The sequence below is a fragment of the Micromys minutus genome (genome assembly GCF_963924665.1).
Source record: "Micromys minutus genome assembly, chromosome: 10".
Taxonomy (NCBI): Eukaryota; Metazoa; Chordata; class Mammalia; order Rodentia; family Muridae; genus Micromys; species Micromys minutus.
In genome coordinates this window covers 61,652,726-61,794,088 of record NC_137979.1, presented here as the reverse complement: position 1 = coordinate 61,794,088, position 141,363 = coordinate 61,652,726, and the positions used below count along the sequence as shown (strand labels likewise).

Sequence of the window (141,363 nt, the reverse complement as noted above, 5' to 3'; positions counted from 1 at the left end):
TCTTAGTCTCTGATGACCTTAGTACTGCAGAGCAGACAAGCCGGTGATTTTGTAGACTGTCCCTTAATTGTTTATGTCCTCATGCTTAGATGCAGATTTGAGTACTTGGCAGGAGTGCCACAGGAAACACGTGGTGTGTCCCCTTTCGGGAGTGGCTGGTTTTGGCGCCTTGGTTAAAATGGTGTCTGGCAGCCTTCTTACTAAGAAAAGGAAAGCTCCTTTCTTCCTCTCTGTCAGTAGTGTGCTGTGAATACCCGCCTCTCTCAGACTTAGTCTCTGTGGATAGTTCGTTCTGCCTGACTCAGTGGCCGTCCTGTGTTGATAGATGGTCTCTTTCTGTTGCTGCTGACTTAAGGTGGCCTTGCTTTGCACGCTGGGCTGGACTTGGGATTCTCCTGCTCCAGCTTCCCTAACCAGCAGCAGAGTTGCTAGAATGCTCGGCCTCCTCTTTCCCCAGAGGGAAAGGCCAAAAGAGAGTGACAGCTCCCCTGGAGTTGGAAGACTTGGGCACTTGTGAGCCATCTTCTGTGGGCGCTGGATCCAAACTTGAGATTGAGCAGCAAGCATTCTTTGCCCTCCTCCATCTCTCCCCGTGCCCCACTGCCCTTTTTAAGATGCTATCTTACTGTTGCCCACCTAGTCTCAGACTTTTGAACTGAAGTACACTTGTCTTGGCCTCCCTCATAGCTACAAGTTCACACCATGTCACACAGGCAAATTAGAGCTGAGTTCTGCTGAGACAGGGCCTCAATGTGTGCCCAGGCTGGCCTGAAATTCTCAGTCCTCCTGCCCCCCTTGAGTGCTAGGACTATCATCTGTCACCATGCCAGCTGCCAAAATTCAACAGATGACCCTGATTCTGATGGGAAACAAAGACATATATTAACATTGAACCAGAGACTGTGTTGGGGGTTGGGCGTGGCGTGTCTGTTATTTGTCCTTAGATACAGGGTCTCATGTAGCCCAGGCTGGCCTCAGACTGGCTGTGCGCTGCCTCATCTTCCTCATCCTCATCAGGATGGCGTTGGTGCTGCCAACCCAGTTTTCTGTGGTGCTGGGGAATCAAATCAAGGAAGAGCCTCAGGCACACTAGGCAGGTGTGCTCCCAGCCGAGCGATATCCCCAGCCCTCTCATAGCCATATTGTTCATTGTGAATGAGTTTATTAAGTATATAGCAAGCCAAAGTAAAAGATAGTGATGGATGGACAGACAGACAGTCAAGGGGAACCCTCTTCTGATGCTGCATTGAAGTTAGAACAGAGAGAGAAAGCAAACACCCAAATAGGTGATTGCATCATTAAATTGGGGGCTCACGCTGTCCAACAGGAACCAGGGAATCTGGTGCATCAGCTTGAGTTCAGATTGAGCCTTCTCTCCATAGTGGCTTCCTGGTCCCTTTCCCACTGCATGTGTCTTTATACCATGGGTAAAAGTGACCTCTGCAGATGGCCACACGTAGCTCTTCTCACTCTGTTCTTGAGCTGTTTTGTTATTGTTGTTGTTGTTGGGTTTTTTCCTTGGGGTGGGGAAGGGGCGTCGTGGTCTCCTTCCATCCCTGTCACACAGTTGAGCGAAGTAGCTCATTCCCAGACCTTGGAGACCCGGTGGATACAAACATTGTGGAATCTGAGGTGGCGTGGAGAGGGCAGGCGACCAAGCTTCCAGAGCTCATTCTCAGGTTACCAGTGTGAACGGAACCCATTACACTCCAGCTGCCGTAGTGTGGATTTCCACTAAGAGAGTGAGAAAACGGCGATCTGGTCGTTACCTCCTCAAGTCCTGAGTTCCAGGGAAATGTGTAGAGCACATATTTAAAACTAAGGCTGCAGTGTCTGAATCAGGTTCTCAGAAAGTGAGTCAGGCACCTCTTGATTGGACCGTAGGGGCAGCTTGTCTACAGTTCTTTATTACCCTGGCCAGGACACACAGCTCCTCCCTGCTCTGTGGCAAGATTTTCCCACCTGTGCTGCCACAGACCATTGTCATTCAAATGTGGCTGGTGTCACCTGAGGGAAGAGGTGATGCTCAGAGTAGCTGCATATGCAATGGCTGCCATGCAAACATAAAACACCACAGTACATTTTATACGGTTACTGGTGCTGTGTAAAGAAAAATAGCAAACTCACCCTTTGTGTGATCTTATTTTTAGTTTTGTGTGCATGAATGTTTACCAGCTGTGTGTGCCTGGTGCCCTGAGAGGTCAGAAGAGTGAACAGAATCCCCTGGAGCTGGAGTTACAGGTGTTTGTAAGCTGCAGTGTGGGTGCTGGGAATGGAACCCAGGTCTCCGCAAGAACAGCTCCTCTCCCTACCTCCTACCTCTTTATTCTTCCTTACTGTTGCTACAAGAACTAAAATGACTTTTCAACCTTGCCTGTGTTTCTGTGAACAACACTGCTCCAGCTACCTCTAACTCTAGGAGGGATCCGTGTGTTAGGTTGTTCCGTCTGCTGTGCCTGGCCACGGGGTTAGGGTTACATTTATCTAGTTACCCAACTAACTCATCTTTGTGATGTGCTTTGCTAGTGATGATGGCCAAAGAGAAGCCACCAATCACAGTGGTCGGAGACGTCGGGGGACGCATTGCAATTATAGTGGTATGACACGGGATGACACTGCTGCACGGTGTGGGTCTCAGCATGGTGGGGAATTTTGGGGACCCACCTGCCTTCCTTACTCAGTCTCCTGTAAGAGAGGAGCGGGTTTATGTAATATGTAAATGGACGAAATTAACGTCTAACTCGAGTGTACCAGCCTAGTGCCTCCCACAGAAAGATTGAACACTGTGGCCTTCATTGTAGGGGTTCTGGGTCCCCTTAGACCAGTTCCCTTCATCATCCATGCATTTCAGGGCCATAAGACAAGCCTTTCCCATTGTCAGAGTGGGGACAGGTGTCTGGTGCAGCCTAGCTTTGCAATGGGATGCTGGTCGCCCTCCCTGGATTAGAAGGTCACAGCAGCAGCAGCTCCCCTTGGAACAGAATAAGTGGCATGCTGGCTCTCTAGACCCAATGATATAGACTGAGTGAGTTTATCATCATGAGGTTTCAGCTACCATGTCACACGTTCTGCCTAGAGAGCCCCTGGCTCCTCCCACAGTGCTTCGCCCGATTGCTCGCAGTCCCGGGATACTCAGCCCTTGGCCAGACATGGTTTCTAACAGGCTGCCCCGTGTGAGAGGAGAGCAGAGATGTGTCTTTCTCAGCAGGGGAGAGGGTAACTGAAGCTGCCTCTGCTTGCAGGATGACATCATTGATGATGTGGAGAGCTTTGTTGCCGCTGCAGAGATCCTGAAAGAGAGAGGTGCTTACAAGATCTATGTCATGGCCACACACGGCATCCTGTCTGCTGAGGCCCCCCGTCTGATCGAGGAGTCCCCCATTGATGAGGTTTGCCTCTTTTAAGGGCTTAGGACAGACAGGGCTGGAGAGATGGCTCAGCGATTAAGAGCACAGACTGTTCTTCCAGAGATCCTAAGTTCAATTCCCAGCAACCACGTGGTGGCTCACAACCATCTGTAATGGGATCTGATGCCCTCTTCTGGTGTGTCTGAAGACAGCGGCATTGTACTCACATACATACAATTTAAAAAAAAATACAATTTTAAATCAAGCTCATTTGAAGAATGTGAACTTTTCTTTTTTAAAAAAAAGGGGGGGGATGGGAGGACTTAGGACATTGAGCTTGAGTCTAGCTTTGCTGCTGTGGTGACTCAGTATTAAGGTGCCTAGTCTCTGGCTACAGTCCGCACCTGTCTAAATACTCTTTCTGCTTGCAGCCTTACTTAGGCTGATGGATGTGCAGGAATTGGGATTTACATGAAGGTTTGTTTCAGATCTTCATATCAATGTTAGAGTCACGTATGGTACTTGAAATCTTCCTGGACGGTAGTTGAGTGTCAGATGGGGCAGTCAGTCCTAGGACTTCAGCCCTGAGCCATGGATGCTCGTTTTGTAAGATCTGTACTTGAGCGAATGAGCTGTTATCCTTGTAATCCCAGCAACTGAGAGATGAGCCCCATTCTAGGTTACATATCAAGACCCTGCCTCAAAAGGAACTCCAGGACGGGGGTAGCTCGGCGCAGTGCGCGCACCTTGCCTGTGTAAAGTGTCCGCTACAGAATCCCCTCTGGAGCAGAAGTTTTGTTTTGGAGCTTGGCTGTGGGCATTAAATTAAATGTTAGATGTGCTTCTCTGCAGGCTACTTCCTGGCACACACGGTGACTGTATTCTCTGTTGCTTTGTAACTAGGTGGTGGTGACGAACACTGTCCCTCACGAGCTTCAGAAACTACAGTGTCCCAAGATAAAGACTGTGGACATCAGCTTGATTCTCTCTGAGGCGATTCGGAGGATCCACAATGGCGAGTCCATGGCTTACCTCTTCCGGAACATCACGGTGGATGACTAGCTCAGAGCTGCCGTGACCTGCAGACGCCACACAGGGCAGTGTCAGCCCGCTGAGTCCTTCCCCAGCCGCAGAATGCAACCGATTTGCTGAAGGAGCGGCTCTGTGTGACAGCAGGTGTCCAGCTGTGGACTGTTCACACCAAGCAGTGAGAGGCAAGAGGACCGCGGCTGGGTACAGGACACGGCCCTCCTGTCCCTGTCACCAGCCTCTTCACTCCTGAGCAGACACTGAAACAAAAGGCAGTCCCAAGCCGGTTTGCACACCAGTGTCTGCCATGGGGAAGGGGGTGAAGCTTGGTCAGGGAGCCGAGCGCCTGGCACTAAAGTGTGCAGTCCTCTCCCTAGACAAGGTCAGCTCAATCTGTTATGGAGAGTCACTTTCTTTCAGAAACTGCCCTGCCTGCTGCCTTGAACAGTGAAGCGTCCCTGCCTGCTGTCACTGAGCTAGTCAGATAAGAGAGTAGCACCCTGACCCTTAGAACTGTGTTTCTTGGAAGCTGCAAATAAAAGTTTGTCTCTCTAGTGTCTTCCGGTCTACCGTTGGGCTCCCTCCTAGACTGACAGGCTCTGTCAGTACTATGCAAGAAACAGTGAGTTCAAATCGGGGGTCAGGGTCCGAGGCTGCAGTGGATCACAGATGTGTCTCCCACGGGCCCATGCCCTTGCTAAGCACTGATGGCACATCTGTGTGTGTGGTCTGTGATGTGGGCGGTTCTGCAGATTGAACCTAGGGTATACTTGGGTAAGTGTTCCACCACCGAGCCTCGTCTCCAGTCCCTAAAGAGGTGAACTGAGTGGTCATCTTCCCTTGTGAGGGGTGATGCTGTGAGTTGCATTGCTGAAGAGATTGCACAACGTCACCATCCCTGTCTACACTGTCCGGAGGCCTTCTGCAAACAAAGCTCCTTGGATCTTTGAGCCTCCCCCAGTGTCTGAGAGAGAGGAGGGCCACCTGGGGGGGGGGGGGGTGGAATTGCTAATGGGCTCTGCCAGACAGGAAGGAGTCTTTCATTTGTATAATTGTATTTCACTACAGGGAAGTTTCCTCCACTCTTTTATCCCTTAATGATGAGGAAGGTTCCCAGCCCACAATCAGGACTTTGTGCACATTGGTCTTTTCAAAGAAGTCGCGTCTGTTAATGGGCCACATTGGGAAACATTGAGCAAAGGACTCCACCATCGGGATAATTAGCTTGGGGTAGAGAAAAGGCTGTAACCTAGTGAGCAGAAGAGAAGCACATCACACAGCAGAGTGTGGTGGGGCCTGTGCTTGTTGGTGTCTGGTGCTTGTCCGCCAAGACTTGAACCGGATGCTTGGGTCCTTTCTAGGCCTGTCTGCAGTTGTGGACTGGAGAGTTAACTCAGTAAAGTACCTTCCACGGAAGCACAAGGACATGAGTTCCGTCGCTGGTGTGGTAGCACACACTGGTAATTCTAGTACTGTGGAGGGCAGAGACAGGCTGGAACCGCTGACAGCCAGCTTTGCCTTTGAGACACAGCAGATCCCATAAGGTGGTGGCTCCAACAGATGACATTGATGTCTGTTCCCACAGGTTCAAAATGAGATAAAATAGAGGTTCTTCTGAATTCTAAAAAAAGACGCACTTTCAGCTAATACTTTTCCCCTGGTTTCAGGATTATAAAGATGTATGAAGTCTAGTAGTACACAGGTTCTGATACCACCGCCTGGTACACTTGGCCAGGATAACAGTTTTGGGCTGGTGCTAGCCCTCAGTATCATCAAAAAGTCAAAGATGCTAAGCCTCGGGGGTGTGAAGAATGGACCTCTGAAGCCTCCTGGCTGACTCCTTGCTGGTGGCATAACTGGCTGCTAACATTCTGCAAAGCTGGAGATGGCTTAGCTGACAGGATTGGGTCCCCAGCATCTGGGTGGTAGCTATCTGTAACTTTAGGGAATCCAGGGCCCTCTGGGTTCTGCATGCACAACTGTGTGTCCACATATACACATGCCTCCAGGAGCCAGGTAGATCTCTTGAGTTTGATGCCACCAGCCTAATCTACAGAGAAACCTCTAAAAATAGTAATAAAGTAATAGTAAAATAAGCAAGCCTGATCTGGTCTGGCTGTGTGTGCCCAATGCTTGAACATAAGGCTTATCTGCAGCCTAGCATTAAGTTCTAAGACAGTAGTTCTCAACCTTCCTAACTGAGCCTTTAATGATGACCCCCAAGCAACCATAAAGTTATTTTGTTGCTATTTCATGACTAATTTTGCTACTGTCATGAATCATAGAGTGAATATCTCATAGTCAGACATCTAATGTGTGACCACAAAGGGGTCAGGATCTACAGTATGAGAGCTGCAGGTCAGGGAACAAATGCCCAGAGGATTAGGAAATTGGCCTTCTGGCCTGCTGTTGCCAGGAGACAGAAATGCCATAGTGGAAGTTCCCTTTAAAAACTGCCCATTGGGCCGGAGAGGTGGCTCAACGGTTAAAAGCACTGACTGACTGCTCTTCCAGAAGTTCTGAGTTCAAATCCCAGCCACCACGTGGTGGCTCACAACCATCTGTTGTGGGTCACAATGGGATCCAACGCCCTCTTCCGGTGTGTCTGAAGACAGCTACAGTCTTATATAAATAAAATAAAGTTTAAAAATCTTTAAAACACACACACACCTGTGCCCGTTCAGACTAAACTACAACTCTAACTGTAGCTGTGGTAGGTTCCTTTCAACAACTTTCAGTGTTTTCTTCAAAAATGTCTCAGCTGCGGAGAGCTCCAGAATCCTGAGGTAAATGAGGTTAGGGAAGCCCTACCCACCTCTTTTTTTTTTTTAAGATTTATTTATTGATTGTGCATGTAAGTACACTGTCGCTGTCTTCAGACACACCAAAAGAGGGCATCAGATCCCATTACAGATGGTTGTGCGCCACCATGTGGTTGCTGGGATTTGAACTCAGGACCTCTGGAAGAGCAGTTAGTGCTCTAACCACTGAGCCATCCCTCCAGCCCCCCTACCCACCTCTTGAGTAAACAAAACTATGTAGCTCTGCCTCTAAGGGGGGTGTGTGCACACCCCCGCACTGGCCGCAGGTACCACATCTCTTAGACTTGCCCGCCTAAATTCAGGTTCCCATGACGACTGTGAATCCTTACGTCTGGTGCCCTACAAGAGCGAGTGGATCTAGCTTTCTGTGTTGAGGGGCTGGAGCGGAGTGGTCCACTGCTGTTTCTCCCAACTGACCCGTTCGCGATGCAAATGCTCTGGTCCTGCCTAATCATCCCTTTGGTTAAAAAGCATTACCAGAAAAACTGGTAGCACCTTGGGGTGTGATCAAAGCCTCTCCTGTAGGTTTTTTTTTTTTTTTTTTTTTTTTTTTAGTCCCAATAAAGGCTAGCCCAAGCGCATGTTCTTAGAATCTCTGGAGTCCCGCGCCTCAGCAACCCTGCCGCAAACCGTGCGCCCTCGTTCCAAACGTCCACCGGCCAGAGCCGGGCTGGCCAGGAGAGCGGAACCCAGGGCTCCAGCTTGGAAGCCACAAACCCACAAGCAGGGCCGCCGGCTGAGACCCCTGCTGGCCCCATAAGCCTGCTGGGAGCGAGGAGGCTCTTGGTCTCCCTTCTTTCCTGGTTCTGCGCCTTCCAGCAGGGCTCAGGATGCCGCCCTCGTTGCTGGCCAACAGGGTCTCCCTCCGGGAGCTGGCCGATCTGGCAATTGGCACTCCAGAGGTGGGCGCAGTGAACTTTACGGCCCTGCACACTCTGTTAGTGGCCGTTCTCAAGACCCTCAACCTCCAAGAAGTACTTATCGACTTCCACTACCCATCGTCGGAGTCTGGCCACGCGGCTGAGCTAACCCGCAGCTCCTACAGCGCCCTGCATGTGTCAACCAGCGAAGAGGGGCGCCAGAGTCTGCCTAGGCTGTCACAAACTCCGCAAGAGCTGGAAAACCAGGTGAAGGACCTGGGCAGCCAGGTTCTGGACCTCACCAAACAGCTTAAAATTATGGACGACAAAATGCAGGACATGGCCACAAAAACACAACACGTCTCCACAGTCCCCGAACTCCAGCAAGAGTCAGAAGAGGAGGTGGCTCTGGTGGCTCAACAGATACCCCTAACAAACTCCAAGACCAGCGAATCTGAGGAGATCCGGGAGAAACCTGAGTCCACAGGAACTATGCCCACCCAAGTGGTACAACCAAAGTCCTCAAAGCCTCTCAGCCTGACCAAGGTGGGTACACTGACCCTACATAGCCTCTGCTCCTCCGGCTTCAGGCCCTAAGCTACCCCCAAAACAAAGGGGTGCCAGGTCTGGCTTCACACAGCTCCTACTCTATCTTGCAGTTGACAGGTTTGCTCCAGGACCTCACAAAAGATGTGAAAATTCTGAAGAAGGCTCCTGAGCTGCAGGTGAGGACACCCCAGAGACCACACCCAACAAGTGGGTTGATCCTTTGCCTCTACTCTCTTGCCTCATTTAAAAAACACACACACACACACACACACACACAAAAACGACGTGTTTAGTTTTGGTTTTGTGTATGTGTTCCCTTGTGTGTATGAGCACCCACATGCATGCAGTGCCTAAAGACTCCAGCAGAGGGCATCAGATCCCCGGAACTGGAGTTGAGGTAGTTGTAAGGTGCTATGCAGATGCAGGAGACCATATCCTCCACAAGAGCAGCCAGTGCACTTACCTGCTGAGCCATCTCTCCAGCCCCACCCCATTTCCTAAAGCCGTTAATAATTTATCAAGATACCCATAAACCTAAATTAACTCAGAGGGTGGCTGACAACACTGCAGAATATCCTTAAAATAGATTCCCTTAAAAATTGTGTAGTGGTTCCTTTAACCCCAACACTTGGGAGGCAGAGTTAGGAGGATCTCTGAGTTTGAGGTCAACCTGGTCTACATAGCCAGTTTGTTTATTTGTTTTTGTAAGATTTATTTATTTATTATATGTAAGTACATTGTAGCTGTCTTCAGACACACCAGAGGAGGGCATCAGATCACAACAGAGATGGTGTGAGGCACCATGTGGTTTCTGGGATTTGAACTCAGGACCTCTGGAAGAGCAGTCAGTGCTCTTAACCATTGAGCCATCTCTCCAGCCCCATAGCCAGTTCTTGACTGACCAGTGCTGCACAGTGAGACCTTGTCTCAAAGCAAACAAAGTAAGCAGTACGAGTTCTATTGCTGTAAAGAGACACCAAGACCAAGACAAAAGAAATTGGAAACTTGCTTACAGTTTCAAAGGTTTAGCGCATTATCTTGGCCAAGAGCAGGCAGAAAAGATGCAGGAGAAACAGCTGAGAGTTCTATGACCAGGTTAGCAGGCAGCAGGAGAGACCCTGGGCCAGGCTTGACCCGCGGTGACACATTACGTTTCAAGACCAAGTCCCCAAAATCATTTCAAATAGTGCCACTCCCTAATCATTTAAATACGTGAAATCTTATTCACACCGCCACACAAAGCAAATTAATATCAAAGCTCGTAAGGGATGGCGGTTAATGCCTGTTATCCCAGCAGCACTTGGAGGATGGAAGTGAGATCACTGCAAGTTCCAGGCCAACCCAAGTCAGCTACAGAAAGCTTTAGGCCAGTCTGGCCACGGGAGAAGTGCTTGGTCTTTGGTCAGCTTCTAGGGGGCAGCAGAGGGCTGAGGAAAGCACCTTTTGAGTTAGCAGAAGAGGGTGGGAGATGGAGTGGTGTGAAGGAGGAAGTTGGGATGGAATGGTCCAGGCTCTCAGATCGAGAAATCTCCATACCTCAGAAGCTCAGAGTGTTTATTACTTTCAGTTGAGCAGGGAGGCAGGGTGACCAGTTATACAGAGCTGAACAGGAGGCAGATTTAGTGCATCTCTGCAGGAGCAGAGCCTCCTCCAGTCTGTAAATATTCAGGGATGAGATGTGGCTGTTTTCTGCATACACTCTCAACATCTATACATGGACCAGGAAAAGGCTTTGCCACTTCCCCAGAGCCTCAGAAGGCTCTGGGATCCCGGACTCAGGTGTGGCCATGCCAACAGTACACATTCACAAAAGACTTCACTCAGAGTTTCCCCTACTCCCTACGGGGAGAATAAAGAAACCGGGTAGCATTCATGTCTACTGATGACCAAGGATCAGTCCTCGTGAGGGCAGTAGGGATGGAAAATCGGGTACCAGTGTCTCCTTGAGGTCACAGATACAAGCTAGGGCAAACTAGGGACACTTTGATCTTGCCTTGGGTTGTCCTAGGGGAGAAGTTAGGTTCTATAGTTCTCCATGCACCGTCCTGTGAGCACAAGGAAACACTAAGCAAGTCTGCTCAAGCTGAACACACATCTTCACACACAGATTAGGCCAAGGGGTTACAGGTGCCCCTACAGGAAGGAGGGGCCATCAGAAAGGATGGAGAAAGACCCAGAGAGAGAGAAGGATACAAGACAGGCCAAAGGAGGCCCAGCCCTGGGGGAATCGTTGGCTTTTAACCCAGTTGGAGCATCACACAGGCCTGGGGAACCTTTGCATCTCTGGTCTTTGGTCTGGGAAGTGGACTTTGTTTTCTCATTTTCTCTCTTCTTGTTGCTACTGTTTCTTTTGTCCTGTTTTCTTTTTTTTTTTTTTATAGATAAATCCTTTTTAAAAAGTTTATGTATTTAATGTATATGAATACACTGTAGCTGTCCTCATACACACCAGAAGAGAGCATCAGATACCATTACAGATGGTTATGAGCCACCATGTGGTTGCTGAGATTTGAACTCAGGACCTCTGGAAGAGCAGTCAGTGCTCTAACCGCTGAGCCATCTCTCCAGCCCTTGTTCCAGCATGATGATTAGCTGGCATACAGCACTGTGCCTGCTCTTTTCCAAACTTCTGTGGTTGATGGGTTTGTTTAGAATCTAGTCTTAGGTCCTGGAGATCAGGATTAGTCGTGAAGAACAGCTGAAGTCCTGATCACTTGCTGGGGCCCCCCGACAGCTCTTGCTTTCCATGACTCGGGCTAGCAGGTGCTGCTGATGAACTTTCTTTTGGAGGGAAAAGGTGGGCCTCGGGCTGCAGCGTTGGAAGCTTTCGGCAATGGGTCGTGTGGAAGGAAGCCAGAGGCAGCATTCTCACCCCCACATGAACACTGACGTCACACTATTCCGGATTTCTGTCATTACTGCTTCCTTCCTTCTTCCTGTTGACCAGGAAAAGAACTGGGAACCTGGCTTTCCATGCCCCAGAAAACTAGGTAGAAATGAGGAACCGGAAACTATCCCTTCACTAAGACCCATAGACTACTCGGTTCCTTTTCTCCTTTATACCAAGGCAATATGTATGTGTATGAGTGTGTGTGTGTGTGTGTGTGTGTGTGTGTGTGTGTGTGTGTGGAGAACTGAGATGATGGTTCATTTCCAAACTCTGTTTCCAGGAACTCCTTCAACGTTTCAATGAACTGGAGAAGTTAGTTAAAAGCCGAGAAGAATATCTGGTAATATGGGCAGTCTCTTGGGAAAGGGTCCTGAGGGGTAGATAGCGGACTTTCCTTCAGCCTGGCTTCTCTTCAGACCTGGTCCCAACTCCCACCCCTGCATATCTGTGTCCTTGGGGGGATATGGGGTATGTACTCTGCCATTTCTGGGTAAAAGGACAAGTTCTTGTCATCTTTGTTCAGGACTCTATCCAGAATCCATGTGAGACAAAGCACCCAATAGCCAATTCTGTACCTCTGGGTGGTCACTGAAAGCCAGTGCATCTTCCCGAGGCTGCGGCTGTTGGTAACACCCAAGCAATCCTGTCGGTCTTAGACTGCAGGGTGTGTATGCACATTCAGGATTACACATGTGTGTCTGTGCATTCACACCTGCACATGTGTATGTGTGTGTCTGCATTCATGCTCACACACATGTCTGTACCATGATCTGTTGTTCACAGGATCAATTAAGTCGGAGGCTGAATCTTGCTCCAGGGGATGAAGAAATAACCATGGTCACCTGGGAAGAGCTAGAACAAGTGATCAGTGATGGTTGGAAGGCCTCCAAAGGGGTAAGCAAACGGGCATGGGACAGCAGCATTGGGGTACTCCAGAGAACATCTCACACGTACCACTGTCTCAGATTTTGGTACTTGGACCTTCACTACTTACTTTGTACATTCTATATTGTGGATATTTAAAATAGTTTTCCAAGATGACATTGGTACGAATGAACTGGATAAATTCCTGGGGACTGACAACGTTATGCTTTGTCTACCCGTTGCTATTGTGTGTTGCCCCAGCTTAGAGTCCAAACAGAAGCACGGAGAGAGGTCATTTATTCTATCAAGTCTCCTCCCACATAGACAATAAGCCAGCGCCTACATTGTTGAGCTTTGCCAATGCTTTGGATGAAAAACGATGCTCTGAGCTGGTTCCCTTTGCTTCTGTAGCTTTTCAGACTATCCCAAAAAGAATTTGTCCCTTAACACCTATGGACCAGGGTAACCAGAATGGGGAATAGCTCTCTAGCAAGAGGCTCCTGCTAGTGTGTCTGTCCATCTCGAGATGGTACGCATGGTCCCTACATCCTTGGCAAACCCTGGTGATTTTCATATGACCCTTGTAGGCAAGATTTACTGGTATAAATCAAGAGTTCCAGGACAGTCATGACTATATAGTGAGATCCTGTCTCAAAACTAAATAATAAAATCTTAATTAAAAAAGAAATTTACTTATTATTCATAGCTGTCCTCAGACACACCAGAAGAGGGCATCGGATCTCATTACAGATGGTCTGTGAGCCACCACGTGGTTGCTGGGATTTGAACTCAGAACCTCTGGAAGAGCAGTCAGGGCTCTAACCACTGAGCCATCTCTCCAACCCCATAAGATCTTAATTTTTAAAATGCCTAAGATACACCAAGCTTTGGTGGCCTGGCAGGCCAGGTAAAGCTAAAGCAAAAGACAAAAGTCTTACTTTGCAGATCCCTACCGTGAGCCAGGAAGAAGGAGAAAAGGAGAAAACTCCAAGGCAGGCACAGAGACAGTTAGTGTAGCATGGTGATCTGAGTTTAGTCCCCAGCATCCGTGTGAAGATAGTCGTAGAGATGTACGCAGTGATCCAGGTTCAGAGGAGGGAACCGGAAGAAGATCTTGAGGGTGTGTTGGCCATCCATCCATGCTGAGTTTGTGAGTTCACAGTTCCATGAGAAACTCTGCCTCACACAGACCAAGGAGGACTGAGAAAGACATGCCATGATGACCTCTTCTGGCCTCTACAAATGTACACACACACACACACACACACACACACACACACACACCACAAGAAATGGCCAGTAATTTTTTTTTGCTTCTCATAATCCAAAGGCATCTAAATTCCAAACCTCCACAAAACCTCGAAGTCAGAACTGGAGGAAGACCTGGTCTCAGCCTGCGCATCTGCAGGAAGTGCCTGCTGTGTGCGAGAGCTAAACCTCAGATCAAGAGCTACGGGTTAGGAAAAATCAATTACCATATCAACTGCTTCGAAATCTTGAGCAAAACTATGTGACATGTATTTTGAGACTGTTAGAGACACTGGATTCTTTAAACTATTGTGGTTAGGGTTGCAATGTATACTCATTACATCTAAACTTACTCTGTATGTGTGTGTGTACATGTATGTATATGTGTGTATGTGTATATATATGTGTGTGTGTGTGTACATGTATATATGTGTATATATTATATATGTGTGTGTACATGTATATGTGTGTACATGTATATACATGTGTATATGTATATGTGTGTGTATACATGTATATGTATGTGTACATGTATGTGTGTGTACATGTATGTGTGTGTACATGTATGTGTGTGTGTGGCTGTGTACATTCTAGGATGCCTATGTGGAGGTCAGAGAACAACCCTACAGACTGGTCCCCTCCTTCCGTCACGTGGGTGTCAGGGGTTGTACTCCGGTGAGGCTTGGTGGTAGATGTTTTTGCAAACTGAGCCAACTCTGCACTCCCTCAATGAATGTCTTCTGAATCACGTTTCATTTTTCCTGGAACCCAGCGGTGTTCACCCAGGAGAAACAACAGCGCCACCTCCTCCAGGACTCTATTTCCCCACAACTCTGTAGCTGCTGTGTCCATTTTTCTAGGATTTTGTACAAGGTGCCTGTACTCAGCATAGTGAGTCAGCAGCACCAAGAACTTGTCCATCATGGTGCTAACTAACCCCACCGCCTATTCTTACCTTTTAATGACAAAGGGAACTTTGTAGGTCTGATGAAGCCAAGGATCTTGAGGGAGACCCCCCTGGATCTTGCAGAAAAGACTTCATCCCAGAGGCCTTTGTAAGAGGCTGGAACAGAGACTGACTATATGGAAGGACATAGGTACAGAAGGAAGGTTGTAAGCTCAAGGCTGACCTTGGGGGCCGTCATAAAATGTGAATCCAGGGGTTGAGGCTGTAGCTTAGCTGGTGGAATCCTTGCCGCACATGCACAGAATACTGAGTTCAGCCCCTCACACAGGTGACATTGGGCATGGGGTGATTGTTGTAACCCACCACACCAGAGGTAGAGGCAGGAGGATCTGAAGTTTGTTATCGTCAACTACTTAGGGAATTCAATTCTCTGTCTTAAAACAGATAACAAAAAACAAGCAAACTAGCAGGCCTGTAATCCCAACCTCTGAAGCAGAGAGATCAAAAGTTGAAGGCTTGCCGAGGCTACAGACTGAATTCAAGGCCAACCTAGACTATTTATGGAGACCCTGAGTTGATATAAAGAGCAAAGCAGTAGAGGGGCTGTCTAACATTTGCAAGACCCAGGTTTACCCCCAACATCTCTCTCTCTCTCCCTCCTTCCTCCCCCTCTCTCACACACACACAGACACAGACACACAAATATAACAAAATCACACACAAACATACGTGCACACACTCACACAGAGTTTCTTTACAGCAAGGGTCTTAAAATCACCCCAGTCAAGCACGCAAGATGGCCTTCCGTGTTCAGCTTCTTAGTGGTTGTAACCAATTTCCTTCTTTCCCTTTACCCAGAGCTCAGATTCATCAACAGCAACATTTGGCAAACGCAAATTTACATCAAGTGACCTCCTTCTGAGTGGAATGTTTCCCAGGGCTGCTGACCAGGCTCTGGGTTCCACCGGTGGTCCAGAACAGATCGGTAGCATAGGACACCACCCTGAACGGGTCTTCAGCAGAGATCAGGGCAAATCTACGGCTGCATTTCGGGATATGGCCCGTGAGCCATCCCAGATCACATCCAAGACAAATCAGCAGACATATGCAAGAAGAGATAAACAACACCCTGGACAGACTCAACAGGACAGAGATCAACGTGGTGAGATGCCCAGGTTGGAAACACTTGGCATGGATCAGTCTGCATTCATATACCCTGTGATGCCCCTCCCTATGAATCAGCTTGGTATAACACCCCCAGAAATGTATGATCAGGAATCAGTACCTCTTAATATAGATCAGAGTGGTGTGCTGCCGCCATCAGGACCTGACAAGAGACTGGAAAAACTAGGTACAGCCCAGCATGCCACAGTACCATTAGGCTCAGGTCAGCAAGGCACGATGCTTCCTGGAACAGACCAACAGGGCATGGAACAGACTGTTAGGTATGACAGTGGTCAGGGACAAACTCAGCAGGGGTTGATACCAGTTGGCATCGACCAGCACGGATTGCCGATACTAGGTACAGGTCAGCAAGGACCGATCCCCCATCGTGTAGATCAGCAGGGATCGGTAATACCTGTCATGGATCCGCGCGCATTCCCTCCATCTCTTCCAGATCAACGTGGCTTGGTGTCGCTTGGTTTGATGCAAGATAGTGCAAATCAACAAGGCTCTAGACAGTCCAGTTTAGCGTCACACTTCGTACAACCCAGTCCAGAACAGCGCAGGGCAGAGCAGCAGGATGTGGCGCGGCCTGGATTAGATCGGCGCAGCTCAGAGCCTGTGGGGACAGAGCGGCGGACTTCGTTGCAGGTTGCTGCAGGCAAGCGTAGTTCGGTGCCCATTGAGGCAGAACGGCAGGCTATGGCACAATCTGGAGCAAGTCATCAAAGTTCAGTACAGCCTGAGGCAGGTGGGCAGGTACAGCCAGGCGTTGACCAGAGGAGTGCCCCACCACTAGGGGCAGATGAGCGTGGCTTGGTACGACCGAGCACAGATTTGGGGGGGTTGGCAGAGCCTGGCACAGACCAGCATTTGGTGCCTCCTGGTGCAGGTCAGCCTAGCTTGATTCAACCTGGTGCATTTCCACCTAGTTTGGCACAACTTGGTCCAGGTCAGCAACCGGACACAGGGCAGCTTGTTTGGGTTCAACCAAGCACAGGTCAGCATGGCTGGGTACAGCCTGGTGTAGATCAACATGGTTTGGTACCACTCGGAATGGACCAGCAGGAACGGGGGCAACCCGGTGCAGTTCAGCACAGGTTGGGACAGCCAGGTGCATATGCACCTGGGTTGATGCAAGTGGGTGCAAGTCAGGATGGTTTGGTTCAACCTGGAATGGATCAGCGCGGCCTGGTACAGACTGGTACAGCCTGGAGTTCGGTGCAGCCTGGTGTAGATCATCTTGATATGGCACAACCACATGCAGCTCAGCCTGGCATGGTCCAACAAGGTGCAGCTCAGCCTGGTGTGTTGCAACCAGGTATAGAACAGCGTGGCCTGGTCCAGCCTGGTGCACTTCCTAGTGGTTGGGGGCAGCCTGAGGCATATCCACCTGGCTTAGTCCAACCTGGTATAGGTCAGTATGGTTTGGATCAGCCTGGTGTAGCGCAGCATGAGTTACTCCCACCTGGTGACAGTCACCATGGTTTGATGCAACCCACAGTTGGTCAACTTGATTGGCTGCAACCTGGGGTGAGTGGTGATTTAGTACAACTTGGTACCGATGAGAGTGACCTAGCCCAACCTGGCACAGTTCAGCAAGGTGTGGCACAACCTGGCATTGTTCAGCAGGGTTTGGCACAACCTGGCATGGTTCAGCAGGGTTTGGCACAACCTGGCATGGTTCAGCAGGGTTTGGCACAACCTGGCATGGTTCAGCAGGGTTTGGCACAACCTGGCATGGTTCAGCAGGGTTTGGCACAACCTGGCATGGTTCAGCAGGGTTTGGCACAACCTGGCATGGTTCAGCAGGGTTTGGCACAACCTGGCATGGTTCAGCAGGGTGTGGCACAACCTGGCATGGTTCAGCAGGGTTTGGCACAACCTGGCATGGTTCAGCAGGGTTTGGCACAACCTGGCATGGTTCAGCAGGGTTTGGCACAACCTGGCACAGTTCAGCAGGGTTTGGCACAACCTGGCATGGTTCAGCAGGGTTTGGCACAACCTGGCACAGTTCAGCAGGGTTTGGCACAACCTGGCATGGTTCAGCAGGGTTTGGCACAACCTGGCATGGTTCAGCAGGGTTTGGCACAACCTGGCATGGTTCAGCAGGGTTTGGCACAACCTGGCACAGTTCAGCAGGGTTTGGCACAACCTGGCATGGTTCAGCAGGGTTTGGCACAACCTGGCACAGTTCAGCAGGGTTTGGCACAACCTGGCATGGTTCAGCAGGGTTTGGCACAACCTGGCATGGTTCAGAAGGATTTGGCACAACCTGGCATGGTTCAGCAGGGTTTGGCACAACCTGGCATGGTTCAGCAGGGTTTGGCACAACCTGGCATGGTTCAGCAGGGTGTGGCACAACCTGGCATGGCACAACTTGGAGCACTTAGTATGGACAAGCTTGGCTTGGCACAGCCTACAGTGGACCAGAGTGGTTTGGTGCAACCTGGCATGGACCAACGTGACTTGGTACAACCTAGGATGTACCAGTATGGTTTTGTGGAGCCTTCTGTACTTCAGCCTAACTTCATGCAGCCCAGAGCAGTTCACCCAAGGCTGGTGCAGCCTGGGCTAGCTCAGTCTAGGACGATACAGCCTGTCCTGGATCATCATGGCTTGTCACAACCTATCATGGATCAGAGTGGCTTAATGCAGTCTGGAACTGTTCAGCCGAGGATGGTGCAACCTGGTACAATTCAGCATGGCCTGGTGCAGCCTATAATGACTCAGTATGGTCTGATGCAGCCAGGTGAAGTTCGGCATCACCTGCTGCAGCCTGGCATGGATCAGCATCGCTCACCAAAGCCTGAGACAGATCAGCCTGGTTTGCTACAGCCTCGGACAGCTGGGTTTGACATGATACAATCTGGGATGGTTGAGTCTGGTGCAGGCCCTCAGGGCTTGGGTCAACCTGGTGCATACCAGCCTAGCTTGGCCCCACCTGGTGGGTCTCTACCTGCTTTTATTCAACCTGGTTTATTTTCTCATATATTTCAACCTGGTTCACTTCCACGGGGTTTCAGACAGCCCACTCCAGCTCAGCCAGACTTTGTGACACCAAGCATAGACTTTCGCTTTCCAAGACCAGCGGATGAACTTCTGCAACCACAATTGCCCCAGTCTTATCTGCCTCCTCAGCTACCGCTATCCCCTCCTACACGAGACCAAGCCAGGCAAGATAGACTTCCCAAAAAGGTCCATCAGATCCCAGTTCAGAAAGTGGAGACCGTGACAGCTGAAGTTCAGTATGATCTGGAACAGGCTGGCCTGGATTACCCTGACCAAGTACAAAGAGTAGAGGTAGCTACCCCGGTCACTTGGGATCTAAGCAGTATACCTGCCTCAGTCACCCAATTTGGATCAGCTAGCCAAACTTCCCAAGAACAAGTTCCCAAGATCATTGACTCCAGGACTCAAGACTCCTGGAGCTATCTCCAGCAAATCTCGTCAGTGAGTGAGACTCGTCGAGAGCAGCAGGAGTCACTGGAGAAACTGGCTCCGAGCTTCCCCATGGCGGTGGAGACATTTCGCCTGGTAGGCGAGCTCATTGCCCTTTATCTAGAACTGAAGGAGCAACTGAAGGACCTGGATGAAAAGGAGGCAGGCCAGACGGACTTGGAGAAAATCCAGTACCTGATCACAACGATCGGTGAGTGTCCTTTGCCGCAGAGGGAAAGCAGCCTCACTCCCTTGAGCCGAGCACTCCTACCTACCCAGACCTGACTCTACACGTATCATCAGCGGCCTGTGGGGAGGGAGGCCAGTTGGATAGTCGGCAGAGTGTGAGACTAAGCCAGCAGAACTGGGGCAGACACGAAGCAAGCTTTTGGGCCTTTGTCAGGGCAGCAGGAGCAAGAGTGTACGAGGCGAGGACATAGCATGGGGCAGGAGATGGGGGATGAGAACTGCAGAAGGAAGTTCACCATTAACCCAGCCACAGCTCAGTAGTAGGAAGAGATGGCAGAGGCAGGAGATAGACACCTAGCAGTCAAAAGCCACGTGGACAGACATTGGTCCTCTCTTCCTCTACCTCCTTGCCCAAAGACTATACAACACAGGTCAAAGAGCCCGATGGGAAAGGCTCAAGGTCAAAGGCTCCCTGACGGTAGCCTCTATATTCCATAGTCAAAAAGGCCATACCCCACGACCTGCCAGAGCAGTTGAAGAACCTAAAGGTGTTGGACAAAGAAGTTCGTCAGGACAAGGCAAAAGTGCGTATGAGCGGGTTGGCTTCCTGGGTTCTAAGTTAGCAGTCGGAGCCCTACTAGGGACTCTGTAGCAGTGGAGGCCACTGCAAGAGGCTGCTGGGTACCTACTGCCTCATCCATAAGACAGAAAAGGGCTGAATCCCCAGACGGCCGCCTTCGGGAAGCCACCATGAAGGGCCTGTCTGACACTTGGTTTTCCTCTGTGCTTGTAGCTGGATAAGATACAGAAACTTCTAGACACCGAATCCTCTTCAGGGAAGGAGTTGAAGCCTAGCCATCTGAGCCTGCAGCTGGGCATCCTCAGGTGACACTCCTTCTCCACAGCATCATGGTTAAGGTCCAGGCAGTAGAGACAGAGCCTTCCACCTCCCCACATCCTGTAGTGTTCACTGTCCCTCGCCTGGATTGTACTGGCTCTTCAGCTTGTCCGAGTCTTTGCAAGAGCTGGTAGAGGAGCCCCTGGCATTCCTAAAGTAGTGGCTGGCGCCAGGACTGGTAGGAACGTCAGTGTCCCTTCTTTGGCTATGATCCACCATAGACCCCTCCCCCCAAATTTGGGATCCCTAAACAGAGACCCCTGATGGCCTTACTGTGCTGTGTCCACAGCCAGGCCTCCGTTCTTCTGAGCAAAGGGGTCTGGGCAGTGGTGGGACCGGCTGTTCTTTGGACTTCACAGAGTCACCGTGTCTGACATCGAGAAGGAGCTGAGTGAGCTGAGAGAGAGTCAGGAACGAGGCAAGGCTGCCATGGAGAACTCTGTCTCCGAGGCCTCTCTTTTCCTGCAGGATCAGGTAAACAGTGTGTGGCTAAGGTCCAGGGCCCCTCCCAGGGTCAGGGCAGAGGGGTGGCAGCCTAGCCCTCACCAACCTGGAGATCAGCCATGGGGTGTGTGCGGGATCGTGCTTTGAGGCAAGAGAGGCCTGGTGACAGGCGAGGTGAGCCCAGCTGCCTGGGCCGGAGGCTGGCAGATTACATGTCCTCCTACACAGAGGAAGCAACAGCCATGGACCACATGCTCAGATGCATGAGCCTTGGAGGGCACTTCCCACCCAAAGCACCCCAGTATAGGGAGTGGTTGGCTGCTGCTTTGCTGGGTCTGAGGTCACAAGTTCAAAGGCAAGGGCACCGGTGCAGGAGCTGAGACATGGGCTCCTCCACGGCCTGTTTCCTGTGGTGTATTTCCCTTCATTCCTGTACCATAAAACACACCTTTAGTTCTAGCACTTGGAAGGCAGAAGCAGGTGGATCTCTGAGTTCAAGGCCAGCCTGGCCTACAGAGTGAGTTCCAGGGCAGCCAGGGCTGTACGGAGAAACTGTGTCCTTAAAAAAAAAAAAAAGAGCAAAACACCTTTTAATCATATTCTTAATAGTTTTTTTTAATGTACATCATTTTCTCCTGTTTTCTTTCCCTCAAGCTTCCTATATACCCTACCCTGTTCTCTTTCAAAATTTTCAAATTCATGGCCTCTTTGTCTTCCACTGTGTGTGTGTGTTATGTGTATCTGTTGTATGTGTGTGCGTGTGCTGTATGTGTCTCTCTGTGTATGTGTGTGTGCTATGTGTGTGTTTGTGTGTGTGCATGTGCTGTATGTGTCTCTGTGTGTATGTGTGTGTGCTATGTGTGTGTTTGTGTGTGTGCATGTGCTGTATGTGTCTCTGTGTGTATGTGTGTGTGCTATGTGTGCGTTCATGTGTGTGCTGTGTATGTGTGGTGTGTATACATGTATGTGTGTTGTGTGTGTGTATATATATGGGTATGTGTGTGTTGTGTGTGTGTTTTGTGTGTTGTGTATGTATATGTGTTGTATGTTTGTATATGGGTGTTGTGTGTGTGTGTATGTGTGTGGATGGGTGTTGTGTATGTGTATGTGTGTGGGGGTTATGTGTGTATGTGTGGGTTATGTTTGTGTGTGTATGTGTATGTATGGAGGGTATGTTTGTGTGTGTGCATGCATGTGTGTATATGTGTGTATGTGGGGGGTATGTTTGTGGGGGGGGGGAGCCCTTCCCGCCCATCAGCAGCTCCTCTGTGGTGTCACCTTGTTCTACAATTACTTTTAGAATTAATTGTAGTGTGAGTGTGTGCCATGTGTGAGGGAGAGGGAGCTGCTCAGGGAGTACTGAGGCACAGGACCCCTGGATCTGGAGTGAGGACTGACCCCCTGATGTGGGTGCCGGGGACTGAGTTGGGGTCCACTGACTGGACAAGCAATACTGCACTTAATCACGGAGCCAAGCTCTTCAGCCCTTTGGTTTTTATTTCATACATTTATTTTGTTGTATGTTTTGGGTCTTTTTTCCTCATGTATGGACACCACATGTGTGGCATCCTCTCAGAGCCCCAGAAAAAAGGGCAGCAGGTCCCCTAGAACTGGATTTACAGATGGTTGTGAGCCATCACCTGGGTGCTGAGCCCAGGTCCCCCTCAAGGAACATTTTTAGCCACTGAGTGTCTTTCCAACCCTGGCATCCACTTTCATTGTGACTCAAAATAATCCGTCCTGTGGCCAGCAGAAGGTTCTGTCTCCATCAGGCAGACAGCGGGGTCGCTCTCCTCTAGCTACACGCTGCTGTGCATGTGTGTCTTTGAGTGTGTCTCCTTCCCCTTGGGCATGGATCCTGGAGGAGAGAGGTTCTGTGTGACTGAACACTCATGGAACTCACTGGCCAGGTGAAACCCCTGCCAGCAGGGGATGACGGTTTTCACATCTTCACCAACACTTACCTTCTCTTTTTAAAGATTTAGTCTTCGTTATCAGAGCGTGTGTGTGTGCATGTGTGTGTGTGGTATGTGCAAAGTGTGTGTTTATGTATATGTGTGTGGTATGTGTGGTGTGTGTGTATGTATATGTGTGTGGTGTGTGTGTATGTATATGTGTGTGGTATATAAGTGTATGTTTGTGTATGCATATGTGTGTGGTTTGTTTTGTATGTATGTGTGTGTGTGTTTGTTGAGGGTATGAGCACATATGAGTACAGGAGTTCAGAAGGAGGTGTCAGATCTTTCACGGCTGGAGTTAAGATCACTGGGAGCCACCATATGGGGGCTAGGAACCAAACCTGAGTCCCTTGTAAGAGCAGCCAGAGATCTTGGCATCTCAGCCATTTCTCCAGCCCCTCTTCTCTCCTTTTTCAAAGCAACAGGGTGGGAAGTGTTACTGTGGTTTAGATTTGCATTTCCTCAGTAATTAGTGATGCTGAGACCTTCTCCTGTGCCTTTTGGCCATCATGTGCTTTCTGTGTGTTGAAACGTGGTGCTGGAGAGATCAAACCTAGCACCTTACCCAACCGATAGTGTTTTCACCGCCACACTACACTCTCAACCCTCCCCCTCCCCCAAGTTCCTTCAAGACTCCAAGCTGATGTAAATGTTGGTTTTACTTCCTCAGATAATGTATGAGATGAGAGCCATACCCAAGCTGTGCAAATACACAGCTCAGACTGAGCCCAGAGCATTTCTCTGTTCAAACTATTCCTAGGTCTCAGCCTAGAAGTTTCTAGCCTCTATACACTCTAGTCTTCCAAGCTGACTGATCCAATCCAGCTCCTCTTAGCTTCTGACTGAAATGCTCTTCCTGGTCTCATACAAACTTTGGAAATCTGTTGTAATCTTCCAGCTCCCTATTCTCTGGCTCATTTTATCTTCATCTGTGTCTCTGTAAAAATGTCCCAGTAAAACTGCCACACACACACACACACACACACACACACACACACACACACACATCACATTACCCCAGAAGTGTGTAGTTTCTGCTACTGTGCTTTAAGGTCTGGGGACAGGCCACACTACCAGCCTTTGCCCAGAGAATATTAGATCCTCGGATAAAAAAACAAACATATACATACACACACAGACACACACAAAGACACAGACATACACACACATATACACATACATACACACACAAACACACATACATACACACAGAGAGACAGACACACATACATATACATATATATACACACAGAGAGAGACACACACATATATACACACATACACACACATACACACCCAAACACACACACACATACACACCCAAATACACACATACACACCCAAATACATACACACACATGCACACATATTCACAGGCACACATACACACACACTGTTCAATTTTAACTTGCCTTATGGCTCAGTTTTTGGGCTCTTCTAAACTTTGCATGGCTAGTATGACCTTCCCAATACTCTTTCTTTTTGTTCAGCAATTGGCCCTTGACATTTTTAACAGATCAAGAACCAATTGGGAAACAAGACCTTAACATCAGACCTACCCCCTACATCTCTCTCTCTCTCTCTCTGCTCTTCAGTAGCCTCCCTTAATTGTGCTGTTTTTATGTGAGTTGGGCACATTCTGACTCATTCTGTCAAATCTTTCTCTGGTTCATCACTTTGTCTGCCCCTCAATTACACATCACTTCCAAACATGGCTGCTACTGTCTACAAACTAACCTTACCATCCTTGTTAGGGATTAAAGGTATAAACTAAGGACATGTCTGTATTCCAGCCAGATCATACTGTAATTCAGGGCATATCTACGTTCTGGCTGAATCATGTCTTTGGATGTGACACCTTGTCAGAGCAGCCATATTGCTGGATTAACATTCGTCTACAAGCAGGAGGAGGTTCGGAGAGTCAAAGATTGTCAGCTCAATTTTCAGCTCAGAGTGCACAGCTGAGCATGGCAGCCTTTGGGGGCCTCCCAGGACCACACTGAACTTTAAAAAAAAAAATCAGGCCCCACTCCCATTTCTTTTGCAATCTTTTGTTTGTTTGCTTGTTTGTTTTTTCTTTCTGCAGTTCTGGGATGGAACCCTGGCTCCCACACTGGGCTCTGAGTATCCCTGCATCCTTTCTGGCAGGTCCCACCTTCTTTTTTTTTTTTTTTTTTAAGATTTTTTTTTTATTATATATAAGTACATTGTAGCTGTCTTCAGACACACCAGAAGGGGGCATCAGATCTCATTACAGATGGTTGTGAGCCACCATGTGGTTGCTGGGAATTGAACCCAGGTCCTCTGGAAGAGCAGTCAGTGCTCTTAACCACTGAGCCATCTCTCCAGCCCAGGTCACAACTTCTACACCACCTGCACATTCTGGCTCCTGGCTCCTTGGCCTTCTTCTACCTTTCTTCCAACATACTCAGGCCTTCTTAGGCTGTTCTTTCTGAAATGTCCTCCTGGCCCTAATTTTCCCAGAGACCTGATTCTACCAAGACACCTAGCTTTTCTGAGGATTGTTTTAGTTCAGAGAATGGTATGCCCTTTTTCAGTTCTAACAGCCATGTGCTGCAGGGGCCTTAGCTCAGGACCCTTCCCTAGCAAGCTGCTGACTGTGTGAGCTCAGAACACAAGGGAAATTGTTGAGTGTGCAGCTCCAGCTGGAGGGGAAACTTCCAGTTTAGGGCTGTCTGAGGCAGGCCACTCCCTCTGTCTGACTATTGGGGCCTAACTTTGTTCATGCGCGCCTTTCCCCCGCACCCCTCCTGGCTGCATACACACTTCTCCTCTATTTCTGTCTCTCAGTCTCAAACACCTTCCCTAAGCTCTAGAAAGACGAGTTGGTGGCATTGACCACTAGGAAGGGGATGGTGTGGCATGATCAGTGGCCCTTTCTGACACTGGCCCAGCATCCTGAGGCCTATAGGTTGGCTGTTCTTGAATCCAGCTGGCTATCCAGGACCAACGATCATTGGTGGCAACCAAGCAAGACTATAGGGAGAAGAGGGAGCCGGGAGGGCCAGGCTGAGCAGCTCTCCCTGGAAGGCACTTGCCCCGCCAGACCCAGAGATATCCCTGTAAGCTTCATCTGCAGTTTAAGCCCCACGGCTGACACCTCCATGCTACAAGAGCATCATCAGAGCCCTGGGAGGGTTCCCCTGTAGCATTTAGCTACAGAAGCTGTGCGCGGTGGTACAGTGGACCAGCTGGAGAAAACCTCTCTCCCTCGCAAAGGGGTTTGGTCATTAATGGTGCCTTTTGGCAGCAAAGGTGCCTGAGAAACTATGTGCTGGGTAGAGATCAACTGTGTACAGTGTGCAGCATCCTCTGTGACACTCTGAGAAGGCAGCGACTGCCTGTCTCACAGCGGGGGGACAGGCAGAATACGCCCCACCATTGGTTAGACATAACCTTGTCCCGCCTCCCTGTCCCACCCTCCATGTCCGTGCTGCATCCAGCTGGACAAGCTCAGGACCATCATTGAGGGCATGCTGAGCTCCTCCTCCACGCTGCTATCCATGAGCATAACCCCACACAAGTCCACCACCAGCCTAGTGCCGGGCCAGATTGACCCCGAGGCCACCTGTCCTGCCTGCAGTCTGGACGTAAGCCACCAAGTCAGCCTGCTCGTGCAGCGTTACGAACAGCTGCAGAACATGGTCAGCGGCCTGGCTGCCTCCAGGCCGTCCAAGAAGGCCAAGCTGCAAAGCCAGGTGAGTCTCTGCCCAGCCCCCCTCAACACTTTATAGATGCCCCCCCCCCCCCAGGGAAGGCTTGCTGCCGGGCTGGGGGTTGTTACCACCAGACCTTGCTCTTGGATGCAAGAATTTAGATCTGGTTCAAATTGTTGCCCACACCTCACCTCTTGGGGACTATGGGACAGTATAGGACATGTCCCCTCTCTGCTAACACCAAAGGCCAGTCCGCCAATCAACATGTGGGGGAACTGATGACTACATCCAGGGGAGGGACACGACTGTCTTGAGTGCCTCTGAAGAAAGTCAGAATAGGTTTTAAGTGAGCGTACGCGTTGGGCGATGGTTTTGATCTTTGACACGTGTTTATTTGTGTGTGTGCAGCGTACTGGCAGAAGCCAGAGGACAGCTTGCCGGAGCCAGTTCCTTCTTTCCACGATGTAGGTCCTGGGGGTTGGAGTCGGGTCACCAGGTTTAGCAACAAGTACCCTTTACCTGTGCGGCCATCTTCCTGGCTTTGCCTTACTTATGACAGTCTGGTGCTGTAGCCCAGATTTTTACTAGCACCTCGGATCTCAGCGTCCTGAGTGGGGTTTACATTCTTAAGTTCTAAAGGCAGCCAGCCGACTGTGGGTTGGCCCAGCAGTCTCCCAACGCTCCCCTGTCGCTGTCGCTGCCCTGCTGCAGGACGAGGAGCTGCTGGGGCACGTGCAGAGCGCCATCCTGCAAGTCCAGGGGGACTGTGAGAAGCTCAACGTCACCACGAGCAACCTCATCGAGGACCATCGGCAGAAGCAGAAAGACATTGAAGTGAGCGGCCGCGGGGCGCCCGGGGTGGGAGAGGAGGCTCATCCGCCCCACCCACCCCCGCCACTCGGCATCGTGGGCTCCTCACTTGCTCTGTTTTGCGCGTGGGCCTCCAGGTGCTGTATCAGGGGATAGAAAGGCTGGAGAAGGAAAAGGCTGACAGGGAGCACCTGGAGATGGAGATCGATGTGGTGAGCCTCTGGCTCCTCCCCAGCCAGCATGTGTGGGGGGGAGGGGGGGAGGGGTGGAGGATTTGGGGTGGGGAGAGCAGGGGATGTGAAGCCAGCCGAAGACACGGGGCAGACTGCCGGAGGGACATTTTCACCCCACGCTGGTCTCTCACCCAGAAAGCCGACAAGAGCGCCCTGGCGTCCAAAGTGAGCCGGATCCAATTTGACGCCACCACAGAGCAGCTGAACCACATGATGCAGGAACTGGTGGCCAAGATGAGCGGACAGGAACAAGACTGGCAGAAACTTCTGGACAAGCTCCTGGCAGAGATGGACAGCAAGGTGCGGGCTGGAGAAGATGCAGGACAGGTCGGGTCCCTGCCATCGGGACGCGGCCGCTCTCTTCGAGAATAGATCCCCCCTCCCCCACCCCGCCTCATCTACCTGCTGGGTCAGCTCATTGGTGCCCGTCTCCCAGCTGGACCGCCTGGAGCTGGATCCGTTGAAGCAGATGCTGGAGGACCGCTGGAAATCTCTGCGGCAGCAGCTCAAGGAGCGCTCTCCACTCTACCAGGCAGACGAGGCAGCAGCCATGAGGAGGTGAGGCCGGGACGGCGGTAGGGAACCGCTGGGCAGCCCCAGATGCGTGGCTTATTCTGCCCAGAATTGTTAATCGGGTGGAGGGACAGCGCTTTAGAATTGAACAGCTTGGCCAGACCCTTCAAATAACGGCGGGGAAAGGCGGGAAAGAGGTGCAAGGCTCCTGGATTAAATGGTGGTACACTGGATTTCTGGGGCAGAGAGACACCCCCCCCCCAAGACGTTTCTTGGGAACCTGGCTAAAGAAATCCCATGCATGTCCACCAGGGGACACCAGAGGCACATACAAGATACAGAGTTGGCTAGCTGGTCCAGAATGTGTGCCTGCCAGGGATGCTTAGGACCAGGTGAATTCCCAGGAAGTAGGGCAGGATCTGCCACCCGTCCTGCATGGTGGGGGGATTGGGGAGTGTGTGGGGGGGGGTAAGCTCTATGGATCTCATTGGCTGTGTCCCATTCCTGACAGGCAGCTCTTGGCTCATTTCCACTGCCTGTCCTGTGACCGTCCCTTGGAGACAACTGTGACTGGACAGTAAGTGACCGTATAACTGAGCACCTGGTGGCAGGGAGAAGTCATGGGGCAGGGGTGTATCTCCCCATACCTACTCATCTTGTCCTGGGTCCATTTCTGTCCCCGGGCCTTCTTCCTATGGGGCCCACACTGAATAGTAAGGGCCGTCCTGTAGGACATGGCAGAGGGTGGCTGCTGTTGCTGAGTGGTGGAATTTCTCTCTCACACACACCCCTCCCCTTTCTCTCTGTCCTTGCCCAGAGTCATCTCTATGACCCCCATAATTCCGAGCATGCCAGGGCACCGTTCCGTCCGGCCTTACACTGTGTTTGAACTAGAGCAGATCCGACAGCAGAGCAGAAAGTATGGGGCAGTGGGGTCCTGGGCAGGGCAGGGGAGGTGTGGGAGGGGGCCTAGATGACTCCAGAGTGGGGTCCTGGGCAGGGCAGGGGAGGGGGGCCTAGATGACTCCAGAGTGTCTCTGCCCAGGATGAAGATGAAGAACACTAAACTGACTTCCTTTTTTTGGTTTGTATTTGTTTTTTTCGTTTGTTTGGGGTTTGTATTTGGTTTGGTTTTGTTACATTTTAAGCATTTATTTTGTTGGCAAAGGCAGCTTTTGTGCTAGGGGAAAACGTTCCCTGGCAAGTCTGGCCCTTCACGGACCCTCAGCCCTCAGGCAAGGGTTATGGGCCTCTTAACAGTTCACGAGTGACAGTTCAGTTCACACTGGCTCCAGTACAACAGGGGCCTGGAGTTAAAGCCGGTGTGAGCAACAGAACCGTGCCGGCGGGGCTCCGTCTGGTCCCGGACCGACCTCTTTCCTTATGCCTGGGTCTCACAGCCTGAAGCTGGGCAGCAGCTTCCCTCGGGGTGATCTGTCGCAGATGGAGAGGAGCGTAGGGCGCCTGCGCAGCATGCACTCCAAGATGCTGATGGACATCGAGAAGGTGCAGATCCACTTCGGCGGCTCTGTGAAGGCCAGCAGTCAGATGATCCGGGAGCTGCTCCACACCCAGTGCCTCAGCCACCCATGCTACAAACGGTAGGAGGAGAGTCCGGGGACACACAGGCCCCGACGATGACCGAGCTCAGCTTCAGCTTCGACGGGGTTCATTGTGGGGGATGGGGAAGGGGTGGGAACGAGGGTGAGAGTGTATTGCATGGTGTGTGCTGTGTGGGCCTCAGGCTTACTTACCTGCCTGTCCCAGATAACACTCCTGGATGGCTCCAAGTGACTCCCTGTATCTGTCTACATCCCAGGGGAGCAGACACAGCAGATTACACCTACTCAACTGTACCCCGGCGCTGTGGGGGCAGCCACACCCTCACCTACCCCTACCGACGAAACCGCCCGCAGCACCTGACTCCCCTGGAGGAGATCCAGATTGCCATGAAGGTCTGACAGGAGCCATGGGGAGGATAGCCCTGCAATGCTCCCTCTGGAAAACCACCTGAAGTCCCCTCAGAGGACCCTCGAGACCTGGAGGTCCCACTTTCTCCCCTCCCTCCCTTGCTGTCCTAGGGGTTGCTAGGCAACTTCTTTACAGCCCAGTTACCTCTCCAAAGCTGCTCAGGCAGGCCTTGAACTCATGATCCTTCAGCCTCAGCCTCCCCAAGTAGCTAGAGTATACAGGTCTGGCTCTCAGCTGGGTGGAGTGCCATCTTTCCACTTGATTCCCAGGCACTACACCACCAATTCCACTGCAGGCCTCAGAACTCCACGGCAGCTCCTTCCCTCCCACTCAGACCAGACTCCATGCGGGGGTGGGGGGTGGGGGGGGCTTTCTTTTTTGAGAGTGAGGCTTGCTGTTTACAGTCCTGACTGGACTGGCACTAGCTATATCTCCCAGATTGGCCTTGAAGTCAGTGGGAAGCCTGCTGCCAGTCTCTCTGAAAAGCCAAGAGTACAGGCATGTGGCCTCAGGCCTCATTTTGGGGGTGAGGCTTGGGGGCAGGTAGGAGGTTGGCTGGGCGGTTCTGACCACTGCTTGCAGCCGCTGTCTGCACTCCAGGCCTCCCTGGATACTCAGGACGTTACAATGTTACACTGACAATGTATATGCACATCCCTCTCTAGCATGATGAGGTGGACATCCTGGGCCTTGATGGACACATCTACAAGGGACGGATGGATACACGGTTGCCAGGCATCCTAGGGAAAGATGGTGAGTGTCCAGACAGCCTTGAGTTCCTTCCGGGTTCTTGCTTGGGTGACAAAATGGTTGTCTATCTCCTGGGCGTGTCCTGGATCACTGGGCCCCAAGCACTGCTTCCTCCTGAAGCCAAGTGGCTGCTTTCTGGTGAAGAGCAGATTCTAACGCCAAGCAATCAGCCAGGCTCCTGACCACCTATTTCCAGACCATACCAGAAGCGGATGGCTGGTCACTTCCCATCATGCCTTGTGCCTTCCTTATTTTCTCCTTCCTGAAACACAAGTCCAGGCCAGAACTCACTCAGACCCTACACAAGGCCCCCAGTGAATCTGAGTGGGTGGGCAGGCAGATGTGGTGTTTCGAAGGGGCATAGCCACAAACTCAGCGTGTGGAGGACCCCACCTCAGCAGGCTCCTCGTCTCCAAGGGTCCTCCCACAATTCTCACTGGCGCTCACCCTCCTTATGCCTCTTCAGCCCCAGGAATGGCCAAACACAACAAGGCTAAGCTCCAGCAGCTGCAGCAGCTCCAACAGCTCCAGCAGATGCAGCAGCTCCAGCAGGCCCAGCATGCCCGGCCCCACATGCACAGGCAGCCAAACATAGGCAATACCAGCACGCCGCCCTCTCGGCCTCAGAGCGCACAGATTATAGCCGACAGCAATGCAGGTAGGTTTCTTCTAGGCAGCCTGGACACTGTCCCCCAAGCCTTGCCTTCCTTCCTGACAGCCCACCCCCCCCAAGCTTTTCTTCAGTCTAGGCTATAGACCACAAGGGCCAGGGAGCTCTTGTGTGGATGGAATGGGAGGGAGAATGGAGAAAACCCAGCTGCTGAATGTTTGGTGTGTGCCAGGTCTGTGAAGAATGCTGTTGCTGTCCTACTCCACACAAGCAGACATGGGGACAGAGATGCACCCAGTTCTTGGGCTCCAGGCCCAAGGTCTTCCCTGCTCCCCTGCTCACAAGTACTTTTAAGTGCCAGCCTATAACCCTCCGACATGAGCAATCCCCTACCCGCCCCCCCTCCACCGTCCCTAGCCTGTAGGTATTCTTCTCTGCCTCTAGGCCTGGAAAGCCCCTAGAGTTCCTGGTCTCCCCTGAGAAAAAGGACCTAGTGGCTAGGGGACTCTGGGTCCACACTACCAGGTGACTAAACCAGGATCAGCTCTCGGCAGAGGCGGGCTGCTTAAGAACAAACCCCACCCGGTACTTTGCAAATGCTCACAGGAGACCCAAGGATCACAACCCATTCATATATTACCCCTCACTGTACGTTAGACCTCCGAGACCTGTAACATATCTCCACCCCAACCCTGCGTTTGTGAGAGCCTGTGGCACAAGGTAGTGTGTGTGGTACTCGTGGCGCTATACAACCAACCAAGGTACAGCAGGGACTTCTTGCCAGTCTGTTTAGGTAGTTTTTGTCTACACACTGGCCTACACTGCACCTACACTGATAGGCAGAGATCAACATTAGCCCCAGGAACAACAAAGGGAACAGACACTGGGAGGCTGAACAGGAAGTATGTACCATAGGGAAGCTGGAGAAAGATGCAGAAAGATTTCTGGGCTTGTGTAAGCCTTGGGGACATCGATGAGGCAGGTTCTCTCTGTGACCCTACAGAGGGGGTCTGTGACTAAGTGCTTGTTCAGAAATGCCCATGAATGCTTGTAACTGTGTGGCCCGGGGTAACAGCCAGGCTAACAGGGCTCACAACTTGCCTGGGCCTTGAGCAAGCTAGATTGGGTATGGGGGACCACACAGAGCAAGCTGAACCCCTCCTGTCTTGTAATTCTTTCAGGGCAAAAGAAAGACAGACCAGTCTCCTCAGAGGGGCGTCTCCTGCAGTCGAACATCCCCACAGACACGCCAAATCTGCAGGGCGACCAATCCGGGCTGAATATACACATGGATGTACCTCCTGGGGAGGGGGTGGAGGAGCCCACCCGGGGACCACGGTCCACCCCTGCTCACTGAACAGACAGAAATAAACCTTTTTTTAAAAAGGAGTTGGGTGCCAAGGGATCAGGAGGGTAGGTACCTGCTGTTGGCAGAGCAGCTCTGGGCTTCTAGGCCTCCCCATCTGAAGAACATACTGGCCAGAGGGTCTGATATGTGGAGAGCTAGAACTCAAGCTTCACCGAGCTGTTAAGAGGCAGGTGCTCAGAGAGAATAGCTGGGGGAGACTTCAGACCTGGCTCAGCCTAGGGACAGGGTGGGCCTGTTCAAATCAGTGGCTGGTAAGTGTCGTCTCCTAGTCCAAAGGGCTGGTCCAGGGCACTCTGGGTAGGCTGGGACCCATGGTGTCTGTATACCAGTTCTATGTGGAGGTGAGGGGCTGCTGCCACTTGCTCCCTGGTCACAGGCTTAGGACAGCTTCTGCTCCGCACAGGGCCCCCAGCCAGAATCACAAACACATTGCCAGAAGGTTCTACAGTCATGTCCTGCAGTCCCTTTGGACCAGCTGCTACACATGGCAGCTTCAAAGCCAGCCCTGGTGGAGGGGCTTGGTGCATGGCTGCCTTAGGTAGGCTAACTAGAGTAGGGTTCTCAGTCCTAGGAAGCTGACTGCATGGTCTGTTCCCAACGGCGACGGAGCCCAGTGTGCTCGCTCTATACCTGTGGTGAGTTGCCATCAAAGTATCTTTGGGTTCAGGGTCTGGGCAGCCGAGACAGAGACCACTGCTACCTAGCTCTGTCTTAAGCTAGGGCCTCCAGACAGATCTCAGGGGTCCGTCCACAAGAGAGCCCGATCCAACCTGGGATCCAAGAAACCCTGAATCACACCACTCAAGGCCAGCCTGGGCGACACAGCAATAACTTGTCTCAAAATAGTTGTTTGTATTCCCACCCTCAGGTTGTGGCATGCAAAAGTGGGAGCTGGGGCAACCCCCACGCCAGTTTCCATTACTCCCTCTCGCAGGGGAAAGCATCTGGGGCAAGATGTTCACCTCGAGGTGTGAGAAAGGGAGCGACAAAAATCACACAGGAAGTGTGGCAGGAAACAGCCAAAAAAGGGGTTTCTCACTGTAGGCGGTGGGCTAGGTCAGGGGTGGCACCCTGAGGTGAAGGGCGCCTTTGAAAAATGTTCCTCTTTCTCCAGTCCGTCTCATGCAGTCACACTTGTGAATCGAAGGGCAGAGGGCCTGCCCCGTCGTCCCTCAGCACTCATGTCCCTCCCGGAAGTGAAGTGACTGGCCAGCTCAGTCTCCCTGGTCTAGAAGCTGGCCCCACATTCCCTAAATTAGATGGGTCAGCCTCCACCAGTCCATACCTGGGCACAGCTGCCCAAGCCCCTTCCTCAGGCTGGCTCTTCTGAATGGGCCCTGGCCCCAGCCTGGCTGTCCACATACGTGCCAGGGATTTCCCCTTCCAGCCTGGGAGAGCACAGGTGGGCAGGGGCGAGGAGTCTGGGAGGCCCAGGGGGTTGTTAACTAACTAGGAAACAAAACCGAAAGGACAAACCCAGCTTCCAAGTCTAGCCGTGTGTCACATGCAGCAGAGGGTAGTGAAGGGCCCACTGCTCCGCTCCACCCGAGGCAGGGGTGGTGTGTGTGCTCCCTAGTGCCTATATGCACGCACTGGCCTACTGGCTTGGACCTGCAAGTTTCAGTTCACTTTGGCTCCCATCCTCCCCATCCAGCTGCTCTCAACCCCTCAGTTGAGGGACAGAAAGCTGAAGCAGGAAGGGCTCCAGGAGCAACTCATTGCTGATGGATCACCTACCCCTACCTCACCCACCTAACATCCTGCTGGTGGCTAAGTGCTGGCTCAGAAACTGCCACCACCAAGCCCCTCAGGAATCCAGGCACAGTGGCTTCTGGGCTGAGTACACCAGGTCAACACCCATCTGCACCACCTAACCCACCAGGCAAGGCACCCACCCTAAAATGCCACAGGCAAATAAATGGCCCTGCCCTCAGACAGGGACCTTTCCTGCCAAAGCAAAAAGCACCACAAACCAGGCAAGTTAAAAAAGTCTTTTAAGTTTTTAAATTAAAACTGCACCCTGGTGGGATGATTTTAATTTGGGAACTCAATCCAAAGGCAGTGTCTCCCCGAGTAGTGGTCCTCTGACCCTGGGGACACACACAGAGAGACTGGGGTCCTGTGGGATAGACCAGCAAGGGATGGGACAATCAAGTATCCGGTCATCAGAGGGCAGCCTGGTCTTCAGCTCTGCACACCTCGCTGGTGAGTTTCGAGGCCACCACCAGCAGAGATGAAAATTGTCTACCAGCAATGGGGTAGAAAAGTCCATGATTCTGAGGACCCTTTCAGGACCACCTCCCTTGGGGGTGGGGCTTCCTAAGGGCTGGTGTGCCTTCTCCCGGAGCAGCACAGCCACCAGGCAGCACACTCTAGTCATCTAGGAGCACCCTTTAGCTCCCCTCAATTGGGCAGAGGTGCTGACAAGGACTGTGAGCCTCGCCCTCTGACTGGAAGATGTGTGCAGGCCCCACTCTCACAAACATTAGCTAAATTTATATTCATATATATTATAGTTATATATTAAAAAGAGGAAAAAAAAAAAACTTTCCCAAAGATAAACTCCTGAAGAACCCAAGTGGCTCAGGATGTTTACTGTCCCCCCACCCACAAAAATTCTCTTATAAAATCTTCCAGTGCGATCTTGAAGAACCCCTTTCCCTCTTGCATTTCCCCCCTCCCAGCCCTCTTCTGTGTCCCCACAACCCTGGACTGCCCCCTGCTCCAGCCCAGTGGTGTCCAGTCTCATCTCTGGCCATCCATGGCAGCCATGGCTTTCTGAGGGGCGGCCCCCTGTGATGCTCCGGGGGGCCACGTGGGCTGTGGGCAGTGGAGATGGAAGGTGTTGGGGGAAGAGGGCGGGATCCAGGGCACCTGGTGGTTGGGTGGGGATGAAGCCCAGAAGGGGCTGAAGTTTGCAGGGGGGGAGCAGGCCACAGCTGACATGGGGCTGCTGCCGCTCTGCAGGCCGTCCGAGGTTCGAAGCTTGGAGAACATGGCCAGCGCATCAGGGAAGTTGGGCGGTGTGGCGGGGGTGTTGCTGGGAGTACACATCTGTAGGGAGAGAAGAGAGGTATCCCTGAGGCTGCAGGGCAGGATCCCAGACCCTCTAGTCCACGGACAACTGTAACAGGATTGAGACACTCCTCTTCCCCAGAGCCAGTGAAGGATAAGGAAGAACCAAACCCAAGAGTGCTGCAAACGACACCCAGTGAGGGGTTAATTCCAACTCAAAGCTAGGGTGTCACCGTGAAAGGACAAGGGGCAGCCCAGGACACTGCTGTCCAGCTCCTTTCCTAGCTTGGGGGAGCCAGCTGGCTTTCTCCACAATCCCATCTGATGTCCCCAGAGAGTTAGGTGCCAGGGAGCAAGCCAGGGGAGAGGGTCTCCTCTCTGCACCAGCTATAGAAAACCTACACTTCCTTAGGGTCTCCATTCATTCTAGAGTTCAGCCAATAGGTTTTGGACCCTGCCCCCTGCACTCATTATTTCTCATGTGCAGACCTGGCTGGTTAGTTTAATTATTCTTTCTGTAATACAAACCAAGGAGGCTGGTGCCCAAGGGTCAGGCAGGCCAGGATTGAACATGCGCCCAAAGCAGTACGAACTACAGTTAAGACGGAGAGATTCCAGGTTCACAGGCCCATGCACTGAAGCCTGTACCCAGCAGCACTCATAGTTAAGAGCCCCTTCAGGTCTGGGCTCCCAATATAAGCATGCAGCAGCCTCACCAGCCCCAGAAGCCAGCAGCACTCCTAGGAACAGGTGGGTCAGAGCCCAGGACCTACATGAGCTAATTCTGACCTCAAAGCCTCTTCTCCCTCAGGAGGCCAGGGAGTCCTTTCAACTTCTCCTAATTTTAGCAGCACTGGCTCCTCCCCAAGGCACAGGGCACTGGGGGGTGGGGCGCTGAGACACACAACAGGATGCTAAAGCTTTATCACTAGTTAAAGCAAAGCCAGAACCTGGGGCAGGGACACACACACACACACACACACACACACACACACACACACACACACACACACACACACACGCTGAGGCTGTGCCACATCAGCTCTTAGGGGACTCTGACCATTGTCTGCTCCAAGGCCACAGGCAGGTCTGGCCCCACCCAGACACTTCCCTCCTCCCCTCATGATTCCCTGCCCACCCCCATGATTTCTCGGCAGCAGGAAACAATGAATGGGGGGTTGCGGGTGGAAGCCAGTTGCATCAGAGCAGCGTGACTGACTTCCCCAAGTCAAGCCAGCCAGGGGCCAGGTCTCCAGGGAACAGCCTGGAGGGTTGAGGGGCCTGTGCCCACCCACCTGGGTAAACTCAGCAAGGGCTGAGGACTGCTGCTCTGCTTTGGTCAAAGCAGAGCTCAAACTACATTTCCTGAAGCCCCTCCTATAATCTCAAGTAACTGTCTCCCTGTCACGGCTTAAGTCCTCCTGCTTCCTCCCTCTCCACAAATGCCATTTGCGTCCCTCCCCCTCATACAACTGAGGACCCTTATCTCTGATAGCCCTCCAACTGTGGCTGACAATCTTTACCAGTTATGACCACTCTGTGCTAACTTGTCTTCCAATTGTTTATCTGACACAGGAAGTGGCTAGATAGCCTAGGCTGACCTGGAGGTCACAGCAATCCTGCTGCCTCAACCTCCCAAGTGGTGGGTTCCAAGGCTTTTACTTAAGTTTTCTAATTATTTCATCTCAATGACAGGACTGACTCCCAGAAAAGGGCTGAAGCACACAGCACAAGTCCCTCACAGATGCTCTGATTATAATGTCTGCATGTTACAAAACCAGTTGTCTCCCCAAGGGAAGCCTCCAAAGAGAACACACACACAGACTCACAGGCACCCACAGAGACACACAGACACACGGATTTGGAAACATGGGGAGGGAGGGGACTCCAGTTCATGCTGGGGCCTGCTGGCTTCCTTGTCCCAGGCCCTTCAGCATGGCTGTGCTTTTTCTGAGTGGTTTTGTGGGCAGGAAGAAATTAAACAGGGATGGAGGGAAAATATTCCCAGATCCAGGAAGCTAGAAGTCTGAATGGCTGTGTGTGTGTGTGTGTGTGTGTGTGTGTGTGTAAAAGAGAGAGAAAGAGAGAGAGAGAGGAGAGAGAGAGAGAGAGAGAGTCACACAGAGAGACAGTGTGTGTGTGTCTGTCTGTCTTCTCTTGGGAATAATGAATCCCTCCTGAATCTAAGAGCCTGGCGGCAGTGGCTAGGGCCTACAGCCAGCACCATCCATTCATTTCCTCATCTTACTCCAGATGTCGAGAGCTAGTTTACACTGAGGCAGACTCCCCTCCTTTTCGCCCTTGATGTGGCCAGAAGAAAACACTGCTAAGAACAAGACACAAGAAGAACAAGAAGATCCATGTGTTGTCTGTCCCCCAGGGAAAGCCAGATACAAGAACATCCAAGAAATAAGTTCAAAATGTCCAACAGCAGATATTCCAGGGAATAATGTTTTACCACCCCTCTACTGGGCTCAGGGCCTCCTACATGCTTGGAGCTAATAGCTAACTAGGAGTTGGAGTGGAAAAGGGATGTCTCTGGCCTCAGGAAAACAGGGTACCCACTGGCCAGAGGGCAAAGGCTCTAGTCTGAAGCCAAGTTGGAAAATTCAGGCTTGAGGAACTGTTTCCTGGACTGTTTACTTCTTAACATACTGAGATTAAAATGAACTTTTGTCCTTAAAGAGGTATATAAATCTGTATACATCCTCCATAAAGGTTATGTTTCCTCCAGCTTTGGAAGGGCCAGCCTACCTTTGTGGGTAGAACTGGACTTCCGGAGCCAGGGTGTATCTATCCTTTCCCTGTTTCCTGCGGCACTGGGTGGGTGGGTGGCTATGCAGCTCTGTGGCTGTGTTTGTATGGTTGTGTGTGTTAAATCAACACAAAAACCCCTACCTCAGTCTTGTGTGTGTGTGTGTTTTGCATTAAGACACAAATCCCTACTTCAGTCCCCTCCCCCCTGGGGTCCCCTAAGGTCTGGTTATCCTCGAGCCCCTTCCCCATCCTCTGCTACCAGAATCCCAACATCCTGCTAGGAGCCGTCTTTCCTTCTTTCCACCCCCACCTCCCCAACACCAGGGCCCAGGGCACAACGCCCGGCGCAGGGCCTCAGGCCCCGATCCAGGAGCCTGGAGGCGGGTCCCAAAGTTGGGCGAGCCAGCGCCGGCCTGGGAGCGCTCTTTCCTGGAAGACATTTTGGCTCTTTGTTTACATTCGCGGCGCGCCGCTCCCCGGCAACATGGCTGTCACCGGCGCGGCTGACAGCGACCCTGCCGCACCGCGCGCCCGCTCCGCCGCACTGGGGGACACTTACCATCTGCGGGTGGTGGTGGCTGTTGGGAATGTTGCTTTCTTGAAAGAACGTGCTTAGGGCGGTCTGCGGACAAACACGGGACGCAGCGGCGTGAGCGAGGCCTGCCGCCCCGGCCCCCCCCCCCACCGGCCTCCCGGACGCGGCCCCCGCGCTCTCCCCGGCGCCTCCCCGGCGCCCCCCCGGCTCCCACACTCGCTCCAGGCCCGGTGCAGACCTCGAACTGCCAGTGCGCCGCTTGTAGCAGCTGCTGCGCCTGGTCGGCCGCGCAGCCCGCGGCCAGCACGAACTGGTTGATCATGACCTGGTGCCGCAGCTCGTCCGTGTTCACCGACATGGCGCTGGGCGGCCGCCCCAGGCTCGCGCTCGCAGCTCCGCCGCCGCTGCTGCCGCCGCCGCCCGGCGAATGTTGTGGTTCGGCTCGCGCGGCCGCGCCGAAGCCGCAAACAACAGCGCGGGGCGGGGCCGCCGGGCCCAACGTTCGGAGGCCGCGAGCGGACGCCGCTGATTGGCCCACGCGCAGACCGGGCAGCCGCCGGCTCCCACACGGACGTTCGATTCGAATCCTGCGGCGGGCCCGGCCGCTCTGTTTCTCTTCTCGCCTGGCCGCGCCCATTGGCGGAGTCGGCGCTGCGGGGGCGCCCCGGCATTGGCCAGCCTTCGTGTTTTGGCTCCTCCGGGTTGGTGGTTGGCTGGGACCGACGTTGGGGGGCGGGGCCTGACGCGCTGATTGGCCTACCGTAGGCCTGTTTGAACTCAACTCGAAAACCCTGGGTGCGCTCTGATTGGTCGAGGTCGCCAGTGTTTGCTGTTGTAGGCGTGGGGGTGGTGCTTGCCAAGTTCATTCATTACTTCATTGAAACTGAACATGCTCAGCTGGAAAAGCAAGGCCGAGTTGCTTTGACTCATTTCCTCTGAAAGATGTGGTCATCTCGAGAAACTGAACGATCAAAATAGAAAACACACAGGACCTTCGCAGCTACTCGACTCCCAAGAGTATTTAAAATTTAAATAGCTTCTAAACAGTCTCACTTTAAAAAAAAGAAAACTTTTAAAACACAGCGCAGAGTCTGATCCTGGGTTCAATTCTTTTTTTTTTCTGTTTATATAACATTTTTAAAAATTGAACAACTTTATTTTAAAAAACATAAATGTACAGATTTTAAAAGCATTTTTGCATAACAGTATATGAATACATTTTTGTCATTACTTGATTTTTTTTTAAAGGTTTGATAGTATGCCTTAAAATCTTACTAGTTACAATGAGCATAAAGTACATGTAAAACAAGATATAACCTGGAAATAGCCAAAGTTTTCTTGGTGTGTAAAGATTAAGCGCAATGATTTTTCTTGGGTTTTTTTTTTTTTTTTTTTTTTTTTTTTGCCTTTGTTTTTCTTGAACTTCATATAGTCTGTAAGTTGTTTCCTGGGTTCAATTCTTAACACCAAAAAAGGAAATAAAAAACCAAACTAAAACAAACAAAAGAACCAGCCCTGGTGAACCGTGGTTTGAACTTCAGGGCTCAGTGGGCGGTAGAAGCGTTGGGATAGCTCTGAGTTCTAGCTCTGAGCCAGCCTTGCCTACATAGAGAGTTCCAGAACATCTAGGGCAGACAGAACATCTGTCTCCAAAAAGCCAGAGACACACTCCCCCCACACCCTTCATACACACTTAGGGAAGACCAAGGGTGGGGGTGGGGGAGGCCAGTGCAGGGGCATGTTTTACATAATCCAGCTTGGAGGGGGGTTAAAAGCCTTGTGCTTAAAAAATGTATCTGGTTTCAGCATGAAGATGTTTTCTTTGTCATTATGCACTGATCTACAGTACACTGATACATCTATTCACATGAAACGTACATTGTACTGGGTATTAAAGTGACTAAAGATGACTTAAGGTACATCTTTAAGGATCACACATTGGAAATAAGAGCCTCACTCATCCAAGGATTTCTGTGCTGTGGGGAGGGGACCTGGAACGGTTCCCACTCTGATCTGGAGGACTGGATTGGGGATTTAGTGTGAAGGCTCCTGTTTCAGGAAGTCATATACTGTTTTTCCTCAGAACGGATTACAGAGTGTGTTTTAACTAGTTAGGAGTGTGCAGGACAGAAGGACAATAAGAAGAAAGCAAGCCCCACTTCTATTTATTTGCCGGTGGAGGCAGGTGTAGTGAGGGTCAGTTCTCTTTCCATGGGGTGAGTCTGCAAAACCAGACTGGGGTTCACAGGCTCGGCAGCCTTTACTTGCTGAACTGCGTTGTCAGCCCTATTTTCCTTTTACCTAAAAGGACTAAATTTTCTCTTAAAGAGAACTTGCCTGCTTTTGAAAAGTATATAGGTAGGAATAAGGTTACAACCAAGGTTTGCATACAAATGAAAGTTGAGCTAGTGCAGAAGCTGGCTGTGGGGGAGCTTGCCCAGCGACCGGAAGCCCTGGCTAGCTCCCCAGCTCCACAGAAGATAACAAAAAGCTTTGGGGCCCCAGGAGGAGTTAATCCTGTTTCTTTTGTCTTCCGTTTGTTTATTTGTTCGATAGGGACCGGAGTACTATAATTATCTTTGGATACCCCCAAATGCCCACGGGCTGAAGCCGTTCCTAAGTGTGGCTGGGAAATCAAGTATAGTTACCTCTCCACAGCCGTGTTTCAGGCTCCCTTAAGCTGTTGACACGCAACTCCTTTTTATGTAGTCTAGCATAACATAGCATAGCGTTTGTACATAATCCCCTACACAGCCTCTCATGCATTGTAAAATCTCTAAAATATCCAATGGTACCTAGTAAAATGGAAGTATTGCTAAAATAGCTGTACTGTATTGTTCAGGAAATAAGGGGGGAAGGAGCCTGTGTATGTTTTTAAAAAAGAAAAAGGTTTGTACAAGACACAATTTTCTGTCCTAATATTGTTTTATCATGGGTTGCTTGAAGGCAGAGATGTGGCTGGGTAGGCGAGGCGTCCCCTGAAGAGCTCCTAGATCTTTCCCCTTCTCCGAGGTAATTGCAAGGCAAAAATAGGAAGGCACATTCAGCAGCCTGCGTTTCCAGGGATCCCAGGCCAAGAGCTGCACTAGAACAAGGAAGCACTGTCATTGTGGGCTGCAGGTTTTCACAAGTACGTACAGATGCCCGGCGTGCCAGGGCGCGGTGAGTGGCAAGGTCTACTTCGGACACAGACATTTTACGAGAACGTGCCTATAGCCTCCGGGTATTTATTTAAAAGTTCTCACGCCCACCACCATGGCTGAGGCAGGAGGATCAGGAGTTGGAGGCTAGCCTGGGCTAGGTAGAGAATGATCCAGCTCTCGAGGAAGATAAAAGCTGAGAAATCTGTTTGTTTCTTGGACATTAAGGCAACTAATCCCTAAGGATCAGCTAATGTTTACCCGGTGCGGGACACAGCTGTGGACAGCTGGGACAAACAGGCTGGCCTCCTAAGCCTGAGGGGCTGGAACTCAGGTGATCTTCTGTGGGCGAAGGTCATCCCAAGAGGAGGCAGGAAGAGCTCCAGAAATGTGCGTGTGATCTGTGGAAGGGCTTAATCAATACTTAAGCTTCTGAGAATCTGGTTGAAGAGCAGGAGTGTGGAGGGGCCTCTCGGGCTCCTGGGCTCCGAGGGTGGGGTGGAGGGGGGGCGGGAGGGGCTCCGGGGAGGGAGTGGGCAAGAATAGATGAGCTCATGTTTGCAGAGACTTTGAGCTGTGGAGATGAAAGCGAATCAAGTGCAAGGTATTATTAACCGAAGGTGTTATTATCTTAATCTGAAAGGACAATGTGAGGCCAGTGAAACAGTGCAATAAAAACATGCCATTAATAACAAATGAAACACAGTGGCGGCCTCAGAGAGAACAAAATCCTTGTTGCATTAATGGCTGGCGGGGCCACAGAGCTAGGGATGATACAGCAGCTACAAGAAACAGCCTGAGTTTGTAGTTCCCTGTGTGGTGTGTGCATAATGAATCATTGTTGGGGAGCCCCTACACCCCTACACTGCAGGCTCACAGTAGTGGACCATAACACTGTAGCTCTGTACTAAGCACTTCCCAGGGGCCACAGGCCTCTCACTGAGGACCATCTGGGAGCCTGCTAAGGAACATGGTGGAGAGGATTCTGCCCAACACTACAAAGTAGCGAGTGCTGGGGTACCTTGCTACTTCCATTACTGCGAGTTACCTCAGTGGGGTTCAAAGGGGGCCTCTTCTAACCAAGTGTTTTCAAAGGCACTGAATGGCTCTGGAAGGGCAGATACAGATGGTAGAGCACTGCCCACACCTCCACACTTACTGCATTAATTTCCCAGCTAACCCTTTTTTTCCCCTCCCTCCTGCTTCTTTCTATATGTTTGTTCATTGGCTTTTACTATTTTCTTACTTTGTTTTTTGACACAGGGTCTTCCCCCTGGGCAGGCTGGCTTTGAATCACTAGGTAGCCAAGACTGACCTTGAACACCTTATCTAGGTGCTGGAATTAGAAGCCCACACTGGTATTCTGGGCGCTTCCTCCTCTCTAAGCCCCGACCCACGCAGCTCCAACAAAACTGAGAATTTGAGAGTGCCAGCTTCCTCAGAAGCCTAAAGGTGGAGAGCGCTCAGAACCCACCAAGGTCAGGTAGCACCGAACCCTTCTTCCTTAGCAATAAAGGAGACCAAGGTTGGTTGCAAACAGAAGTTCCTTTCATCCCCAACCTTCCCCTGCCTGCCTCTGTTGCTTTTTTATTTTATTTTTATTTATTTTTAGGCTGGGTCTTCCTATATATCCCTGTTTGACCAGAAACTTCCTGACTTCAAGGCAGAGCTGAGATTTGACTCCACACAGTGCTGTCTTCAACCAGAGGCTCTTTTGCTGGTTTGCTGTGAAAGCAAGTTCTCTATCTGTAGCCCGGGCTGACCTCAAACACATGGATCTCTTGCTTCAGCCTCTCTCGAGGTCTGAGAACACAAGTGTACTCTGTTTGTTTGAGACTAGGTCTCTCCACCTGGCCCTGGCTGTTCTAGAACTTACACAGACAGTTGTGTGTAATCTTAAAATACCACATTCTACTTTCAAGTCCGGTTGGTCTACTGGAATCTCCTTAGAATCTAAGGCCTAGATAGTAATGACAAGATATGAAACGCCCTTTATCTGTGTTGTTGGAGACAGAAAAGCCTAGGCTGATCCCCCAGGGATGAGTCCATGCTGGTTGATGCCAAACAGTGTTTTCCACAAACCATCACAAGCCTCCCAAAGGACAAAGGACAAACCACTCCCAGCATAGTTAAAGGCATCCCCCAAAGCAGCACGTTAGTCTGGACACTCTGTGCTGTACCCAGCAGCCAGGTGATAAGGTAACCCCACCTTCAGTTGCTAGGTGTGTCTTAGCAATGTGCTAGGGCAGGGAGACAAAGGGAGGATTGAGGAACTGCCTCTGGAGCAGTCTCCTTCTTGAGTTGGTTGGGTGGGTGGGTATGCCGGCTGCTGGCTTCCTGCTCAGATGAACAGTCTCCTTGGGAAAGGAACAGAGAGGTCAAGAGCTAGCCATTCTGGCTCCCCAGTGAGAACATCTGCCTACTAAGAACAGACTACAGCCCAGCCCCCTACAAGCTCCTTAGTTGAGTCTCCTCATTTAATAGAGAAATATATACGAGAAACAAAAGACTCAAAGCCTGTGCATCACACACACACACACACACACACACACACACACACACACACACACACGAGCAAACAGTCATCCTTGTACTGTTGGACTGAACACACGTTAAGAAGTCTACAATCATTACCTTGGCAGCCCCCACCCCAAATCCTGAAATGGTGCTTTCCAATGCAAACCCTGCTTCCTTCACCAAACTTGACACTCAACTTCCCCTCAATCATTCTCCAGCTTGTCCACGGATCATGACCCCATCTGCCTACGCCACCGTGAGATCGTAGGTTCCCTGGTGGGTGATCTTAGTGGCATCTCCTCCCCCAGCGTGTGAGAAGTCCCGAAAGAGCTGGTTTTTCCTCTTTTCCTTGACTCCATAAGGCAATTCCAATCAAGCTAACAGTTACAGATCCTGAGGAAATAGTCTGAGAAGGCAAGCTCATTAGAACCGGACCTGGGAGGCATTTAGGGAAATAAAGGAGCTGGGTTGTGAGACCAGACAGCACAAACCAAAGCAAGGCCAAATGAAGACCTGTTTAGGAGCTGAATGTGGTGGAGCACACCGGACATCCTAGTACTCAAGAGCCTGAGGCAGGAGGATCACTGAATTTAGAGGCTAACCAAGGAACATAGCCAAGAGCCCATATCAAATCCCAAACAACCACTACTGGGTATTTACTGGAAGAACTCCAAGACAACAAACACATCACAGACTTGTGCACGTCACAGACTCCTCCTACACATCCATGTTCAATGCTGCACTGTTCACACCTGATGAGTTATGGGAGCAACCTCAGTGTCCGACAGCCAAGATGTGCTGTGTATGTTTGGTTAGTTTTGTTTTTGTTTTAAGACAGGGCTCCCTATGTCTTCCTGGCTGTCCTGGGACTCACTCTGTAGAGCAGGCTGGCCTTGAACTCAAAGAGATCCACTGGCCTCTGCCTCTGGAGTTTGTGCTACTACCTCCTGGCTGAAATTAAATATTTTTATATTTATTATTGTATATGAATATTTACCTGCATCAATGTCTGTGTGCCACGCGTGTGTGCCTGATTCCCTCGAAGGCTGGAAGATGGCACCAGACCCCCTGAAACTGGAATTATAGGCAGTTGCGAGCTACCATGTGGGTGCCAAGAATAGAACCCAGGTCCTCAGCAAGAGCAACAAGCACTTGTAACCTCTGAGGCATCATGACCAGCTCCTGCATGGTGGATTTTGTTAAGCCATAAAGAATAAAGTTTCGTAGTGGTGGCAGCAGCAGCAGTTCACACTTTTGATCCCAGCGCTCAGGAGGCAGAGGCAGATGGACGTCAGAGTTTGAAGACAGATTGATCTATAGGAGTGAGGTCCAGGACAGCCAGGGCTACACAGGGAAACCCTATCTCAAAAAATAAATAAATAAAATAAAACAAATGAGGAGGAGGAGCAAGAAGAGGAAGAGGAGGAACAGCAAAAACAACAAGACCAATAAGAGCAAGAAGAAAGGCAGTTTGTGGTTCCAAGATTTTTACATATTACCCAATGGAAGTAGAAATGAAGTTGCTCAGGGGGGAACCAAGCAGACTGATAGGAGGAGGGTGAGAAACAGGAGGGGGATGGGGCCTTGAGGCAAGGGTGTGGGAGGGCACAGTAGACATCTCCATAGAAATTGGGAGATGGCTCACTTGGTAAAGTATTTGACCTCCAAACTGGAGGCTCTGAGTTTGAACCCAATCCTCACATAAACAAAACAAAACGGGTGGTGGTGGTCCATGCCTTTAATTCCAGCACTCTCGAGGAAGAGGTATCCAGATCTCTGTGAGTTCAAGGCCATCCTGGTCTACAGAGTAAGTCTCACTCAACCCCTGTCTCAAAAAACAAATGAACAAATACCATCCAAGCCCACCAAAGAGCCCAAATGTGGATGGTGCTCAAGAAATACCCACTTAAAGCACATGTTGGAATAGGATTGTGCTGGAAGAGACCAGGGCTGACAGGCGCCTGATCTGGGGTTGGAAGGGCAAACCTTTCTCTGGTGAAAACCTGCCATGCTGTCAGATTGTCCCTAAGAGTCCTCAGGCTCACTGGGTTAGACGGCACTAGGCGGCAGTCACTCAGTCCTGAAGGTTTACCTCTCACCTGTGCTAAGTTCAGTAGGTCAAGAAAAACTACCCTCAGGCCAGTGACATCATTTCCCTGACTCTGGAATCTTCCATTAAGTGGAGGCTTCCAAGCCAGGCAAGCTACACCCCTGGGACCTGTTTTTGTAAATAAAGTTTTATTGAAATGCAGCTGGCCTTATTGTTTGTCACCCTCCCCAACCCCCACCCCTTGCCCCTTGGTGCTAAGGTTGATCAAGCATTTCTTTCACAGACCAGGAAAAAGCTGGTGGTGCTTTCTCAGTTTGAGCCATGCCAGGAGTCAGGGAAAAGGCTAGGAGCTGAATGCAAGCGAGAAAATGGAGTAATTCCGGAGTAGCCTACTTTCTTCTGATTGTGGTTCACGGTCCAGAAGAGTCACATGGTTTATCTGAAGTCGGGATTTCTGCCCTGTACTCAGAAGCTGAGGAGAAAAGGATGTAGGAACGTATTAGCCAAATCTGCCACCAACTTCACAGAAGGCCAGGCAGTTGGGCAATGGAGTAAAGTCATGTTTGCCTGTTTATCTCCGAATCTGGGCATTTATCATTTATTTAGCTAGTTAGCTAGCTAGCCAATTTATTTTAAGACAATTCCCACTGTGAACTTCACTTTGTAGCTGAGGATACTTTGGATCCTCCTGTTTCTGCCTCCCCAAGTGCTGGGATTGCAGGCCTGTGCCACTCTGACCAGCTACAAAGTCATTTATCCTTATTAACTTAGGTACTTTTGAGACAGTCTTGGTCTTTAGACCAGTCTGGTCTGGAATTCATTATGTAGACAAAACTGGCCCTGAACATTTGGCAGTCCTCCCGTTCCAGTCTCTTGGGTTCTGGGATTACAGTAGTATGGTTTTTTTTTTTTAATTGATTGTTTGTTTGTGATGATAGATGTCTTAGTATTGTTCTCTTTCAGTGAAGAGACACCAGGACACATTTAGTTGGAGGCCTGTTTACAGTTTCAGAAGGTGAGTCTTTGGTCATCACTGCTGGGAGCACGGCTGCCAGCATGGTGCTGGAGCTGAGAGCATACTTCTTATTCAACGGAAGGAGGCAAAAAGAGAGTGTGCCTGTACCTGGCACGGGCTTTTGAAACCTCAAACCCCTGTGACAAGCCTCCTTAAACAAGGCCACACCTCCTAATCCTTCCAAAAGGTTTGCCAACTAGGCACCAAATATTCAAATATTTAGCCTGTGGAGACATTCTCAGTCAGAACTTCACACTAGGGGTAAACTACAGGGCTGATTCATAGTAGGTACCACTGCATCACTGAGCTATAGTCCAGCCCCACAGAGGGACTCTTAACAGATTAGTACTTGTTTTACTATTTTCTCGGTGTGTATATTCATATCATGTGTAGGCTGGTGGCATATGGAGGCCAGAGGTTTTTGTTTTGCACAGTCTCTCTCTGTAGTCCTGGCTGCCCTAATATTTACAGTGAGGACCTGTTTTTCCTGCCATTGTCTCCTGAGTGCCACCATGGGTGATGTCACCCCGAGGCAAGGGGTCCCAGAGTACAGATCAGCCAAGTCCAGGAAGGGAATTTAAACTGACCGGGACTCAGCAGGAAAGACAGAAATGTTGGAAGAGATATAAAGTCTCTCATAAGGTGAGAACGTTTCAGTAACTTTCAAGGACACAGGAAGTAACCATGTAGTGCAGAGGGGAACGTGGGGGAGGGAGGGAGACCGAGAAAGGGAGAGAGCAGAGAAGGGAGAGGGAGAGAGTCAGACAGACAAATGGGTTTTGGAAAAGTCAGGCATCACATCTCTAATCCTAGCACTCAGGAGGATGAAGCAGGAGGATTGCCAGGAGTTCAAGGCTACCTAAGGTCTATAGCATTTTCTAGTACAGTCCAGACTACAGAGTAAACTATGTCTCCCTCCCCCCTCCCCCGCAAAAAAAAAAAAAAAAAAAAGAGGAAAAGAAATGAAATCACTCCTGTAGCCTTGGACCGGAAACTTATCGATCGTTCTCTAGTTTACAAGTCTAGATCCTCCTTGTCTTTAGAAACAGGAACCTCCAAGTGAATAGTGCTGGAGTGTTGCTTCCTGACTCGAAGAGTGGCAGGCCACACTAATTACTCTCTGGTCACAGTCAGAGTGGGGCTGTTTATAAACGCAGGGCCGGAGTTGGGGGTGAAAGAGGAAGGAAGTGCTTACAGCGCAAGCGCACTGGCTTGTGCCTATTAGAACTGGGAAACCCCGGGGATCTGACTTGTCAGTTCGACATGTGTGCCAGGCTCGGCCAGGTCGGCCACACTCTGAAACCTATGTGCGGCTGGAGAAAATCCCGTGCCCTGCCCTCCAGCCAATTCTAGCTCAGGACAGAGCCACTGATAGTGCTGTGTTTGGAGCCATCAGAAGGACCAGAGCCAAAACAACCCCCAAACTCCAAATAGTCCCGAAGTGGAAAGAACCGGGCAATTCGATAGTGCCTGCTAGGCCTGCAGGCAAATGGTTTCAAAAATCACTGTGTTCAAAACAGCATTTCTTAGTGCTTCTGTCAGAGCTCTTGGAGAAAGATGTAGACCAGAGGTCTGTGTGGTGCCACAGACCTGGAAGTCTACTGCTTGGTAAACTGAGGCAAGAAGATTTTAAGTTTCAGGCACAATGAGACTGTCACACATAAAAAAACAAACAAATCAAAACAAAAACCAGCACAGCCTTCCATGAAGCCAGGTGAGGCAGTGCATGACCAAGATTCCAGCACCTTGGACCTTCCATGAAGCCATGACCTGGGAGGTGGAGGTAGAAAGGCCAGGAGTTCAAGGCCAGCTCTGCCAAATAGCCAGGTTAGGCCAGTCTAGGTATGCTGGCTAGTTTTTCGGACGACTTGACACAGCTAGAGTCATCTGAGAAGAGGATCCTTGACTGAGAAAGCGAGGAAGCCTGTGGGCACTTTCCTGCTAGATGACTTATGGGGGAGGGTCCAGACCACTGAGTGACGTCACTGAGTAAGCCAGGATGAGCAAGCCAGTAAGCAGCATTCCTCCATGGCTTCCGCTTCAGTTCTTGCCTCCAGCCCCTGTCCTGCCTTCCCTTAGTGATGGACTGAGCTAAACTGAAACAAATCTTTTCCTCTTCAGGTTGCTTTTAGTGAGTGAGAGAAACCAAACAAGGACACTGGACCACATGAGGTCTTGTCTCGAAACGAAACCAGAAAGGAAGCCAGGTGGGGGTGGTGGACGCCTTTGATTCCCAGCACTTGGGGAGGCAGAGACAGGCGGATCTCTATGAGTTGGCAGCCTGCCTGGTCTACATGAAAACCCTCTCTTAAAAAAAAAACAACGTAAACCACAACTAAGTTTCCTGGGCTTGCTTCTGTCATTGTTTTCTGACTTGTCTATGTGTGGTGTTGTTGCTGTTATTTTTGTGCCCTAGGTCAGACTGAAACTCACCATGTACCCCAATTGGTCTGAGAACCACACTCTTTTCTGTCTTTTTTTTTTTTTTTTTTTTTTCAGAGCTGAGGACCAAACTCTGGGCCTCCCGCTTGCTAGGCAAGCGTTCTACCACAGAGCTGAGTCCCCAACCCCTTGAACTCTTTCTTTATCCTATCTCAGCTTCTGCCATCTAGGATTTCAGGTATGGCACACTATGCTTGATCCAGGACTTTATAAGTGGGGGGCATCTAAATTCAAATATGGAAACAAGATAGCAGCAAGTTGGGGCGGGATAAGAGGAAAGCAAAGACCAGGGTGTGCTTACAGCCTACAATCCCAGCACTTGAGTGGCTGATGCTGGAGCATTGTGAGTTCTGGGTCAGCCTGGGCTACAGCATGAGACTCTGAAAGCTAAACAAAGAAAATAAACAAGCAGCAAATCCCCCAGGGGCTCTGCAGGCCCACCTACTGAGGAAGCCTAGAGGGAAGGATCACTTGAGCCAGGAGCTTGAGGCCTGCCTAAGCTTTTTAGAAAGAGCCTATCCCGCCAGGGGTGGGGGTTGGGGGAACTGGAGAGACGACTCTGTGATTAAGAGAGCTTGCTACTCTTCCAGAAGAGCCGAACTCAGTTTTAAGCACCTGTGTTGGACAGCTCACAACTACATGTAACTCTAGTTCCAGGGGGATCCTCTGTGAGCACTGCACTCACGGGCACATAAGTCCCTTTACACACACACACACACACACACACACACACACAAAGAGAAAGAAAGAAGAAAAGAAAACCAAAAATAAATCTTAAAGCAAAAACCAAAGCAGACCCTGTAATGCACCTGTTACCTGAACTTAAAACACTCCAAGATCAAGTCCTCAGCACAGAAATTTATTTGCCACAGAAGAAGAGAAGACAGGGATACAGGACAAAGACAGGAGACAGAGGAAGAGGGAGAAGATGAGGGGATAAACAAGGGGAGAGATGGGGTAAGGACAAAGGGTAAGGGGTGTTTGTCCAGGGTGGGACAAAGGATGGCCTCTGGATAGAGGAGAGAGATGTAGTCCACAGGCAAGTGGTGGTTTATAAAGGCAAAGGAGGGGAACTCCATGTTAGGATGAGGTGTTTGGTTTTAATTGGGTATGTTAATTAGGTGAGCCGAAAGCCGCTTTTGGTTGATGGACTTCATTCAGTACTTCCATAGGTGGACTTTGGCAGTCAGCCTTGGGAGGAGAAATTGGCCAAATGAGGGAACAGACCTTGGGGGCTAGCTTAAGGAATGTAATCTAAGGGGCCTTAGCAAGGCAGAGGGAATGGGGGAGAAGGGTAAGAGCTGCCGGAGCCACGCCTGCCATTCTAGAGCTGGCCAGAGTCCCTTCAGATCCTGTCCCAAGGAGGAGGAACAGTGAACGTGGAGAGAGCAAGGTAGCAGTCACAAGGTCGTTGAGGCGACCTGAGTCACCAGTGGGCCACCAGAGAGAAGGGCTCTTTCAGCAGCCAGCAGGCCCTGTGGCTAGAACAGGCTTTCCCTCTGAGCCTGACTGGCTATGTGTGAGAGGAGCCTGGCTGTGGACTCACAGGAACCTCAGGGGAATTCCTGCTTCCTGTACCTGGGTGAGCTACAGTGTCTTCCTATGGGAACAATGGGAACACATTATCTGTTCCTTTTGTTTTGGAGGCTTGGGACCACCTACATGTATCAGTCAAGTTGTGCAGTTATGCAGAACAGAATTCCTTCTTGAGGATTGCTGAGGGAGAAAAACCAGCTATGGGCTGTGTAGCCTCATAGGTGGTGTCATGGGGCAGGTGGGATTTGAGCCGAGGTGAGAGTTGGGGTCTTGACAGACATGTGTAGGAAGAGCACACGTGGAAGGATTTTCTCCCCAAGCACAAGGTGATTTGGGGGCTTAGGGAAATCAGAGGAAGGAACTTGCCTGGGGGTGGGGGTGAGTGTCTTTCATAAAGAGAGAGCCAGCCACCAAAGTTGTTGGGTAAAGATGCCCGTTGCATGTTGGTAAAACCATCCTAAGAAGACCGTTTTAAAACATTTTTTATTACGTTTAAATCTACGTTGTATGGGGGTGCACCCTGGGATTAAAGCATGTGTCATCATGTCTGACTTTGGGGCATTCTTTTCGGAGAAAGAGTCGCACACATCTCACACAGGGCTGGGGCTTGCTATGTAGCCGAGGGTGACCCTGAATCCTCCCACTTTCTGGCTCAGCCTCCTGCGTGCAGGAATAACAGGTGTGGGTTATGTCTTGCTCAGACTTCTTTTCATACATAGATCTCATCTTGAACTATAAGAGACAACCACAGATGACTAAGCAAATAATAAATACACACCTCTGGGTGCATAGGAGGGGCCCAAGGCTTCCAACTGCACCTAGGTGGTAAACACAGACTCTGTCCTTTGTCTTAACTGGCTCTGCGCGGTCTTTGAAGGGCCCTAACCTGACAGCACTACTTACTTATAAAAACAAACAGTTAGCTCAGGAGTAGTTGTGTCATTGTAATGAACTGCTGGTCAGTCAGCCGTGGACTCTGCTGGGACAGACTGACAGTTACCAGGCTCTGTGTCCTTGTTGACCCTCACCCTGGTGCCTTCTCTCCTTTTTTCTCCTTTGTCTTTAGTCTCTACACCTGGGAGGGGTTAGAAGGCCACCGGGGTTGGGTTGGTGGGTTAATGAGTTCACCTGCTGCCATCCTGGCCTCCTGGCCTCCACTCCAGTTTCGGAGGAGAGCTGTGGGATCTCCCCCTCCCTCTCCTCCTCCCCTCAGTCTCCTGAGTTCCTGTGTGAGGAGGCCATGATTGCATGTGTATGAGCATGCAGGTGAGCCTGTAAGTTAATTGTCATTTCTCTGGTGCTATCCACCCTGTTTTTTTTGGAAGCAGTCTTTCACCGGGACCTGCTAGTTGCTCATTAGGCCAGACTGCAGCCGGAGGATTCAGCTCCCTAGTACTGGGATTGCAATACTGTACTACCATGTCTGGCTTTTAAATGTGGGTTCTGGGGATCAAAGTCAAGACCTCATGCTGCTTGACAAGCACTTTGCCAACTGAGCAATGTGTCCCCCCACACCCCAATTTTTTTTTTAAAGACTGAGTTTCATGATATAGTCTAGACTATCCAAGGATGACCTTGAACTCCTGATCTATTTGTCTCTGTGTTTAAATCAACTTCTCCTCCTCTTCTCCTTTTTCCTCCTTTTTTTTTTTTTGACCGGATCTAGCCCAAATTGGCCTTGAATTCATGATCCTCCTGATGCATCTGGGATTACAGGTGTCAATCACACCTCAAAGTAACATGGCTTTCTTTTTAAAAAAAAATTATTTATGTGTATTTGTGTGCCTGCATGAGTTTATGTGAGCCACAGGAATAAATGCAGGTGCCCATGGAGGCCCCATTGTGTTAGATCTGGAGTGGGAGTCACAGATGGTTGTGCTGGGGGACCAAACCCAGCTCCTCTGCTAGAGCCCCAAGCTGAGTACAGGCTCGGGAGAGTTCGTGGGGGTGGAATACACCTCCCGCTGTCATGCGATGGGACAGCCCACACTCAGGTTGAATTTCTGGCTCCTCCCTTGAGTTGACAGGTCCTCAGAACTCAGCCTGAAGAATAAAGCAAGGGGCTGGAGAGATGACTCAGTGGTTAAGAGTACTGACTGCTCTTCCAGAGGTCCTGAGTTCAAATCCAGCAACTATTTGGTGGCTCACAACCATCTGTGATAGGATTTGATGTCCTCTTCTTTCTGGTCTGTCTGAAGACAGTGACAGTGTACTCTTATTTAAGTTTTTTAAAAAAAGAACAAAGCAGAAGGAAGGCACACAAGCCTTCTCAGGACTCCTGGGTCCTGAGAAACTGCTGTCCTGTCCTCTGGCTTCTCCACTCCTCCTTCAGGCTGCCTCTCTAAGGTTCCTTCCAAATTAGATGATCCAGCCAGAGCAGACATTTTGAAGAAACTCTAGGAGAGGCTGGGAGCTTGTGTAGCCCTGGGGGAGGGGGTAGGAGAGGTGGGAGAGCAGAAACCCAGAAACACTCTGGGAGAAGGAGAATTTGCTCTCACTTCCCCACTTTGATCTTCTAAGCAACCACAGTGGAGTATTTATTTTGTTAGAGGTCTGGGCTGTGACCACACTGCCTCCCCCAGATCCTGGCTTCTCTGGGTAAAGAGAGACAGATGCTGGGCTCCATGCCTGCCTGGTCGGCTTCCCTCCGAAGAATGTGGAGGCAGCTGAGTGGCTACTGAGCTGAGAGATTAGCAGCACATTCTTTGCTCATTGACTTTATGGAGTAGATTGTGCAGCCCCAGGTGGGGTAAACCCCAAACCAAAGGAAGACAGCAGAGACAGAAGGGGACATGGAGCCCAGAAACAAGGTCTGGGATTCAATTGAAACCATCTGTCACACCAGTAAAGCAAAACAGAAACAACCTCCTAACTTCTCTTTGCTTCTCTTCTGGTTTATATTTTCATGTCTGTGTGAGTGTGTGTGTGTGAGTGTGCACCAGCGTGTGTGTCCCAGGCATAAAAGCGGAGGTCAGAAAACAATTTCTATGAGTTGCTTGTCTCTTTCCAGCTTGCAGGTTCTGATGCTCAAACTTAGGTGGTCAGGCTTTACCAGCTGAGCCTTCTCTCTGTCCACAGCCCCCATCTCCCACACTTTTTGGTTGAGAGACAGGGGACCACTTGGTAGACCAGCCTGTCCTGAAACTCAATATGTATCTCAGGCTTTCCTTGAATTCCACAGAAATCTTGCCTCAGGCTCCCAGTGTTGGATTATAGACACAAACTGCCACATCTGGCTTCATGATTATATTCACCCCTAACTTCTTCAGTGTAATCACTGAACAGAAACAATACATTTCCAGTGCCAAATGTCTGGGCAACAGGCCCAAACCACAGCAAGGAAAGAGCTTCGTAGGATCCATGACGCTAAGAGAGAGATTTACCCTAGACGTCCATCTTGGGCAGGGGCCTCACTAAGCTCTTACTACTCCCTGCTACTCAGAGCCACACAAACATCTTTGTTCATTTTGCTCCTGGCCCGAAAAGTGAGCTAAGCTATAGACCCAACAGATCCAATTGAGGTTTGCAGCTATCAGAACAGTTCTGTGATGGTGGATTACCCTGACAACGGTATGAAGTGGAGACTTAAGGGTTCTTTTGGAGAATCAGTTGTGTCAGATGGTGTTTTGTGGGGCTAAAACATGGAGTGTTTTCCTGATGGGGACACGAGTGAAAGGACTTTTTTTGCAAAAGCAAACACGTGAGGAAATGTTTCGCTGAAGCAGACACAGGTAAAAGGATGTTCTGCCAAAGCATCGAAAGGGCAAGGGGCTGAAAGAGTCTTTGACAATGCACTGTGTTGGTCACTTACATTGTGTAGTTGAGCTGCCTTTGTCCAGAGAAAGGGATTGAGAGAGAGATAGAAAGAAAGAGAGAGACACACCTGTGCCCAAAAACTTCTGGTGGTGTGCTGCAATTTCTTTCTGCTTCCTCAGACTCACGTTGATTGGCAGAGTGATGTCAGCTGCTTCATCAGACTCACGTTGATTGGCAGAGTGATGTCAGCTGATGCAGACTCACATTGATTGGCAGAGTGATTTCAGCTGATGCAGACTCCTGCTGTGAGGCAAGACCTGTGGAGCCTACAGGTTTGGAGAGAGAATAAAGGGGACTCAGTGGCGAGCGGAGAGCGTGCTTGGCTTGCTTGCATAGCAAAATGCTTCTTGGTCTTGTGCCTCCGCTGATCTTCGCCTTGCTGAGGCACAGACGAAAACGTTTCCTGGCTTCCCTGTTGGTTTCTCCTGCTGACTCGTGCCAATTCAGCTGATGCCCGGTGGTGGTTCCTGTTAGGTCATGCCATCGCTGGTACTATCCAGACACTGAACTGGACTGTCGGTGTGTCCGTGAAGTGTTTTCGAGTGGATCAAGCTGCCACTGCTGACCTGTGAATTATCTGAACGGCTGATTTCCTGACAACAGGGATGGATGGGACTTCCAAAGAACCATTTCTAAACACGTCCACTTCCCCTGTATCCTTTCTTTTCCACTAACTCTGGTGGGTGGTGGGCTAGAAGGGAGGTTAAAGAGTTTAAGAATCATCATTAAAAGTAGGCTTTGGGACTGGAGAGATGGCTCAGCGGTTAAGAGCACTGACTGCTCTTCCAGAGGTCCTGAGTTCAATTCCCAGCAACCACATGGTGGCTCACAACCATCTGTGATGGGATCTGGCGCCCTCTTCTGGTGTCTGAAGACAGCTACAGTGTACTCACATAAAACAGATTTTAAAAAAAGTAGACTTTGAAAAAACTTAAAGATACAATGGCATTAACAAAACTGAATTCCTATCTGACAAGAGACAAAAAGGGACCCAGGTGAAGTGTGCGAGTCTGTAATTTCAGTACTTAGAAGGCAGAGGCAGTATGATTTCTACAAGTTCAAGTCCAGCCTGGCAAACAGCTCAAACCAATTGTTGACATCCTTCTACCCTAAAACTGTGCCTTACTCAAAGATCCCAAATCCTTTAGGAACAGAGCAGTGTTAGCGTAGACTGCTGACAGAGCAAAATGGATGCAGCTGGTACTACACATGTTCATTGTGTGTTCATGAGAGTACAGGTGTGTGTGGGGGGGTGTGCATGTATGTATGGACGCCAGAGAACTACCCAGTGTATCCCTCAAGAACACTGTCTACTTTCCTTGAAACATTATCTCTTATTGGTCTGGAGCTTATCCTGGGTTTCTGCTGCTGCCTGGTTAGTTATCTAGGGATCCTCCAGTCTCCGACTCTCCAGGGCTCAGATAAGCATGTTACCATGATGGGCATTTTTATGTGCGTTCTGGGGATCAAATCTATGTCCCGAGCTTTGGAGGTAAGAATTCTTCCCAGCCTAACATAGGCTTTAACCCACTGAAGCCAATTACCAAAAAAAAAAAAAAAAAAAAAAAAAAAAAGGATTGGAGCATGGGTGCAGATGGAGATTTGTGGCTTTGGGAGAGATCTGTATTTATCCAGACCAGGCCTCTCTAATTTCCTGGCCCAGTGGCAGTGGAGGGGTCTGTGTGACTCTTACAGGTCACCCAAAGCATAGGTTGCTTCCTTGTCCCTGCTGCCTAGGGAATGCTGTGCTCCAGGGCGGTCGGGAGCTATCTGTCAGCTCTGCCTGCAGGCTCCCAGCCCTTCCTGTTGGGGGAACTGTTTGAAATGAGCATACGGGTTATAAAATGGAAAATGCACATCTGTGTGGGAGCCAGAGCAGCCAAAGGCACAAAACAGAAAGCTCAGAGGAATTAGCTGTCCTAGAAGTTACTTGGCCTGTGGGTCCCATCTCTTTTTTCTCCAAGAAACCATGGTTGAGAAGGGCTTGGAGCTGAATCCTAAGTGTATCCTTCAGTCTTCCACAAATATTTAAAGGAACCTCAAGATCCTGGAAGAAGGAGGGGTTGTCTGAGGGCACTCTCTCAGGGAATGGTGCAGAACAGGTATTTTCCCAAAGGAGGCAAGATACTTGGCATTATCACATAATTTCCCTACCCAGTGTGCAACCCTTCCTGGACCAGGTTTTTAAGTTAAAAGCATTTTTATAGCTCTCCTGATAGCAGCCATTTCTGGGCTTTTCCTTTCCTCTGAGTCATTTTCTCCCTTAGGCATTCTCCCTGGCCCAGATCTCCAGTGTGAACAGAACCGAGCTAAGGAAGGCCCAGGAAGGAATGCAAGCCTCTGCTTCTCCAGCCCAGGCTCCCTGGAGAGATTAGTTCATTTGTCCTTTGTCCTAGTGACGCTTCTTCCAGAACTGTATCAGTGTGACTACACTGTCGACTAGAATTCAAACTCAATACACAGAAAGTCCAGAACACTCTCGAAAGTAGCACTGTCCCTTTGTGTCTCTGATCATCACTTTAAAGAAATGAGTCTTTTGGGGCTGGAGATGGAGCTGAGTTGGTAGATGCTTGCCTCGTGTCTACGAAGCTCTGGGTTCAGTCCCCAGCATCCCTAGCACTGATTATATTGGACAGGGCTGTGCATGCCTATAAACTTAGCCCTGGGGAGGTGGAGGCAGGAGGATCAGGAGGTCAGAGTCATCTGGAGCTACAAAAGAGTCTGAGGTCAGCTGAGGCTACATGAGACCTTGGCCTTCAAACAGGATCCCCCTGCCTCTGCCTGCCAAGTGCTGGGATTATAAGCATGTACCACCATAGGCTGGGAGTATTTTTTAGGCAAAGAAACTGAGACGGAAGATTCTAAGGGGTGGATAACATTTACTTCATCCATTGGATTTCCAGATGTGTGAGAGGTTAAAATAGGGTGTGGAGAGGCTGCCCGCTCTTCCCTGTGGTAATATGATCCAGGGCCTCAAGAGAGCCTACTGAATTCCATGTGAGCTGCTAGGCTCCTGAGCTGCCATCTGAATAAAGTTGCTTTTTCCCCCCCTCTCTTTCTAAATAAGCAAGCAAACAAGCAAAAAAACCAAGCCTGGTACAGAGCCTTCCTGCCATGGTTGCTGTATCTTATGTCTCTTCACTCATCCAAGGCTGTGGGTATGATTTCTTTATGAAAGGAGGGGTCACCTTCTAGGATGGGAAGTGTTAGAGAAGATGGAAATGAATGAATCCGTATCAGGTTCCAAGTCGGCTGAGGATGAATGAGTGTTGTTACTTTTTTTTTTAAGATTTATTTGTTTTATTTATATGAGTACAGAGTTGCTGTCTTCATGCACACCAGAAGAGGGCATCAGATCCCATTACAGATGGTTGTGAGCCACCATGTGGTTGCTGGGATTTGAACTCATGACTTCTGGAAGAGCAGTCAGTGCTCTTAACTGCTGAGCCATCTCTCCAGCTTGTGTTGTTACGTTTTGTTTGTTGGATTTATTTAGTAATTATTTTTTAAAAGACAGGGTCTCACTATGCAGCCCTGGCTGTCTTGAAACTCACTCTGTAGCCCAGGTGGGCCTTGAACTCAGAGATCCACCTGCCTCTGCCTTCCAAGTGCTGAGATTAGAGGTATTCACTACAGAATCTGACTGAATGTATTTTGCTTAAATGTCTGTCTGAGCACAATGTACAGTGTCAGGTTCCCAAGGTCAAAAGAGAATATCAGATTCCTTGGTCACAGTTGGTTCTGAGCCTCCATGTGGGTGCTGGGACTCAAACCTAGGTCCTCTGCAAGAACAAGAAGATCTCTTAACTGCTGTACCTTCTCTCCAGAGCCCCAGACAGAGGACCTCATAGTCAACAGTACTGAGTGGGTAGCACAGTGAAACCCCCATCTCAAAAATAAAAATGGATGTGTCACTTTTGTCTGTAAGTCTGTGGTTTTTGTTGTTTTATATGTGCCAAGGTTTCACGTAGCTCAAGCTAGCTCATTATACAGTCTTGAGTTTCCTGATCCTGCTTTCTCAACCTCTCAAAGGCTGGAACCACACGGTCACCTGGCACCTGTGAGGGAGGTTCCAGTTCTCTTCCTTAGGTACCTCTGGAAGCCTAGTGGTTGAGGAGGGCTGCAGGGAGAGCTCCAAACTCAGTCAGGGAGCCCTGGGACCTGTATGTGGGTGTCTGGAGCAGGCACTTGGCCTCCCTCACTATCACCCAATATGAATGATAGGAATGGGTTCCTATTGTCCAGGGGACCTTGGAGAAAACCAAGGCAATTTCTCTTAAGTAACTTTAACACAGAGTCAGTTAAATTCAGGTGAATAAAAATTTAAAATACACTTGGGAGGCAAAGACAGGAGAATCAGAAATTCAAGGCCACATCAGTTACAAGAAGTTCTAGGTCAGCATGAGCTACATGAGATCTAGTCTCCAGAGGGGGAGGGGAGGGGCAGGTAAAGGTGCCTGCCAAGCCGGAGGAACTGAGTTATATCTCCAGAATCCACAGCTGAAGAAAACACTTCTGCAAACTGTACTTCGACCTCTGAAACCATGTGGTGATACAAGAGACACCCCTCAACACACAAATAAAAAGTTAACAACAAAAAAACTTAAACCACACTCCCCTGCAAACTACACACCCACACAGAGAGTCAAGAGAGAAGAGAGAGAGAGCGAGATCAGGAGACAGCTAGATCTACAAGTTTTACAAACTTAACAAGGGAATCAGTCACCCCAAATGACTGTATATTTTTGAAAGTTGAAGTCATGTTGAAACAGCTCAGGTTCTTGCTGATCAGTCTCCCCTCTAGAGAAACAAAAACAAAAAAATCCCCCAAAACCTCATCATACCCACAAATACAGAAATGTCTGTAATTAACGGAGCAATGACGTCTTCTGCCTGTCCACGTGTGAGTGTGTGTGTGTGTGTGTAGGGAAGCCCTAGGTTTGCCCTACCGGATCCCCTTTTGATTCGAGGACTCTTCACTGATAGGCCACAAAGGGAAAGGCTCTTTCCAATGTCTCCAGAGCAGAGTCCAAAAGGGACAGGCTCGACTATCTTGAGTTGATGCCTACCAATCCAAACCCTTAAGGCTACCCGAGCTGTCCAGGGAAACGGCGTTTACGGAGGGATGGCCACCTCTTAGCGGATCACCCCAGCATCCCCTATGCAGTCTTGCTGACATTTGGGACGTGAGGTTGGCAGGGCACTTGGAGTTCAGGCGGTAGGGGCATAAGGGATGTGGATGCTCGCCAGTGGGCTCTGACCTCGACAGAGGCGGAGGAGGTGGGGCTCTGGCTGCCAGGGCGGGGCGCCTCGCTGTGGGATTCAGGGACAAAGGCCTGCGAGCTCGAGGCAGGCCTCCCTGGAGCCGCGGGGGAGGCGCACCCGGAGCGATAATCCCACCCGGACACTGCTGGCGTGGCGGGGACCACGCTTCTTCCTCCCGCCGCGGCGGGGGGCTCTCAGACGTGGGCGAGCAGCTCGGGGACACCCAGACCCTAGCCCGTCGCAACCGCCGAGCCCAGGGCCGCGTCCGCGCCGCAGCCTCCGCGCGAAGCACGCGCCGCCGGCTCCCACCGCAGTTCGCTTCCCATTGGCTGGCCGGCCCGCGGGCGCTCCCGCCCCCGCCGCCCCATTGGCTGAGGCCGCCGCGGTCCCCCCGCGCGCCGGCCGCCGCTGACATCACGCGGTCTGAGGCGGCGGCGCCCCCCGGCTCAGCCCCGCAGCCCCCTCAGGCAGAGGCGCCGCCGCGGTGCCCGGCGGAGGATGGTGCGCGTCGTGCGGGCCGCTCCCCGCAGCCTCAGCCGCAGCAGCGCCTCAGCCGAGCGGGCCGCGGCGGGCAGCCGACCCCCGCACCGGGCGTGCGACCGGCCGGCGCGCTGAGGCTCGGACGCCGGAGCCCGGGCGACGCCGCGATCGCAGCGGCCATGGGGGCCCTGACGAGCCGGCAGCACGCGGGCGTGGAGGAGGTGGACATCCCGTCCAATTCCGTGTACCGCTACCCGCCCAAGTCCGGTGAGGGCCGGGCGCGCGCCCCGCGGGCCGGGCGGAGGGGAGGCCGCGCGTCGGATGCTGCGGGCGGGCGACGCGGTGGCCCGGGCGACCCCGAGTCGGCCTCGGAGCGGGGGAGGTCTTCGGGATGCAGGGCGGGGGGCGCCCCTCATCCCGGGCCCTGGCGACGCCGCGCGCAGGACTGCAGGTGCCTGCGGGGGGTCACCGAGGTCACCGCTCGCGCCCTCCGTGGTAATCTGCTCTGCGACAGGGACGCGCGCCGCCGGGGATGCGGCGTTGCAGTGGCTGCGGGTTGGGGAGGCATCCCTGACAGGCACCTGTGCCAAGTGTTGTCCCCCGGCTGTCGCATCCTGGCCTCTGGGACGGTTGGAAGTGCGTTTCTGCGGGCTTGAGGAGTGGGGGAAGGACGAACTTGCTTCTGCGGTCCTTAGCGTTTCCGGAGGCTGTCCGGGGAGAAACTAAGTTAACAGAGATGTGTAGGAATCTGACAGAGTCACTTGGGTTGCTCCTTCCCTAGTTTCTGGTGGCTGGAGACAGGGCAAAAGTGTTTTCTGTCGCACACTGTCACTTGGGACGGTCAATGCCTCTCTGTCTTCAGCATCACATTGCAGGAGAGTTTTGACAGCACATGAGAAGGTAGTCCAGTTGAGTGAGGAGCTGCTGGCGAATGACCCGGCTACTTGTCCTTTATCTTCTTTTTTTTTTTTTTAACTTGCTGATCTCAAGACCCCTGGGACCCCTGTCTACCACCTTCCCTCTGGCTTGAGGACCTGATGGTGGTGGTGGAATGTGAGGTGTCAGAATTGGACCGCATCCCAGTCTCCCTTTGGTAGAATAAAGACATGCTAATGTGTCGAGCTGATTTCTCAGCGGTACATCCAGTTTCTGCCAGGTGGAAGCTGGGACCAGACAATGAACCTGCCTCCCCGCGGAGAGAGTGCCAACAGCTCCGTTTCTCCGGTGCTTTTGTGCCAGGGAGTGAGCCCTAGCAGAAATGTTCCAGAACTGCTTTAGAAAGATCTGACGTTAAGCAGCCGGCTGTTAGTGTTTTAAATAAACCTCTTCCTAATGATTGATTGTATGGTTGCTTTTATCAGAAAAAAAAAAAAAGCATCTTTGCACCCTGAAGGCTGAGGCAGGATTGTTAAATTTGGGGTCAGCCTGGGCTACACAGCGAGACTGTCTCAAACAAAATAAGACCAATGCAACGACAAACAGGAGGCCAATCTAGCCTCCCTCCCCAGTGGTAGGATTACAAATGTGAGCCACTGTACCCAATTTGCATTTTGTTCCTTAAAAACACAAATATGAAGCCAGGTGTGGTGGCTCGTGCCTTTAATCCCAGCACTTGGGAGGCAGGTGTGTTCAAGGCCAGCCTGACCTACAAACCGAGGTCCACCATAGTCAGGCTGGCAATACGGTGGGAGGGGGAGGTGCAGAACAAAGCATCAGTGGGGTTTTTCTCTTAAGTCCCTTAGCTTTTTATCGATCGGAATATGGAGCAAGTTTTGCTGAGCTTGGAGTTTGTGATAGAGTTGGCTGCCTCTGGGGAATATTTACCCTTCCTCCACATATGGGGATTAACAATGGTAGATGTCAGACAGGCTCTTCCCAACTGCAGTAAGAGAAGAGAATAAAGGAACAAACTAAGCATTTGGCGGGGCTGGCAGGATGGGATCCCTGAGGTCCGGGACTTGAGACACTTTGAGACAGGGACTCACACTGTAGTGAGGTTGGCCTGCAGCTCACCTTGTAGCCTTGGTGAGCCACAAACTTGTAATCCTCTTGCTTTAGCCTCCCCTTCCCAAACAAGGATTGTAAGTGTGAGCCGCCACTCCTGGCTCCAAACCTTTTTAAACTAACACATTCAATATTAACAGTTCAAAATAATGCTCCCCACTCTGCCAATCTCTGGAATTCATTTTTACCTATTCTTTTTTTTAACTGTTATTTTGAAACAGGGTCTTATTTAGCACTGGCTGGTTGTCAGACTGACTTTGACCTTGAACTTCTGATCCCCTCAAGTACTGGGAGCATATGAACTCACCACGAAGCTGAGTATACTATGTTTAAACCCAGGATTTTTTATATTCTAGGCAAACGCGCTTACTAACTAAACTACACCCCCAGCTAGGCATGAAAGTGTTTTATTTGTTTTAAAAACAGTTTGGTGTGTATTCCAGGTTGGCCTTAATTTTTCTGTTTCCTTTCTTTCCCTTTTTCCTTTTCTTTTTGTTTAGATAGGGATTCATGTAGTACCATGACTTGTTTGGCATTAAACTTAAAAAAGTAATCTGTTCTTTTTCCCCTTTGAGATAGCGTCATCTATAACACAGGCTGGCCTTAAACATATGGTGTAGCCAAGCAACCTTGAACTTCTGGTTCTCTCTTCTACCTCTAAAAGACTTGAATCCCATGCAAGTTCCATGTATCCTGGCTCCTTCGACAGTCCCCTTCGACAGTCCCCTCCGTGCTAGGCTTGCACACATTAGCCGCCATACCGTGACTTTAGACTAATATTTCTTTGTTTGGTGCTGGAGAACAAACCTAGGACTTTGTGCATGATGACTAGGTGTTCTTCCAGCAAGTTACACTGATGGACAGCTTCTGTGCATTCGGTCTGAGTGCCCATGGTGTCCTTGTGTTTACGCCACACACCCCAAACCCCTGACGCCAATGCTCAGACTAGTGTTTGCGAAGACTTTGGAAATTACTACCTAGTTGAATTGACATCTATGACGTAAATGTGGTGACTTCCTCTTAAAAGAAGAATCTATTTTTTTGTGTGTATATGTGTATGGGTGTGAATGCCTGTGGCTGTAGGGACAATGGACTCCTTGGAGCTGCAGTTTTAGGCATGTTGGCAGCTGGGAGCTTCCCAGTGTGGGTGCTGGGAACTGAACTGGTGTCCTCTGCAAGAGCAGTGTCTAATGGCTCCCTCTTTTAATCTTTATCTTTTCCTTTCTTTTTTTTACGTTATGAGTGAACACCAGGAACTGTCAAGACCCCTGCCTTTGGCTCTAAGGTGATTTCAGGTCTGCTGTTGTGCTTGGCTGTTTTAATTTTTTATATATGAGTACACTGTCTCTGTCTTCAGACAAACCCGAAGAGGGCTTCAGATCCCATTACAGAGGGTTGTGAGCTACCATGTGGTTGCTGGGATTCAAACCCAGGACCTCTGGAAGAGCAGTCAGTGTGCTTTTAACCACTGAGCCATCTCTTCAGCCCCCCCCCTAAGATTGATTTATTTTATGTATGAGTACACTGTAGCTGTCTTCAGACACACCAGAAGAGGGCTTCAGATCTCATTGCAGATGGTTGTGAGCCACCATGTGGTTACTGAGAATTGAACTCAGGACCTCTGGAAGAGCAGTCAGTGCTCTAACCACTGAACCATCTCTCCAGCCCACACATTTAAAAAAATCAATAACTATATATCTTTTTAAAATATCACTATTTAAAAACTACACTTCTTCCAAAAAGTTCACTGCTGATCATGTAGTGTCAGAGGTCAGCTGTGCACATGAACAAATATAAGGGTGCAGAATCAAGTAAGCGTCCTGTTAGTGGGATCTCTGTTTACTCTAGGATGTCCCTTAGTGTTAACATACCAATCCAGGAAGATAAAGTACTAAAGCTACGGGATTATATTTGCTGGAACCTCCATCCATCTGTGGTTAAAAACCTTTGACCCCAGCACTTGGGACTTCCACAGGAAGTGAGCATCATGGATATGGTGATCCTGAGCACTTCCTGCTCATATCAAGAGCAAGGAGAGAACACCTGCTTTTGGCATTTTTTTTTTCCAAGACAGGGTTTCACGTCTCCCAGATTGGCCTTGACTTTACCATTTAGTTGAGGAAGAGATTGAGTTTCTTGGCCTTCTGTGAACACAGATGCACATGTGCAATCACAGACACACACACACACACACACACACACACCTTCAAGACACTAGGATTACGGGCATGAGAGCAGATCCAGGACTCTTTGTATGGGAGACGGGAAACTAGCATTCTACAAACTAGGATGCAGCCAGAGTCAAACACACCACCCACACCTTTTTCGACAGACTTATGTAAGCCAAGCTGGCCTGGGATGAATCTGACAAGGGCCTGGAATTCTTGATTTACAAATAAATAGTAAGAAGGGTGTGAAAGAAGCTCAGCACGTCATAGGACTTTATGCTCTTGAGGACCCTGTTCAATTCCCAGTACCTATATAGTGACTCACAACTATTCTTAACTCCATTCCCAAGGCAACTAGTGCCCTCTTCTGCCCTCTTCAGGGACCAGGTATGCACGTGGTATACAGATATACGTGCAAGCACAAGATCCATATACGTTAAAAAAATTCAGACCCTTAAAAGAACCATAGAGGTAGAGAAATCAGTGCAATATATGAGGGCTGACACTATATTTTAGTATTAGAATGCTTGCTCGGTATGCACAAGGTCCTGGGTGCAATTTCTAGTGCTATTAAAAGTGTTCTTGGGCTGGAGAGATGGCTCAGAAGTTAAGAGCCAACTCACTCACTGGCTGGTCTTCCGGAGGTCCTGAGTTCAATTTCCAGCAACCAGATGGTGGCTCACAACCATCTGTAATGGGATCTGGTATGTAAATGTATATGCAGGCAGAACCCTATATACATAATAAATATATTTAAAAAAAGTGTTCTTAAGACAAGTTGGAGGGATGGCTCAACAGTTAAATGAGTTTACACTGCTCTTGTGGAGGACCTAAATTCATTTTCTAGCACCCACACAGGGTGGCTCACAACAACCTGTAACCTCAGCTCTAGAGAACTTACCACCATTTTTTTTTTTTTTTAACATTCCTTGGGTTTCTGTACTCATGTGGATGCACACAGATACACATCCATACACAAAATTTTTTAAAAATTAAATCTTTTAAAAAGATATCTTAAAAGACAATATGGTATTGGTGCAACAAGGGCATATCTTAAATCAATGGGGGAAAATTCTGAGCCAGGAATAAATATATTTATTATCAGTTAACAGTATTTTTTGATTAAGTCTCACATACTCATGTAGTCTGAACTGACTTTGAACTGCTCTCCTGATCTTTCCACTCTCCTTGAGCAGTGGATTACTAAGTTTATCAAAAACAGTTCATGGGGAGGAATTAAACATTGAAGAAAAAGGCTTCTCAAGAAATAGTGCTGGGATGTTTTTATATTAGCAGATAATGTGGTGGCCTTTGACCCTAAGCTGGACTGTGCAGAGCACTTGCTTGTGTGTGAGAGTAGCCATGCACTGACACCAGCAGGGGTGGAGCCCTCAGATCCTTTTTAACATAACCAAAAGTTTAACTCAAAATGGATCATAGTGGGAGAAGACAATCCAGAGAATGGGAAGAAACGCTTTCCAGTCATGCATACAGTAGAGGATTTTTACCTAGAATACACAGAGAACTTCCATAATAGAATGGGCCTTGGTGGCTCACACCTTTAGTCCCAGCACTTGGGAGACAGAGGCAGGAAGGTCTGTGAGTTCCAGGATTCCAGGACAGCCTGGTCTACAGAGCGGTTTCCAGGACAGCCAAGGGTATATAGAGAAACCTTGCCTTGAAAAACAAAACAACCCCCCCCCCACACACACAAAAGAAACCCAACCAAACAAAAGATTTTTACTATTGGGGGCTGGGTAGACGGCCCAACTGTTAAGAGCACTGAGTGCTCTTCTAGAGGACCTATGTTCAATTCCTAGCACCAACATGGCAGCTCACAAACTGTAACTCGGAGGCTGGAGAGGTGTCTCACAACCATCTGTAATGGGATCCGATGCCCTCTTCTGGTGTGTCTGACAGTGTACTCACATAAAATAAATAATCTTTAAAAAATTGTAACTCACACGCTCACATAGATATACATGCAAGCACAATACCAATGCACATAAATAAAAATAATAAACTATCAGGAAAGAACAAAAGTACTTTATAGTCTTTCTTTCTGGAAAGAAGATAGACCATGGCTGAGAAGCACATGAAGAGAGACAGTCTCTACCCTAGGGAAACGGTGGGTATGGTGATTCATGCCTGTAAGCCAGTTCTCACAAGACCAATGCAGGAAGATTCTAAGACTGGCTTGGGTTACAGAAATAGTTTGCCCTCCCAAAAGTAAGCTACAATTAGACACTAAGTCACATCCATTAGAATAGCTGTTAATTGAAAAGCAAAATTGTAACAGGTGTTGTCAAGAATGTAGACCAAATAAAAGCCCTGGGACCCTACCCACAAGACATGGTGGCTCTCATGGTAATCTCAACATTGAAGTAAGAGGAACACTTCAGTGTTGGAGGGTAGCCTGGGCTACAGCATAAGTTCCAGGTTATCCTGGGCCAGTGTGAGATCCAGCATCAAAATCAAACAGAAAAGAGAAGCAGTTTTAAAAGATTTCAGAACTCAATGGTTCGTTACTGTGTGACACAGCGGTCATACCCCTCCTTGTGTGTGCCCATCACCCAACACAGTAGATTCTCACGGCGTGCATACAGATCATCTTTTCATAATAGTGAAAGGTAGAAATGACTCAGCTGATGAGCGGAACGGCGACACATGAGCACGGTACCCACACAGAAGAAGATTCCCAAGCAGTGGGAGAGAGCAACAGTGGTCTGCGCGGTGACTCTGAGTGAAGGGCGCTGGTTTCAAGATGTCACACTGAATACAGTCCGCAGGAAATGTCAGAAGAGAAAGAAACACAGAGACAAAAAGTAGATTCACCGGAAGCTGAGGAGGGAAGAAAAATCTGACTGTTAATGGGTTTCTTTTAGGGTAGTGAAAATGTTCTAAAATTAGATAAGGGAGAGTTTACTCAGCCCTGTGTGCACTATAAACCACAGGCTCTATCTGAATGTATATTCTGGCCTCTGTGAATTCCAGCACGCACATGTACCCGTACATAGACTCTCACGTACATACATATATATGTAGATGTATATTTTTTGAGATGAGGGCCCATTATAGCTCAGGCTAGCCCGGAACTTGCTATGTTGGTGACGATATGTCTTTTTTTATCACTTTTTTTTCATACAATATGTTCTTTCTTTGAAATTAGGAGTTTACTTTTATGTACATTCATGTATGTCTATGTGCAGATACCCTGAAACTGGAGGTGGTTGTGAGCTGCCACGTGGGTACTGGGAAGTAAACTCTGGTCCTCTGGAAGAGCAGCCAGTGCTATTAACTGGAGAGGGTTGAGCCTTTTCTCCATCTCCTGTGAGGATAGGTCTTCCTTTCACCTAAATGCTGGGATTATAAACATGCGTCACTATACCCGGATTATACACTTTAAATTAGGTGAACTATATATTATTGAAGTTACGTTTCAAACCTAAAGAGTTAAATGTAAAATCATAGAAGACATAGGAGAAAGTATTTGATTTGGATTATCCAGAAATTAGAAATGACAGCAAAAACACAATCCAGTGACATTTTTTTTGGTTGTTGTTGTTGGCTCCATGCTGGGGTTTGATCATAGGGCCTTACAAATGCTTGGAACGGGTTCTGCCACTCAGCTGTACCCCAGCTCTCAAAATCACAACCCACACAAGTAAAAATCATAACTTGGATTCCTTCAAAGTAAAAAAAAAAAGAGAGAGAAAGAAAAAAAAGAGAGAGAACTTAAAAAGTATTAAGAAAGGCTGGTGATGGCTTATGTCTTTAATCCCAGAACTCAGGAGGCAGAGGCAGGTGAGTTGCTGTGAGTTTGAGGTCAGCCTGATCTACAGAGTGAGTTTCAGGACAACCAGGACTACACAGAGAAACCCTGTTTCAAAAAACAAAACAAAATGGCAAACAAGCAAACAAAAGAAGAAACTGGAGAAATGGCTCATTGGATGAGTTCACACAGTGCTCTCCCAGAGGACTCAAGTTCAATACCCAGCACTCATGTCAGGCAGCTCATCCCTTTATACCTCCAGCTCCAGGGGATCCAGTGGCCTCAGTGGACTCCAGCATGATATGCACATACCCACATATAGACTCTCATGTACACATCACTTAAAGTATTACAACAGATCTTTAGAAAGAAAGACACTGGAGCCTTTAGTCCCAGCATTTGGGAGGCAGAGGCAGGTGGATCTATTTGATGTTGAGGTCAGGCTGGTCTATAGATCTAGTTCCAGGACAGCCAGGGCGATACAGAGAAACCTGTTTTGAAAAACCAGAGAGAGAGAGGGAGGAGGAGGAAGACGATGGTGATGACACTGGGCTAGAATGGCTCATTGATCAAGAGCTCAGCCTGCTCTTGCACAGAACCTCAGTTCCCAGCGCCTAGAGCAGGAGGCTCACACCATCTGTAACTCTAGCTCCTGGGGAACCAACACTGGCCTCTGCAGCCACCCGCAGTCCCATGCACACACTTACACACATACATATAATTAAAAATGATACAGAGGAGCTGAAAAGACGAGACATAGATCAAGGACTTTCCTTAGTAACTAAGGAAAAGCGACTGAGAGCTTGCAGTTGTGGTCACTGAAAAGTATGATAGAAATGTGATGGAAGTGGCCATGAGGAAAAAGTCAAAGCACACGGGGCGGGCTTGCTTGTAATCCCAGCACTTAGGAGGTAAAGACAAGAGGATTAGGACTTCAAAGCTGTCTGTCTACATAGCAAGTTGGAGGAGCCCAGCTTAGATTACATAAGATTCTGTCTCACTCCCTAATCCCCCCAAAACAAACATCTCAACATCAATGAGATGACACTTTATACCCTTTAGGATGCCTTAAAAGAAAAAAAAAAAAAGCAGACATTATTAAATGTTGATGCAGAGAGATTAGCATCCTTCTGAATTGCTAAGGGAGAATGTAACATGGTACAGCCAATTTGGATAGAATTTGGCATTCTTTTAAATTAACTTGTAAATGTTAAATATGGGTGTCCTTGGTCACCATTACCACGAATCCAGATGAGAACATTTTAATCCAAAATATCCCACTGTGCCTGCCCACCACCTCACCAGACACAGTGGCTGACACCTTTGTCTTAACTCACTGGCCTGTTGTTGTGAAGAGACACCATGGCAATTCTTACAAAAGGAAGCATTGATTGTAGGCTTAGCTTACAGTTTCAGAGGGTTGGTCCATGATCATCATGTTGGGAAGCAGGCTGGTGTGGTGCTGGAGCAGTAGCCGAGAGCTTTGCATCCTGATCGAGGCAATAGGCAGATCAAAACACTGGGCATGGCATTGGCTTTCTTGTTGACATACTTCCTCCAACAAAGCCACACCTCCTAATCCTTCCTAAACAGTTCTACCAGACTATTGACTAAGCATTCGAATATAGCAGCCTGTGGGGCTGTTCTCATTTGAACCACCACAGCCTGTAATTCCAGTTCTTGTGAGGCTGAGGCTGAATGATTGCTCCAGTGTCTAGACTCGTGGCTGCCTTCTACGGAGCTTGTTTGAACAGGTTAGTCATGTTCTTTGGCATGTGTCAGAGGTTCATCCTTCTAAGGCACTGAATATATTGTGTTGTAGGAACGCAAAATTTTAGACTTTTAAAAATTAGAGCTGGGAGTGCTGCTCAGTGTTCCCTCTAACATCCGTGGGGCCCTATGCGCTTCTCTCGGCATGGCAAAAATAATAAATGTTTAAAAAGAAAAAAACAAGAAAAGCTTATGTTTTTTTTTTTTTTTTTTTTGCTTATCCACTTATTGATTAATGCATATTAAATTTGCTCAGTGTCTCTTACTACTCAAAGTAACAGTGCAGGACTAGAGAGATGTTTTACTAGTTAGGAGCTCCTGCTGTTCTTCAAAGGGACCTGTGCTCCATTCCCCGCACATGGGAAGTTTACTTGGCAGTTTACAACTGTGTGTAACTCCATTTTAGGAGTTCTAGTGCCCTGTTTTTGTTCCTATGGGCACCAGGCACTCATGTGGTACACATACATAATACATGCATGCGTACATACATACATACATACAGGCATCCATATGTGATAAAATTAAGTTGTTTTACGCGTGAATTAAAAAAGAAGGGCTGGAGAGATGGGTCAGTGGTTAAGAGCACTGGCTGCTCTTCCAGAGGTGCTGAGTTCATTCCCAGCAACCACATGGTGGCTCCGATGCCCTCTTCTGGTGTGTCTGAAGAGAGTGACAGTGGGCTCACATACATGAAGTAAATAAATCTTTAAAAAAAATACAATGATATTATGAACATCTGCTTGTTGCTTGTTTTCATTTCTGCATGTGCCAATATGTATGAGATGTATGTGTTCATGCATGTGTGCTTTCTTGTGGGGGTCAGACTGGTTCCCAACCTTAGTTTTTGAGACAGACTCTCTCACTGAACCTGAAGCTTACCAGTTTAGCTGATCGGTCTGGTTCCATGAGTTCCAAGGACCCACCTGCCTCACTATTCTCAGCTTTTCAGGTGGCTACTGGGAATCACACCCAGGCCCTCTGCTTTCATGGGAAGTGCTTAACCGATGTGCTTAGCTCTCCCCTTTCAATGCCCAGCCTGAGACCTCATCATTATTAACTCTTTCCCCGTCTTCTTATTAAAACGAAGATCATTTACTGTATGAGTATTAACAACTGTCCTTTTTCTTTTTTCTAAGGGGTCACTTTAGTTATTTTGCAATAAGGTCTTCAAGAGACAGACTTGAGCTTAAACCAGAGCTAAATTTTATCCTAATGCTGGCATGTACCAGCTGTGTGGCCCAATTAAATTTATTTGGCTTTGTTGTTAAGCCACATTAAATAACAAGTTGTTATTTTTAAATACAGTTCCATTTATTGGAATAATTAAGTTTATAACTTCATTACTCCAAAAATAAATAGTACAAGATTTAATATTTTCCACTTACAGGCAGGACATTTGTTTATACTGTGACCTTAATAAGGGAAAACTATGCAAAGAGAAGGCTTCCAGCAAGAACCATTAGCACGAGATAGCCACTGCTAAAATCTGAAATTATTTGCATGTTTGCTTTATACAAAATAAAGTTTTTATGACTCGAAGATTTGAAGGTTTGGGTGTGGAATTTTGCCACAAGAAGTAAATTACCATTTCTGGGGTCTAAACGTGTCATGTTGTGTTTTGCTCTTTGGCATGCTACATAGCAATTATGTGTTGAAAACATCTGTAGTCTAAATTTTTTCTTTTTCTAAGATTTATTTATTTATTCTATATAAGTACACTGTCTCTGTCTTCAGACACACCAGAAGACACTTTATTCTTTATAAGTACACTGTCTCTGTCTTCAGCACACATTTCACACATCTCGGCTGTGCTGTGTATACAGACACACAGATGCACAGAAGAGGGGCCAGGGCTTGCAGCTTGAGGCACAAACCTGTCTGGCTTTCCTTTTCCTGTTCCGCGCTGTGGAAAAGAGGGACAATGCCGAGATGAACGCTCACCCTGATAAAGCTCTGGGAGAGTCTCCTTTCTGGAAGAGGCAAACAAGGACTGTAAATCAGACCCTCTAGTCACGAAAACACTGTTTTCTACACCAAACTGCAGTCTTTTGTTTTGCTTATCTGGTGGAGGAACCAGCATATTTAGCACAGTCCCCTGTCCAGAATAAAATGGGAAATGAAACAAAAACAAAGACTGCACTGCCCTGTGTGATTCTACAAACAAAAACCTGGCTTCTGAACCTAGATAGCAAATTTAGACCAGCTAGAGAGATGGCTCAGCAGTTAAGAGCACTGACTGCTCTTCCAGAGGTCCTGAGTTCAATTCCCAGTAACCACATGGCAGCTCACAAACATCTATAAAGGGATCTGATGCCTGCTGGTGTGTTTGAAGACAGCTACAGTGTGCTCATATACACTTAAAAAAAAAAAAAAAAAAAAAAGGCATGCCACCAGCCCCTTCCTTCTTATAAAATTTGGTGAAATTAGCCAAGCATGGTGGCAGAGACCTGGGGTCTCGGCCCATAGGAGGTAAAGGAAGAAGAGCCGGCAGTTCCAGGTCCCCCTCAGCTACCTAATGACTTTAAGAGCATCTCTCATGAGAGCATGTCACATAAGAGCCCGTCTCAAAAGAAAGGCAAACTGTGTTTCTGCTAGAACCCTGCCATCTGCTTACCCTGGTGCTTTGGGTCATTAGAGCTCCTGGCTTGCTGGGTTATGTCACTGTCCTATGTAAACCAGTAATCCAATGACCTCCCGCCCCACATTCTTGCCTGACTGCTGTTAGGTCCCACACTGAGTTCATTCTGGGCAACTCTGGTTACCAAGATGGCTTCTTAACATTCCTTGCTGGGGCAAGCCACCCTCCATGTTAATAAGCAAACAAATAAACCAACAACGTATCTTGTGTTCCCTGTGCTGAGGGTGGGTGGGGGCCCAGGACCGTGTAGAGATGTTAGGCAAATGCTTTGTCTCTGAACTACATCTCTCTCAGCTTTTAGGTTGGGTTTTGTTGTTGTTGTTGGTTTGGTTTGGTTATTTGAGACTGGATCTCAGTATGTAGTGCAGGCTATATAATTATAGGCACATAACACCACACCCAGCCAAATCTTTTTTTTCCCAATTTCACCTAATGTCTAAGAAACATAAATCCTGATTTATAGGAAATACATCTCAGATACAACAGTAATGGCTCAGTTTGTTTGAGAAGACTGCTCTCTACTGAAGGCATTGAGGCTCCTCCTCTCTATCAATTATGCGTTTGGAAAATAGGGCCAGCAAGTATCCAGCATAAATGATTAATGCTGTGCTGGGGTGCACAAGCCAGCTGCTGTGTTTCTCTGTTCAGCAGGCTTCAAGGTGCAGCTTGTTGCAACTTTGGTTTGGGCACTGCTGCTCTTTGCAAGGGTTTTCCTGATCTTTAGTTTAAGAATGGTCTCAGCCATGAGTTCAAATTTAGTAGATGTTTCTGGACTAAAGCCCCGAGTCTAGAAATAAGAGCTGAATGTTCAGTTCTGTATTCTGCTACAGCTGTCGTCTTCCTCTCCCTTCCTGTGGGTTCTCTGTAGCTGGAAGCGCTAAAACTCTGCTTCCCAGCTTACTGAAAAGAGTCTCAAAAACGACAGCTGACTGGGAGTTTATATTTACCCTAGCTGTATCACACACAAGGCGTTGTGGTTTCATAAGTTCTTTGTGTTGAGAGTCAAATATGAGCATATTGACAGAATTTTCTAAGGTCTGAGCCCTTTCCTTGGATAGTCTACCCTAGGGTCGGATTAGAGAAATTCGAGGGTGCAGGATGTGGTGCCTGTCATCTTAGCACAGTAGAGGCAGGAGTTCAAGGCCAACCTCAGCTACTTAAGCAAGTTTGAAGCCAGCCTAGGCTATGTGAAACCCTGTCTCAAAAACAACTCCAAAACCAAGCAAGCAAACCAGTGAACCAAGAAATTTAGAATGAGAGGAATTTGTGTCCCTATCAAAGTTACAATAAGCCACTAGATAAGTGGTTCTCAACCTTCCCAGCACCCAGGGCCCTTTAATGAAGTTCTTCCTGTTGTGTAATCCGCAGCCATAGAATTACTTTCATTGCTGCTTCGTAACTGTCATTTTCCTACTGTTATTCATCGCAGTGTAGATATCCAGTATACAAGATGCTCTTAGACAACCCCAGTGAAAAAAAGTCACTTGACCTGGATTGCATTGGGACCCACAAGTTGAGAACCCTCACACTACTAGGCTTGCCAGTGTCCCTAAGTTTCTTATTGACCTTTGAGATGATCTCACTTTGTAGCCCAGGCTGGCCTTGGATCCTTATGCCTCAGTCTCCCAAGTGCTAGGATTGTAGGTTCACATCATTGTGCTGACCACCTTCCTTGCTCAGCAGCAAGTCAGTGTGGAGAGCCTGCATTAGAAGGATTATTGAGGTAGAGGAGTGCTAAGAGGCAGGGGGGAGACCGGGTACAAGCCACATTTAAAAACTCTAGGCAAAGATGATACAGGTGTATAAATACTTTATACCTATAGTTAAGATTCTCAAATGTTCAGGAACCACCTCACGGTAAGGTGGAAAAGTCAGGACCAAGCTGAGCCTGGTATTACATGCTTGTAATTCTAGCACTTGGGAGGCTGAGGCAGGAAGATGGGTTCTAGGCCTACAGGGGCTTCACAGAGTGAAACTCTGTCCCAAAAACTGAACAGGGGGCTTGTGGTGGAGGTCCCAGCACTTAGGAAGCATATGCAGGCAGATCTGTGTGTTCAAGACTAGCCTCGTCTGCATAGCGAATTCTAGGCCCTTGTGGACTATATAGATGAGACCCAATCTCAAAAACAAACCAACCAACCAACAAACAGGGTATCATTAGATGGCTCAGTTGTTAACGTGTTTGCTTTGCTATGTGAACACGAGGGCCCTTGTAAAAAGTGGAGTGTGGTCTGTTTGCAGACCCAGCTGCGGGGAGGGGGAAACAGGTGAATCTCTGGGCTCACTGGCCAGCCAGCTTAGTCTAGTCAGTGGGCTGCAGGTCCCATTGATACTGACTGATCTCTGGTGCCTGTGTGCGTGCACACTCTCTCTCTCACACACACTCACACACACTCACACACATTCACACACACTCACACTCACACACATTCACACACACACAAACACACACTTATATACACACACTCACATACACACTCACACACTTATACACACACTCGTGTACACACACACACACACACACACACACACGGCAAGTAGCAAAATGCAAGTAGCAAAATACAAATAGGTTCACTGGTGGCTGTTCAAAGACTTTCTTGCCTTTTGGCTAATGGTGTTCTAGGTCAGGATAAGGACTCAAGCTCGTTACAAGAGCAGAAGCTGCCTGTTTGTTTCCAGTTGTCGGATGAGCTTTTGCGGATTTTGTGCCAGAAGAAATGTATCTGATTCTCTTTTGGGAACCCTAACCTCTTTCCTCGCCTCACTTCTCCCTCCGTTGAGCCCCATGTCACTCTGCTTGTCTGATTCTTGTCTGTCACTCTCCAGGCAGCTACTTTGCCAGCCACTTCATCATGGGAGGAGAGAAGTTTGACTCCACGCATCCAGAGGGTTACCTGTTTGGTGAGAACAGCGACCTGAACTTCCTGGGAAACAGGCCAGTGGCGGTAAGGGTGTAATCTTTTTTCTGGCTTGCGGGCCTCAGCGAGCAGTTCAAGCAGCCCTGTTAAGGACAAGTCTGTTGGTGTGGCAGGGGGCTCTAGGGGTCAGCTGTCTTGGCGCTGCAAGACTGGGGGAGCTTGGAGCTTTCCTGAGGATTCACACTTCTCCTTAACCAGTCCTGACCAGCGAAGGCAAGAATGGTGTTTATTGTGGTGGGCTAGACGAAGCAGGAAGCCTGTACAAAACAGAAAGCCTTGGTAAATATTTGTTGAGTGAATGAATGATGTTTCCCTGGCTTTGCACAGCCATGACAGCACTTTGGGGGCTGAGGCAAGGGGATTGCTGCAAATTCAAAGCAATCTTAGGCTACAGGGTCAGCCCCCTCCCCCCCCCGTTAAATATTTATTTATTTTTTTGAGATAGGGTCTCTTCTTTTTTTCTCTCTTACAACTTTATTTTTTAAAAAAGAGGGGTACATATACAGATTTTTAAAGGCATTTTGGCATAACATTATATGAATATTTTTGTCAGTACTTAATTCTTTTAGAGGTTTGATAGCGTGCATTGAGATCCCACTAGTTACCATAAGCATAAAGTACATGTAGGACAGAACGTAACATGGAAAGATTTCTTGGTGAGTATAGATTAGGCATAATGATCTTTGAATACCAAAAATTGCCACAAGGCTAAGTTCTTAGCTTTTGGATTATTAATGATTTAAGGTTGATAGGGTCTCTTTTATGTAGCTCTGGCTGTCCTGGAATTTGTTTTTTAGACCAGGTTGGTCTTGAACTCACAGAGCTGCACCTTTGCCTCCTGAGTGCTGAGATTAAAGGTGTGGACTACCAAGCCAAGTTTATTATATTTTATCTTTGTAATAATTTCACTTGGTAGGACAGACTGTCCTGGAATTCACTCTGTGGTCTAGAACTCATGGCTGTCTTTCTGCCTTGGCTTCCTGAATGCAGGATTGCAAGCCTGGGCCGCCATGTTTACCTGTCCCTGGACTTGCTGTCACTTCCTTTCATTTCATCAGTGTGCCGTCCAGGGTAGTGGTCAAAATGGCATACAGAGACGGAGCCTGGTCCAGGGCCCTTTCCAGTTTTACATGGAACTTTCTCCCTGTCTTACAAGCACATCTGCCTTACTGAAAGTCAGGTTTTTGCCTCTTGCTACCTCTAAAACTCTCTCTTCACAAAGCTTCCACATTAGTGGGGCAGATAGAACAGGCAACAGGAAATGTTAGGTAGGAGGGTCTGGAGTGAGGGGGTGCTGTAGGTGTTGTGGGAGGGAGTGGGAGGGCGTGCTGTGAGCCATTGCTGGGGTGACAGACTTAGATGGGGCTTTGCGAACTGGAACTGACTGTTGACTGGGGAAAGGGCTGCCACCTGGAGAGAGGCACTGGGTGTAGGTCAAAGCCCCCTATATTTGTAAACTTGTCAAACAGTCACTGAGCAACTGCCATGTACCAGTTCTGTGGTGGGTGCTAAGGACACAGGGCTGAAGTGACGGAGTTTATTTCTCTTGTAACAAATAGAGGAGGCAGGCTGGCCTGTGGCAAGAGTAGAGAGCTGGGTGGGCTGCGCTGCCTGAGAGGCTGTCATCCCTCCTAAGGCTGGGAAAGGACCCCTGTTCTAACATAGTCTTTGTAGTACCACTTTCTAAGTAACGGTGCAGGGACATGTCTGCTGACAGGAGCTCTGTGAAGTCAGGTCAGTTTGGGACAAATGGCAAGTTCTAGGCCAGTCTGTGCTACAGAAGAAACCACACACACACACACACACACACACACACACACACCTTCTGCTTCAAATCAGGTTATCTCAAGCAATATTTATCAAATGTCTATCTTGATTTTGCTCCTCCTCCTGCCTTAGCAGTCAGCATGAGGGGTGTTTCCTCTGTCTCGGAGAGCCAAGTGAGGGCCCGTCCTCATTCACCAAGGCAGCTTAGAAAATGGGCTTGATGTCTGTATCTGCTTCTTTCTTTTCTCTGATGTGAGGCGTGAGCGTGTACGTGGGTGCATACGTGCGTGTGCGTGTGTGTGTTTAAACAGCCTCTTCTTCGTGTGAAGATGACTTGAAGACAAGCAAAAGGTCCTTTTAAATAGGCACACTCATGATGACCCACTTTCCCCAAGGTGAGTCACCTCGTGTAAATCTCCCGGAGGACACTGGGTGACTGAGCTCCTCCCCAGTTACTAGGTAGCTGCCTTGACCTTAAGTGTGAGGCTCCCCGCCCCCACCCAGTGGAGAATGACGTGTGTTCCTGTTGGTGTGCTTCCGTAGCGCTCAGTATGCACTGACATTCAGTGCTGATCGGAGGTTTTTGTAATCATACTAAGTTGGGTTCAGGGGCGCATGCCTCTAATGTGGCACTTCAGAGGCTGAGGTGGGAAGGGGTCAAGTTTGAGGCCAGTTTGGGTTTCATATGGAGACACTTTCAAAAAACCAGAACTGGCCAGCTGTGGTGGCCCATTTCTATAACTTCAGCACTTGCCCCCAGTGATGGTGGCACCTTTAATCCTAGAGGCGAGGTAGGAGGCAGGAGGATGTCTGTGAGTCCGATTATAGCCTAATTTACAGAGTTCCAGGACAGCTAGGGCCCTCTCTTGAAAAGCAAACAAGCAAACAACTGCAGCCTTTGGGATGCTGAGGCAGGAGAATGGTTGTGAGGCCGGACTGGGCTGTAACATGAGACACCGTCTCTAAAATAAAAGGCAGTGTAGAGGATAAATGTAGCGTGTATTTCCTCTCTCTCCTCTTAAGCAGCATATGTGTTACCTCATCTTGTCTTCCGCCTAACGGAAAAGGCGCCCATTCAACAGGTGCACAGGGCAGGAGTTTAATATTGCCAAGCCGGCAAAGGAGCCAGTCAGATGCTGAACCTCACTGTCTGCCTCAGAGCCTCGGCACTCGCTGTTTTGTATGGGTCAGGCATACCCAATTTTCTCCGCTTCCTGGCATGAACCCTTTATGTGGACAGGATCGCCAAGAGCGTTTGGTTGAGATCTAAAATGGCTCAAGAATTGCTGTGCCCTCCTGGAGCGTTCCCTCAGAGAGTAAGCATGTGGTATGTAATTCCATCTGCTGAGCTGACCTCTGGCTTTGCCAGGATGCTCTTTAGGTTTGATTGGGGGACATCCTGAAACCTAGAGGAGACACGGAGCTTTGGTTCCATAGAACTAACTTGACTCTCAAGTGACAGGGCTGGGTGTCTGCTTGTGAGCATCAGGTTACAGAGCAGTGAAGACAGCCTTTTAAAGCCATCCAGCAGTAGGGGGCAAGAGCCACTCCTCTTTCCAGAAGGGAGGGGGCACAGGCAGAGAACCTTATTGAAATAATTGTCGGATTGAAATATAAATGCCACAGACTTCCTGGCTCCTGGAGTCTGTAGAACTTAACAGGTATTTCCTGCCATTCCCAAATGGGCAGCTCATTCCTTCCCTGGAATGCCAGGGCTCTCCCACCTAGTGTACTTCTTCAGGATTGTTCACTAGCTCTTAGGGTCGGATTTGAGTGAATGAGTGTCTATCTGTCCAGAAAGGTGGCTGAAGAGAGAATGAGGGTTTAAAGTATTATTTGTATCTTGTTATTAACCTCTGTGACCTTGGAAGGTCTCAGATTACCCACGTATAAAGTAGGGGTGGTTCTGACTTTAGAGGAATGCAATTCTTGGAAGATACCTTCGGATGAGAAGCTGTCCTGGGACAGCGACAGCTGTGTATGCCAACCTTTCCTCCAGTTATCTCTTCAGCTGCTGCTCACTGTGGGCGGGTGGACCATCCACTGTGCCTTTATTGTTTATTGGCTTGTCTTTACAGTGCCACATGTCAAACAAACAGTCTCATGCATGGGAAGCAAGTTACCTACCGTTGAGCTGCACCCTTAGCATGTATGTTGGGTTTAAGGTGCTGGTTGGGATTTTTATTTTTCGTTTGTTTGGTTTTGGCAGTGTTTTCCTATGTATCGCAGACTGGCCCCAAACTCAAAATCCTTTTGCAGTATCTCCAAAGAGCTGGGGTTGTAAGTGTGCACCCCACTCCCAGCTTCTTCCGTGCTGTTGTAAGCAACGCCCTGGGCTTCTGAAGGCCTCTGGGAACCACAGCAGAGAGATGCAGAGTAAGGACCATCCCAGCCCTGGAAAGTGCAGGCAGAGCAGCTACTGGCCTCTCTGTCCCTGTTTAGAGTCCGTTTGCTGAGGAAAACCAGTAAAGCTCTGAGTTACTTAGTCGGGACTGTCTCTGCAACGCCGTCCTCTCTGCTTGTAGCCAGGAGTCCGAGTAACGTTCTCTCGTTCTCAGGAAATGTGCTGCGTTTTAGTCCAGCCTCGACAGTTCCCATCACGCTGTGTTCTCTGAAGTGACCTGTTCATGCCTCGCCCCACATGCTCTCTGCAGCAAGGCTACTGAGGACTGTGGAGCACCTGTGTGCTTTCCTTCCCTCTGCCAGAGATGTGCCCAGAGTTCTACCAAATGCGGCGTCCGCAATCCTGTGCTCTTATTAGCATGTGTTGCAGGAGAATGCATCCCAGTTTGGGGGGCTGGCGCCCAGGGTCATGCCCTGCCCGGCATTCTACCGCTGAGCTGCGTCTCCAGAACAAGAACAGGCCTGTTGTTTTAACAGGCAGCCTCAGGTAGCCCAGGCTGGCTTTACACTTGCTATGTGGCAGCCGTTTTAGACTCCTGATTCCTGTCTTTCTTCCTGTCTGTCTTCCTTTCTTCCTTTCTTTCTTTCTTATTTTTTTTAGTGATTTATTTATTTTTATTTTATGTGTTTAATGACTCGCCTGCATGTCTGTCTTTGTGAGGGTGCCGGATCCCTGGAGCTGGAGTTGCATCTGGGTTCTGGGAATTGTCTTTGGGAGAGCAGCCAGTACTGTTAACTGCTGAGCCATCTCCCAGCCCCACCTGTCTTTCAAGTGCAGGTTTTCAGACGTGCTGCCATGTGCAGCTAGAGGCAAGGTTTCTCCCTTTCTTTCTGTCTTAATTTTTTTTTTTCTGCCAGCATGTCACACACACACATGTGAAGATGAAGGATGGTTCAGGAATTTGTTCTCTCCTCCCACTGTGAGTCCCAGGGATCAGATTCTGGTCATCGGACTTGTACCTGTGGTCTTGCTATGGTGCCTAGGCTGGCCTTTCTTTCATTTCTGAACTCAAGTGATTCATTCCTGCCTCACGTCTCTAACTAGGTGAAGTGATTGGATTTTGCCTCAGTGCCCATCTCAGGCCAGGTTGTTGACAGGAGAGTACTAGTGTATTAACTTGTGAAGTAGGATTTTGTACATAGTAACTCTGGGAGTGAGGGTGGGAGGCAAGGAGAGAGAGAGTTTTCAGGCAGCCATGGTGCCATTTGATGTTCCTGAAGAAAGCAGGGTGGAGTAAGCGGGCTCACACCTCACTCTGATGTGCTGAGCTAGCACTGTGGGAGAGAAGACCGAGTGTCCTGGCACAGAGAGCGGGTTCCCATCTAGGGGCTTGAGCAGGATGTCCAGGGTGGGAGAGCCGGGAAGGCACCGGGCCTGAGGTAGCAGCGGCAGGAAGAGCACTGAGCAGGAGCAGTACAGTGGCTCCCGAGCACAGCGCTGTAAGGATCGGTTGTGGTGCTGCTTAGAGGGGAAAGCAGAGGGCAGACGGAGCCCCGTCTGAGGGGCTGTGACTAGCGTTCCAAGTGTGCATTGCCTTTGACTGGCTTTGAGGATAGATTAAGGTCATAGCTAGTCACCAGGTCTCAGAAAGGCAGGGAATAATTTATTTTATTATATCTTATTATTTTTTCAAGCCAGTTGTGTTGACACTCTAATCCTAGACTTGAGATGGAGATGTCTGGGGATACTTACTGGCAAACCGTGAACCCCAGATCCTCAGATTCATTGGGTTTCTGGAGGCGGCTCCCGCCTATAACTCGTGCACACACGGGAGGCCAGAGCATGACGGCTGTTGTGAGTTAGAGGTGAGCATGAGGCACAGAGTGAGAATTTGTCTCCAAAACCAGCACTATCTGCCTTCCTGGTCTTTTCTTTAACCATTGATTCTCATCATTTTTAATTACAAATGTCTGTATGTCTGTATGCGTGTGTGCATATGGGTGTGGTGCCCATGGAGACCAGAAGAGGGCATCAGACTCCCTCTAGAGTTACAGACCCCTGTGTGCTGCTTCATGTGTGTCTCGACGCCAGACTCGAGTCCTCTAGAAGAACACTAAGTGATCTAATTCCCAGTCTGTTCCTCTCTTGGTTTTCTCCTGTTTGAGACAATCATCTCCTTTCATAATCATTACACCCAGCCAGCTGTCGGGGATTCAGCCAAGCAAGTGAACACAGCTCCTCCAGGTGATGCTGCACAGTACGTGGAGGGAGGGAGGCAGCGGGAGGGGGCAAGGCTGTCCAGTCAGACCACACAAGCAACATGCCCTGCTCTCCTGTGAGGTCTGGACTTCTATCCTTCGTCAATATATTTTCGCTTTTAAGATTTTTTTTTTTACTTTATATGTATGAGTGTTTTCCCTGCATGTATGTGTGTACCACATGCATGCAGGGCCCTCAGAGGCCAGAAGACAGTGGCAGATGGCCTGTACTGGAGTCACAGACAGTTGTGAGCCATCGCATGAGTGCTGGGAACTGAACCCAGGTCCTCTGCAAGAACAAAGGATGTGAACAGCAGAGCCATCTCGTCAGCTCCTCGCCAGTCGTTATTTAATTGGGACTCAGTTAATATACATTCTGGTGACATGAGTGAGCTGTGGGGATGTGAGGATGAATTCAGATGACCAGTTATCCAGGTAAGACCCCAGGTCTCAGTAGGCATGAAGAGTGTACAGGTTGATGCCGAGAGAGATGGGCTTGTGCTGAGAACCAATAGGAGGGGTAGAATCCAGGCTATAGCAACCAGAGCATCTTCTGGACCCTCCAGAAGTAAGTTAGTAAGTTAGTAAGTTTCCCTGACTTCTACAGCAGGCCTGTTCTAGTATGATGCTCCTCTGTGTAGACTCTAAATGCTTCCTTTAAAGACTCACCCCATTTCTTAGTCCTTCAGGGCCTGCCAGGGGTGTATTATTCAGGTCCCTCAACACCTCTGACATTAAAAAAGCAATATTTTGATATCTGAGCCTAGCTATGGCAGTGGCTGGGAGAGCAAATGGGGGCAGGTCTGTAGGCAAGTACTGCTGATCAGATGTACACATACCGTGTAGTCGTTACGCAAAGGGGAGAAGGGTAAGTAAGGGCAGGTTCTTCTGTTTTCAGGGAGAGGGAGTGGCCCCCTTTACAGGGGTTCTGGGATTCATGGTTTTCCAGTAAATATACCCAGACAGTTCCATCTCAAATGGAGTTCACTTCATTTCTACGTAGGCCCTTCACATAGCACACTTGGCTTCACTGAAAGGCCAGCCTGTACTTAACTCTACAGCCTTTCTTCTCTCATTCCCTCTCCCCACCAGTCTGTCTGTCTCTTGTATCTCAGTCTGGCTGACAATTCACTTGAATTCCTGGTCCTCCGTCACCCTCCCAGGATCTGAGACTCTAGGTGTGTACCACCATGCCTATAGCTTCATGCTGTATTTTGCATGCAAGATGGGCTGCATCTCCAGCCTCTGTTTTCGTTTTGTTTTGCGTCAGGATCTCCTGGTATAGCTTAGGTGGCCTTGAACTCCTGCCTTAGGCTCCCAGGTTCTGGGATTACCAGTGTGCAGGCTAAATTCTGCTACTCTTAAATGCTTGTGCCTCCGATTCAGTATTGCCAGAGAAGGTTCTCTGGCAGTCAGAGTTGGCTTTACATTGTTGACCATCACTATACCTGACGTTGTCATTTTCTCTTTTCATTGTGGATGCCTGTGAATAATCACCACCCACCCTACAGTCCTGCTGGAACCACCTCTCCTATACCTCCTGTTCCAGTGACATCAAACCAACCAGTGCAGTGAATGCCACATGGTTCCTGCCTCCCTTCACCTTGCAGGAAAATTCACAGAATGCTAGGGACCAGCTGTCACACCGCTGCCCCACAGTGGATCCCCTTTGCTATCTGACTGATGGGTAACTCATCTCCAAAATCCCATCTGCAGAAACCATTGGTGTTTTGTTTTTGCTCTGCGACATTCTTAGTCTACAAACCCAGCCACCTCTGAGCCTCTGACTCTTTAAGTGCTAGGATTATATTCTCACACCACCATGCCAAAGCTGTCTTAGGCAATTTGCGAATCTGACCACAACCAGATTCTGCCACACAGGGTCCCCCAGTCTTGTCTCTTCCCTCAGGTCTGTCATCACCTCCTCTCTAGTCTCCCCAGGTGTTGATTCTTCTGACACGCTTTGTATCCCAGTCCATCCTTTCAGCGTAAGTCGGCACACCAGCACATGCAGGTGTGCGCTACTGTGGCAAATGCAAGACCTCCCTCAGGCTCAGTTCTTCAGATTTCAGGTCTGTATGGTTGGAAGCTGAGAAGCCCTGCTTAACTTCCTATTTTCAACGGCTTCTCCAAGCTACACCTCAAAAGTGAGAGTTAGATCCATATACCTGTAATTTCAAATGTAAACTATACGTAACTAGTGTATTGCCTATACTAGAAAGTGGATAAACAATGTGGCTAAAGCTTCTGAAGCACAGGACAAGTATTTCCTTATGTACGATTTTTCTTAATTTCAGTGGCCAGTGTCATTTTCTGCCGTGTTAGTGGTAAGAAATGACGAGCAGTTAGTTTCTCTGGGCTCAGTCTTGCCACAGGTTGGTTCCTTGTCTCTTTCACAGTCTTGGGCTTTCTGAGCTTGAATTTCTGAGTGTTAGCCCAGAGCGGTGCAGAACGTTCAGCTAGTTTTGCAGTTTGGTGAGACAGTTAAGTATTTCACTAGCCACAAAGTAAGGCAGGGTGACATCACATCAGCTCTTACAGAGAAGACTGTTCCACAGACTCAAGCCTCTTAGTGTAGCAGAGGCAGGTGGATCTTTGCAAGTTCAAGGTCAGTCTGGTCTACAGAGTGAGTTCTAGAACAATCAAGGCTATGTAGAGAAACCCTGTTTGGGGAAAAAAAGAAAATAATTTAATTTGTATTAATTCCTGCCTGGCTATGGTTGTCTTCAAATTTTTTGTTTATTGACAGGATCTCATGTTGCCAAGATTTTCCTTCATCTGCTAATCTGCCTCAACCCCTGAAGGTTTATGTTTACGCCAGAGTTCATCTAAAAGGACAGGAGAACGTGTCCAGGGTTCCACCATAGAAGAAGACAGCAGGTGTCCCTACTGAGATGTTTTGTCTTTGTACTTAAGTGAAAGTGGGCGACTTTCAGTGGAGCCTGCAGAGCCATACCAGGCTGTAGGGACTTCCCTGCCTTCTCCCCACTGGACATTGCCTCTCACAGTGTTCTGTGCCTTCCAGACGTGTCGTCTACGGAGGGCCAAGCTATGAGGGTAGGAAACAGATCCGTGGCTGCCAGTATCTGAAGGACAGGAGAGGAGGGGCGGCTCAAGGTTTTGGGAGCTTGGTTTTATTAATTGATTAATTACTGTCTGCTTGTCATCCTGTTGCACATTGAAGTCATTTCATGACCAGAAGCTCTACGTAGAAAATGCCTCCTTGTGTGATTTCTCTCGGGCTGAGAGCTGTGAGCGGAAATAAATTTTCTTTCACAAGGTGCTTTTGGTCATGGCTTAACCACAGTGATAGGAACTCTAAGATGTTTTCTTTCTCTCTCTCCCTCCCCATCCCTCCCCCCCTTCTTGAAATAGAGTGTTTAACTATGCATTCCTGGCTAATCTAGAATTTACAGAGCTCTGTCTGCCTCAGACTCCTGAGTGCTGGGATTGAAGGCATGTGCTGATACCCTGACAGGGTTGGAATTTATGTCTCTGTTGGAAGTGTGCTTCTCAAACCCAGAAAGTAAACTCCAATATTCTTGGAAAACACAATCTTTCCAGGGTCACAGCAAAGTAATGTATAGGCTAATTGTGTTCAGGACAAGTGCTCTGGGGTTTATCAATAATAGATACTTAATTGCTTATATATTTTCTTTCATTGCTTATATATTTCATTTGCACATTGTTTTTTTTTAAGATTTCTTTTTATTATTTTTAACTGTGTGTATGTGTGCGGATATTCACACATGCAGGTGGGCACCCTCGGAGTGGCATTATGAAAAACAGAAATAATTAAGAAACGAAGCACGCATTCCAGGTAGAATGTGTTATTGAGGATGATGTCACCCTTGCTGATTGCTGATCCGTGACATGCCTCTGAAAGCCTTTTCACTTGACCCCAGTCCCCTGGAGGATAGGCAGGAGCTGTAAGTCTTGTTCTACAGATGGGGACACTGATGTCCCAAGACATCTATAATGACTTATCTAGTGTCCTCTGTCAAGTCATAGGGAGCACAGAGGCAAGGTCTTGATCTGGCTTCTGGTGCCACCCTCGGGTTATTAAATCATGTAGCTTAAGAAACACTAAATGCCAAAGAAACTTAACAAGTCCAGTACTGTGGCCCACAGGGGACTCGTGGGGCAGAGATGAGAGGATGCTAAAAGTTCAAGACCACGTTGGTCTACATAGTGAGTCCCAGACCAGCCAGGCTGCACAACACAACCTTGTCACACAGGAGAAAACAGAACTACCTGGTGACCTACCCTTTTCCAGTTATATTTGTGAGTGTTAATTGTGCACATGTGCCCTTAGGTCTGAGAGGCAGTACTCAGTGTAGTGAGGCACACAGGGGCACACACTGACTATATATTTCTGCATGTGCTGGTTTCAACATACAGGTGGCCCTAAAACAAGATCAAAGTGGGGTTTCCCTTCAGGCTTATAATGTCCAACAGCGTTTTGCCTTCCTCCCTCTCTCTCTCTCCCTCTTCCTACCCCCCCCTCACACACACACACACACACACACACACACACACACACACACACACACACACACACACGCAGCTGTGGTGGAAGTCTCTCTGTCTGACAGGACAGTGCCGCTGAGAGCGAGGACAGCTGTGGTGCTCAGCAGACAAGCTCTGAAGCATCTGGTTGAAGGAATTTCCTCGAAATGTCTTTGAAACATTCTGAAACCAAGTACACTCTCACCCGCTTCCTGTTGCCGTTGTGGTCCTTACGGGAAATGATACTCACTGGTGTTACAGTTCAAAGAAAAGTTTGGTTTATTTTTTTCTGCCTTTTTTTTCTCTCTCTTTTTCTCTTCTTTTTTTTTTTGGGTGTGTGTGGGGGGGTGCCACTTCACACCTTGAACTTGTGATCTCTCTGCCTCTGCCTTCTAAATGCTGGGATTACATGTACTATCACACCCAGCAAATTTTCTACTTTCAGTGATACATACATTTTAATGAGACAGTTCTACTGAAGGCTATAAAGACCCTTCTAGGCCAAAGAGTCTAACAGCATCCCTAAGCGGCATACCTATTTCATTTTCTAGCCTGTCCATGAGCAAGTGACTTAGGACCTGTGATTATACAGAAATTAGTTATATTCCTGTTTTCTCAGAGGGAAGAACTAAGAGTGAGCTCACAGTGGAACGCAGTTTTCAGCCGCATCTTCTATAATTCATTTTAATTTTTTAAAGATTTATTTATTGATATGTATGAGTCCACCTTTGCTGTCTTTAGAGACACCAGAAGAGGGCGGCAGATCCCATTACAAATGGTTGTGAGCCACCATGTGGTTGCTGGGATTTGAACTCAGAACCTCTGGAAGAGCAGTCAGTGCTCTTAACTGCTGAGCCCTCTCTCGAGCCCTTTGGTTGGGTTTTTCAAGACAGGGTTTCTCTGTGTAGCCCTGACTTGCTTTGTAGACCAGGCTGGCCTTAAACTCAGAGATCTATCTGCCTTTACCTCCCAAGAATTTGGATTAAAGATGTTTACCACCACTGTCCAGCAATCATTTTTAAATAAAGTGTATTAATGTATTTTGTGTGCACACACATGGATTACATATTCAGAAAGTCATTACAGGACTGCCTTGAGGGTTTCCTCTTCTCTGTGGCTCCTAGGGATTGAGTTCACTCACTCATCCATCTGTATGCCGTATTCTTAAGGAAATAGGCTTGGTTGGGTGAAGCAACTTGTCTAAGCCCGCACACCTTTCACTAGTAGGTCCTGTTTTTCTATGACCTATTTCAAAGTCTGAATTACAGATTATTAATTTAAAATTTTTAAACAGGGTTTCACTATGTAGACTGGGCTGGCCTTGAACTCACAAAAATCAGCTGGCTTCTACTCTCCGAGTGCTGGCGATAAAGGTGTGCCACACTACACGTTCTGAGTTGCAGATTTTGTAGAGTACTGTCAGGTCATTATTACATTATTGCAGAGGTATTCCTTATACTACGGTATTCTTGCTATCAGAGTAGTCCATGTATTATTGTAGTATAGTATTATAGTATTCTGTGTGCCACGGTGTCCCGTGTACCATAGTATAGTATTCTGTATATTATAGGATTCCGTGTACTATAGTATTTTGTGTAGTATAGCATTCCTTGTGTTATTATAGTATAGAAATGTAGTATTCCTGGATCCACTATTGATCAATCTGTGTTACTTGATCCAGACAGTACAGACTTACCTACTGAAAGCTGCCACCTTTCCCTATTTTGTTAGAGGCCAGTCACTAAGTCCTCCTGCTGAACGTTTTTGGACTTCCTACTTAATTGTGGAGCTGTGTGTTCTTCACAGGTTATTATCAAGCATAAAAGAATCTTTGTATGAGTGGCCAGGCTGAGAATTATAAATGTAACTTATACTAATGATGTTGGGGGATGGGTAGTATGAATTACCTATTTTTATCACATTGACTTATTGGGGTATTTTTTATGTGCATTTTGGTGTGTGTGACAGGCTTGGGGATGCATGTGCCACAACACTCATGTGGAGGTGAGAAGACAACTCACAGGAGTTGGCTCTTCCTTTCCACTCGGTGGATACTTAGGTGGGTACTTGGCAGCTAGGGTTTGCCAAGCTTGGTAGCAAGTGATTTTACCCACAGAGCCATGTTGCTGTTCCATGAATCACTTCATAAAGAATTTCTGTCTTTGCTTTACAGCTTGTGTAAACTTGGAGCATGGCCCTTTGATTGTGTGTTTGCTTGAGACACGATCTCCTTAAGTAGAGCAGGCTGGCCTCAAACCGTCATCTCTCCTGCTTCTGCCTCAGGAGTACTGATTACAGGCAGGAGCCGCCACACCAGCCAAAGCTCGGCGTCAAGGAAGCAGAAGAGCAGAGAGCACTCAGAGAGGATGAGGATGACTCAGGGTGTGGGGAGCCCCATGTCCTGAGCTTGACAGATTGTGGGGTCTGACTTTTGTCTCTAACTTGGATCATGTAGAAGGTACAATTGTAGCTACTAGAGTTCAGTGTGTGACTTAAAGATTTTATAAAAGCCAAAGAAAGTAATCCAGCTAGTTGGTTTAACTTAGCTGCTCCTTGCTCTTGGGAGATGTCTGGAGGGCAGTTGGCGGCTTCATGAAGCTCAGGGCTCTGCAGGACAAAATCAATGGCATCTTGTTATATTCCCTTCAGAGCACATTTTCATCAGTTTCTTTGTTGTAATAATTTGGAAGTCTAGTAGACATACTGTGTATAGTGTGTGTGCTGTGTATGCTGTGTGTACTGTGTGTACTGTGTGTGCTGCTGTGTATGATGTGTGTGCTGTGTATACTGTGTGTACTGTGTGTGCTGTGTGTGCTGTGTGTACTGTGTATGCTGTGTGTGCTGTGTGTGCTGTGTGTACTGTGTATGCTGTGTGTGCTGTGTATGCTGTGTATGCTGTGTGTGCTGTGTATACTGTGTGTGCTGTGTGTACTGTGTGTGCTGTGTGTGCTGTGTATGTTGTGTGTACTGTGTGTACTGTGTGTGCTGTGCTGTGTGTGCTGTGTGTGCTGTGTATGCTGTGTATACTGTGTGTGCTGTGTGTGCTGTGTGTACTGTGTATGCTGTGTGTGCTGTGTGTACTGTGTGTGCTGTGTGTGCTGTGTGTACTGTGTATGCTGTGTGTGCTGTGTGTGCTGTGTATGTTGTGTGTACTGTGTGTACTGTGTGTGCTGTGCTGTGTGTGCTGTGTGTACTGTGTATACTGTGTGTGCTGTATGTGCTGTGTGTGCTGTGTGTACTGTGTGTGCTGTGTGTATTGTGTGTACTGTGTGTGCTGTGTACTGTGTGTGCTGTGTGTGCTGTGTGCTGTGTGTGCTGTGTGTACATTGTATGCTGTGCGTGCTGTGTGTGCTGTGTATGATGTGTGTGCTGTGTGTGCTGTGTGTGCTGTGTATGATGTGTGTGCTGTGTGTACTGTGTGTGCTGTGTGTGCTGTGTGTGCTGTGTGTGCTGTGTATGATGTGTGTACTGTGTGTACTGTGTGTACTGTGTGTGCTGTGTGTACTGTGTGTACTGTGTGTACTGTGTGTGCTGTGTGTACATTGTGTGCTGTGTGTGCTGTGTGTGCTGTGTGTACTGTGTGTGCTGTGTGTACTGTGTGTGCTGTGTGTGCTATGTATGATGTATGTACTGTGTGTGCTGTGTGTGCTGTGTATGATGTGTGTGCTGTGTATGCTGTATGTACTGTGTGTGCTGTGTGTGCTGTGTGTGCTGTGTATGATGTGTGTGCTGTGTATGCTGTGTGTACTGTGTGTGCTGTGTGTGCTGTGTGTACTGTGTGTGCTGTGTGTGCTGTGTGTGCTGTGTATGATGTGTGTACTGTGTGTGCTGTGTGTGCTGTGTGTGCTGTGTGTACTGTGTGTGCTGTGTGTACTGTGTGTGCTGTGTGTGCTGTGTGTACTGTGTGTGCTGTGTGTACTGTGTGTGCTGTGTGTGCTGTGTGTGCTGTGACTTTATTTTGTGTCATTTTCATTATTCTCCTTAAACGACATCTGAATTTCAGGAGCAGCTAGAGAAAATACAGTCTCGTAGTTTCTGGCTGAGTAATGGCTTTCTTCCAATGGCTGCATTTTCAGGTGCACGGGCTGGGCACAGTGATTGGCTTACAGAACAAACCGTTTCTGGATTTCATACTACTTCTCTTTTCTGCAGTTAGAGATGAGAACTAGGAGCTTCAGAGCATCTTTTCTCCAAGGAATCTGCTGGAGTCATAACAACTCTTGTAATTTATCTCAGCTCTCTCACATCAGGAGCTGTCGCTGTCCTCATAGCCTCAGATCCCATCACAGATGGTTGTGAGCCACCATGTGGTTGCTGGGAGTTGGACTCCGGACCTCTGAAAGAGCAGTCAGTGCTCTAACCACTGAACCATCTCTCCAGCCCATATCTATCAGGAGTTTTTTTTTGTTTTTGTTTTTTGTTTTTTTGTTTTTTTGCCTGCAACAGTGCCTGCAGAGTCCAGAGGCATCGGGTCTCCTGAAGCTAAAGTTACAGTGGAAACCAAATTCTCTGTCAGATCGCTTTGCGCTTTTAACTGCTTCTCAGGAGCTTTAAAATGGATTATTTCATTGGAAAATTGGAGGCCATGTTAGGGTTTTAATTTCTTGTATGTTTTTGAAATGGAGATGGAGAATATTTTGGTTCCATTGCCTTTGTTAGTAATTGGGCAAAAAGAAATGCCTCTGTTTTTAAAAAGCTGGAAACTAGCACTTTCAAATGTTTCTTCAGGGAAAGTGTGTGTGTGTGTGTGTGTGTGTGTGTGTGTGTGTGTCATTTTAAAATCCTGTCTCAGCTGGCCCTGGTACTTGCTGCTCTGAGCATATCCTTCATGTAGTGTCAGGCATTTCATCCTCTTTGAAAGTAGCTTTTGTTTGTGCACTGTTACTGTGAGTCTCCTGCTGAGAGGCAGCCGGGTGTGTGTGGAGGCGGAGTAACTGTTACTCACTATTAACGGTCCCTGGGAGGAAGGGGTGACTGTGTCTGCTTAACCAAGAGCATCCCATCTCCTGCCGGACAGTCTCTGCGAGCTGGAGGAGGACGTAGTGCTTTAGTCCTGCTGAGAAGGAAGCTGTCTTCTCACTGGGACCTGGAATCCAGTGAGTCAGTTTGTCACCGAAGCAGCCCACGTTGCTCTGTAGAATCAGAGCCGAGCTGAGTCAAAACGCAGACCCTAAGAAACAAGTTGCACCTGGATGTCACTAAGCACAAAGCACAGGACTTCAAGTTCGCCTGCTCTGAGCTCTGCTTTCACATTCTGGTTACATACTATGTTAACAGAGAATTCCCTAATTGAATAATTGCTTAATTAAATATTTTGGAAAAGGTCAACATTAGGTGTGACGTCATATGACCGTGACATTGGTGCTGTGCTCACAGTGAGGGGACCTTGCGGTGTAATTAGTAGACACAGATTTGCTTTCTCTCTTGGTGAATTCCTTTGGCAGCCAAATCTAAACACAGCACTATTGTGTTCAAAATCATCCCGTGACACTTGTTTGGGGTCACCTTCATAGTTTTGGGTGAAAACTTGTTGCTTTGGTGACCACGCCTTAGCAAGGCGGGAAACGTGTGGAAGAGTTTCTGCTGCTGATACGGAGCAGTCATTCCAGTCTGCAGCAGGCACGTAGTCTGTCCCAGGGATAGGGCTGCTCATGGCCGTCCATATTCTCACAGCAGTTTTCAAGCAGAGACCAAACTGTTCTCCACTGAGGTCTGATGTAGCTCAGGTAGGCCGAGGTCTGATGTAGCTCAGGTTGGCCGAGGTCTGATGTAGCTCAGGTTGGCCGAGGTCTGATGTAGCTCAGGTTGGCCTAGGTCTGATGTAGCTCAGGTTGGCCTAGGTCTGATGGATTACTGTGTAGCCTTGAACTCGTATCTTCCTGCCTCCTTCTCTCAGTGCTGGGGTTACAGGGGTGCACCTCCAAGATGGGCATGTTGGTTTTGTTTCTCAGTTTGTTCCCAAGGTCTTACTATGTAGCTCTGACTGTCCTGGAACTCACTATGTAGACCAAGCTGACCTTAAACTCAGAAATCCAAGAGCTTCTGCTTCCCAGGTGCTGGAATTAAAGGCGCGTGCAACTATGACCCAGCTTCCTGTCGTAAGTGTGGATTCCAGGTGATGTTCTGATCACGACTACAGAATCCCTTAAACTTTTCTATATGTTTATATTTTCTGATTATATGAAGCTGGTGGGGGGGAGGTATGAAATTTGAATAAGAAATATATTAGTAGAGGAAAATGAAACTTGAACATTTGTAAAGCTTTCTGGCTTTAATAACTTCTGTTTATATAAGATGTTAACAGAATAATGCTTCTGGAAACTTGAGTAAAATAAAGTTTTAAAAAATGAGCCAGGCAGCGGTGGCAACTCCTTTAATCCTAGGGCCCAGGAGGCACAGGTAGGCAGATCTCTGGGAGTTCAAAGCCAGCCTGGCCTGCAGAGCAAGTTCTAGGACAGCCAGGGCTACACAGAGAAACACTGTTGAAAGGAAGGAGGGAGGGAAGGGAGGGAATGGAAGAAGAAGGGGACATGACAGCATACTCCTTTAATCCCAATATTTGGGAGGCAGCTGCAGGCAACGCTCTGAGTTTGAGGCTGGCTAGGGGCTACATAGTGAATTCCAGGACAGCCAAGGCTACATAGTGAAATCTGTCCCCTTTCTACCAAAAAACCCAAACCAAACAAACAAGAATCCCCCCCCCACACACACACAAAACAATGAAGGTAAAGTTGTTACCAAAAAAAAAAAAAAAAAAAAAAAAAAAGCTCAGGGCTAGTGATAGGACAGCCAGAGCACACAGAGAAACTTAGTGGTTAAAAGCATTGGCTGTGCTTCCAGAGGACACAGGTTTTATTTCCAACATCCAAATGGCAGCTTACAACTGTCTTTAACTCCAGTTTTAGGGGATTCAATGCCTTCCTCTGGAGGCTGGAAAAATGGCTCAGCAGTTAAAAGTACTGGCTGCTCTTCTCCAGGACCTGGGTTTGATTCTCAGCACCCGCGTGGTGGCTCACAACTTCAGTTCAGGTGTAACTTCAGTTCTGTGGGTACCAGGCACACGTGTTGCACAGATAATACATGCAGGCCAAACACACACAAAAACATATGCACATAAAGCAATTTTAAAACAAGAAAAGAAATCCAAACTATATATATATATATATATATATATATATATATATATATATATATATATATATATATATATATATATATATAACTGGCCTTGGTTGAACACTCCTGTCCTCACAGCACTTGGGAGGCTAGAACAAAAGATTGTGAGTCAACACAAAAGCAGTGTGTGGTGTGATGTGCCTGAGAGGGTGTGGCCAGCTACATTTTGTGTTATCTCTGTTTTGACAAAAGTTACATCTTTTTCTAATAAACATTTCTTGCTTTTTTAGGTAAGGAAACATTTATTCTAAAAAGAAAACCTCACACAGCAGTATCTTAGATTCTAATAAAAGGCCACGAGATGCAGCCCATCCGTGTGTCTGACCCGTGGGCTGTGTGAATCCTGTCCCCATCCCAGAGCTGCCGCATCGGTGTCCTAGCAGCACAGCTCTGAGGTGACACTGTGATTATAACCCTGTGATTCTCAGCCTTCTGGAGCTTCGGAAGTGGAGGAGGAGAGGGGAGATGTGTGTGTTTGGGGGGGGACTGGTAGCTCACAAGCACATGCCACATACTTCAACCCCAACAAACCCGTGTAAAAAAACCCACAACCCAATTAGTATATTTTACGCCTAGACTGGGCAGAGTCACACTACACTACTCTGTTCCCCAGCTGTGAGATTCCTTGCTCCAGCCACATGGTTCTGTTCCATTCTTCCTTCCACCGCCTCTTCCTCTGTCCTTCACTCTCTTGTACCTCCAGCCCCACCTTTCCCTCCCACTGCCCAATCACAGGCTCTAGCCTGTATGGACCAGTTAGAATGGGGAGAAGGTTCACAGGAAATCACCTGAGTTTGGGATCCACTCCTGTCAGGGCGGGGCCCCTCGTGAGGAAGCAGCATTAACATCAGAACACAAACAACACCGGGGCATCCACAACACTCTTACTGCGCATCAGGGGTTTGCCGTCTTTTATTTCTAGAGTTGTTCAAAGTGATAATTCTTTGCCTGCCTCCCTCCCTCCTTCCCTCCCTCCCTCCCTTCTTCCCTCCCTCCCTCCCTCCCTCCCTCCTTTTTTGGACAGTAGGGATTAAACTGAAATTCTCTACATTTCAATTGGAAATGAACTTGGTCAGCCATTTATGTTTTATTATTTTTTTACTTTATTATTTCTGAATGTGTAATGTGTACCGCAGATGTCAGAAGAGCATTCAAGAGTCCCTGGGACTGAAGTTACAGTTGATTCTGAGACACCATGTAGGTGTTGGGAATCAACCACAGGTCCTCTTCACGGGAACAAGTGTTCTTAACGGCTGAGCCAACTCTCTATTGCCCCTTCTTTTCATGATGCTGATCTATTCTCACGGTGGCCACAAAACATGAATGGTTTCTACAAAGTAGAGACAGGCCAGAGCATTCTGACCAATAAAGTGAGTCAGAGGGAATAAAACAAACCCACCCACGTGTACACTTGTTTCTGTGAGGGGTTTGCAGGGAGCCGAGCCCCCACTGTTGACGCTGCATGTGTGAGCAGACTTGCCTCCAAAGCACAGAAGGTCATGAGCTGCTGTTTTTCTCTGGGGCTGCAGAAAAAGCCCAACCTCTCTCTGGCAGTACCTGCTGCTCTTCCACAAGACCCAGGTTCGATTCCCAGCACCCCTGTTAGGTGGTTCACACTACCTGCAACTCCAGCTCTCAGTTATGAAACCTGGCTTCCAAGAACACCTCCACGTACACACAAATAAAACTTAAGGAAAAACTGTTTATTGAGGTGAATTATTTATTTTTATGAATGAACTATAGGCTTTCTTTATGAAAAACTGGGACTTTATGGGACAACCAGTACTTTACAAATGGTGTCGAATACTGATTTTCTTTTGTTTTGTTCTTTTGAGCCCAGCTTGGCCTCAAACTTCCTTATATCCGAGGTTGACCGTAAACTCTTACCCTCCTGACTCCATCTTTGAAATTCTGAGATTAGAAGCATGAGCCACTATACCCAGCCAGTTTTGTTCTACCTAACTTATACTGTGACCATATTTTCTATGACAAAAAAAATATATCTTTTCCATTCAGCTTTAATTAAGGTTAACAAGTTGTTTGAAATCAGCATGATAAAAGCAAGGTTCAGAGTGTGTGATTGTTTACATTTAGTGAAACCACAGATATTGCTCACCTGTTCAGATGAGTGCCAAAACCACAGTTCCGTCATTGGGCACCAGGTGGCGCTTTCCTGATGTAAAAGGAAGTAAGGCCAGGCTAGCCGCCAAGGTCGTGGTCTGCAGACACAGGCGGTGGTGCCACTGGTGGAACTGGAATTATGCTCTGTACTGGGCTCACAACGTTTGGGGCCTCAGCCATTTCTCAGATTCCGTTTGCTTGGCTCATCACTCTATTTTCTGCCAAGTTCAGTGCTCAGATTTGGTACTGAGCAATGTCTTTGCTGAAAGGAAAGTGAGATGTCGGGTCATGAGAAAAATCTAATCTCCTCACACGGGGCACCAATGATATGTGTGTAAAAAAGAAAAGATGATGTCCTGGGTTCCGGCACCAATGTTAGGAAAAAGATGAAGAGCGTGTGTGTGTGTGTGTGTGTGTGTGTGTGTGTGTGTTGGGGGGGTATGATCCAGGGAGGTTCGGGAGGCATGAAGGCAAAGGGGATGCCTCTGGGGGACCCATGTTGGGATTCCCTTCTCCCTTTCCCTGAGGGACCTGCCACACAAGGGTATAGTATGGGATAAAGTTTATTCAGGGCATGGGGAGAGTTAAGAGGGTAGTAAAGGCAGAGAGAGAGAGAGAGAGAGAGAGAGAGAGAGAGGAATAGAGAAATAGAGGTGGGCCATGAGCACGTGGAGAGAGAAGGAGGAAGAGAGGAGGGGTGGGGAGAGCAAGAGTGGGAGAGCAAAGAGCAGGAACACAAGAGAGCAAGAGAGGAGGGGGCAAGCAGCCCCTTTTAAAGTGCCAGGTAACTGGGGTGGAGCAGACCTGGCTATTGCCGAGTAACTGTGGGGTGGGGTTTACAGAGTCCCAGCATTTGTTCTTTCCACCAGTAACACATCTCTGTGTGTTTTGGCCAAGTTGCGATGTCCTCCAGCATCGCCAAGCCCAGCGATGAGTTGTTGTCTTCTGCAGCTTCCGTTGGATCTCACAGTCATTTGCCGTGCTGTGCTCTGAGAGCTGTTGTCAGCGGAGACCTCCGGTGTCCCCGTGCTCTGTGTGCCTGCTGCTGTCCAAGCGGGAGGGTGAGAGCGGCAGTGTTCTGACCAGCTTGGCGCTTGGTGCTCTTTCTCCCGCTTGTTGGTTCCAACCATGCTGCTAATGTGCTGCCCCTCAGCCCTGGGACCTTCTGAGTGTCGGCTGCCTTCTTCTTGACGGTGTCAGGAACTGAATCCAAGCCTGGTACATGCTAGATGGGTGCTCTCGAGAGCTGTTCACCTCGCCGTCTCGATCTTTATCTGCCAGAGGAGGTGGTTAATATTAACAGTCTGCTTTGTTCAGTCAGCCATCGGGTTTTGAGCTTCTCTTGTATGCTGGTCTCTCCTCCAGGAGCTCACAGGCTGCTGGGAGAGGAGACTTTTCTCATCTGAGAATAGGAAGAGTGTGTTGACCTGGGGCTGGGTGGTGGCTAAGGCGGGGCTACGTACAGGTCCTAAGTAATGCCACTGAATTGTGTGATGTATTTTACCATCATTTGAAAATTAAAGTAAAACGGGGATGGGGGGACGGCTCGGGTGGTAAGGTGCTGAGGGTCTGAGTCTAGTCCCAAGCATCCACATAAAAAGCTGGGCGGGGCAGCACAGACTTGTAATCCCAGGGCTGAGGTGAGAGCAGGTGGATGCCCGGGGCTCAGCAGCCCGCCTCACTAGTCAAGATGAAACCCCGTCTCAAGCAAATGTGGATGGCTCCTGGATTAAGAACGGAACGTGTCCCTTGGCCTCTACTGCATGCATACACATATATGCGAACCCACATACATACATACATACACACACACACACACATGAACATATTCATACACGCATCCAAATGATGTGTGGCACACCGTAGGTACTCAGTTAAGTGCTTATGTTTATTCCCTTTATGTTATGTGTTTGTCCACATTTGATCCCATTACACGGGTTTGCTTTTATCGAGATTTTCTGTTTAAAAGTTAGGTTGAGGCCACCTGGCCTCATTTCCTCATCCTGTATTTAGGGACCCTTCCTTAAGCCCATTAAGATTTTACTACCTAAAACCAGATGGTGGTGGCACATGCCTTTAATCCCAGCACAGAGGCAGACAGATCGCTTAGTTTGAGGCCAGCCTGGTCTATAGTGAAACTTCACAGACAGCCAAAGCTACCCAGAGAAACTATCTCATGGAGGCAGGGCGATCTGTGTGAGTTCAAGGCCAGCCTGGGCTACATAGCAAGACCCCACCCCCCCATCTCAAAAACTGAAATAAGTCAATAAGGGTCCTTAAGGCTCTTTCCCAAGGAGAGGAGCAGTACCGACACAAACCAGGTGGTTGCTTTGCTAATCCCAAAGTCATTTACTTTGGCTTTAGAACAGATTTAGGGTATGTGTCAGATTCTTCTGCCTAATTACTTTTTGCTTAAGCTTATTTTAAAATGGTTTTAAATTCCTTTAGTATGGCAGCCTAGGAAGTAGGGGGTGAAGAAATGGCGTCAGACGGGAGCTGGACTGGAATTCCTGTTTCCCTGCAGTAAAGCCTCCTGTGGTACTGCTCCCAGGGCATTAAAGTCTTAAAACCAGACTTACTCTTTGATCCAGTAATTCCACTCCTAAGAATGTTTCTCAAAGAAACAGTCAAACAAGCACAGAGGACAGCCAACCACTTAAATAAAGCACACGGTTACCTCTACGCAGCATCAGAATTGTGGGCTTCGGAGATGTTTGCCATGTCTTTAAAATGAGAGAGAGACCGTGTAAGCATTTGCACAGTGAAAGAACCCAGTGAGGAAGGGGCAGAGTACCTTATGCAAAAAAAGTCTACTTGTGTTAATACTGTCCGATAAAACTATGACGAGCTTCTACCTTTTGTTTTTAAAGTTTTCTGCTTAAGCATGTAATGCTTTGTCATTAAAAAACACAAAAAGCATATGTGTGTGTATGTATATGTATATACATACACACACATACACACATCTGTTGGTGTGTCAACAAAACAACTTTTGTTGTTGTGAAGGCTCATGCTTATCATCCCAGCACTTGAGAGGATGAGGCAGGAGGATCAGGACTTTAAGGCTTGTCCTGAGCTGCATAAGACACTCCCAAAAAACAACAGAAAGTCCAGGCTAGAGGGATTACTCAGCAGGGAAAGGCGCCTGCTTCCAAACCTGAGGTTCAGATTCCTGGGGCCTACGTGGTGGGAGGAAAAAACTGATCCTTGCAAGTTGTCTTCTGACCTGCAGTAATAAAAAATAGAAAACAAAAATTAAACACCTGCTGGGTGTGGTGGTACACACCTTTAGTCCCAGCACTGGGGAGACAGAGGCAGGCAGATCTCTGAGTTTGAGACCAGCTTGGTCTACAGAGTGAGTCCCAGGACAGCCAGGGCTACACGGAGAAAGTAAAAGGTTGCAGGCCAGGCATTGTGGGACGTGCCTGTACTCTAAGGTAGACAGGAGACTGAGGCAAGAGAATGGGGTGTTCAAGGCCAGTCCAGGCTACAAAAGCCAGAGAATAAGACAGTTTCAAACAAAACAAAACACCCACAAAGTAAAATGTGTTTATGCAATGCCTACAAAGTGTTTTTTCAGGGTAGGAGGTAAATATTGACCCACAGGTTTATAAGGGTCTACAGTGTGTTTGGATCACATTCATCCCATTCTCCTTCCCACTGAACCCCTTTTTCCTTTTGCCTCCAGCCCTCTTCCTCCTATCTTTGGGTCACTGAGTTAAAGTTGTATCAACATGGTGGGTGGTGTTTATTGCAGCATGAGCAGCTAACTAGCAGCTGCTTGGCTGAAGAAAAGCATCCCCCTTTCTTTTTCTGATGGGGTCTTTCTTTATAGTCCTTTGTAGTCCTGGCTATCTTGGGTTCAGGACCTCAAAATCACTGAGCTCCTCTTGCCTCTGCCTCTCATGTGTTGGGACCGAACGTGTGAGCCACCATGCCTAACCCCTTTTTCTTTTTGAGCTGAAGTTCTTGTAGACCAACCTGGCCTGGAACTTAGCATTTACCTTAAGATAATTTTCAACTTCTTAGTCTTCTGTCTTCCCTGTAGAGGTATTGCAGGCAAGGTTTACTTATTTTGTGAATATGTATGTTCTATCTGCATGTACACCTGCATGCTAGAAGAGGCATCAGTACAGATGGTTGTGAGCTGCCTTGTGGTTGCTGGGAATTGAACTCAGGACCTCTGGAAGAGCAGACAGCACTCCTGACCACTGAGCCACCTCTTCAGCCCTCCAACGGAATATTTAAAGTTATACTAGGCTACTCTTTGATTTTGTAATTCCATGGGTCCACTTAATCATTTAAGAATGTATCTCTTCTTCTTCTCCTCCTCCTCCTCCTTTTCCTTCTCCTTCTTCCTTCTTCCTGTCTCTCTCTCTCTCTTTCTCTCTCATTCTACTATTCTCTCTCTCTCTCTCTCTCTCTGTCTCTCTGTGTGTCTCTCTGTCTGTCTCTCTGTCTCTCTCTCTCTCTGTCTCTCTCTCTCTCTCTCTGAGACAGGATCTCACTATGTTGCCCTGGCTGGTCTGGAACTAGCTCTGTAGACCAGGCTAACCTCAACTCAGGATCTGCCTGCCTCTGTTCCCTGGGTGCCGGAACTAAGGGCATGCCCCTCCATTGCCGCACGTCAGTGTGTTTTCCTAAGGGTCATATTCCAGGATGTGAATCTTTGACAATCACATTGACAGTAATGATAGTCAACTTTGTATTAAATTGTTTTCCCAATAAAATAGCCACATTCAGTCAAGCGTCTGTGAAAACACAATGAGAACCTAGCAGGATGTCCTGTTTCTGCAGCAGCACTGTGGAGGTGTAGTTCTTGGGCTAGAAGACCCACAGTGTGCTGCAAAGCTCCCGGGACCAGTCAGCCTCCCATGAACCATAGGCTCAGCCTAGTGCGTCCCATCAGGGACATATATGATGGTGGTCCGATAAGATAACTCTGCCTGGTCCATTCACAGCCCTCTTAGTGTGTATGGACACTCTGTGGTGTTCCAGCAGTGACAGAGTGCCTGCCCACTCTCTAAGAACACATCTACACCTCTGCATGTTGGTAAATCCCCGAATTCTTATTGCCCAAAGAACATGAACACTGAGAACGTGCTGGGTATCCCCGGGGAAAGTTATCTCTTTCCCATTGTCACTGTCTCAGAACTCTGAATCCAAAGATGCTGATGGGAAAAGAAAGCGTGTAAATGATGAAGCCAGTGCTGTGTGTGTGTGTGTGTGTGTGTGTGTGTGTGTGTAAATGATGAAGCCAGTGCTGTGTGTATGTGTGTGTGTGAGGGGGGCCGACCAATGGAGCCAGCGCTGTGTGTGTGTGTGTGTGTGTGTAAATGATGAAGCCAGTGCTGTGTGTGTGTGTGTGTAAATGATGAAGCCAGTGCTGTGTGTGTGTGTGTGTGTAAATGATGGAGCCAGTGCTCTGTGTGTGTGTGAACAGTGAAGCTAGTGCTGCATATGTGTAAATGAGGCTGACCCCCCCCCTGTGCTTCTAGGCTCAGGGTTAACAAACTGCTCTATGTGATCAGCTAAGGGGGGTTGTTCTTTGTTGTTTGCAAACTTCTGCCCTGCACACTTGATGGGGTTCTCTATTATTCTCAGTTCCTAAATTCTTAGGATAGGGGGTGTGTCTTCCCTGAAGGAAAGGGCTTGCAGGTCCTCACTGTCATCTGAGGTAAACTGCAAAACCTTTTTGCAGTTAACTTGACCACAGTGAGTCCTTTGATATTTAGAGTTTTTGTTTTGTTTTGTTTTTGTTTGTTGGTTGGTTGGTTGGTTGGTTGGCTTCATATGAAGGGGGAAATTCGGGTGAATCATGCTTTTTTGAATTCACCATATTGAATCCTGGTTTTCCCACACGGCAAGCTAACATACTGTGTTAGAGGCCGGCTCCTCAGTCGGGAGTGTGCCTCCTCCTCCTCGGCTCCTCAGTCAGGAGTGTGCCTCCTCCTCGGTTCACTATTGCTCATTCGCCCAAGAGCCGCCTGCCAGCTGGGGACAGTCATGTCTTCATAAACACACTGCTGCTCTCACTTGTCTCTCACAGTTTCCCTACGCTGCCCCACCTCCCCAAGAACCCGTGAAGACTCTGAGAAGCCTGATCAACATCCGGAAGGACACGCTGAGACTCGTCAAGTAAGTTCCCAAGGGCACAGGTCAGGTCCCAGGTGCCCTTCTGCTTGTGGGGCCATAGATACTCCATGGGAGTCGAAGAGCAACCCCTGCCAGGCCACAGCCTCCTGCCCGCTCTGAAAGCTGCCAGCTGCTGATGCATGGGTCCCAAGATGAGGCCTCATCATGCTGGGGTGATGGGGAACATGAACACGGATACTGCTCTATACAGGAAGAACTTTCACCTGCCCCGGTATTTTAAATATTATCCCTATTCTGTGGGTCTAAGGAAAGAACTATTACTAGAGGAAAAGGAAAAGTTTGCAGACACCCCAACAAGCCTATGTGCAAATGAGATGTTTGAATTAGAAATATAAAATCCTGTAAATTGGTTATGGTGCTGTATTCTCAACAGAGGTGAAGGCAAGGGAACAGGGTTTGAGGCCAGCCTGGAGAGAGACAGAAAGAGAGGACACTTAAGTGGACCAGCTGTGCAGCTGGATGTTTCTAGAAGTGCAGACAGCTATCAGAGTCTGGACTGGAGTTCAGGATGGTGTATGGAAAGACAAAGATTCACAAGGCCATAGTAAGGGCAGGAAGGCAGGCAGGACTTGCTCTGTGCGGAGCTGTGCATCCCGCTTGTGAAGTCACTGCAGGGAAGGCTCTAGGTGCTACTGTTAGTAGGACTGTGTTTCCCTATAATAGGAAGTCTGTAGATGGTGCCTACGACTGACAAATCAATACCGAGTAACCGTGCTTGCTGTTAGGATAGAGCTCAGATGCCCGTGTGTATGTCCAGAAGTTGCAGTGTAGAGTAGGAAGGGAAGGAGAAAGCCTGGCTGGTTTCTAACCAGTTGAAACTCAGCCAAGCGATGAATAACCTCAGTTAAAGTGAAAAATAACCAAGTGCTGGCATAAGCACTCAGCCTGTGAGATTCAGTAAATTATCGAAATGCCCCAGAGTTTGACCCTGTGGTAGCTACAGTGAAGACACAAACATGTCAGTGAGCACAGAGAAGTGCATACTGTTGGTGGGTAAAGGAAACTAAGTTGGTTGGTTTGTTTGTTGTTTATTTTGGTGTTTTGCCTGCATGTATGTCTGTGGGAAGGTGCCAGATCCCATGGAACTGGAGCTACAGACAGTTGTCAACTACCATGTGGGTGCTGGGAATTGAACCCACGCCCTCTGCAAAAGCAGCCAGTGCTCTTGACTGCTCAGCCAACTTTCTAGCCCAAAAGAGTAAACCTCCTGCAGTAGCAGGAGATCTCTGAGTTCAAGACAAGCCTGGTCTATAGAGTGAGTTCCAGGATAGCAGGGGCTACTCAGAAAACAAAACAACAAAATCCCGATCCACTGCCCCCAAAGGCTGCCTTTTGTGGTTTCCCAGATGTGCCGAGGAAGTGAAGAGCCATGGAGAAGAAGCGGGCAAAGCCAAGGTCTGCTACAACGTCGAGTTCACCTTCGACACAGATGCCCGGGCAGCCATCACCATCTACTATCAGGCCACTGAGGAATTCCAGAATGGCATCGCCAGGTAAGACAGCAGGGCAGGCAAGCCAGCCGTTCCCCAGGGAGAAACACAGCCTTGAACTCAGATTTTCTTTTTCAATCTTCACTCTTTATTTTAGCTCGCTTCCTGTGGATGTAGAGATTCAATATGGAAGCCCAGTAATAGTAGCAGACTAGAGAAAAAACAAAGGTTAGGAAGGTTTTTCTTCACGGAGTGAGCACCGCTAGATGCCGAGTACAGGCCTGAGGCAGTGGAGATGCTCAGGCTGTCTGGGCTGAGTTCTAACTCTGGCTCTGCTTCCCACTCTGTCCACAGCTACATTCCAAAAGACAGCAGCCTGCAGTCAGAGACTGTGCACTACAAGCGAGGGGTGTGCCAGCAGTTCTGCCTGCCCTCCCACACCGTGGACCCCTCGGAGTGGGCCGAAGAGGAGGTAGGCTGCCTTGCTCAGGATCCCCCACCCTGAGGGCCTGTGCCAGCAGCAGACACTCTGTCAGATGCTGGGATGCCATGCTCAACTGTTAGCTCTGGTGGCTCCTTCATTCCCATCAACAGACTACTCAGTTCAAATTAAGAATATACATCCTTGGGCTGGAGAGATGGCTCAGAGGATAAGAGCACCGACTGTTCTTCCAGAGGTCTTGAGTTCAAATCCCAGCAACCACATGGTGGCTCACAACCATCTGTAATGGGATCTGATGCCCTCTTCTGGTGTGTCTGAAGACAGCTACAGTATACAAATAAAAATAAATAAAAATTCTTTAAAAAAAAAAAATATATATATATATCCTTGTCCATTTTTCTGTTCCAAAACTTGCCTGTCAGCTGAGCATTCTGTGAGAAAACCACACTGAAAGGAAAGGAAGCTGCAGGGTAGGGACCCTTGATACAGCGAGTTTTGGTTGGTTTGGTTGTTTTAAAAGGAAATAAACAACCTTCAGTTGAACAGACCTAGGTAGTTGCAAGTTTGATTGACGGGTACATCGTCTGTATTTGCTCTTCTTCCCTGCAGCTCGGCTTTGATCTGGACCGAGAGGTCTACCCTCTGGTGGTGCACGCTGTGGTGGATGAAGGCGATGGTATGGAAACTTCTGGTTTCTCTGATGTGCCCACTCCCAGCCCTGGCCCAGAACCTCACACCTCTGTGAGTCTCACTCAGGCGGGTCCTTTCCTTCCCCATCCTGCTCTGAAGGGCAGAGTTTATAGTGGTGTTCTAAACCATTATAGCAGCCTAGCACCAAACTGGGTTCTAGAGAGAGCAGGCATGTGGGAGAGGTTACAGCTGTGTTGTGTGGCCTTCTCCAACCATGTGTCTGTTTCTTTCAGAGTATTTTGGCCACTGCCACGTGCTTCTGGGCACTTTTGAAAAGGTAGGTGATATGATTTGTTTTGTATTTCTTTCTCGTGTGGGCCCTCTGTCACACTAGGGATGCACTCGGGAAGTTCTGGCTCTGCCACCCCAGTGCCGTGACCTTCAGCCCCTTAGGCCTCAGTGTCCTCGTTAGCAGATGAGTGGGTTTAGCGGATCACTCTTCCACGCTTGCTGTATTCCAAGTCTGTAGCTCCTCTGTGTGGAGCCCAAGCACGTGGAGGAGGAGAAGTAACAGCAGAACACAGAGTGTCTCTGCCGCATCCCGGCCCTAACGTTAGGCTTTTATTCCAGCACTCAGACGGGACCTTCTGTGTCAAGCCTCTCAAGCAGAAGCAAGTGGTAAGTCTGCGAGGGCCAGTGACTCTCAGCGCTTCCCTCTCTTTTTAGCTTTTTAAAACTATGTGCTCTTGCCTCCTTCCCCTGTTCTTCTTCTTCTTTTTTCTTTCTTTTCATCAAAGAAGAGTTTTGGAAGGGGATCACTTTTGTCTGTTAGAAACTACTTGGGTGGCCCGAAAGGAACACTGACTTTTTAGCGCCTCCATTGTTTTGGAATAGTTGGTGCCTCCCAGGCCACAGTTATCTTGGAAAGTGGAAGAATAAGGCTTGTCTCCTGACATTAGGGTGAAGGAGAGCTCCTTTTAGTTAAAATGCCATGATGAGAAACATTTCAAACAGGAGGATAAAGTACTGGGCCTGTTTCAGGGCCAATCTGAGCGTTAGCATAATTTATCCTGGAATTCCTTTGCTCACATTCAGCTAATTGGCCATCTGCCCCCCACAAGAATGAGCATCAGGATTTGCACACGTCAGTTGGGAGGCCTAGCCTTCACCATGTGCCAACATTTTACACTTTGCAATAGTAGATGTCCTGGAGGGTTAAGGGACAAGTAAAGCCAGTGGCATTGGCAAGGAGGTTAGAAGATTCGAGGTATGGTGGCTTATGCCTGTAACTTCAGCACTAGGGAGGCAGAGGCAAGATTACCTGGAGTTCTAGACCAGCCTTAGCTACAGTAAGTTCGAGGCCAATCAGAGCTACAAAGTAAGACCCCATCTCAAATAAACAAACAAGGATGGTTTGAAAAAGTGGTGACCGAGCCAGGTGTGCTGGCACACACCTTTAATCCCTGCACCGGAGAGGCAGAGACACAGGATGTCTGTGAGGTTGAGACCAGGCTGGTCTATACGGTGAGTTCCAGGACATCTAGGACTAACCAGAGAAACCCTGTCTCAAAACAGCAGAGACAGTTGGATCCCAGAAACTTGCGTCAGAAATGAAACAATACAGAAAAAAAGAAGGGGAAGATCTCAGAGACCAAGCGGACTGTGGGCGCCACCGCCTGCAGTGTAGCTGCTCAGGACGCAGAGGCCAGCTCGGGGCAGAACTGCGAGACCTCATCTTCAGAAAAATCAAAGAAGTGGGGTCATGTCTGTGATAGACCGTTCGCCGGGCGTGTGGGAGCTCAGGGTTCCCTCACCCATTCCACAAGCGAGTTAAATGCCAAGAACAGAGCTCTGCCCATGTGATGCCGCACTGGAAGAGAGGATGGAGGCCTTGACTTTCACTGCCAGCCCGTGCTCCCCAGACTGTCGCAGAGACACTTCTTTAGGGCTGGGGCTAGACATTTTAGTGGTAGAACATGTACCCAGCATGCAAGATGCTCTGGGAAGAGGCAGGAAACTCTCCTGGCTCGGGAGATTAGGACACACTGGGGCAACAGAACAAGACATCATCTCAAGAAAACAAACAGAGAACGAACAGAACCAGGGGGGTAATTTTTGCTGTACATTAGGTGGGGCTGGAGAGATGGCTCAGCGGTTAAAAGCACCGCCTGTTCTTCCAGAGGTCCTGAGTTCAAATCCCAGCAACCACATGGTGGCTCACAACCATCTGTAATGGGATCTGAAACCTTCTTCTGGTGTGTCTGAGGACAGTGATAATGCACTCATATACATTAAATAAATATATTTTTTAAATGGGGAAGGTATGTGGCGGCGACAAGTCTAATGACCTCCCAAGTTTGATTCCTGAACCTATGCTAGAAAGAAGAGAATCAGTTCCTGAAAGCTGCCCATTGAAGCTCCACATGCATTCTCCATGACATGACTGTACCCATGTTCACACACACAATCCTCATGGCAATAATAATAATAATAATAATAATAATAATAATAAAGAAGTGGGAAGGCAGGGGCTGGAGAAATGGCTCACTTGCCCTTGCGAAGGACCATCGGCTCCCAGTAACTCATGAGTGCCGTGATCTGGCCCCTTAGGCCTCTGTGAGCACCTGCACCCAAATGGTGCACGTATGTAAACTCAGGTTACACACAAACACATGGTGTAAAAATAAATAAGTTTTATTATAAAATAGAAAAATGGGGAGCTTCGTGGGTGTACACCACCGGTGTACCTCCCCAGGTCCTGCATGTCCCCGTCTTTGTCTTGTCTTCTTGGGTGGAGTCTAGCTGTGCGGCTCCAGCTGGCCTGATATTGCCGAACAGTCCAGGCTGGCCTCAAACTCGTGAAAGTCCTCTTGCCTAGCTTATCAAGTGCCGGGACTGCAGGCATTTACCACCATGCCTGCCTTACCTTTCCTTTTCCGTCTTCCTTTCTGTCCTCGCCGTTTTCTTCCTTCCTTTCAGTCTCATGTATCCCAGACTGGTCTCTGTGGAGCAGAGGATGTCATTGAGCTGACTCTGGCCTCTGTCTCCCCGATGCTGGGATTCTAGGCACGCTCTACCACACCAGGGTCATGTGGTGCTAGGCATCATGCGTTCTAGGCAAGCTCTCTCCCGGCTGAGACACACACCTTAGCCCATCTCTGCTGCTATTTTTATAGCATTTAAACTTAGTTTTCTCATACCATGAATGCTTGCACTTTGACATACACCCCTCTGTCAGCGCTATTTACAGCTGTCTGTGAGCGTGAGCTCCAAAACACATAGAAGGCCAGTTTGTGAAATTGCATTTCCCCACTGGATATGATAGTGGGTAAGAGAAACATTTGATTGTGTGTTTCCCTCGCAAATGCAAATGTAAGTTAAAAAAAAAAAAAAAAAAGCATCCTTTCTAGGCCCCGGGCCCTTTTCTTTGTGAAGCACTGACCTGGGTTACTTTGGGAGACGGCAGAGCCCTGCCCGGTCTCTCGGTGGTCAGCCCATCCTTGGATTCCGGTCTTCCCTACTCAGGTGGATGGCGTCAGCTACCTTCTCCAGGAGATCTACGGGATTGAAAACAAGTACAACACACAAGACTCCAAGGTGAGTTCTGTTCAACATTCTCAACAATGCTCTTGTGCAGAGGCAAAGTGAGAACCGGCCGAGGGTCTTGGGAGCCAGCCCGATGGTAGGAGGGGATTCTCACTTTGGATCCACCCTTCTGCTCTGCAGCTCGGTTGAGCCTGGATTCCCAGAAGGCTCTTTTTGTTCCCTTCACTTCATCCCTGTGCTCTCCTAGGTCCCTTCTGTCCAGGCCTTCAGAGGGAGTGAGCTCAGGGGTTAATCCAGTCTCTCAACTTCAGGCAGACAGTTGCTAGAGGCAGAGGCACCAAGCAGCAAAAGCATCGCATAGGGCTGAAGAGATGGCTCAGGTTCAATTCCCAGCACCCTCATGGCAGCTCACAATTGTCTATAAACTCCGGCTATCTCGGCAAGCCCCAGGCATGCAAAAGGCAAAATAGCCATACACATAAAATAAAATAAAAAAAAACTAATTTTAAAAAATCCACAGTGCATAAACTGTCCAGTGTCAGCATGGATACTGTTCCTATGCTGACTTGTGAGTAAACTTGTGAGAGACAGAAGGCCTTGAGTGACTAGCTGCGTCTCGTCCTGGCCAGGTGGCAGAGGATGACGTCAGTGACAACAGCGCAGAGTGTGTGGTATGCCTCTCAGACGTCCGAGACACTTTGATCCTGCCCTGCCGCCACCTCTGCCTCTGCAACACCTGCGCAGACACCCTGCGCTACCAAGCCAACAACTGCCCCATCTGCCGGCTGCGTAAGTCCTGGAGGAGCGTGGCGGGGAGGGCTGGAAAGGTGGGCACAAAGCATCAGAACATTGTCGCCAGGCATAGCAAAAGGATGAATGCTGGAGGGCACATCGCTCCTGTCTGGGTGCCTGCTTATCCTTAATCCTGAAACAGGATGTCCTGATGGCCTGTTTTCTTCTTCACAGCCTTCCGGGCACTGCTTCAGATCCGAGCCATGAGGAAAAAATTGGGCCCTCTGTCTCCAAGCAGCTTTAACCCCATCATCTCTTCCCAGACTTCGGACTCTGAGGAACACTCAGTAAGCTGGGCTCAGAAGCACGGCCCTTCCAAAGCACCTCTTTCTCTGTGTTCTTGATATTTTTCTGTAGGTTTTATTTTGGGGACCGAGTTTGACTGTGTGGCCCTAGCTGGCTTGGGACTTGCTATGTAGACCAGACCAGACCAGATCTGAGACTCAGAGTGATCTTTGCGATTGTGCCTTCTGAGCACAAGGGTCAGAAGTATGAGCCAGCACAGTTTTGTCTTGCTTCTTGATGGCATTACATCAAGAAACTAAACCCAGGCATGCTGGAGGATTTTGGTTTTTATCATTTGTAGCAAAGCATACCAGTACTGGGGCTTGACAGATGGCCCAGCAGTTAAGAGCACTGCCTGCCCTTACAGAGGACCGAGGTTCAATTCCCAGCAACCCCATGGCAGCCCACAACTGTCTCTCTCCAGTTTCAAGTACCTGACTTTTTCTGACCTCCCAGGTACCAGGCATCCACGTGGCCCACAGACACCTGCAGACTAACACTCATGCACATCAAAATAATTGTTCTGATGCAGGGTTTCACTGTGTGGCCCTGGCAGTACTGGAACTCACCCTAGTCTAACAAACACAGGTCTGTCTGTGTAGCTTCCGTAGTTTCCTAGTGCTGGGATTAAAGCACATACCACCACCACCACCCGGCCTGAAGTAAACAAATCTTAAACAAGTCACTACTGTTGCAAACTGAAAGTTAAATTCTAATCATTGGAAGCTCCCTTTCCTCCTCTGGAACTTGGGGTTCAGTTGATGTCTACATTCCTGGAGCCAGGGCTTGGAGGTTCACTCCGGGTGGGGGGATCCCACACAGAAGTACCCCCAGCAGAAGCAGGGATGACTGTTTTGTATTTGAACCAGGTTTACTCTGTTTACTTGATTTCTTGAATAAAGTTACTGCCTTTCTTCATCCTTTTGTGGCTTCAGAAGTCAAGCAAATAAGATGACTGACCTTAGAGTCCTAGTGTGAGAGACTATCAGAGTAAACCTGGTCTGCAGCTGTTAAACAGTAGAGAGAATGGGCGTGGCTCCGGGATCGTGCACAAGCCTAACATATGCGAGGCCTTGGGATCAGTCACTAGCACTATAAAACAACACCCTGCCCTGCAAAGACACAACTATAGGGAAAATTGGTTAGTTATGGTTAGTACTGGTTACTATTGGTTAGTTATGTATGAGGGAAGAAGTCATTTTAGCATTTTAAATGAACATTTATTTTTTATATATATATTTATTGAGAGCATGTGTGTTGGGGGCAGTGGGGTGAGGAATGTCTGGTGGGAGAGAACTTTAGGGAATTGGGTCTCCTTTTACTATGTGGGTCCTAGAGACCAAACTCACGCCTCAGGGTTAGTGCTAAACTCCTTGGCATTCTCAACCATTTTTATCAATTTGATCCTTATGGAATAGATTTCAGATGGGACAATTAATTAGCTATTAAAAGAAAACCAAACCAGCAGGCATACCAGGGCATGCCTTTAATCCCAGCACTTGGGAGACAGGCAAGCAGAACTCTGTGAGTTCAAGACCATCCTAGTCTACATATCAATTCCTGGACAGCCAGCGATACACAGGGAGACTTTATCTAAAAACAAAACAAACAAACAAACAAAAAAAACCCCAAAAGCCAAACAAACAAACAAAATAAAGCATTATAACCCTAGAATAAACTATATCTGTTGTTCAGCTGATCTGGACTGTACACTACCCAAGCAACAACATAAGAGGGAGGGCGTTGGGTGGAAGTGGGGACTGTGGTCTGACTGGGGAAGTATTTCATACACAAGCCTGAGGACCTGATTTGGGATCATCTCAGCCACATAGGAAGCCAGGTGCAGCAGTGAGTGCCTGTTCTTTCCAAAAAAGGCAGACAGGGTCTCCGGAACTGGCTAGACAAAGTAATAAGCCTCCTGTCACAGGGGAAAATACTGTAGATTCAGTCATATAAAAATTTCAGCCAAAGGGATGGAGAGATGGCTCAGTGGTTAGAGCACTGAAGCTCTTCCAGAGGTCCAGAGCTCAAATCCCAGCAACCACATGGTGGCTCACAGCCATCTGTAATGGGATCTGATGCCCTCTTCTGGTGTGTCTGAGGACAGTGACAGTGTGCTCATATATATGAAATAAATAATTCTTTTTTTAAAAAAGCCTAACCAAGAGGCTAAGGAGAATGGCAAGTTCAAAGCCAAACTAGACCTCATAGTAAATTCCAGGGCAGCCAGGGCTACATTGCCAGATCTTTTCTCAAAAACAACACACAAAAATCTGCCATCAGTCAAACCTAAGCCTAGGATGGCACAGACCAGTACCCAGCACCGAGAGGCTGAAGCCCAAGGATTGTGAACCAAAGACAATGAGGTTAATTACATTGTGAACTCTGGACCTTGGGTTACATGGCTACCTCAAACCAACAACCACCACTGCCCTGAATTCCTTTAAATAAATAAAATTTTCAAGTTAAAATCTAAGCTGAAGGTGTGGGTTAGTGGTAGAGCACTTACCCAGAATGTGTTTGTTTTGATGATGAATGGCCCCGGGTTCATCTCAAGCACTACAATCAAATGAATACATATTCAGCACGCACCCGCGCACACACACGCGCGCGCACGCACACACACACACACACACACACACACACACACACACACACACACACACGGTGTGCTGGAAAAGTGACTCAGAAGTTAAGAGCTCTTCCTACAGTCTAGCCGTGGGGGCACATGCCTTTAATCCCAGCACTCTGGAGGCAGAGGCAGGTAGACCAGTGTCTACAAGCATGGCTCAAAAACTCACAGCTATAGGAAAAGGGGGGGTACACCGATAACCCCAGTGCCTGGGAGATAGAGGTAGGAGGACATAGTGAGTTTGAGGTTACACTGGGCTTCATGAAAACCTGTCTTAAGAAAAAGGGAACTGGGTGGTGGTTCCTTTAATCCCAACAGAAACAGGCAGTTCTCCGAGTTTGAGGCTACCTTGAACTATACTATGGAGTGAGTTCCAGGATGGCCAGGGCTACAGAGAGAAACCCTGACTTAAAAAAAACAATAAATAAACAAACAAACATATTTATATTTAACTAAGCAAGACAGAATTATTTTAAATTTATGTCTATGTATCCATCTGTGTGTGAATATGCACATGTGAGTGCAGGTTCCTCTGGGGGTCAGAGGACAGCATTAGACCCTACAGCTGCTATTACAGATGGTTCTGAGCCTCTGACGTGGGTGCTGGGATCTGAACGTAGGTCTTTGCAAGAGCAGCCAGTGCTCTTAACTACTGAGCCATCTCCTCAGCCTTTAGAATTATCTTTAGAGATTAATCATAAATTAGCAACATGATAAAATAATTGGAAAATGTGCTAGATTGCCAACAAAAGTTACTTTGGGTGATCGGTTATTGGTAATTTTCTTCTTCTTTGATTTATTGTATAAATTTTCAGTGGTGAGCATTCACTCCTGTTATCATCGGGAAGACAGACCTCGTAGGCGTCCATGGCTCCTCAACACTTCCCTGTCCTTATACTTCACATAGACGCTCCTCTTGCCACAGTAGATGCTTAAAAATAAAACACCTTTTAATGTCCAGTGGGAAACATGATATTGCCATAAAACCAGAAGTGCCTGGTTAACTTTTGGCCTATCTCTGATTCTTGTAGTCCTCAGAGAATATCCCACCCGGCTATGAAGTGGTGTCTCTCCTGGAGGCCCTCAATGGGCCTCTCACCTCGTCCCCAGCAGTACCTCCCCTTCACGTTCTTGGAGATGGCCACCTCTCAGGAATGCTACCATCCTATGGCAGTGATGGCCACCTGCCCCCTGTTAGGACATTGTCCCCCCTCGACCGCTTGTCTGATTGCAACAACCAAGGACTCAAACTCAAAAGGAGTCTCTCCAAGTAAGTGGTTGATGCCCACCAGTGCCACCCAGGGTCATCTCTGAGAGCTTTCAGGATTGTCTTTCCCTTTTCAACATTGTGACAATCACATCCTAGCAGTGGGGAGGGAGGAGCAGTGTCCCCAGAGATACAGGTAGAATATATATGGGCACTTAGGGGCATGCGCTCTGGCAAGGAGGGTAAGGAAAGGAAGAACGACATTCAACAGTGTAGACAGAATCTCTTGGGGCCCTGCCTTAATGTGAAGTCAGGGGGACCACATGGCTTTGCATCCTGAGCATCTAAATCCATAGGACACAATCATAACACACTCTGTGGCAAAAGAGGGTATCTCCCAGATCAAGGTATTGAGATAGGGGGTGAGGGACGTTCTGCTCCTGATCTAGCTTCTCTAGTCCTCCTGTGTGGTCTGAGTAGGAATGGGTAAGGGGAGCCCCTGTACTCAGCTGCTTTTCTTCTGGGCTTTTACAGATCCATTTCCCAAAATTCTTCTGTGCTTCATGAAGAAGAAGATGAGCACTCTTGCAGCGATTCAGACACTCAGCTCTCTCAGAGACTGTCTATCCAGCATCCTGAAGAGGTAACTGGCTGTCTTCTCTCTCCCTGGGTACTCCACCAGGCATCTGCCTGCATGGCTCCTTGGTCCCTTGATTTTATCTGCTCATTAGACCTTCCAGTACCTTACAAGATGGTGGCTGCACAGGTTTCCTGGGATCCATGAGTTCTCCACCTTGAACAACATCCCTCACACAGACCTTACCTAGAACTTACAGACCCTAATAGCCATGTACCATCCAAGCAACAAGCTATGAACAGAGGGTATTCAGAGACTGGGCATCCTCCATCCTTGGGGCTCATGTCTGGTTGGGATAGAGTTTGTACTCAACCACCTGCACTGTTGTTGCCCAGTAAGTACTTCTTGAATGAATGCATGAGGGGTTGAGAGAGCATCTTATGTAGCTCAGGCTTGCCATGAACTGACTATAAGCTGAACTGTAACTATATAGACCCCCCTGCCTCACCTGCCAAGTGCTTGGTAGGATTGCAGCTGCCTGCAGCCCAGCTCTGGAGACTCAAGGAAGGGGTCATAAGTTCCAGGACAGTCTAGAGTACATAAAAAGTTCAGTGCCAGCCGGCTATTGAGACTATCTCAAGAGAGAGGAAGCAGACTGTGCTCAGAAGCCATGAAGTGTCATGGTGTGGTGTGAAGAACCTTTAGTGGAGGGCCTCAGAAAAACTGCTGTGGAAGGAGTCACATTTGGCTGGACCTTGAAAGGTAGAGAGGCACTGAGAGGGAGCTTGGAGCAGGCTGAGGGGTACGGTGATAGGTCTGTCTTGCAGAGACACCCCCCACCCTGCCACAGGCATGGGTGGACCAGTGGAGCCAGGAAGAGCCTCAGGCCTAACCTAAGGTGAGAGGCGCCTCCCTGGAGCTGGAGAGCAGCTCTTGCCCCTTTGCAGGCACCCGAGACGGCCAGGCGATGTCTGGGTGCTGGCAGGTGGAGGGCAGAGGTGGTGTTTGTTTCAGATGCACTGAGCAGGAACTCTGGACATCCATATGGAGGGGTCTTGTCAGCAGTGAGGGCCCTGTTGGTTTTATGGGTTTTTTTTTTTTTTTTTTTTCCCTTCTAAAGGAAAGCTGTTCATAATCCTGGGGAAACAGGGATATCCCTCTGTGACAGCTGCTGGGTGACCTGTGTCACCCGAGCTGCAGCCTTTGTGTACCCAGCAGATGCTGGGCCTCCGGCAGGAGGTGCTGACTGAAGAGCGCACTCCCCTGGGACAAAGTCACTCCAGGCCTTGGCTGACAGAAGCCAGCACCGCCTGCCTCTCTTCCACAAGAGGACGACCTCGTCCCTCCCCAGCTCTGCTCTTCCCCTTTGCCCATGACAGGGCTTGTGCTGGTTTCACGTTCCAATGTGTCCTTCACCCCCAGGGACCCGATGTGACTCCAGAGAGTGAGAACCTCACCCTGTCCTCCTCAGGGGCTGTTGACCAGTCGTCTTGCACAGGGACTCCGCTCTCTTCCACCATCTCCTCCCCAGAAGGTACCTAAGAGACCAGGGAGCAACTGTGTGCCTCCCTCATCTAGTCCACAGCCGTGTGTGACTTCCTCTGGGGATGGGAAGAGTGACGCCCGTGACTAAACAGGTCCACCCTGGAGAAGGGAGGCGTCTCCTTCACACTTTCCTCTGTGCTGGAACAGGAGCACACCCGGCCCTTGAGTTTCAGCGCAGAATCTTGGAAAACCTTCAGTCTAAACCTTTCTCAGGGCAGGGCAGGTGCACACCTCTCTTTGTAGCCTAGTGTGGGAGCACGTTGGTCCTCAGTAGTCACGCTCCTGTCCCCTGCCTTAACTCCTGTGTTCACAGACCCAGCCAGCAGCAGCCTGGCCCAGTCAGTCATGTCCATGGCCTCCTCCCAGATCAGCACCGACACCGTGTCCTCCATGTCTGGCTCCTACATCGCGCCTGGCACAGAAGAAGAAGGAGAGGGCCTGCCTTCCCCCCGAGCTGCTAGCAGGGCCCCTTCAGAAGGAGAGGTAAGGGAGGAGCCCTTATCTGCCTTGTTCTCTGCTTCACACATGGCTGCCCTGCGGCTTTGCAAAGGCCCGCGTGCTGGCAGGAATGCTCAGGGAAGATGGCACTCTCTTAGATCTGGTTGTGCATGCCGCCGGCTTTGTGCCGAGGAAAGCTATGGACTTGGGTTTGCTGCCATAGAGCCTGTGATGACCCTACCCAGGGGCTTGTTGCTCTTTTACAGGAGACACCAGCAGAGTCCCCAGACAGCAATTTTGCTGGCCTTCCAGCTGGAGAGCAGGATGCAGAGGTAACCTAAATGTCAGACAGCGGCACCGCTCAACCTCTTACTGTCGGTGTTAGCTGGGAAGACGTCCCAGTGGAGTGTCTAGTTCATTTAGGAGAGTGGGTAGAGATGAGAGTAGCCTTCACCTCTGGCCTGCTGCATTCTTCTGTCACCAGGGGACACTGGTTTCATGTATGATCCATAGGGAGTGACCTTCCCATGCCAGACTCTGACAGGCCTGGGGACGTGGTGGCTGTCCTGCAGTTAAGTCTGTTTACTGGGGCTGCTGGGTCTCAGGTGCTCTCCTACGGGAGATTTCCTCATGCCTGTAATCTCACACCCTAACCTGGAGCCTTGTGCATAGGCAGAGTTACAGCTGTGGGTGGACATGCCCTGGGTGTGCCACACACAATCACTGCAGTCCAGCCTTTACTTTTGCTCTCAGAGGTCTCCTCAGGACATTTAGGTAGTGATTGGCCAGTAATTTCTGAAAGCTTTATGACCTCATGATTTTCTTTTATATCTTGTCTCATTTGCTAGTTTGAGACAGGGCTCAACTTTGTATACCCCCCCCCCCAAGTATTCAGGCTGACCTAGAACTGCTACAGCAGACCAAGATGGCTTTTTACTTCAGGTGACCTCCCTGCCTCTGTCTCCCAAGGTCTGAAATTATAGGCCTATACTCATACCTGGCTTTAATTTGCTTTTTAAATTAGCTCTTATCTGTACTTTAGTGAAAGTGTATTCCTTACAACCCATCCTAAGCATATACCTGCAGTTGGCCAAGCATCCCGTGGCCACGGTGGGAATATGCACTGGGGAGGCAGACCATGGAGACCAGCACTGCAGGGATGATTTGTCCATCTGTGCTTGGCGCCTCTGGCTCTACAGCCGACTCACAGGGCGTTTCTTGTGTCCTAGGGAAACGCTATCCTAGAGGAAGAGGACAGATCACCCGTGCAAGAAGGTGGTAAAAAAAAAAAAACCCGGTCCCTGCTCTCACTAGTTGGCTTCCCGGGTATTGCTAAGGGGTAAAACTGTGGCTTAGTGGCAGAGCTCGGCTGTGGGGGATGCTATCTTGATAGCATGTCAGGCAAACTGGATATCAGTGACCTTAGTGACATTCTCAGCTTTCCCTGAGACTCAGACCCCACGGGATGGGGTGATGGTGGATGCTGCTGCAGAAGACACTATGTCTCTTTTTGTACCCACAGTGTGTGGCTGCCCTCTAGCTGAGCTCCTGAGCTGCTCTAACCCCAAGAGGAGTAGTGGTCTCTTCCCCGTGGTTGGAAGGACTCTGGTAGCTTACCTGGTTGGCTTTAGTGGAGAATATCTAAGAGGGTGTGCCTGAGAAAGCACTGGGCACCCCGCAGGGCTTGCCTAGGTTGCACTGTAAGCTGTGGTTTGGTCTGCAGTTAGGTTTGTCTTCAGTGAGCCTGGAAAAGCAGCATGCCCTGCAGGCCATGGGAGGAGGAAGAAGGGTGGTTAGAGAAGTCACTCCATCTGTCCCAGAAGCCAGACTCCTTTTCCTCTCTGCTTCCAGGAATATGGGTACTCCAGCAGAGGTCATTCTAGTCACTCCTGCTTTAGCGCTGGCCATTGCTTCAGGGGTGTCAGGGGTGCATGTGGGCTTGACAGCTCCCAGTGACAAGAGCCTCAAGGCAGGCCTCTCCCACTCCTGCACATCTGCCTCTGAAGATATTTCAGAACCCAAAGCCCTACACCCTGAGGGGCTTCCTCAAGAAACATTTTCTTCTAAGATGCATGTGGTGGCCAGGTTGTTGTCACTCAACCCTTCATAGTCTCCATGAAGTTTCCCTCCTCTCCTTTCAAAGCTGAGAAAGGGGGAGCTTAAAAAATAATCCCTACAAGTCTCCCTTGTCCTTCCACACGACTGCAGGTTTGTGGACAGGTACTGAGAACATACTCAGAGTAACAACCCCAGTCTCCTGAGAATGAAACATAATTTTGTGAGCAGTCATTTTGATGCAGTGTGCAAAATTATGGAACCCAAAGCCATGAGTTGTTTCCTGTGTATGCTTCTGCAGACCCTCTGGTCATAAGTACACCTCACTCCTGCGCGGGAGTCACAGGCCTGAACAGGGAGCCATCTCAAGGCCTCACACAGCGCTGTCAGACTAGCCTGGGTGCAGCTGCCCTCCTGACCTATGTCTGGCAGCCTTCCACAGGGATGAGACTTACTAAGGAACAACAGCTAAGAAAAGACCAACTCGGTTCACAAACCAGGGTGCCCGAGAGAACCCGACATGCCCACACAACTTGGTTCTTCTGTTCACTCTTTACTTACTTGATTTTATCGTCTTTTTCTTTCTTTTTTTTTTTTTTTTTTGACACATGATTTTTTTTTTTCTGTCTCCATCTGAAAACTTTTATTTTTTTTAAGGACAGCAAAGTAGAGAAAAACGTAGCCAGCCTCTGTCTAACTGCATTAACTCCGTTACAGGCCAGAGGACATGCGCATTTCTAGGCATGGAGCGGGACAATAACAATGGCTTTGGCGTGGCAAGCGTGAAAGCACTGGACAATAAGCCGTGCTCTGAGGTCTGCTTACCCGGTGAGTGGCAGTCTGCTGAACACGAACTTGGTGGGAGACATACCCCTGCTCTTCCCCCCCGCCCTCCCCATGGAGGAGAAGCCTGCCCTTTTAGAATCTAAACCGTAGCTCTTCAAGGGACATGTGTTTGAGGATCACAAGGAGATCTAAAAGCACCTCGTAGTCAGTGAATTTAGCTCACCAGTGACCACACACTCAAGACTCGGATCCCAAAAGAGAAGGCAGAGGGCAGGGATGACTTGGTTCTCTAAGGCCCCAACTTTCAGAGTGTCCTGTTTCTTCTTACGACCTCAAACAGAATCTGCAAAGCAGCCATGTTAATTGTACGTTCAAGTCCATGCACAATAGCACATGCCCAGAATCCCACACTTGGGGACCAGAGGCAGCCCCATCATTGCAAGCTGCTGGCCAGGAGCTACATAACAAGACCTAATCCCTCAAAAAAAAAAAAAAAAAAAAAAATCAAATTAAGCTCTGTGTGGTGGTGCAAGCCTTTAATCCCCGCATTGGGAAGGCAGAGGCAGAGACCAGCAGACCTCTGAGTTTGATGCAGCCTGGTCTACAGACCAAGTTCCATGCCAGAGCTACACAGAGAAACTGTCTTGAGAACCCCAAAATAAAATAAATCACAGTTGTGTACTGACTTCAGTGTACCCATTCAACAGCAACAAAAACCACTAAGAGCCTTGCCTGGGACAAACGTCCCTTCCTGGCCTCAGCAGATTCCCTTACACGTCCCTCTATAATCCCCACAGTGTCCCCCACTGAAGACCTGCTTCAGCTTCAGAACAGCCACTCCGGGGTCCAGTGCTTTACTCGCTCAGCGAAGTAGCTGAAGTGTTAAGCCACAGGGCCTTCTGTGGCTGCAGCTCTCCTTCAGCCTGTGCCAGACATGGTCCCAGCAGGTCCTGGCCCCATGCAAGCCTGTGGCAAGGGAAGCCAGTTGCTCAGGAGAAACTTTCTCCAGCCTTTCCAAGGGCACTTCGGTCATTCTGTCTTTAGTTTGTCCTGAGGATACTGCCCAGGTCCCAGGCTTCCGTGAGACCTGAGAGACAGCATCAGATCACCTGCTTCTCCCACACAGGCCCCAGGCGCTCTCCCTTCCTGTCCTAGCATGGTGGAGGGCGTTGCTCTGTATGGCCATCTCCTGCCCAGTTAAGGCTGGACTGGAGCTGCTGGAGACCAGGCACGATCACCCCTGCCTTCCCGCTCCTGGCCTTGCTTCCATCCGTCCGTTTATGTTCCATGTCTTTATGCCAAATGTAGGTCTGTCTGTCTGGTTTGCTCATTTTTTAACTCATTTCTGTTCTCTGACTTGTGTGAAAGTTCATGTTCACTCTGTGCCTGTCCTCCTGCCTCTGCTCAGCTCGACACCAAGCTTACTGGTGTGTGCACTGGAAGGGATCTTGCTCAGGGCTCTAGACAAGCTTCCAGTTCCTAACTGGCAAGGGCCTATGCTCAGTGTACTTGAGTTTGAAAGAAAAAGAAAAAAAAAAGTGAGAAGACCGCATCTCTGTTCAACAAAAACAGACACGCTTCTGTGGCAAAGACTGTGGGATAGGCATCCTTGGTTGGTCATCAGGTAAATGTGGTGCCTGTGCCTAACTCTGCCTGTGTCTGTGGTGGCTTTCTGCCGGCCAGCCTTTCCTCAAGGGCTTCTAGGCCGAGCCCAGCTTTTGGCAGAGGGAGCTACTGCTACTGTTGGAGCCCACGGTGCCATGGAGACCAAGCTTGTTCTTTCTGTTTCCTCCTGGCCAAGCCTCCTTCCCAACAACCCGCTTATCAGTGCGCCTTCACTTACAGGAGAAGGGCGGTGTGGACACAGCAGAGTCCAGGCAGGAAGCAGCATGGCTTCCTTACGAAAATGTTTAGAGTCGGCAGTTTGGAGAGTAAACCATTTAGGGGAACATGGAATCGGTCACTGTGGCAGTCTCAGGAGAGAGACTAGGGTATAAGCAGCTCCTAAGTATATACTAATTAAGTATCTATAGCAAGAGTCCAAGGGCTCTTATAGAGAGGAGACGTGTCCCCTCTGTTAGAAACACACTGGTAGCAAAGGTGCCAAGGTACTCACTCTGGGGTGTCTGTTTATCTCCTGGGTCAATACCAGGAGGGTCTGTGTAGCTTCCCCAGACTAAGTTCACACTCAGCAGTGCTCGCCGACCCTGCTGTGAGAGCTGAGGGTTGACTTGTGCCCCCCTGTTCTTTAATGCTCCTTCCTCCCTTGAGGAGCATTTCCCACAGACTCTGTCCCTGCTGGAGTCTGTTTCCCTCTTCAAATAGGTACCACCCCCTTCATGGAGGACACATGGAGAGCAGACAGGGAAAGGCCAAGGGCAGGGCGTGTTTCCCTGGGTCACATGTGTCACATTCTGCCAGGAAAGCCATCAGCACCCTCCTTATGCTTGTGAAGGCCTTAGAGAGGGCCTGTGCATTCCAGCTCCTCTCCCCCTAAGAAGCTTCTAGAGCCTCAGAGGCCATCTTTCTGGCTCCTCATGCTAGAGCCAGTTGCCCATGGGATGACCTAACTTGACAGGGAATATGATAAGAGCTGGAACTGTGTGACTGTGCAAAGTCGGCATGACTGTTACATGACTGAATCAAGCAGTCGTAGTCCTGTGCAGTAAAATCTAAAGAAATAGACCTGAAGTGAATCCACTCCTGCCTTAAAGCCTCATGATACAGGATTAAGAAGTGGTCATGTTGAGTCTGGAGAGATGGCTCTGTGGTTAAGAGCAAAATCTCACACATGCAGGCAAAACACCAATGCACATAAAATAAAAATAAATAAGATCATTTTTAAAATAAGATGTGGTCATGCACACCTTTCATCCCAGAACTCAGGAGGCAGAGCCAAGCAGGTTTCTGTGTGTTTGAGGCCAGCCTGGGTCTACATATCAAGTCCTAGGCCCATGAGGGCTACAAAAAGAGATCCTGTACTTTTGTTTTTAAAATGGGATGTTTGTGGCGCACACTCAGGAGAAATCTAAATTACAGGATAAGCATCTTTTAACTACTGTAGCCTGTAAGTTAATAAGCATATTAGTAGAGACAGCAGAGAGGTGTGCCACGTGTCCCTAAATTGGCCTCTGGTGGTCCCTTCCTCTCATTTCTGATTCCCCAAAGGAAACCAAATGTAAAGCACTGTTGTCTCTCTCCTGGAGGGAGTTCAAATCCCCAAGCTCTAGTTTCTTGTCAGAGGGCCTGGATCCAAAGGGCACAGACATCTCCTCAGGATCCAGGCTGCCTTCTGAGTGGGCTGTGGAGAGGCCAACAGCGTAAGAGCTGCTGTGGATCCTGTGGGTCCCTCCAGGCCGGAGGACGTCTTGTTCTCTGGCCATGTGCCTTCTACACATGGCCCATCTGTACTAGAGACAAGCGATCTGCAGCCCTGACTGGGGCTCCTGGGGCAGATGGTGTTGCATAAGGACTTGAGTGAGTTTGGTCAGGACAGCGTCAGGCCCTGTGTCATGGATGCTGGCAGCAGAGATCGTGGTGGTAACGATGTGGCTCCTGCTGTTTTACTTGTGTGTGCATGTGTGTCTTCTCTCTCGTTTACCATTTGCTTTTGGTCTCTCCTACTGAACAGCCGCAGCTCCGGAGTCCTGCCCCATAAACATTGAGGAATAGGTATGACATCTACCAAATTATATAACTGAACAAACCACGCATTCTACCTGGGGTTCATAACTGAGCGTTCTCCTGCCTCATCCTCTTCCCACCTCCCAGTGTGCCACCTGCGGAAGGGCAGACGCACCTTTGACTCAGGCTCAGGAGTTGGAGAGCCTGTGGGCAGGTTAGGTGTGAAAGACCCTCTTCCTGTCCTTTCCCAGGGCTTCACTGAGGACTGTTACTATAGCTTCAGGATAGATGCCCACATCAGGCTTCTCATGCAAAACCAGCAATCAATACCTGCTTCACCCTAGCATGTATGCCAGCCGTTAAGGGCTTTCTTTATGTCTTAGGCTCGCTGAATCTGAGGCTGATGCTGGCCATTTGTGAGTTGGACTCAGGACTACACTACCCAGTTAGCTTTCTGAGCTCCAGGGCGCAGACCTGTAAATGGTCCCTGCAGAAGCTTGCCTAGCAGAGCCAACGAGATGAAGAACCTTCCCTGAACATCCCAAGCCTGGAAGGAGTGGGCCCTGTCATTGTATAAAACACATTAGTGCTCCTAGAGAGGACAAAACAGAGCTAACTTGCCAGCTAGAGGGACCAGGGAACACATGAAGGTTCCCCAAACCAAGTTGCCAGGAACTGCTCACAGATCATTTCTGAGTCATCCTTACATATGGCCCCATGCAAGCCTCACAGCAAATCTGTGAATGCCACACTAGCCTCACTGGACATACAAGAAGGCCAAGACCCTAAGGAAGGTGACCTGCCAAAGATCAGACCGTTGGTACCTATGAACTGAGATGCCCAGGTAGATGCAGGTGTGAATGTAACCAGGAAGAACAAACAAGGTAGGGAAGTCGCATCAAGCAGAGAAGCATCAGGGTTGAGTCTCCACTTTAGGCACAAAGGAAGTCGGGCTTGGAGAGGTAAGGGTGATAAAGCATCTTGGACCACAGGGTGCTCGGGCAAGGAAGAGGCACAGGAAGGCTCTGAACATATACTTCCTCCCACCCACGGCCTCCCCTCCCTGGCTCCTGCCACAGCCCCTTCCCACTCCCTGCAGACACAGGCTGTAGGTCAGAGTGTGCTCTCTGCACATCTGCATTCCATGCAGGAAGCAGCTCAGCCCAGCCTCCTAACTAACATTTGCGAGTCCAGAGCCAAGTACGTAACATGCACAATGGATGCTAGGTAAGTTCACGAATGGAGAGCACTTGCAGTGTCCTCATCTGTCCATGGGTCACAGGCAGCAACCACCTAGTTAGGGAGGGGCAGCCGTGGCACCTGCTCCTCCTCACTCCTGCTCAGAGTGGCTCACACTGCCCGGAATCAGGTCTCACACATCCTCCTAGACTCTGTGCTGACTCCTGTGCTGCTGTACGGGAGACACCATGTACACCTGACCTAAGGAATGGCTCCTGGAACCTGTTGTTTCTCCTCCAGGTACCTGGCAACATGATACCATCGTCAACCGTCGCAATACCCAGCGCCGGCGTTTATCGTCCAGCAGCCTGGAAGACCCTGAGGAGAGCAGGCCTTGTGTATGGGATCCTTTGGCTGTCTGAGAGCATCTGCACCTGTACCTGGGCTTCCCCTCCTGTCCTTGCCTTCCATCTGTCTTCACTGGACCACAAGGCCTTCTGGGCATCTTCAACAAGACACGTGGACTTTATACTCACATGAAGGGAGGACCAATGAATGTGCAACCCTCCACCAACCTCATCCTGTAACCATGAGTCTTACCCTCTCAGAAAGAACCAGAAGCTTTCCTCTTGTGGGCTGATGCGTGCCAGCCAAGCCCAGTGGGCCAGTTGAGCCGAGGGTCAGGGCTGGTTCTGTAGCCTTTTCTCTTCCAAGTGGAAACCAAGAAGACTGAAGAGTTTGGCAAGCTTTGTTAAACACCCATGGACAGGTTTTTGTTTCTGGAACCTCGTAAGCAATTAGAAACCTAACTCCAAGTGGTCGGGAAGTGGCTCCATAAGGGAGGCCATCCACACACTGGCCTCCCAGAACACCAGGAGCCCCTTACTCGAGCCTAAGGGATTGGAAGCCAAATCTACTAACAACTGATCACCTGCACCTCCTGTGTCTGCAGTTAGGAAGGTCACCCTTGTAAGGCCTGTCCTCCTCTGGTGCAGTCAGGAAGGCCAGCTGGGCCACCTCCAGGCAGTGCTAGGGCTGGCTCTTCCCACATCTACAGCCACTGAGGGGGAGTCTCACACCCAGTCACTGCTTCTTTGCCCTCTTAGTAAGAAAGCGCTCAAGAACTAGGCTAAGGGCTGAGGCTCAGTGGTTCTCAAACTGGTGCACAGGAATCACCAAAGGAGCTGCGGAGGCTCTAGGGCCAGAGGATTAGAAGCCCTCCCTACGCTAGTGTATTCCTCCCCTGCCTTTCAGATCGGATAGATGGGAGGTGTGGACTCTCCACGGGCTCACCGGCGCTGAGAGATGCTGTCCAGGCAGCCAGGGCAGCAAGCTGGCAGGAAACTGTTGGGTGTCACGCCTCTCTCAGTTCAGTGGGGTTTACACGGCTCTTGCTGCATATCTCACAGCTTTTGGAACAGGTAGTTGTTCAGTGGAACATGAGATGGTTTGGGAATCAAGGTTAGTGGCAGTTACTTATGAGGGCGAGAAAGGAGCTTTGGACTTGCAAATGTGGTCCTAGGAAGGCTTTCCCAAAAACACAGGTGCCCAGGACTCTGAGGGGAGGTAGGAGGTGGAGAGTCTGGCCTCAGACTTACTATGTAACTGGGGATGACCTTGAACTTCTGACTTTCCTGCCTGTGTTGCCCAAGCATTAGGATTGAAGGCCTGCATCACTACACAGCTCTCCTGTTTGTGGTAGTCACTGCTAGAGGGAAAGTGCTCTGCAGCCTGTGGAGTGGTAGGCTGAGCTTGAGATTCTATATCATACTTTCTGAACACCCTGTTCTTCCAGACCCCACTTTGTGTCTTCTACTTCCCCAGCAGTCCAACGCCCCGTTCACACTTAAGATTTACACCAGTGTAAGATGAGCAATAACCACACTTCCTCAAAGAACAGAAGCATCAGGGAAGTTCCCTTAGCCTGGGACGGTTGCACATAGACCCGCCTCCTCCCCTGGCAGGCAGTGGGTGAGCGGTATTCACAGTGTGGTGTGACCTGAGAGGAGCAGGGGAAGAAGCTGAGATGAAGGAGATTCAGGTAAACAGTAGCCACAGTGGCCAGGAACCCTCAAGAAAGCCATTATAATCAGCCCTTCTCTCCCTCACAAGTGCTGAGCCTGAATTCCATTATCTAGGCACCCAGGTTAGAGTACCCTTGCTCAGTTCTGACCCCCACTCTGTGCTCTTCTTGGCAAGCAGAGACAGCCTATTTACGGAGTGGGCCTCCATCAGCTGCCACACTCAACCCAGTTCATTTGGAAACAATCCCTTTGTCCGGGTCCAAGGGGCAGGCATGTTCTGGTGGCTTTGGCTCCTCACCACACCACATCTTCCCATGCTTGGTACTGTAGTGATCTCGGTCTCCTCAAAGCCTTTTTGCTTTACCTAATTTCATCACATCAGAATTTTTACCCCTGGTGGCATCTTCCAGGCACAGACCCAAACACTAAGCCATCTCACTGGGAATCTAGTCCAGTCCACCTGGTGTTGGCTGCTGGTTGCTCACTTTGTTTTAGGGCCTGCACACCTGGTGTGTGTGCATATGTGTGTGTGTGTGTGTGTGTGTGAGAGAGAGAGAGCGAGAGAGGGAGTGTGTGTGTGTGCTGTCTGTGCCAGATGTGTACCCCTCACATTCCCTGGAGTACACTTGTGGGCACATTACAGTGGGGACATCAAGATGCAATATTTATGGATTGCTGCATGATTCTTAAAAGTGAATAAAACTGTTTACAGAGGCAGGGAAGCCATCATCTACAAAGTGAGTTCATTTATGAACGTTTCTGTCGGTGGCTCTGGTATTTTTTAGTATTCCTGCAGGTCTGCTGCACCCAAGGCCTCACACCCACCTCCATTCCTGACTGAGCCCTACCTGCTTCTGCATCAGCCTTAAACCGGATCGCTTCCAATTCTGCATCTCGTCAATAATTAAAGAACCCCGAAGCTGGTGGCAGTAGGGAAAGCAATAGCCTAGAGTCCCTTATGCTTACTAGTTCCTGTCACTTAACCAGTTCCTGGCTAAATTAGTGGGACAAATGACCTCTTTGAGAGGATCTTGCAGGCCCGTGGCTTTTTCGTTTTTGCCGCAGGTTCTGCCTTCCTAGGCTGTCTGGAAGGAGAGGCACCTCCTCAGGTGCCCCTGGAATTCCTGCTTCCAGGAACCTGAGCAGGGTGAGTGGGCGAGCTGCTTACCAGGAGACGCTGGGTTACCCTACCCGCCTCGGTGTGTCTGCGAGCTGTGTGGCCGTTTCTGCGGATTGTAAGCGACAGGTGGCATCAGAGAGTCAGACTTGCCTGTGGGCACCAGAGAAGACACTCGGGGACTAGGGAAAGGCCCCAGAAACCAGACAAAGGCCACTGGCAGCCGGTGAGGGGAAAGGCTCCAAGGGCACGGTTCCCCGGGGCTTGGTCTGCAGAATCCGAGGGTGGGTCCCCTCAGCGGTCAAACCGGACGCGTGGGGGAGGGGTTCCCGGAGCCTCGAGCGGGAGCCGAGCGCCCGCCATGAGACCCAGCGCGGGGCCCTCGGGCGGGAATGCAGAGTCAGATCTCAGTGGCGGGTAGGGGGCTGGGTAGCGCGGGAGAGGGCGGCAGAACCAGAGAGTTCCAGAGAGTTGCCGGCAGAGGAGCTGCAAGGGCCCGCGGTCTCCTTGGAGACGTGCTGGCCAATAACAATAGCGGAAGCTGTTTACGGGGGCGGAGCGTCGCCATGGCAGCAGGAGAAGCCTTCGGAGCGTCTACTTAATGCCGGTCCCCGGGCCGTCGGCGCTCAGAGAAGCGCCGTCGGGCGAGGGGGAGCGCGACAAGGGGCGCCTGCAGAGCCCTCGAGCTGGGGACAGAGAGCCGCGGGAGGTGGGAGGAACTTCTTCCAGAACCTTCCTCTGGCTGGCTGCGCTTTGAGCCAGGTAAGGGACTGGGAGGGCTGTGGACCACGGGATGGGAGGGCGTCAGGACCTGCTGGCTATCCAGTCCATCGGTCGCCCACGGAAGTAGTGGGGCCAGTAGATGAAATCTGAGGAGTTCCGGAGATCGCTTTCTGCCCCTCCATAACTCAGTCCTGTGCCCTTTTTTTTACCTGGGACCCTACATCCTAATACCTCTTTCCAAGGATCAGATGACCTACTTTGCCCCAGCTGCATCTAGTGCCACTCTGAACTATTGGGGTGTGATCTTAGTTTCCCAGTCTTTGGAAAAAAAAGAGTTAGATTGGGCCTTCCTACCCTCTTCTCTCATTGTGGCCAACGAACCTTCCAAGGGCAGGTGGAGACGCGGGGTCAGACCAGGGATCTGTGTTTCCCTGACCTCGCCACAGGCTGCGGGGATGAATATGAGGGGCTCCCCCGTAAGGCTCCTCTTTCCTCTCGGGGTAGGGGAAGATTGCTCAGTTCCGTGGTGCTCCCGCAGGCCCCACATTCGTGTTCGGAAGAGGCGACCCCTCGGGTCGCAGAATGGAAGTGAGTGTTCTGGAGACCGTGTAACTGGAGTCTGGGGCACCAGCGGCCCGGAGAGCGCGGCGGGCCACTCCGGCTCAGCCTGTGGATGTTGACCGCCCCTTCGGAGAGTCCCCGCAGACATGGCGGAGAGCTGGCTGCGCCTCTGCGGAGCGGGGCCCCGGGAGGAGGCCGGGCCAGAGAGTGGCATGGAGGAGCCGGACGCCCTGGATGACAGCCTGACCAGCCTGCAATGGCTGCAGGAATTCTCCATTCTCAACGCCAAGGCCCCTACTCTTCCCCCGGGAGGCACCGACCCCCACGGCTACCACCAAGTACCAGGCTTGGTGGCGCCCGGGTCACCGCTGGCGGCCGACCCTGCCTGCCTTGGGCAACCACACACCCCCGGCAAGCCCACATCGTCGTGCACATCTCGAAGCGCGCCCCCGGGCCTGCAGGCCCCGCCTCCTGACGACGTGGACTATGCCACCAACCCGCACGTGAAGCCGCCCTACTCGTATGCCACTCTCATCTGCATGGCCATGCAAGCCAGCAAGGCCACCAAGATCACTCTGTCGGCCATCTACAAGTGGATCACGGACAACTTCTGCTACTTCCGCCATGCAGACCCCACCTGGCAGGTAGGGAGAAGAGGTGCGGGTGGTGGCCGCTCCCTCGTGCCCTCCTTCTGGCACTTAGCCAGACTCACACACCAGATCTTCAAGGCCAAGGAGGCACCTGGCTTCGAGGGTCTGACCTCTCAAGAGACCTAAACCCTGCCAGGACTGGAAAAGCTCCATTTGGAGACAGGACTACAGAGGAAGTTCTAGAAGAGGGCCCAGTGTAGACTCGTGTGGGATGTAACGCTAAGGCACATTCTTGTCCCGTGTCCCAAGAATTCCTAAACAGTGTTCTGCCCAAAGAATTTGTCAGAACTGGACTCTAAAATGGAGCCCAGGAGGCCTCCCTGCCAGGTTTTGTACCCTTCCTTTTGCATTTGGTCTAGAGAGTAGAGCAGACTTGAGCCCAATGGATACAAAGATCAGTTGTCCAGGTGGAGGGGTCATTAGGTCATCCTAAAGCCACTGACCCAGCCTCCCACCTCAACTCCTCCCCAGTTTCCTGCCTCCTCCCCCACCTTCTCAGCCAGCCTCCCTAGGGGGGCAATTACCTGAGCCAGGTGCTTTACACAGGGGCACTGAGGCTGCAGTGGCTTCGGGTTCTAAGTCTCCAGAACCTGGCACAGAGCAGCCAATGGGCCAGGCTGCCATGTAAACATCCCAGCCCTGTTGGCCAAAGGGACACCCACTCTCCACCCACCTGCCTTGCTAGCATAGGCTGGACCCCTGGACACTGGAGTGGTGTGGGTAGAACTTAGCTGCAGACATGAATAGGGTAAGAGAAGGCTCAGTAGACAGCACTTTGAACATCCTCTGAACATCAAGATCCACGTGCCTGATGCGGCCTGAGGTTGCCCACTCTTCCCTAAGGAGGCCAAGGGGCAGGGGACAGGATCACAGCCCCGAGCCGTTCCAAATGGCCCTAACTGTGGGTCAGACGATCCCCATCTCCCTACTCAAAGCCTTTGCCAACTCCGGTCCCAGAAATGAGCCTTCTGTACTTGGCTGGGTAATAATCAACTGAGGTTTGGGTGGAAAGAGAAGGTTGTGGGGTGGTGGGGGGCAAAGGCCCAGGTCAGCAGCTGGCTAAACAAGGAGTCACCAAATCTCCTCCTGACCTGTACACACACGCACGCACACACACACACACACACACACACACACACACACACACACACTCCCTCCTTGGTCACTCGGCCCCCTCCCTTAACCCACCCACTTCACAAACAGAGGGAACCAGGCAGAGGAGATGGGCAGTCCAGGCCGTGGGGGAGCTTTGGCCAGGACCTGCAAGCAACAGAGGGAGGGAGGGAGGGAAGGATGACAGAGGGTGGTACTGAGAGCCACCCTGTGGCTCAGAGCTCGGATGACTGAGCAGGCAGATATCCCAGCAACAGAGAACAAAAGCCCCCCCCCCCCCCCATGCACTCCGGGCTCCTCATACCCTGTGGCTGGTGTCCCAGAGTCCCAGTGCTACAACTGCCTGGTCAGGGCATCGGGTTGATCTGCCCCCCCCCCCCCCCCCCGTCAGGGGAGGATGCCGGGGTGCAGCTTTGCTGCCTTTCCCCTGACCCCTGTGCCTTTTCTCTTGTTCTCTCACTGTATCCAGAATTCCATTCGCCACAACCTGTCCTTGAACAAGTGCTTCATCAAAGTGCCTCGGGAGAAAGATGAACCCGGCAAGGGGGGCTTCTGGCGCATCGACCCCCAGTATGCAGAGCGACTGCTCAGTGGGGCCTTCAAGAAGCGGAGGCTGCCCCCAGTCCACATCCACCCTGCCTTTGCCCGCCAGGCCCCCCAGGAACCCAACACTGCCCCCTGGGGTGGGCCTCTGACAGTGAACAGGGAGGCCCAGCAGCTGCTGCAGGAGTTTGAGGAGGCCACAGGGGAGGGGGGCTGGGGCACAGGAGAGGGCAGGCTAGGGCATAAGCGAAAGCAGCCGCTGCCCAAGAGGGTGGCCAAGGTCCTGCGGCCTCCCAGCACCTTGCTGCTGACCCAGGAGGAGCAGGGTGAGCTGGAACCCCTCAAAGGTAACTTTGACTGGGAGGCCATCTTTGAGGCTGGTGCTCTGGGTGAGGAGCTGAGCTCACTGGAGGGTCTGGAGCTAAGTCCCCCACTGAGCCCCAGCTCACATGGAGATGTGGATCTTACAGTCCATGGCCGCCACATCAACTGCCCTGCTACCTGGGGACCTCCGGTGGACCAGGCTGACAACCTGGACTTTGACGAGACCTTCCTGGCCACATCCTTCCTCCAGCATCCCTGGGACGAGAATGGTAGTGGCTGCCTGCCCCCAGAACCCCTCTTTGAAGCAGGGGATGCCACCCTGGCCGCTGACCTGCAGGACTGGGCCAGTGTGGGTGCCTTCTTGTAAAAGGTCAGGCCCCACCCCCATCTCCGGACAGTGCTCAAGTCAGGGCCCAGAACTGCCTCCCAAGACAGGCCCTTGGACATCTCAGCACCCAGGCAGGGACTGGGCCGGATCTCTGAAGGCCGGCTCCATCAGGGCCACACTGCTGCCTGCCAGCTGGGGATGTCCTCACATCTAAGCCCAGAAGAACTGGGAACTGGGGACCCAGGATCCAAACGGCTGCCTCCCCCTCATCAGTAACCCCCTACACACAGTGTTTCATCGACCCATGTTCTCCCAAGCCCAAGAATTGGCAAAAGCACCCCCGCCCCTGCTTGCCTCCCACTCCCCCTGCACTCTGAGAGCTGAAACCCGGAGGGGTCCTACCAGGCCAGGGAGGAACCGAACAGGGCCCTCACCAAAGCTTTGCCTCACCCACTTCTGCTGCTTCTTCAGGGCCCTACCAGGAGAAAGTTCCCAGGTACAACAAACGCTCATTAGATGATGACAAATTAACTCCCAGGAGGCCCCTCCTGGCAGAGCTTTCCCAGGGGCCCTGGCAGCCTTGGCCGGGGAGAGTGAGGAGGAGACTGGAGGAGGGAGCAGAAAGAGGAGGGCAGAAACCAGGTCGGGGCAGCAAGGTGAGGTAACATGGTCTCTAAGCCCTCTGGGGCCTGTTCCTAGCCCATCACCTGCAGATGGGAGGCTGCAAACCTGGAACCTGACTCAAGGCTGAGAGCAACAAGGAGTTGGGGTTTGGGGTGGTTGGGGCAGGGGCAGCCAAGCTGCTAGGTGGGAGGGGGGAGAGATTAATATAGTGAGTGTAGTTATAGCTAAGATTTAACTGGGAAAGGGATGCCTGGCTTACTGGAAACACTGGGACCAGGAAGGGGACAAGCCCTAGGCCCCTGCCTGCACTGTGGGGACCAGGTCTTGCTCCACCTTGACCCCTGGGGCTGGAACCTGTATCTACCCTCCACGTGGAGCAATTTAACCTTTTTCATGTAAAGTTCTTTACAATAAATTTTTTTTTCAAAATAAAATTTTAAAAAGAAATCTGAGCACGGTCATCCTTCCAGCTGTCTTTGGGAAAGTCAAGAGCCAAATGCAGTGCAGCAGCTTTGAGAGGAAGGGGTTGGTGTGTTTCTTTTTCCCTTGTCAAATGGGGAATGGCCAAGGAAACAAGACAGAGTTTGTAGAAGTCTAGCCTCGGAGCTGGCTCAGTGGTTAAGAACACCAACTGTTTCTTCCAGAGGTCATGAGTTCAAATCCCAGCAACCACACGGTGGCTCACAACCATCTGTAATGGGATCTGGTGCCCTCTTCTGGTGTGTCTGAAGATAGTGACAGTGTATCTTAAAAAGGGAGAAAAGGACCAAAGAGTGGCTCTCTCAGGATCCCTTCTGTTCCACACCTGGGGACCTCCATCCGCACAATGGGACAGTTGGGCCAACAGGCCCAGCCGAACAAGAGACAGGGCATTTAGCCCCACCTCACCCGGAGGATTCACAAAGGCCAGTGTGCTCCGGCTTAAGCCGTCCCCCACCATGAGGGCTTGCCCAGGCTTGCCTGCCCAAGAGTCCCGGGACTCCTTCCAGCAATACCCTCCCTGGGTCCTTTCCTGGAGGGACAGGGTGTGAGGTCAGAGAAACCCCAAGGCCCCACATCCCGCTCTCATGTATATTTACCATACCCAGCTTGCTACCGGCTTAGGGAGACAGAAGGCGGCCATAAAATCAGGCTCAGTGCTGAGACTTGCCCTCCCAGCTGTGAGGGCCCATGCTGTCCTAGCTGACGGCAAACCAGGATGGGCCCCTCATCTTAGGCTGGCTTGTCTGAGACCCATTTCTCTACCACTACCACCCAATTTAACGCTACACAGCATCCTTGTGTCCGCCCGGCCCCTCTCTGTGAGCAACTTGTCTACCCCACAGGTGCACACACATGAACACACAGAGAAACAGCATTGCCCAGTGCTGCTCAGAGCAAGCCTGCCCAGCCTCCACGGGTCTTTCTTTCTCCTTGGCCCTTGAGTCTGGCCCCAGGCCAGCCTGGCATTCCACTGCTTTACACATTGCTTTCATTTGCTAATTATTCCAAATATTCCAGAAGGGCTCACAGTGAGCGGGGCAAGCTGGCTGGACCCTCACTGAGCCCATCCCTTCACCCAGCACACAGAAGGGGCTGTCCCCCACCAAAGCCTCTCTCTCTTTCTTTCTCTCTTTCGCTCTCATCACCTTCCCCCACCCCCTTCCTCTCTCCAGACCATGGCACTAAAAGAACGAAGGCAGCCTGGGCTTTTTTTCCATGAGCCCCTAGGACCAGCCTTTGGCCCTGGCCAAAGTGGGCACACCCTGGATTGACAATCGGGCGAGTTACTGCCTGCCCCAGGCTTATTCTGGGAAGAAGAGAGGCAATGTCTGGGGCAAGCAGAACCGCCCCTTGCATGAATCCAAGGCCAAAGACACAGAGCAGAACAAAACGAGCCCTCGGCTACACTTGACATTCACTCGAGTTCCTGAAAATTCTGCCGGCTGCACCTTGGCCCAATTAGACCAGAATCTCTAATGGGTCCATCATAGATTTTCTTTTTTTATAGGTTTATTTATTTTATTTCATATATGTGAATACACTGCTGCTCTCTTAAGACACACCAGAAGAGGGTATTGGATTCTGTTACAGATGTTTGTGAGCCACCATATGGTTGCTTGGATTTGAACTCGGGACCTCTGGAAGAGTAGTCAGTGCTCTCAACCACTGAGCCATCTCTCCAGCCCCATCACAGATTTTCTTAAGTTCCCCACATATTGCTTCTGTGAGGGTGTATGTGCTGGGAGTGGGGGTAGGGTGGGGCGCCTGTCTTCTCCAGAGCAGGACAGTGGGTGTCTTCCTCCTTTGCTGTAGGCCTCATTACCTTGATAGACTCCCGAGGAACCACCACTCACTGTGCTAAACCTGTAGGACAACGGGTTCTTTTGCAATGGCCCCGTCTCCATCCCCAGTGCAGGAGTTCTGGGTGTGGTGCTGCAATGCCTGGCTTTTAATATGGATGCTCGGGGCGCATACTCAAGACCTCGTGCTTAGAAGATCAAGCCCTCTTGCCCCTGAGCCATCTCCCAAAACCTCATTTCATTTATAGGTTCCGTATAATCTCAGCCGGCAAACACCATGGCCACTAGGCATTTCACACGTACATTTCCCTAAGACTAGGAGGCACGCATAATTCTACCCAGTCCACAGAACTCCTCAAAAGGTGTGGGTCTGCCAGACAGCACCTCGCTGGGCCAGCATCGCCGGCCCACAACTCAGCTGCCTTTTCTGACTGCCTCTGGGCTGTGTAGCTTCGGGCTTAGGATTCCAGCTCTTAGCACAGGCTCCTCTTCCTCGTATGTCCAGAAGTTGGATGCTAGCCACATGGTATTTTGTGTCTGCTTTTATTTATTGGTGGGTTTATTAGAGGCGCAGTTTTCTGGTCAGCACACATTTCCCTCAGCGGCACACAAAGGATCCCATTTTTCCCCCATGTTTATCGGGTTTGTTTCTCTCTTTTTTTTTTTTTTTCCAATTTGCCTGTTGTGGTGGTGGTTGGGGTTTGGACCTAGGACTTCACATGTACTAGGCGAACACTCCACTGCTGAGCTGGAGTCCTCAGCTCCTGTTGTTACTTTTCCTGTGTGAGATGCAGCCTCACTATGTCTTAGCTCCAGACACACACTTACTTTGTCCTCCACACAGGTCTTGACCGGTCACCTTCCTGATGCCAGCAACCTCCCAAACATCAGTCATTCCAGGCCTGCACCACCAGCCCAGCTGCCTGATCTTTAATTCTAGACTTCAAACCCCAGTTTTGCAGTCCCTGAACCCATCTCTTTTATAAGCATTGGGAAAAAGCCCTTCTCCAAAGCCAAGAGCCTTCGATCCCGAGACTTCGATTCTTTCCCATCGTCTCCTTTGTCCACGTGTCTGCTCCACTACCAGCTGGGAAGGTGACAGGAGTGGCTATAAGAAAGGCTACAAGCTTGGAGCTTGGGAGCCTCCCACTCTTGGCTCTGAGTTCTATAGGACTGGACACTACAGGGTCCAGCGACTCTCATCCCAAAGCCCCTAGGAAGAACTCTTTGCTCTTCATAGTGATCGGAAACAACAAAGCTAAACCCCCTTCAGAGCTGAACTGGACCTGAGACACTCCAGAGTAGAGATGGATCCCTGCGGAGAGGGAAAGGGACAGGAAGGAAGTGGGCATTGGTTGGAGTCAGGTGTAGCTCCCGCTCTGTCCTTGGCTGAGACCCAAAGGTAAACAGGTGCATAAGGACTTCAGCAGGGGGTAATGGGCTGCCCCCAGGGGCAGGTCTGGGCCTGTCCTGTGGGGAGTGGAAGGGCAGCTTTGTTAACAATGGGATGGGCCGGCAGCCCAGGTCCGGCAGACACATTCTTGTGTGAGGAGAAAGAAAACACAGGTGACACAGGAGGGGAGATGTTTGGGAGGGGAGGGGACTTTGGGAGGCCTGAGGTGTGCTAAGTAGTGTGAGCTGCAGCTCAGCAGGAGACAAGTACATAGAAGCCCTTGATGGGGAAAGAGGGAGGACAGCTGCCTTCCTCCCAGGGGACGTGTACCCATCTCTTCCTGTTTCTCCTGGATGAGACAGGTCAGAGCCACCTGGACAGGCGGGCAAGCTGGGGCCTGAGCAGGCAAAGACACCTTAAAGGACAATGTTCCCAGAAGCCAAAATGCCTGAACTGGCCTGGCAAGGTCAGACTCAGCAGTAATCAAAGACAGACAACAGAGGGTCTGCCCCACTGGCCCTTGCAGCTCCCTGACTGGCCTATGTGGATGGTCCAAGGCCCACCTGCTCTTCTGTCTGAGGCAGAATGGGTGCCTCAGTTCTGAGGCCCTAGGTTCTTTCCCTGGAGAGACGGCTCTGCTGATGTAAGGCCCCAGGAACCAGACACTGCCACCCCCATCAGCCCACTCTGTTTGAATCCACCTCTGCTAAGGCCTGCATCCTAAATGCTCCCAATCCCCATCTTGGGAGCTAAGCTGGGTTGGGCCTTGTGAATACTTGGAATTCTGGGCAATGTAGGCTTAGCCAAGCATGGGCAGGAAGATCGCTGTGAGTTTGAGGGCAGCCTGATCTACACAGCGAGTTCTGGGAGAGCCGGGGCTCTGTGGAGAGACCATGTCTCATAACCAACCAAACAACAAAGGACAAGAAAAACAAACAAACAAACAAACAAAACAAAACAACAACAAAACCCTAAAGCACCAACTGACCTCCCAGCACCGCTGTGTGTCCAAGGAACTAAGCTGGGGCCAGAAAGCTGCCTAATGTTCTCTCCTTGCGAAGCTCTACCTGTAGGCTCTAACTGTGGCCCTGCCCCCTTCTGCCCTTTCATACATATAGTATAGCATCAAGGTTGCCTTAAACGGATAGCGCCAGAGATGAACTAGGTGAGTTGGGCTGGGGAGGGTAAAGTGGGTTTCAGACTGAGATATTAGTTTCCCACTCCCGATCCTGTGTCCGCAGAGTCCTGTGGGCAGACAAGCGGTCCACCCAGCCCTGTCCTACACTGAAAGCATCGAGCACAGTGGCCAGTGTGCTGAGTAGTGACCAATTGAATGGATTGTGGGGTTGAGAGACAGAAACACAGCCTCTGCAAAAATGCTTTTAGTGATGTAACAGGTTCCTGGCGCACGCACTGGGAACATTCCCCCAAACTCATGGAGCTGTGGCTTGACCCAGGGGTACACAGACTCTGGGGCTAGAATATCCAGGCCCTCGGCGAATTTGGAGGCTAGGCTGCACTGCCTTATTGTAGAGGCAAGGAAGAGACTGGTTTGCTGATCCTACATATTTGTGTTCCTTAGCCGTGGAGGAGGAATCGGAGGCCTTGAGTGTTGACTGGGGCCGCCCTAGCCAAGGATCTGGGGAAGACATGCGCCAGATGAGGAGGAAGAGAAAGACCCGGTCCTTCTGGTCTCTAATCCCCTAGGGCCTGGTTGCAGCCACCTTGGGAGGCAGTGGGAGCCACAGAAGGTAAGGCTGGAGTGGGGAGGCAGTACCCAGGGCTGCTCCATCCAAACACATCTGGGCAGTATGTAAGCCATTCATTCATTCATACCCTGGCCACCAGGTCACCAGGTCAGAGTTGTGCCCCGCTCAGCTGTCCTCAGTTAGCTGTGCTCCACTGAATACCAAGGTAGAACAGAGCCCGAGGCTCCTGGACCTGACACTATTATCCTGGGTGAATTGGCTCATTCTTATATCAGCTTGACACAGCCGAGGGGCATTTTGGAAGAGGGAACCTCAGATGAGAAAATGCTCCCACCAGATTGGCCTGTGGGAGCCTGTGCTGCATTTTCTTGATTGATGCAGGAGGGCCCCACCATAGCGCAGAGGATCTCAACCTGTGGGTCCCAACCACTTTGGGGGTTGAATGATCTTCAGAAGTTGCCTAAGACCATCAGAAAACACAAATGTTTGCATTACAATTTATTTTATTTTTAGGATGCATTTATCTTATTTCTATGAGTACACTGTAGCTATCTTCAGACACACCAGAAGAGGGCATCGGATCCCATTATAGATGGTTGAGAGCCACCACGTGGTTGCTGGGATTTGAACACAGAACCTCTGGAAGAGCAGTCAGTGCTCTTAACCCCTGAGCCATCTCTCCAGCCCTACATTACAACTTTTGTAACAGTAGCAAAATTACAGTTATAAAGTAGCAACAGAAACAATTTTGTGGTTGGGGGGGTCACCACAACACAAGGTTAAGAACTCTGCCATAGTGGGTGATGTCATCCCTAGCCAGGTGGGCCAGGAGTGCCTAAGAAAGCAGGCTGACTTTGTGGGTGTACCTGTTAGGGTTGTGTAGCTTGTTGCTGTGGGCCTCCCAACAGTGAGAGCAGAGCTGTTTCTGATCCTTTGCCTGCTGTGGAGACCCTTTCCTCCTGCTGGGCGGCCTTGTCCAGTCTTGGTGCGTGAGAGGATCCATTTAATCTCATTGCAACTTGATATGCCACGTTTGGTTGACATCCCTGAGATAACCCACCGCCCCCTGTTTAAGGGGAACAAAGGACAAGTGGATCTGGAGAGAGGGGAAGTGGGGGGGGGGCTGGGAAAAGAGGAGGGAGGGGAAACTGTGATCAGAAGGTAATATATGAGAGGAGGAGGAGAGAGGAAGAGAGAGAGCAAGCAACCTGAACAAGCCCTGAGGACCAAGCCATTAAACATCATTCCTTTGTGGCCTCTGCTTGCCCTGACTTCCCTGGATGACAGACTATGAGCTGTAAACTGAAATGAACCCTTTCCTTCCCAGATTGCCTTTGGTCGTATGGAGTTTCATCACAGCAAAGGAAACATTAAGTAAGACGTTGAGTGACCTCTGTGGCTATAAGTCCTATACCAAGGGCAGGGAAGATCCAGGAGGAGTCTAAGGGCCCTAATCTCTGCTGTTTGGCTAAAGATCAGTCCCGGTGGGACTGGGGATGCAGCTCAGTTGATATCCTACTTGCCTGGCATGTGTGGAGCCTCCGAGAGTTCGATCCCCTGCACATAAATGAGACTCGGCGGCCTACACATGTAATCCTAACACCTGGGAGGTGAGAATAGGAGGGAGGTCAAAAGTTCAAGGCCATCTAAGAGCTACACAAGCCCTTTTCTCAATGAATAAATACATTTCTAAATGAGTAGCCCTGCTCTGGTAGGGACTCCCTAAGTTACTGGAATGTGTTGGGCGGAAGAGTAGACAAATGGACTTCATACACACAGACACACACATCACACAGACACACACATCACACACACAGAGACACATACACCACAGATACCCACACACACCCTGAGTTTTATTGATGGGAGTAAGGCTTTTGGGGATGCCTCAACTGGAAAACAGGGAGAGAGAAATTAGCTAAACACTGTCCCTCAGTGGGACCCAGAGAGGTGCGAGTCACTCATAAAGAGAACCATGCCCTACCCCCACCTCTCGCCCAAATGTCCACCATCAAAGGTTTGGGATCTTCTGAAGGAAGATCTTGGGACACAGCTGGATAGAGAGAGGAAGGTTAGTTACGGAGGAGGGGAAGGACCAGCAGAGGGCACAGGGACACCCAGTCCCACACAGAACAGCCCCAGGACAGCTAAGTGTCTACATCCTGTAAAGAGAGTAATTTTATTAAGTTACCTATAACTCTGGTGTGCAGTGGGGTCCTAGGTGACCAAAGCCAATCAAAACAGTGTTTGGTCCACTTAGCCTGCCTCTGTCTGGATCTTTCCAGACCCTTTCCCACTACACTGCAGCTCAAAAGGACTTCCAGAAGATATAGCTACAAAATGAAGTTTAGTCTTGGAAAACTGAATGCTTAGTGCTGAGACTGGGGTGAGACTTTACTTTGCCTGTATGAGGCCTGGACTCCAATTCCAGCACCTTGCAAACCTGATGTGGTGGTGTGGGCCTGTCATCCCAACGCTCTGGAGGCAGAGGCGTTGAGTATCAAGAATTCAAGGTTATCCTTGGCTGCAGTGGGGGGAGATGACTCTGGCATGTCAAATGCACCCCCCCAAGTTATTCAGAGGAGAAACCCTTAGTGGGTAGTTACCGGAAACCTGAAGGAAACAAATCCAGGGCCCAGACAAGACAAAGGGGCATGATAATAAAAAGCAGTTGGTAGAGTGACTGCCTAGTGTGTGTAAGGTCCTGGGTTTGAGCCCAAGCAGTGTACAGAGCAGATGAGGTGAAGCATGCCTACCACTTCAGCCCTCGGGAGATGGGGGTCGGAGGGTAAGAGCTCAAGGTCACTCTTCCTGTAGTGTGAGTTCAAGGTCACCTTGGGAAGTATGGGATGTCTCAAAAGGAGTTTTAAAAGAAAGAGAAGTCAGCTGGGCCTGGTGGCACACACCTTGAACTCCAGCATTCGTGAAGCAGAGGCTCTTGAAGCAGAGGCAGGCGGGTCTCTGAGTTCCAGGCCAGCCTGCTCTACAGAGTGAGTTCCAGGACAATCTACAGAGTGAGTTCCGGGACAATCAGGGCTACACAGAGAGACTCTGTCTCAAAACACAAACAAAAAAGAAAGAAAAAAAATCATCATGCATACTCCTAGAAGAGCAGGCACTGGGATGCCTTCTAGATTCAAGGAATGAATCTGAATCTCCGTTCTCTGGACCTAGTTAACCTTTTTCTCAGCCCAGTGTCTGATCCCTCCCACCCACAGTGCTCCTCCCACCCACAGTGCTCCTCCCACCCACAGTGCTCCTCTTACCCACAGTGCTCCTCCCACCCACAGTGCTCCTCCCACCCACAGTGCTCCTCCCACCCACAGTGCTCCTCCCACCCACAGTGCCCGGTGTCCCTTGATCCAGAGCCTGGTTCAGCTGCTATGGAGAGTAAACCGTCGTGATGGAATTGACTATATGGGTGCAGCATGTGTCTGTCTGTCTTTGTGTATCTGTGTGTGTGTGTGTGTGTGTGTGTGTATCTGTGTGTGTGTGTGTGTGTGTGTGTGTGTGTATGTTTGGAGTTCCATGTCTGCTCTCTCCCTCTACCTTTATGAGGGTTCCAACGATTGACCTCAGCTTCCAGTGTGGGGCTACTGTAAACAAGCTTTTATGAACATTCTGAACAAGGCTCTCTCTCTCTCTCTCTCTCTCTCTCTCTCTCTCTTCTTTGCGGTTTCATTTGGCAGGGTCAGGGGAAAGACCTATACGTGTAGCCGATCAGCCATGTCAAGGTCACCTTAAAAGAGCGGGCATGGGTGTTCAGCAGAAAGGTAAAGGGAAAAGCAACACTAGGGAGGGGTGGGGGTGAATCCCAGCAGGCGTGACCAGGGCGCTGCTGGCTACTCCATGTGGGGCAAAGGACCCTGTCAGATGCAGTCAGGTAAGAACACCTCGAGGACTCCTTACTTCCAACAGTCACGTGAGCCTGTCACCCAGCCTCAGCCTCCTCAGTGCGGGCCATGATGGGCCCCCTCATCTTCCCCCCTTCCCTTTTCCTTCTTTAGTTTTATGGAGTCCCTAGTCCACCCCAGGTCCAGAGCCTTTATCTGGGGTTCTGTAGCTCAGTCAGGAGCTGACTGCCACTTTCCT

The 141,363-nt window shown here is 49.5% G+C and overlaps 5 protein-coding genes across 6 annotated transcripts in view; 4 read left to right on the top strand and 1 right to left on the bottom strand.

Moving 5' to 3' along the window:
* Positions 1-4,935, top strand: part of PRPSAP1 (phosphoribosyl pyrophosphate synthetase associated protein 1) — a 19,671-nt gene extending 14,736 nt beyond the window's left edge. Inside the window, exons 8-10 of the mRNA XM_080922983.1 lie at positions 2,527-2,597; positions 3,243-3,389; positions 4,251-4,935. Coding sequence (XP_080779109.1) covers positions 2,527-2,597; positions 3,243-3,389; positions 4,251-4,409 — 377 coding nt within the window. The 3' untranslated portion in view covers positions 4,410-4,935. The remainder of the gene's footprint in view (positions 1-2,526; positions 2,598-3,242; positions 3,390-4,250) is intronic.
* Positions 4,936-8,028: 3,093 nt separating this feature from the next.
* QRICH2 (glutamine rich 2) lies at positions 8,029-32,531 on the top strand (the record flags this gene model as incomplete). Its single annotated transcript, XM_080922479.1, has 21 exons — positions 8,029-8,604; positions 8,718-8,783; positions 11,778-11,837; positions 12,281-12,391; positions 15,375-16,401; positions 16,486-19,332; positions 19,809-19,894; positions 20,104-20,195; positions 20,568-20,682; positions 26,075-26,329; positions 26,999-27,121; positions 27,235-27,309; positions 27,466-27,630; positions 27,767-27,888; positions 28,355-28,420; positions 28,661-28,762; positions 29,244-29,444; positions 29,663-29,798; positions 30,480-30,567; positions 31,031-31,222; positions 32,356-32,531. The coding sequence occupies 21 exons, from the start codon at positions 8,029-8,031 to the stop codon at positions 32,529-32,531; spliced, it is 6,681 nt and encodes a 2,226-aa protein (XP_080778605.1).
* A 1,988-nt stretch (positions 32,532-34,519) lies between these two features.
* Positions 34,520-39,448, bottom strand: UBALD2 (UBA like domain containing 2). Its single transcript, XM_080924644.1, has 3 exons — positions 39,089-39,448; positions 38,875-38,937; positions 34,520-35,597 (listed from the first exon to the last, which is right to left on the bottom strand). The coding sequence occupies exons 1-3, from the start codon at positions 39,206-39,208 to the stop codon at positions 35,289-35,291; spliced, it is 492 nt and encodes a 163-aa protein (XP_080780770.1). The 5' UTR covers positions 39,209-39,448; the 3' UTR covers positions 34,520-35,288.
* A 21,622-nt stretch (positions 39,449-61,070) lies between these two features.
* Positions 61,071-126,611, top strand: RNF157 (ring finger protein 157). 2 transcript variants are annotated; one of them, XM_080923056.1, is made up of 19 exons: positions 61,071-61,378; positions 76,290-76,408; positions 102,606-102,694; positions 104,059-104,205; positions 104,497-104,614; positions 105,194-105,260; positions 105,508-105,551; positions 105,845-105,892; positions 108,740-108,811; positions 109,390-109,549; positions 109,727-109,839; positions 113,501-113,739; positions 114,211-114,319; positions 115,676-115,787; positions 116,112-116,281; positions 116,503-116,568; positions 117,466-117,511; positions 119,009-119,119; positions 124,181-126,611. In XM_080923056.1, the coding sequence occupies exons 1-19, from the start codon at positions 61,291-61,293 to the stop codon at positions 124,300-124,302; spliced, it is 2,040 nt and encodes a 679-aa protein (XP_080779182.1). In that variant the 5' UTR covers positions 61,071-61,290; the 3' UTR covers positions 124,303-126,611. The 2 variants fall into 2 exon arrangements, with proteins under 2 accessions (XP_080779182.1, XP_080779181.1); XM_080923055.1 differs by having other exon boundaries at positions 116,482-116,568.
* Positions 126,612-128,451: 1,840 nt separating this feature from the next.
* Positions 128,452-131,302, top strand: FOXJ1 (forkhead box J1; the record flags this gene model as incomplete). Its single annotated transcript, XM_080923183.1, has 2 exons — positions 128,452-128,949; positions 130,538-131,302. The coding sequence occupies 2 exons, from the start codon at positions 128,452-128,454 to the stop codon at positions 131,300-131,302; spliced, it is 1,263 nt and encodes a 420-aa protein (XP_080779309.1).
* Between the last annotated feature and the right edge of the window lie 10,061 nt (positions 131,303-141,363).

Coding starts and splice junctions, on each gene's coding strand:
- UBALD2 (XM_080924644.1), bottom strand. CDS start 39,208: ATGTCGGTGAACACGGACGAGCTGCGGCACCAGGTCATGATCAACCAG. Junction 38,938..39,088: donor CGGCGCACTGGCAGTTCGAG/GTCTGCACCGGG, acceptor GTTTGTCCGCAG/ACCGCCCTAAGCACGTTCTT. Junction 35,598..38,874: donor GCCACCACCACCCGCAGATG/GTAAGTGTCCCC, acceptor CTCTCCCTACAG/ATGTGTACTCCCAGCAACAC.
- RNF157 (XM_080923055.1), top strand. CDS start 61,291: ATGGGGGCCCTGACGAGCCGGCAGCACGCGGGCGTGGAGGAGGTGGAC. Junction 113,740..114,210: donor CTCAAAAGGAGTCTCTCCAA/GTAAGTGGTTGA, acceptor GGGCTTTTACAG/ATCCATTTCCCAAAATTCTT. Junction 119,120..124,180: donor CTCTGAGGTCTGCTTACCCG/GTGAGTGGCAGT, acceptor TTTCTCCTCCAG/GTACCTGGCAACATGATACC.